Here is a 144,179-nt window from a genome sequence, read left to right on the forward strand (position 1 = left end):
AGAGAGCTTTGATGGAGAGGTGCTCGCCTCCGCTGGGCTGACGCTAGTTGATGCGCCGAGCAGCAGCAGCGGCGAGCCTGAGGAGGAGCGGCTACTGCGGAAGCTGTTGTCGCTCTACCGCGCGCGGCAAGCCAAGCTGGAATCCCGCGAGGCGCTTGTCGCGAGGGCGGGAGTGGACATCGAGAAGCGCGCGGAGGAGCTCCGGGGTCTCAACCAGGAAGCTCTCCGGTCCCTGGCAGAGGAGCGGGAGCAACTCGCTGAAGTGCAGAAGGCCTTCTTCCTCGAGAAGGCCAAAGTTGAAGAGCAACAGCGGCTTGCCACTGAGAAGCTGTCTACGCAGGAGGGCGAGCTGGCACAGCGGAAAGTTAACCTCGACAGCCACGAGGAGGAGCTTGCCGCGCATGAGCAAAAATTCGGCGGAGCCCTTAAGCAAGCAGAGGATGCTGCCGCAGTTGCCGAGGCCGCCAAGAAGGAGCTGGAGACGAAGGTGGCGCAGCTGGAGGCCGATCTCAAGGCGAGTGGTGAAGAGCTTGCCGCGCTCAAGCGTGAGCGGGAGAAGGACGCCCACAGCAACTCAGAGCTGCAGGTTCGTCTCGCCGAGAAGGGCAAAGAGCTTAGCGCCGCCAAGGACTCCAACGCAGATCTTGAGTTGAAGCTGACCACTTTGACCAAGACGCTGGACGGCGCCAGGGAGCAGGAGGTGGCCTTGAAGGAGGAGATCAAGGCCGACAAGGCGCTGCTGGCGAGTGCTGCCGCCGCCCAGAATGCTTTTAGGGAGAATGTGGAGCACTGGACGGAGGGTCTCGTGAATGCTGCCGCAGATATCGACAGGGAGCTGGCGCAGCTGGGGGTGGAGGATCTCGGGTATCCCTCTGATGAGAACCTCCAACCCAGCGCCAAGCTCACCTTGTCCTTCAAAGGCGTGGCGACGGCCCTCCAGCGGCTCCGGGAGAAGATCCCAAAGCAGCTAGCCGACGAGTCGCGCAAGATCTGCGCGGGAGCTCTTCAAAAGGTGTTGGTGAAGGTGGCCTTCCGCAACCCGGGCCTCAACCTCACCAACGTCCTCAAGACCCTGCCGCCGGATGCTGATCTGGAGGCGCTCAAGACCCTTGTCGCACCCATTGTGGACAAGGTGAGCGGGATCAAGAGGATTGAGGGCGATCGCGTAGACTAGGCCGCCCGTTTTCTTCTTTTCTTGTCGCTGCTGGTCATGTTATGAGAACAATCTGTTAGAGCCGCGACAAGCTACCTTGTAATATAACTCTATTCCGGGTAATGATTGCAATGTTATTCCCTTTACTTGATTCCTCTCTTTGTATGTTTTTGCCCTACGCTTTTAGGGAACTTGCCGGTGCAGGCACCTTAGCCGCGAGCGCTGAGTGCGGGACGTCACCAGCCTGCTGGCGGTGCCGCTACCGACAAGAAACCTTGTCGCAACTAGTCGCAGCTCACTTAAGTTGTTGAGCGGACTCAAAACAAAGTAAGGGCGCAACTAGCTACGAGTTGGTTCCTCCGCGCACAGGTTTTCCATACAAAGTGCGGTCGTTCAAGGGAGATAACTTAAAAATTTAAAAAATCTGATTGCTCAAACTTTGGCAACTTAGCTTTTCTGTTGTTTGCTTCCTGGTAAGGCGAAACTTTCTTGAACGACGCCTAGTCCATACCATTATCTTCTCCTTTCCCCCCGGCAAACTTGTGGGCGAGGGAACCTTTCTTTCCTTGAGAAAAAAGAAAGAGGAGAAAATAAAGATATGGAGCCTTACGGCTCGTTATTGCTTACCGGGGAGTAGGTGCTGCACAAAGTGTCAGATCACATATGCAAAAAATAGAAAGCATGAAATTGACAAGATGTGCAGAGCATATGAGCTTTACTTATGCATGGGGTCTGCGCCCGGCTTTGTACAAAGGATTACATGCAACAACGGCAAGACTTGTACAAAAGGTGGTTGCCGGAACAGGTTCCGGCAACCGCGCCTTACGGGTAAAACTTACGAAGATGCTCAATGTTCCAGGAATTGCTCACCGGAATGCTATCTTCGGTCTCAAGGCGGACAGCGCCAGGCCTAGTGACTCGTTTCACCCGGTAAGGGCCTTCCCACTTCGGCGTCAACTTGTTGGAATTCTTGGCGGACTGAACACGCCGAAGAACAAGGTCACCTTCCTTGAGACTTCTGGCGTTAACTTTGCGGCTATGGTAGCGGCGCAAAGCTTGCTGGTAGCGAGCAGCTCGTACAGCAGCCTGAAGACGGTCTTCCTCAAGGAGTATCGCGTCATCTTGTCGCAGCTGCTCTTGCTCAAGCTCATCATAAGCGAGCACTCGAGGTGACCCGTATACGAGTTCCGTGGGGAGAACTGCCTCTGCTCCATAGACTAGAGCGAAAGGTGTCTGGCCAGTGGCTCGATTTGGCGTCGTCCTGATCGACCAAAGAACCACTGGCAGCTCCTCGATCCAGTTTCTTCCGCACTTGTGCAGCCTGTCGAAAGTCCTGGTCTTGAGCCCACGCAGCACTTCAGCATTTGCCCTCTCCGCTTGACCGTTGCTTCTCGGGTGAGCAACAGAAGCGAAGCAGACCTTGGCGCCAAGATCTTGGACGTACTGCATGAAGGTGTGGCTCGTGAATTGCGTACCGTTATCGGTGATTATCCTGTTAGGGATCCCGAAACGACAAACAATCGACCTGAAGAACTTGACTGCCGACTGTGCTGTCACCTTCCTCACTGCTTCCACTTCCGGCCACTTTGTGAACTTGTCGATTGCAACGTACAAGTACTCAAAGCCCCCGACTGCTCGGGGAAAGGGGCCGAGGATGTCGAGCCCCCAGACCGAAAATGGCCAGGATAAAGGGATCGTCTGGAGAGCTTGAGCTGGTTGGTGTATCTGCTTGGAATGGAACTGGCATGCTTCACACTTGGTTACTTGTGCAGTTGCATCCTGGAGGGCTGTCGGCCAAAAGAAACCTTGCCGGAATGCTTTGCCGGCAACTGCTCTTGCGCCAATGTGGTGACCACATATGCCTCCATGTATCTCTGCCAACAGCTTTTGTCCGTCTTCCCGGTGAATACACTTCAATTACACACCGTTGAGTCTTCTTCTGTACAGTGTGTTGTCGACAAACTGGTACATACTTGACTGCCGGGCTACTCTTTCCGCTTCTTCTTGCTCTTCGGGAAGTTCTCCTGTCTGAAGGAAACGGACAATCTGCTGTGTCCATGCTGGAGCTTGTGGTTCGACAACAAGGACTAAAGGCAAATCTGCTGCTGCGGGAACATCCACTTCTACGGCGAGAACCTGCGGCTCTGCCGGAGCTTGACGTTCCCCGGCAAGCTTGCCGGAGCAAAACTTGTCGGGAGTTTCTGCTTCAACGGAACAAACCCTAGGGCTTGCCGGAGCAGACTGCTCCTCAGCGCTCTTGGTGTTGATCTTGGGGACCTTCTTGGCGGCAGCTTCAGGAAGCTCTGCCGGAAAATAGTCACCAGAAATCAACTTCCTCTTCTTGCTCTGTCCAGTTGATGGCGTTACAGACGGTTGAGTCAGCTTGAGCACAAAGATCCCTGGTTCCACAGGTAACTTAAGTGCGGCGCACTTTGATAGGCCATCGGCAATGGCGTTCTGAGCTCTTGGAACATGCTCCATCTGTAGGCCGTCAAAGTGCTCTTCTAGCTTTCTCACTTCGTCGACGTAGGCTTCCATCAACGGACTCTGATAGCTCTTGTTCACTTGACAGACGACAAGCTGCGAGTCACCCCTGACAATGAGCTTCTTGATCGCAAGGTCTGCCGCGATCCTGAGACCGGCAAGCAAGCCTTCATACTCTGCAGTATTGTTTGTTGCATGCTCCTTGGGAAAGTGCATCTGGACTACGTACTTGAGGTGCTCTCCGATGGGTGTGACAAGCAGCACGCCAGCGCCGGCGCCTTGCAGCAAAAAGGCACCATCAAAGTACATCAGCCACTCTTTGCTTGCTTCCTCGACGGGGATGGTCATTTCTGGAATTTCTTCATCTAGTGTTGGCGTCCATTCTGCTATGAATTCTGCCAATGCTCTGCTTTGGATAGTTGAAGTACTCTCAAACTTGAGGCCAAAGCTTGACAGTTCCAGTGCCCACTCAACAATCCTGCCTGTCGCTTCTGGATTCTGCAGTATCCTCTTCAGCGGAAAACGAGTGACAACTGTGATCTCATGTGCTTGGAAGTAATGGCGCAGCTTTCTCGAGGCCATGAGAAGGCCGAAAAGCAATTTCTGCACGCCAGAGTACCTTGACCTAGCCCCCTGCCGAAGGGAACTGACAAAGTAAACTGGGCACTGTACCATTCTCTTCTGTATTTCCTCGCGCGTCTGCGCAGATCCATCCTTGTCGGGACCAGAGCTTGTCGGGGAAGCCCCCTGCTTGTCGCTGGATGCGCCTGCCGTGGTTGCTGGCTCGTCATCTGCCTCCCTCTCTGCTACTAACGCAGCACTAACCACTTGATTGGTTGCCGCTATACACAGCAGCAACTTCTCTTGTGGCTTAGGTGCGACAAGTGTTGGAGTGGAGGACATGTATCTCTTCAAGTCTTGCAGCGCAGCCTCCGCTTCTGGAGTCCATTTCATTGGACCTGCCTTTTTCAATATTTTGAAAAACGGTAGGGCGCGCTCAGCAGACCTAGAGATAAACCTGCTGAGAGCAGCCATGCAACCGGCAAGTCTTTGTACATCCTTGACGTGCTTTGGTGCTTCAATCTGCTCAATGGCCTTGATCTTGTCAGGATTGGCTTCTATTCCCCGCTGAGACACGAAGAACCCGAGAAGCTTGCCGGAGGAGACTCCAAACACACACTTCTCGGGGTTGAGCTTGAGGCTGATCTTGCGCAGATTTGCAAAGGTCTCGTCTAAATCTTGAATCAGAGTTGCCTTGTCCTTGCTCTTGACCACTATGTCATCCATGTAGGCTTCCACATTTCTGTGTATTTGTGGCTCAAGAGCGACATGGACTACCCTTGCAAATGTTGAACCAGCATTTTTTAAACCGAAAGGCATCCGTATGAAACAGTACGTGCCACATGGAGTGATGAATGCGGTCTTCTCCTCATCCTCTTCTGCCATGAAGATCTGATGGTATCCTGAGTATGCGTCAAGAAATGAAAGCAAGTCACATCCGGCCGTGGAGTCAACAATCTGGTCAATGCGCGGCAAAGGAAATGGGTCTTTGGGACAAGCTTTGTTAACATCGGTAAAGTCGATACAAAGTCTCCATTTCCCGTTCGCCTTGCGCATGACTACAGGATTGGCCAACCACGTAGGATGGAGCACTCCTCTGACAAGGCCTGCTGCTTCCAACTTCTTGATCTCTTCTGCGATGAATTCTTGGCGCTCCACTGCTTGCTTCCTGACCTTCTGCTTGACGGGTCGCACATGAGGACAAACGGCAAGATGGTGCTCAATTACTTTCCTGGGTACACCGGGGATGTCAGACGGTTGCCACGCAAACACGTCGACGTTCGCCCGCAGGAAAGCAATGAGCGCGCTTTCCTATTTAGGGTCGAGAGTGGCGCTGATGGTGAAGGTACCACCAGTGCCGTCCTCCTTGGCGGACACCTTCTTGGTCTCTGGCGGAGCTGCCATTGTCTTCTTACACTTGCCGGCGGAGCTCGATGGTGCGTCCTCGACGGCAGCGCAGAACTCCGAAGAGGTGCGCTTGCCGGAGTGGGCATCAGAACTCTTGCCGGACTTGGTCTTCTTCTTCCCCCCGGGAGCTTCAACGGCAGGTGACTTGCGATCTGTTGCGGCTGCCGCTTGCCGGTAGATCTTGTCGGCGCAGATAAGAGCATCCTTCTTGTCGCCAGGGACAGAGATGACGCTTATCGGGCCTGGCATCTTCAGCATGTTGTATGCGTAGTGAGAGGCTGCCATGAACTTGGCGAGTGCTGGACGACCGAGTATCCCATTGTAAGGCAATGGAAAATCGGCAACGTCAAAAGTGACCCTCTCAGTCCTGAAGTTCACCTCGCTGCCAAATGTTACTGGCAACGTGACCTTCCCCTTCGGCTTGCTCCTTCCCGGGTTGATTCCTTGGAATATGCCGGTCTCTTCAAGCTCGCCGTCAGGGATCTGGAGTTTCTGGAGTACAGCGGAGGAGATCAGGTTCAAGCCGGCCCCGCCATCAACTAGCATCTTACTGACCTTGAGGTTGCGGATAGTTGGTGAAACCAACATCGGCAAGCACCCGACCGCAGTTGTGCGATCAGGGTGGTCCCCAATATCAAAGATGATAGGCGTGCTGGACCATTTCAGAAGCTTGCGTGACTCGACAGGTGGTTCCGCCGCATTGACTTCCCGCACCCACTGCTTGAGTTGGCGGTGCAAAGTATGCAGAGAAGCACCACCGTCAACGCACAAGACCTCTGTGGCTTTCTGGAATTCCTGCTCACTGGTCTCGACACCATCCATGTCTTCGTCGTCGTCGTCATCTTCATCCTTGTCGCGGCCGCGGGGAGGTCTGTCTCCTTGCCGCTGCTTGGCCTTGCAGCGGCGTCCTCCCCGGCCGGCGCGCTTCTTGCCGGATTCTCCAGCGCCTCCTTGGGCCCTCTCCTTGTCACGTCGCTCGTATTCAGCATTTTGCTGCTGGAAAAGCTGCTCGACCTTCTTGCAGCTCTGGAGGTCATGGCCCTTGGTGCAGTGGATCTTGCAGTACTGCTTGTCGGTGCCGTCCTGCTTGTCGGCGACCGCCACAGTCTGGCAGTTGGTGCATGCGGCAATCTCCTTGCCGGAGCTACCAGCTTTGGCTTCCTTGGCGCCACCTTCGTTGCTAGACTGCTCAATGACTAGCACATCTTTGCCTTTCTTCTTCCTGTTGTTCCGCCGCCGGTTTTTCTTTGCCGGGGCAGCATCCTCGCTGTCAGATCCTCCTGCTCCTGTATTCTCTCCGGGGAGTTTCCTCGCTTCCTCAGCACGTGCACACTTGTCGGCCAGGGCATACAGCTCACTGACGTCTCTGATCTTGCACATCGCCATCTCCTCCCGCATCCTGCGGTTACGCACGTTCTGATGGAACGCGCTGATGACCGCGGCAGGGTGGACATCTGGGATGTTGTGCTGTACACGGCTGAATCTCTGAATGTACTTGCGCAGGGGCTCTCCTTCCTTCTGGGCGAGCAGATGAAGGTCACTCTCTTGGCCATGAGGTTTGTGGCCGCCTGTAAAGGCGCCGACAAACTGATGGCATAGGTCTGCCCAGGAGGATATGGAGTTGTCCGGCAAGTGCATGAGCCAGGACCTGACGTTGGGCTTGAGCACCAGCGGGAAGTAGTTGGCAAGGATCTTGTCATCCCGCCCCCCGGCAGCCTGCACCACGATGGTGTAGATGCTGAGGAACTCCGACGGATGCGACTTGCCGTCGTACTTCTCTGGTACGTCTGGCTTGAAATTCTTCGTGCTGGGCCACTGGACTTGCCGCAGCTCACGAGTAAACGCAGGGCAACCTACCGCGTACGGCAAGTCACCTGGTTCCCCTGGCGCATGCATGTCGACAGAGGGCCCAGCGCGCTGGTCCGATTGACTTCGCGCTTCTCTTCGGCACTCGATGCGAGTACGAGCGTCTTCTTGCTGTCATTCATGAAGAACTTGGCACTGATCGCGACGAGCTCGTGGATCTGATGACGCGGTGGAGTCGCTGTCGAGGTGGATCCGGCGAGTCAGCGATCTTGGCCTTCGGGGCGGAGAGTGCACAGTGGTTGCACCCCCACCGGTCTTGTCGCCACCGGCTCGTGCCTAGCTGACTTGCCGCGGCTGCGACGTGCTCGGCTGCCGTTGAGCGTCGCCGTTGGCGAAGCCGATGAGACTCTGAATGGTGGCCCTCCAGTCGTCGATCTTGTCTGCCGTTGGAGGGTAGTCCAGGAGCAGTTGGGCTCGCGCCAAAGCTTCTGCTGTAGTGGCGGGTGGCGGTGGCGAACGGTGCGAGGAGCGGGATATGCTCGGACTTCTAACTATGTTAGAAGGAGCAGTATCCCGTCCAGGCGACCGTGCCTCGCTCGTGCCAGCATGTTGGCGTGCATGCTGGTCTTGAGCACTCCGAGATCCACCAGCTCGATCTTGGTCCGGCAAACGCATGGTACCGTGAGTACCATGACGCTGCTGATCCCGCGCCTCCTGAGATGGGCGCGGTGCATGTACGGACGCCGAGGTCTTGGAGTGCGCCCGGTCGTTGTGGGAGCCGGCTACGCCGCCGATGGGCAGCGCAGCCTTGTCCTTGGACCTGGCAGCACCGTGAGCTCCCTCGTCGACGCCCGTTCTTCCGCCGGTGTCTGCCCCATTAGCCGTTTGCTCCGGCGGTGGTGGGTTCGGCGCGGACGGAGCAGCCCCTCCGAAGCCTTCTTCTTCGGCGGCATGTCGATGAAGATGATGAAGATCTAGCTCGTGTGAATGCCGGATCTGGTTCACACACCCTCGACACCCCCTACCTGGCGCGCGAAAGATGTCGGGGGACTAATCCACGAGCACCTATGGGACCGGCGGACCGAGTCCCTTTCGATTCGGCGGGGGCGAGGGTCGCACGAAGAGCGGATCGAGGCGAAGCACACGAGCAGTTTACCCAGGTTCGGGCCGCACGGATGCGTAAAACCCTACTCCTGCTTTGTGGTTTGTATTGAGTTCTTGCTCGGGAGCGCGGAGTGCTACAGTATACCTCAGCAGCTAACGAGACCGAGCGTGAGTGTTCCCTTGCTCCCCCGCTCTACGTTGCGCATGGGCCTCCTTTTATATGCTCAAGGGGTCACCGACAGGTGGCAACGTAGACAAGGGTAAAAATGGAAAGGTGTTGCGGTTGGTACAGCTACCTGCTATAGTGTATCATACCTAACCCTGACGGCAGGGGACAAGGGCATTAAATGCCTGTATGCGTCTCCTAAATAGTGCAAAAGGGACCGTCAGGAACGCCACCGCTCGCCACGATGGCAATCTTGTCAGCGCCGCTTGCCACCGCGCACTGCTGGCTGCACAGCCTCCCACCATGTACGCCTGGAAGGGTCCCAGAGCGACATGTTGGTGGATGTGCTGGAGCGCGGGCACAGAGTGGTGGCTTGCCGCGGCAAGCGCCTTGCCGCGGTCCTTGTCTTGTCGCGTCCGGGAGCTTGTCGCTCACCGGGCCTTGCCGGGACGCGTGGCGCGTCGCGGCAAGTTCCTTGAGATGCCTTGGTTGGCCTTCCCGGCAAGCTCCTCTTGCCGGGGTCTTGTCTCCTTGGCTTGGATACTTTGTCCTTGAGTGGCTCCAAAGGAACCACGGAGGACCTTGGCGGTCACCCGGCAAGCCTTGCCGCGGGATGCTGCGACTGCCCGTGCACAAGTTCGGGATACTAGGGTACCCCTACTCTAGTACACCGACAGACCAAATGTGATAAAGGAGTCAGAAGAGAATGTTAAGTTGATTCGAGACAGACTGAAGGTATCTCAGTCCAGGCAGAGGAGTTATGCACACTCAAAAACTCAAGGAGGTAGTCTATGAGATTGGAGACAGAGCATGTCTTCATCCCCTATGCGAGGAGTTAAACGATTTGTAGCTAAGGGAAAGTTAGCCCCGAGATTTGTAGGACCATACCGAGTTTTGGAGCGTATGGGAGAAGTGGCCAACAAGTTGGAGTCACCCGAAGGACTGTCAGGAGTTCAGGATGTGTTTCACGTTTCCTAGTTGAAGAAGTGCCATGCAAAGATGGCCAATGTTCCCCTGTAAGGACACTTGACCCTAGAAAGGATAATGATGTTCCACGAAGTGGAGTATGGACTTCATAAGTATAAGTTCTTATCTCGGTATGTGGGATAACCCACGAGGATGAAGAGATGAATTACTATTGGATATAAAGGAGGTATAATGTTGGTATTATGGAACAATTATAACTCCATGATGAGTCTGAGTAATCACGTCTTAGTTTGGAACCAATAGAAGGAAGAAGGACCGTACAATTGGATGGATTTAAGCATGCTAGAAAGCTGGATGTTGGAATAATGACTAGTTGCCCTGAGGATGAGTTCAAGGATTTCAAGTGATGAGATGGGCCATAACCCACAGGCCCCAGGACCTGCCAAGAAGCAAGCACACTCTTGCTGAAGGAAAAACCCTGGAGGAAGATACGACTTTTATCGATAGACGATTTTATAGGAGTTTACGCAAAACCCGAGAGATGTGAAGGAACGATAGATGTTTGTTTGGCTTGCAGAATCGTTGGATTTATCCGAACCTTGGTTTGTCAATAAGAGAAATTCTGCAATGCTTGTGAGGATGACCAAGTGTTAGAATGCGAGATTCACTAAACCGTATACAGAGTAATGATTCGGGTGTGGGATGGATTGATCACCATACCGACTTACTCTTATTATTCGCCTTTCTATATGGGATGGTAAATCTGAGAGACTTACCTATAGTAGAGAGACGACGATATTAAGCCTTGTTTAAACCTTAGAATGGTATAATCATTTTCCCTTGTACAAGGCAGCTGTTGCCAATCGTAGGACATACGGTGAGAAAGAAGCCTAGACCCATTCCCCGCAGGAGAAACCATAATTGGATGACCGCCATGAGATATCTATAGTTGATTAGTATTGGTGCCAGACCCATCAGCTAAGAAGACCCAGTCTTGGAATAACCTTATCAGGATGAAAGTACATAAGAATTGAGGAAAAGGTTATGCCGCTGCTGGAAGAGCCAGAGAAGGAATTATCCTTACGATCTGAGGAGACCGACACTGTCAAGAACAAGGATGGAGTATATGAGTTTACATGGAACCGTTACCATGTTTCTAAGGGTGGTAGCACCCCAGACCCCCTCCTGCGACAATTGATGGATTTTGAGGAGACCCCCAAACCCTAACCTTTTTCTTATTAGCCTCTCCGAATCTCGAGGACGAGATTCATTTTAAGGGTGGTAGGTTTGTAACATCCCAAAATTCTAAATTTTGGAATGTTATAATAAATAGATAGATTGATTGTTTGTTTGATTGTTGTGTGATTGATTGAGTGAATTTTGAAACTTTTGAAAGTTAAATGAGAGGGAATAAAAGGACTTTCCCAAACTTTCATTTTGCTTTTATGATCTCCGTGAATTCAAATACTTTTCAAATACAAAACCCTAGATAGAAGATGACATGACTTCTTCCATTTATTTAAATGAAAAGGGTTTTGAAAAGATTTGAATTCCATTTGAAAATATTTCAAGTTCAGAACTTTAAGCAACTCAATGATTTTCACGAGAGAAGATAAAATGACTTCTTCAAAATATATGAAATACGAGTTGGAAGTTTAAAAGGATCAAATTTAAAGTCCTTTTGGAAATTATTTTCAATTCAGAGTTATTTGGGTTTTATTCAAATTATTTTTCTCCAAAAATAAAATACATGGAAAATAGGGTAACATGATTCCCTACATCAAAAAATTGGAGATAAATAAGTTTGAAATCATTTTGGTTTTTTAAATGATTTTTATTGGATTTTAGTAGGGCAGGAGCACTCTTTGATTTATCTGAAGTTGTGTGAATTTTATTTAATGCTAGGAAAATGTTCATGTTGTAGACAACCTTTTTCTGAAAATTTTGATATATTATATGCCTATATAATAATTTTTAATTATTTCGTTTTTATTATTTTAGTTGCGTGGAAAATGTATTTTTTTTAAAAATCTTCTCCGAACCGACCGGGCCGGCCCAGCTCGCTAGGCAACGGCCCAGCCGGCCCAAGCCGCTCGCCCGCGCCCGTCCCCGAGCTCGGGACGGACTCTCGCACCCGCACGGCGTCGCCGCCGCCGTGCTCCGCGCGAACTCCCGCCGCCGCCTCCGCTTGCCCCCTCCTCCACGCCTCGCTCCTCCCCCGCCACCTATATAAGCGCCACCCCGGATCCCCTCCTCCCCTCTCTTCTCGTGCCGCCGCCGCATCTCGCGCCCCGCTGCCACCCCAGCCGCCCTTGCCGCGCCGCCGCTCGCTAGTGCCGCCGCCTGCCGCGCCGCCCTTCCGTCACCACGCCGCACCTCGCCACCTGCCGTCGCCTGCTACCGCGCCGGAGCCGCCGAGGCCCGTGGACGGACTCGCCGGAGACGCCTGCCCCGTCACCGGAGTTGACCGAACCGCCACCACAGGACCCGATCCGGCCGAACCGGTATAAACCGCCCAGTTCATCAGGTTTTTCTTTTAGTTTTGTTTTCGGTTTCTTTTTGTTTTTTATATAAACCGGTTTTGTTTTTGGTTAGATTATTTAGAGCATGTTCGCTGACTAGGCTTACAAAACGAACGTTCATTATTTACTTTTTTCCTTTTTCTGTTTATTTTTGCCAGGGACCTATCTGTGATGATTTTAATTACAGTTTAGTCCCTGTTCTTCGATCAATCACATCTTTTTACCCGTTTATCCAAATCCAACGAAACCAACGCCGACTTCTTTGTTATGATCTCCTCGATCTAGTAATCCAACTCAAACATGTTTTTGAAAGTTTAGATTTTGAATTAGACTAGATTTGAATTCAAACTTCGTTGGATCATAACTTGAGTTTCGTAGCTCCGTTTGAGTTGATTCTTTTTGCAAATCAAACCTCTTGACCTAAACTTTCCGCTAAGGCCAAATACACATAATTTTGGTACTGTTAGAGATTGTTTATGTTTCAAGAGTTATTTGCTTGGTTTTGATGCTTTCCGAATTGTTCTTCGTTTTTCCCGATCTTCTGAGTGATTGCTTATGTGTGGTTACTATTGCTTGCTTACAATAGATTGACCGGAGTGTGGCGAGTAGAACTATCAAGAGTTTTGAGTGCGAATCATCTTCATCAACATTGCAGGCAAGTAACACTTTGATCATACCCCTTTATCACCCAGTTTTTATGCATTAGTTCCAATCCTCAAACATTGCATGGTTAGGATGGCATTAAAATGTGGGTTGGGAAGTAGTTGATGAGGTAGAACCTATTGCCCTGTTACATTCAAACCCTTGGGAGTTAGTTCTACGCGTTGCTTATATTTCTATGCTATGCTCGTAGACGTGGTTTGGGTGAGTGAAATCCATGACAGATGTGAGATTGTTAATTAATGGTTCAACTTAAGGTGGCAACTTAAATACACATCTGGGTGGATTGAGGCACTTGGAGTACCCAGTGTTTCCTATATTTTTGGAAATCCCGGAGTACCCGTGTGATCTTCCTATGGACCGCCACCCAGGCTCAAAGGGAACTGAGATTATTCATGCTAGAAACTTTCGTGTGCAGCCACAAGCTATTATGGGCTCTGGCATAGTTGAGTAAGTTACGTGAAGCTCTTGAAGTGGTGGATTAGTAGGTAGTGGGTTGTAGGTTTGGTATGGTCTGCCCGGAGTAGAGAGTTAATGTTTCTGAAAGACTGTGTCTCAGTCATCCGTTTCTCAAACACCATGTAGTGCGAGAAAATTTAACAGAGGCGATCGAGTCTTGTGGGGAAAAGTGCGCAAACCTCTACAGAGTGTACAAACTAATCATGGTTAGCCGTGTCCCCGGTTATGGACAATTTTGAGTATCTAGTACTTGGAGTATCTTAAGTATCTCATCATGTTACTTAAATAATTTGTTGGGTTATTGATGTTAATTTGGGATTGAGTTGGAGGAACCTTTTGAATATTTTTTTGACCAACTTTGTAGTTAAATAAATTATATTCCTTTGCAGTAGGGAAAAATTGGCTTTTTGCAAAAACAATATAACCACAGAGCTTTTCCACCAGCCAAATATGCATGTAGTGATAGCATTTATTCATCATTATCCTATGGTGTGAATTTGCAAGTACATTCAATGTACTGACCCTTTGTGGCTGCAACATCTCATGTTGCAGGATTATCTTACGACGAGTAAGTGATACGTTAGGGTTACGATTTCTACACTCAACTTTGCCGTTGGTGTTGATGGGAATCCACAACCTTTGTTACCTTCGCTATATGGATTGAGGTAACAGTATTTACGTTACTTTATACATGTGATTTACCTCTGTTATAAATCCTCGAGTACTGTGTGTGTCAGCATACCGATGCAGGGATGACACGTAAGCATAGAGACTTGACCGTCTGAGGTCGGGTCGCTACACCATTATTTCCCTTTTCAACCAAGAGACCGGTTGGGTATCCGGTCTCTACTACTTTCACCATATTATTTCCTCTTTGAATCAAGTTCTAGATTCATGGTACAACTTTCCCCCCTTTCTAAGTTGTTTGTGAAGGAAATATGCCCTAGAGGCAATAATAAAGTTGTTATTTATATTTCCTTGTATCATGATAAATGTTTATTATTCATGCTAGAATTGTATTAACCGAAAACTTAGTACATGTGTGAATACATAGACAAACAGAGTGTCCCTAGTATGCCTCTACTTGACAAGCTTGTTAATAAAAGATGGTTAAGTTTCCTAGCCATGGACATGTGTTGTCATTTGATCAACGGGATCACATCAGTAGAGAATGATGTGATGGACAAGACCCATCTGTTAGCTTAGCATCATGATCGTTTAGTTTTATTGCTACTGCTTTCTTCATGACTTATACATGTTCCTCTGACTATGAGATTATGCAACTCCCGAATACCGGAGGAACACCTTGTGTGCTATCAAACATCACAACATAACTAGGTGATTACAAAGATGCTCTACAGGTGTCTCCGATGGTGTTTGTTGAGTTGGCATAGATCGAGATCAGGATTTGTCACCCCGTGTATCGGAGAGGTATCTCTGGGCCCTCTCGGTAATGCACATCACTATGAGCCTTGCAAGTAATGTGACTAATGAGTTAGTTGCGGGATGATGCATTACAGAACGAGTAAAGAGACTTGCCGGTAAAGAGACTTACCGACGATTGAATCTCGGGCAAGTAACATACCGATGACAAAGGGAACAACATATGTTGTTATGCAGTTTGACCGATAAAGATCTTCATAGAATATGTAGGAGCCAATATGGGCATCCAGGTTCCGCTATTGGTTATTGACCAGGGAGATGTCTCGGTCATGTCTACATACTTCTCGAAGCTGTAGGGTCCGCACGCTTAACGTTCGTTGACGATATAGTATTATATGAGTTATGTATGTTGGTGACCGAATGTTGTTCAGAGTCCCGGATGAGATCACGGACATGACGAGGAACTCCGGAATGGTCCGGAGATAAAGATTGATATATGGGATAATAGTGTTTGGTCTCCGGAAGGGTTCCGGAATTCACCGAAAGGGGTTCCGAATGTTTCCCCGAAATTTTTGGGTACGAGAACACTTTATTTGGGCCAAAGGGGAAAGCACACATTGTTTTTGGAAAGAGCAAAAGGAAGTTTTGCGGAGTCCAGGGGCTAGACGCCAGGGTCCCTGGCGTTTGGGTCCAGACACCGGGAACCCTGGCATCTGGTCCTGGAGTCCGAGAAGGACTCTTGCCTTTCGGGTGAAACCGACTTTGTGTAGGTTTTTACTCCAAGTTTCGACCCCAAGGCTCAACATATAAATAGAGGGGTAGGTCTAGCACCCAGGACAGATCAAGAAACACCAAGCCGTGTGCCAGCAACCTCGTCCCCTCTAGTTTATCCTCCATCATAGTTTTCGTAGTGCTTAGGTGAAGCCCTGCGAAGATTGTTCTTCACCAACACCGTCACCATGCCGTCATGCTGCCGGAACTCATCTACTACTTCGCCCGTCTTGCTGGATCAAGAAGGCGAGGACGTCATCGAGCTGAACGTGTGCTGAACGCGGAGGTGCGGTATGTTCGGTACTTGATCGGGACAGATCGTGAAGGTGTACGACTACATCAACCGCGTTGATAAAACGCTTCCGCTTTCGGTCTACGAGGGTATGTTGACACACTCTCCCCTCTCGTTGCTATGCATCACCATGATAGATCTTGCATGTGCGTAGGATGTTCTTTGAAATTACTGCGTTCCCCAGGAGTGGCATCCAAGCCAGGTCTATGCGTAGATGTTATATGCACGAGTAGAACACAAAGGAGTTGTGGGCGTGGGTATATACATATTGCTTGCCATCACTAGTTGATTCTTGATTCAGTGGTATTGTTGGATGAAGCGGCCCAGACCGACATTACGTGTGCGCTTACGTGATACTGGTTCTACCGACGTGCTTCACACACAGGTGGCTGGAGGGTGTCAGTTTATCCAACTTTGGTTGAATCGGATTCAATGAACAGGGTTCTTTCTAAAGATCAAAAAGCAGTCACTATACCGCATTGTGGTTTTTGATGCGTAGGTAAGAACGGTTCTTGCTCAGCCCGTAGCAGCCACGTAAAACTTCCAACAACAAAGTAGAGGACGTCTAACTTGTTTTTGCAGGGCATGTCGTGATGTGATATGGTCAAAACATGATGCTAAATTTTATTGTATGAGATGATCATGTTTTGTAACGGAGTTATCGGCAACTGGTAGGAGCCATATGGTTGTCGCTTTATTGTATGAAATGGCGATTGCTTTACTTTATCACTAAGCGGTAGCGATAGTCGTAGAAGCAATAGTTGGCGAGACGACAATGATGCTTTGATGGAGATCAAGGTGTCAAGCCGGTGATGATGGTGATCATGACGGTGCTTTGGAGATGGAAATCAAAGGTACAAGATTTATGATGGCCATATCATATCACTTATATTGATTGCATGTGATGTTTATCCTTTATGCATCTTATTTTTCTTAGTTCGGCGGTAGCATTATAAGATGATCTCTCACTAAATTTCAAGGTACAAGTGTTCTCCCTGAGTATGCACCGTGGCGACAGTTCTTCGTGCTGACACACCACGTGATGAACGGGTGTGATAAGCTCTATGTTCACATACAACGGGTGCAAGCCAGTTTTGCACATGCAGAATACTCGGGTTAAACTTGATGAGCCTAGCATATGCAGATATGGCCTCGGAACACTGAGACCGAAAGGTCGAGCATGAATCATATAGTAGATATGATCAACATAGTGATGTTCACCATTTAAACTACTCCATCTCACGTGATGATCGGACATGGTTTAGTTGATATGGATCACGTGATCACTTAGATGATTAGAGAGATGTCTATCTAAGTGGGAGTTCTTACGTAATATGATTTATTGAACTTAAATTTATCATGAACTTAGTCCTGATAGTATTTTCATATCTATGTTGTAGATCAATTGCTCGCGTATAGCTTCCCCGTTTTATTTATGATATGTTCCTAGAGAAAACTATGTTGAGAGATGTTAGTAGAAATGATGTGGACTAACTCCGTGATCTGAGGATTATCCTCATTGCTGCACATAAGTAATATGTCCTTGATGCGCCGCTAGGTGACTGACCTATTGTAGGAGCAGATGCAAACATTATGAACGTTTGGCAAAGTTTGGTATGATGACTACTTGATAGTTTAGTGCACCATGCTTTACAGCTTAGAACTGGGACTTCAAAAACATTTTGAACACCACGGAACATATAAGATGTTCTATGAGTTGAAATTGGTATTTCATACTCATGCCCGTGTCGAGAGGTGGGAGACCTCTGACAGTACTTTGCCTACAAGATGGAGGAGAATAGCTCAACCAGTGAGCATGTGCTCAGATTGTCTGGGGACTACAATTGCTTGAATCAAGTGGGAGTTAATCTTCCAGATAAGATAGTAATTGGCAAGTTCTCTAGTCACTATCACCAAAGTTACTAGAACTTAGTGCTGAACTATAATATGCAAGGGATGACGAAAGTAATTCCCAAACTCTTTGCGATGCTGAAATTGGCGAAGGTAGAAATCAAGAAATAGCATCAAGTGTTGATGGTTAACAAGACCACTAGTTTCAAGAAAAGGGCAAAGGGAAAGAAAGAGGAACTTCAAATAAGAATAGAAATCAAGTTGCTGCTCCCATGAAGAAGCCCAAAGCTAGACCCAAGCCTGGAACTGAGTGCTTCTACTACAAAGGAAATGGTCACTGGAAGTGGAGCTGCCCTAGATACTTGGCGGATAAGAAGGATGGCAAAGTGAACAAAAGTATATTTGATATACATGTTATTGATGTGTACTTTACTAGTGTTTATAGCAACCCCTCAGTATTTGATACTGGTACCGTTGCTAAGAGTAGTAACTCGAAACGGGAGTTGCAAAATAAACAGGGACTAGTTAAGGGTGAGGTGATGATGTGAGTTGGAAGTGATTCCAAGGTTGAAAAGATCACCATCGCACACTCCCTTTACCTTCGGGATTAGTGTTGAACCTAAAATAAATGTTATTTGGTGTTTGCGTTGAGCATAATATGATTGGATCATGTTTATTGCAATACGGTTATTCATTTAAGTAAAAGAATAATTGTTATTCTGTTTACATGAATAAAACCTTCCAAGGTCATACACCCAAGGTGAATGGTTTATTGAATCTCGATCATAGTGATACACATATTCATAATATTGAAGCCAAAATATGCAAAGTTAATAATGATAGTGCCACTTATATGTGGTACTGCCGTTTAGGTCATATTGGTGTAAAGCGCATGAAGAAACTCCATGTTGATGGGCATTTGGAATCACTTCATAATGAATCGTTTGATGCTTGTGAACCAGGCCTCATGGGCAAGATGACTAAAACTCCGTTCTCCGGAACAATGGAGCAAGCAACTGACTTATTGGAAATAATACATACTAATGTGTGTAATCCGATGAGTGTTGAGGCTCGCGGTGGACATCGTTATTTTCTGACCATCACAGATGATTTGAGCAGATATGGGTATATCTACTTGATGAAACATAAGTCTGAAACAATTGAAAAGTTCAAAGAATTTCAGAGTGAAGTGGAAAATCATCGTAACAAGAAAATAAAGTTTCTACGATCTGATCGTGGAGACGAATATTTGAGTTACGAGTTTGGTCTTGAACTGAAACAATGTGGAATAATTTCACAAATTCATGCCACTTGGAACACCATAGCATAATGGTGTGTCCGAACGTCATAACTGTACTTTATTGGATATAGTGCAATCTATGATGTATCTTACCGATTTACCACTATCATTTTGGGGTTATGCATTAGAGACAGCTCCATTCACGTTAAATAGGGCACCGTCTAAAAATCTGTTGAGACGACACCATATGAACTGTGCTTTAGCAAGAAACCTAAGCTGTCATTTCTTAAAGTTTGGGGTTGCGATGCTTGTGTGAAAAAGTTTCAACCTGATAAGCTCAACCCCAAATCGGAGAAGTGTGTCTTCATTGGATACCCAAAAGAAACTGTTGGGTACACCTTCTATCACAGATCTAAATGGCAAGATCTTTGTTGCTAAGAGTGGATCCTTTCTAGAGAAGGAGTTTCTCTCGAAAGAAGTGAGTGGGAGGAAAATAGAAATTGATGAGGTAATTGTACCTTCTCCTGATTTGGAAAGTAGTTCATCACAAAAATCAGTTCCAGTGATGCCTACACCAATTAGTGAGGAAGGTAATGATGATGATCATGAAACTTCAGATCAAGTTACTACCGAACCTCGTAGGTCAACCAGAGTATGTTCCGCACTAGAGTGGTACGGTAATCTTGTTCTGGAAGTCATGTTACTAGACCATGATGAACCTACGAACTATGAGGAAGCGATGACGAGCCCAGATTCTGCAAAATGGCTTAAGGCCATGAAATCTGACATGGGATCCATGTATGAGAACAAAGTATGGACTTTGATTGACTTGCCCGATGATCGGTGAGCCATTCAGAATAAATGGATCTTCAAGAGGAAGACGGACTGTCGGTGTCAAAACCGGCGGATCTCGGGTAGGGGGTCCCGAACTGTGCGTCTAGGCCGGATGGTAACAAGAGGCAAGGAACACGATGTTTTACCCAGGTTCGGGCCCTCTTGATGGAGGTAAAACCCTACGTCCTGCTTGATTAATATTGATGATATGGGTAGTACAAGAGTAGATCTACCACGAGATCGAGGAGGCTAAACCCTAGAAGCTAGCCTATGGTATGATTGTTGTATGATGAAGTTGTCCTACGGACTAAAACCCTCCGGTTTATATAGACACCAGAGAGGGTTAGGGTTACACAAAGTCGGTTACAATGGTAGGAGATCTTGAATATCCGCATCGCCAAGCTTGCCTTCCACGCCAAGGAAAGTCCCATCCAGACACGGGACGAAGTCTTCAATCTTGTATCTTCATAGTCCTGGAGTCCGGCTGAAGGTATAGTCCGACTACCCGAACACCCCCTAATCCAGGACTTCCTCAGTAGCCCCTGAACCAGGCTTTAATGACGACGAGTCCGACGCGTAGATTGTCTTTGGCATTGCAAGGCGGGTTCCTCCTCCAAATTCTTCATAAAAGTTTGTAAACACCAAGAGTAGTGTCCGGCTCTGCAAAATAAGTTTCCACGTATTGCCACAGAGAGAATAATATTAACACAAATCTAATCTGCTGACGTATTCCGCAGCGTGACATCACAGTACGACCAAGCCTTTATTTGAATCGTTTTCACTTTTCCACCTCAGCGTGTTTTGCGAGGCGGGTTCCTTGGCACGTCTTGTCAAAGCAGAGATCGTGTCCCCTTTATTTACGGGATTCTCATCAATATGGACGTGGGTAACCCAATCGTGCCCGTTAGCATGTCTTCTCGATTAAAGGCGAGTCCCAAACGGTTACGGGGAGGGCTCCTGGTATTCAACCTCTTATAAAGAGACCAAGGCCTTACTCCTTTTCTCCAATCTCAAAACAAGTTTGCCCGTCGCCTCGAGTTCCAACACCCTAGGCTCCAGATTTGAGGCGCTTTGGACCTTCGACAATGTCCGGTTCCGACCTTCAAGGCCGATGGATGCCCTCCTCCGTCACGAAGGAGGACGTGCTAAAGTTGAGAGAGGCTAAGTTCTTGACCGCCGAAATTTTGCATAGGTTGCCTGCTCAAAGGCAGGCTATTCGTAGTCCCCAGCCCGGTGAGAGCGTAGTGTTCATGTCTCACTTCCTTCGGGGGTTAGGCTTCCCGATGGATCCCTTCGTGAGGGGGCTAATGTTCTATTATGGGCTGGAATTTCATGACTTAGCTCCGGAGTCCATCCTCCACATTTCCTCATTCATCGTTGTGTGCGAAGCGTTCCTACGTGTTACTCCTCACTTCGGATTATGGCTCAAGACTTTTGGAGTGGAGCCGAAGATGATCGAGGGACGGCACGCAGAGTGCGGAGGCGCTGTCATAAGTAAGAATGTTGATGCTCTATGGCCCGAGGGCTCCTTTCAAGAGGAGCTCGGCTTGTGGCAACGAGAGTGGTTCTATATCACCGCTCCCAGGAGCACCAAGTGGGTGGCGCCTCCTGCCTTTCGCTCGGGTCGCCCACCACGGCTAGCGTCATGGGTCAACAAAGGATTAGATTGGGGGTTATCCAAAGATGTGCCCTTGTTGCAGGGCTGCATTAGGGATCTCTTAGAAAGAGACCTCAACCTGGTCAAGGCGACGCAGGTCATGCTGATTCGCCGAACACTGCCCGGCAAACGTCGCTCCCTTCGTCTGTGGGAGTTTAATCCGGAGGGACCACGAGCTCTCCAGCATTTTATGGGCGCAACGCCCGTGGAGATGTATAAAATGTTCTTCGGATCACAAGCAATGTGTCCGGATTTGACCGAGGACGCAGGTTTAAGCTGCAATCGCTTGGATACTCAAGTAAGTAACCTTGTGCCCAGACTCGCTATCCGTAAAATTGTCATAAATTCGCCCCTAAAAGAGCTGTCCTTTTAAACAGGAGTGGATAGCGAAGGCAAAGCTGATCCGGTGTCCGGCTCCCCTTCCTGAGACCAGGCTGGATCCCGTGCTAGTCAGGATGTTGAAGATCGTGCCTTTGGAGGGAAGTGAGGGGGAAGACAAGGAAACTATGGCCTCCTCGAAGGAGGCTTCTCCGAAGGGAAGAACCGACAATTCCTCTCCTAAGGGGAAGAAGAGGGCCGCCTTTGACAACCCGGAGACCATGGCCTCAAAGCGGGGGAAAAAGTCCTCATCAGAGGGTCCGACGCCGGGGAGATCCTCGGCCGAACTACGCCCTCAAAGGGATCAACCCTCTAGCGAGCCGTAAATAGAGAAAGATTTTCCTTTAGAGGGATGAGAGAAACCCTTGCTTTTTATCTGAGAAGATTAACCGAAATTTTACTTTGTAGCTCGGACCTCAGCCCTTCTCTGCAGAGCTCGTCTTCGGGGGATCTTCTTCCGGAGATGATAGAGAGTGGAACGCCTCCCCCTGCCGTACCGCCTGGCGAGGCAGGCGACCCTGAGGTGTCGTCGTGGAGGGTTTCTCCGAATGCGGCAGGGATGGAAGGTAGCCATATGTACCCCCAAGGTTCTCCGCGTCCGACCTTAGATGGAGGTCATAGGACAAGTCCAGCACCGTCCGATGCGCGGTCGGAGGAGCTGATGATTCTGCTGGGGCGAGCTTCTATCTCAGAGGAGCACCGTGCATTGATGGGTACGGTGATTGGAAGGATTTCGTCCGCGGAAAGCGGATTGCATGAGGCCGTCAGAAGTTTGCTGACGGGTTTTGAGGTACGTTTGATAATGTACTTCTTTGTCAGTTGCGCATAAACAAGATGCGCCCTATGTAGATAGTAGCCCCTGAGACTCTGTGCGTTGTCAAAATTGACGGCGCGCAGAGGATCATAATCCCAGGTCTAAAATGTCGCCTTTGTATACAGGTGGCGAAGTGTCCGGAATCGAGCCTAACTGATGATTTTGCCGAACTAAAGCGGCAACTTGACGTAGCAGATGCCGACATCGCGCTCGTCAACGAGCGGCTTGATGAGGCTCAAGGTATGCAATTCTTCGGGCGGCATCTGGTAAGAGGAGCTTTATGCCAGTATCTTACAATGTGTGTGCTTGACGCAGATGGTGCGTCCGTCGTGGAGAGTCTTCGGGCGGAACTTGCCCGAGCTAAGGAACAAGCTAGGAAAAGTGATGCGGCTGCCGAGAAGACCCTTGAAGAGCTGAGAGCCGAACAGGCTGCTCACTACCGAAGCAAGAAGGAGATGGCTGTGATGGCCGTGAAGTTAAAAAGTGCTGCTGACCGTTGCAAGTTTCTTGAGAAAGAAGACCGGGCGAGACAAACGGACTTAGAGAAGGCCGTTGCTGATGCCAAGGATGCTCGTTCTGCGATGAGAGCTGCGAAGGAGGAGCTGCGTCGGGCCGGACAGATTGCGGCTGGAAAGCCCTTTATGCTGCGGAGGAAGTTTTGCGATCCGAAGTTTGCTCCGTTGGACCGGATGTGGAGTGTGGAGGACACCTATCTGGATTTGGCAGCGAGTGCTGCTGATGCGACCGAATACTTTCGAGATCAAGAAGATCGCGAAGTGGAAAGGCTTTTCTGGTCACAGTTCCAGAATCCAGAGCGTCCACTGGCAGTGGACGATCGTCTGGCTTAATGGGCCGAACTGAATAGATTGTCCGGACTCGCCATGAAGTACGTCATGGGTCATCTGTGGCCGGGGAGATCGGAGCTGAAGAGTTATTTCAGCTTGGTGCAGCAATTCCTTGACGCGGTGCCACGTATCAATGCGATGAAGAGGTCAGCATGCATAGAGGGCGCACGGATGGCTCTTGTCCGTGTCAAGACATATTGGGCAGAGATGGAGACCACCGTTGTTGCGTCCCGAGATTCGGACAAAAGACGAGTACCCTCCGAGCACTATTTTCAGGAACTCCTTGAAGGCGCTCGTGTAATATTTTGATGCAGTGCTCGAAGGATGCTATGTTCTGATAGCATATGTAGCAATATTTTGATGAATTGTAGTAGCCTTTTATACTTGTGCCTTCAAGTATTTGGAACACCTCCTGTGCGGCCGTTTTAAGATATATATACAAAATCTAAAAGATTGCAGTCGTTGGCTTCAGCCCCCACGCACATAGTGCGGGGGTGCTCGCAGAAGGCGCATTTTCACACTTAATCCAACGTCTTGGTCCTACAAAGGAGGTGATAGCGCAGCGAGCTAGGCAACCGGACTATAATGCTTTAACACTTTCACTTAGCCATAGGAGCTTGACAATGGGACTATTTAGGTAGCCCCTGGTGGCGACTGCGCTCGCCCGAATTCGGGGCGCGTATGTGCCTGGCCGGGAAACGGCCCTTCATTAATGCAGAGGAATCCTACAGATTCCGGAGAGTCATTGAGTGGTTGACCAGTCTCACGCCATATCATGACAGTCAGTTTTCGGCTTTCTCTACTGAGGTGCTCGCCTGGCCGAACCAGGGCACAATCACAGTAGTTCTCCTGGTGCCGCCTTAGCCGATAGAGCGGAACATAAGGCAGCCGAACACAGGAGCCGGGCAACCCAACATTTGACCAAAATCATGACTCGGAGCTGATGCATATAAGGCCAAACTCGCGACGCCGAACACTCCCTAAGGTATTCGGTCTTTATGGGAGCGGGCGAGGTAACGCTCTGAGGTATAAGCCCCTAGTGTCCAGGTACGCGCAAGAATTCTGACGTGGCCACATGCCAAGACGCCAGCCTCCTCCTTGGTCATAGAACCAGGGGATGTGTATCAACAAGAGACAGTAAAAAAGGTTTACCCAGGGTCTTAATCTGAAAAGAATCCTTGGAACGGGTCCCTACTGCACGTCTGCGCCTGTGTCTCCGTTGTGCCATATCCTGGACGGGCGCAGCACGACGTTCATCTGTAAAAAGAGAGCAACTAAGTTGAAAAAGGGGCGTGCCGAACAAAAGTTATATGAAATAAACAAAGTGTAAAGTAAAATATGAAAAATTGAGCTTTATTGTCTCTTATTTTATATGTGTGAAGCCCCTAGTGCAGGGGTATATGGCCACTAAGCCTTTATCAACGATACTTTTGTGCCGGACTTGTCTATCCGTGTCCGTGGTCTTAATGACCTGTTCTGATGTTTTGGCTGGTGAAGCCATTGTATTGTGGGGCTGTTAAAGCGGCCGCACAATCCTCCGCTTGGGGGAGGTGTTCTCACTGCTTCCCCTTTAAGGAGATGATGCCGCGTGGACCGGGCATCTTAAGCGTAAGAGATGCATAATGCGGTATTGCATTAAAGCGGGTGAAAGCTTCGCGTCCCAGTAGTGCTTGAAAGCGGCTTGAGAATGGGACGATGTGGAAAGTCAGCTTTTCGTGACCGAAATTATTGGCAAAGCCGAAAATAACCTCGAGCCAGAGAAAACCCATGCAATGGGTGTCCGGACCTGGCATTACTCCTTGAAAGGAGGTTTTGCTGTGGCGAATTCTTTTTGGGTCGATCCCCATGTGGCGGATTGAGTCCTGATATATCAAGTTGAGTCCGCTGCCACCGTCCATAAGGACATTTGAAAACTGGAGTCCGCCAATTATTCGATCGAGTACCAGGGCGGTCCAGCCTGGGTTCCTGACACTTCTAGAATAATCCAGATGATCGAAGATGATTGGTTTTGACAACCAGTGGCGGGATTCCTTTGCGATAGGCCGTGGGGCGTGTACCTTTATGGGCGCCGCACATTTTGTTATGTGGAGTAAGTTTACTGTTTTTACTTCTTGTGGGAAATTCTTTTGTTTCCTGGTACTCTGCTTTTGGGGTTCGTCCTCGTCTTTGCTTGGTGTGTCGAGCCCCTTGTGTTCGGCGTTGAGTCTGCCGGATTGTTTGAAAACCCAACAATCTCTGTGGGTATGGTTATCAGGCTTTCCGGGAGTGCTGTGTATTTGACATATCCTATCCAAGATTTTGTTTAGGTTGGATAGGTCGTCCCTGTTATCTTGGAGGGGCGGCTTTTTCTGATTCTGTCGTGAGCTTTTGAATCCGGCGTTGACTGCCGTGCTCTTCGGACTTTTTTCCTTAGTCCGGCGACGGTCCTTATTGCGTCTCGGTTTTCTGTTTCCATCCCTAGTTTCGGATGTACTTGGGTCACTGGTGCTGCATCTTGCCAACCAGCTGTCCTCTCCTGCGCAAAAGCGGGTCATGAGGCTTGTTAGTGCGGCCATTGTTCTTGGCTTTTCTTGGCCGAGGTGTCTGGCGAGACATTCGTCTCGGACATTATGCCTGAAAGCCGCTAAGGCTTCAGCGTCCGGACAGTCGACTATCTGATTCTTTTTAGTAAGAAGTCTATTCCAGAATTGCCGAGCTGACTCTCCGGGCTGTTGAGTTATGTGACTAAGATCGTCTGCATCCGGAGGGCGGACATAGGTCCCTTGAAAATTTGCTCGGAAAGCGTCCTCAAGCTCTTCCCAGCTTCCGATTGTGTTTTTAGGAAGGCTTTTGAGCCAATGCCGGGCTAGCCCTTTAAGCTTGAGGGGTAAGTATTTTATGGCGTGGAGATCATCTCCTCTAGTCATATGTATGTGGAGGATATAATCCTCGATCCAGACTCCAGGGTCTGTTGTTCCATCATATGCCTCTATGTTTACGGGTTTGAATCCCGCTGGAAATTCATAATACAGGACCTCATCGGTGAAACATAGGGGGTGTGCGGCACCCCTGTATTTGGGTGTGCCGGATTCTGATAATGGCTTTATTGCATTGCTTACGAGAGCTTGCTTTCTTGGCCCGTAAATGGACCTGGCTGGGCCATGATGCGAATCCTTAAGTGGGTCGCATGCCGGCTTAAGTGCGGCGCTGCTTGCCGCTTTATGCTGGCCATGGGGTCGTCTATCCGACCGTGTTTCTTTCTCACTTTTGGAATGCGAGGGCTCTAAGGCCTCCTCGTCAAATTCAGGCAGTAGCTTTCTCTTCAGATATCTTTTAGTGCGGCGACTGTCGCCGTATTTGTCTGCAGTATTGATTACTTTACTCCATCTGATCCTGAGTGCATCTTCCGCAGTTTTTAGCTTCCGCTTCTGCTTTTTCGGGCTGCGTGTGGTTGCAACGAGCCATTTGTGGAGGTTCTTCTGCTTTGTGGGCTTGTCCGGCGTAGGGTCGTCCGGAATGCCATTTTCGCCGGGGGAGGGATGTTCGGTCTCTCTATCCAGGTTGTCCTATTGGGACGGTTGCTCTAAGGCATGCTCGTCGTCTACCGGCTCATCCTGCTCTATGGCTGGGTCTTTATCGAGGCGGGGCTTGGGTCGGCGTTTACACCGACGCTTTGATTGTTTTTCGAGAGATCGATCCCTCTTTCCATCCCTGTTTTCCTCGTTGTTGCTTCCTTTTGGGGTATCCACCATGTACACATCATGAGATGAGGTGGCTGTCCAATGCCCTATAGGCGTTGGTTCTTGGTTGTCTCCTGCATCGTCGTCCATACCGTCGATGTCTTCGGAGTCGAAGTCGAGCATGTCGGTTAAGTCGTCGACAGTGGCTACGAAGTGGGTGGTGGGTGGGTTTTGAATTTCTTCATCATCCGAATCCCATCCTTGCTGACCGTAGTCCGGCCAGGGCTCTCCTGATAAAGAGAGAGACTTTAGCGAATTTAGAATGTCACCGAAGGGCGAGTGCTGAAAGATGTCTGCGGCGGTGAACTCCATTATCGGCGCCCAATCGAATTCGATCGGCAGGGGCACGGGGGGCTCGGTGTTCGGAAAGGAATCCGGCTCCTCGGAGTCATGGGCCATGTGGAGTGCGGGGCTAGAGTTCGGCTCGATCGCCTCTGAGATCGCAGCCCCTGAGCCAGCATCCAACCGCTGATCCTCGATCGGCGTAGTAGGCTCCGAATCAATGGTCGGAACCGATGCGTGTGCGGCCTCCAAGGCGCTGTTCGGCGGCAGAGCTATATCATGCCCATCGAGACAGTGCAGCGCGCTTGGCTGTGGCTCGAATCCGTCGAAGATCAAGTCCCCGCGGATGTCAACCGTGTAGTTTAGGCTTCCAAACCTGACCTGATGGCCAGGGGCGTAGCTTTCGATCTGCTCAAGGTGGCCAAGCGACTTGGCCCGCAGTGCGAAGCCGCCGAAGATGAAGATCTGTCCGGGGAGAAAAGTCTCACCCTGGACTGCATCGTTGTTGATGATCGAAGGAGCCATCGGGCCTAAAAGTGACGACACAGAGGAACTCTCAATGAAAGCACCAATGTCGGTGTCAAAACCGGCGGATCTCGGGTAGGGGGTCCCGAACCGTGCATCTAGGCCGGATGGTAACAGGAGGCAAGGAACACGATGTTTTACCCAGGTTCGGGCCCTCTTGATGGAGGTAAAACCCTACGTCCTGCTTGATTAATATTGATGATATGGGTAGTAAAACAGTAGATCTAACACGAGATCAAGGAGGCTAAACCCTAGAAGCTAGCCTATGGTATGATTGTTGTATGATGAAGTTGTCCTACGGACTAAAACCCTCCGGTTTATATAGACACCGGAGAGGGTTAGGGTTACACAAAGTCGGTTACAATGGTAGGAGATCATGAATATCCGCATCGCCAAGCTTGCCTTCCACGCCAAGGAAAGTCCCATCCGGACACGGGACGAAGTCTTCAATCTTGTATCTTCATAGTCCTGGAGTCCGGCTGAAGGTATAGTCCGGCTACCCGAACACCCCCTAATCCAGGACTCCCTCACGGACGATGATAGTAGTGTTACTATCTACAAATCTCGAATTTTTGCAAAAGGTTTTCGACAAGTTCAAGGTGTTGACTACGATGAGATTTTCTCACTCGTATCGATGCTTAAAAGTTTGTCCGAATGATGTTAGCAGTTGCCACATTTTATGATATCCGGCAAATGGATATCAAAACTACATTCCTTAATGGATTTATTAAAGAAGAGTTGTATATGATGCAACCAGAAGGTTTTGGCAATCCTAAAGATGCTGACAAAGTGTGCAAGATCCTTTGATCCATCTATGGACTGGTGCAAACATCTCAGAGTTGGAATATACGCTTTAATGAGTTGATCAAAGCATATAGTTTTATACAGACTTGCGGTGAAGCCTGTATTTACAAGAAAGTGAGTGGGAGCACTACAACCTTCCTGATAAGTATATGTGAATGACATATTGTTGATCGGAAATGATGTAGAATTTTCTGGAAAGCATAAAGGAGAATTTGAAAGGAGTTTTTCAAAGAAAGAATTACCTGTAAAGCTACTTACATATTGAGCATCAAGATCTATAGAGATAGATCAAGACGCTTGATATATTTTCAATGAGTACATACCGTGACAAGATTTTGAAGTAGTTCAAAATGGAACAGTCAAAGAAAGAGTTCTTGCCTGTGTTATAAGGTGTGAAATTGACTAAAGACTCAAAACCCGGCCACGACAAAAAGTAGAAAGAGAATAAAAAGTCATTCCCTATGCCTCAGTCATAGGTTCTATAAAGTATGCTATGTTGTGTACCAGATGTCGTGGTTCCAAGTCTGACAGCAGAATAGGGGGGTAAGAATGTGGAGGTAAGATCCTAGCTACCGTGAGATTGTGCATGCAAGATCTACGAGTTCAGGCCCTTCGCGGAGGAAGTAACAACCCTACATCTCGGTGCCCGGAGGCTCGGTCAGTTGGATTATGCGCGAAGTTGTAGGGGGTGCGAACCCTTGTCTTAGTGGAGGGGGTGGCTTATATAAAGTATGCCAGGACCCCAGCCAACCCATGTTACAAAGAGTTCAATGTACAAAAACATGATGTGTTACTGGTAGTGCCAGCAATAAAGTCATATAACTGATCATTAATACTACGGAGAGAACGCCTAACCGTTGCCATCCTGAATGACGTTAGATCTTCTGTACTCCAAGTGGCCTTTGATGTGGTCAAGTGATTATACCTTGGTCGACTAGAATTGGGTTATCCAAGTGGAACCGTGGTCGAGTGAGTTGTATCTTGAGGTGACTTCAGTCGGTAGAATTTGCTATCTTTGAATGTCTTTGACTATAGGGCAGTGTCCTTGGTAGGGGTGCTTAGATAAGGTCTATTGCCCTACCCTAGGTACATGTCATCGTTATTAGCCCCCGAATGGTTCTGGGTCCGAGTGGAGATGGAGTTGAAGATGGTTCTGACCCAATTTCCATGCCGCAGAAGCATTTACTTGTCCGGAGAACCACTTTCACATCTTTATCTTCATTTTTAGTCGCCTTGAACCATTCAGAAGTTGTCGAGTGAATTTTTCTGGTAAGCTTCGACTGTTGATGCTGCATAAAATCTTCGGCATGATTGATTGTTCTGCTATTTCGGGATCTCGCGGGATTCCAAATTTGGGGAAGCGCGCCGGGCAGAGAGGGTCGTGGTAATCGAAGCAGATTAGGCAGGGGCACCTCGATCCCCGCGCCACCTTTTTTGCCACGTACTGCCCGCGCGGCTGTTGCGGGATTTGGCAGGATCGCTTGGACCAACAAGTCAGCCACTCGGAGAGCCAACCCATATAAGGCGTTCGGGCCAGGGCCTTTGCACTGTGCGCCACATTTCCCCCTTCTTCCTCTGCTTCTCCACCGCATCTGCCTCTGCCCATGGTGCCTTCGCCCAGTCCGAGCTCAACCCGCCGCAATGGGGAAGGACAAGACGGCGGCCCTGGAGCGCGCGAAGAAGGCGACGACGAAGGCAAAGGGAAAGAAGACAAGACACGCAGGGTCGTCATCGAGGACCGGCCTGCCGCCCGGCTAGATCTAGGGCGACTGGATCCGGTCGACGATCCAGAGAGAGGATATGGAGGATCTGGTGGACGGGGGACTGATTCCCCACAAATCTTGGCGGCTTCCGGAGGATGAGACCAAGCCGTGACCGCAAGAGGGTGAGTGCATCCTTCTAGCGACCCATGTAGACCGCAGTTTCTCTTTGCCTTCCCATCCTTTCTTTCGGGGTTTTCTGAACTTCTTTGGAGCCCAACTTCATCACTTTTCTCCCAACACCATCACATACCTTGCCACATACGTGTCCATGTGTGAAGACTTTCTAGGCTACCGCACCGGGCCTTCTCAAACACATTTTCACCTGCCGTTCTCAGTTGGTTAAAAAGGCCAATCCAAGTGATGAGAGGACACATGTGATCCAGATGTGTGGTGGTCTGGGGATCTAGATCAAAAATAAAAGCACTTTCCCCGCTATGATCCTTCTCGAGTCAGTCAGCGGGTGGCAGTCGACCTGGTTCTATTGTAAGGACCAACCGACCCTGAGTCAGTCGACTGGCCTTCCCCCGTTTTCCATAGAGTGAGTTGAGAAGCCTTCTCCCTTGAGAGTGACTCCAGGTGAGAAAGCGGAGGTGAATATGTTGGTTGAGCAAGTAGTCCAACTTGTCCGTGATGGTGTGACTGGCATGGACTTGTTAGAAGTATTTCTCAGTCGATGCTTCCAACCACTCCAAGCCCATGACCATCGAATGTGTATGTACTCGGGTGTTGAAGACAGCACTCGGATCCACCCGGAGGATGTCGATGAGGGGACGGTGGCGCAGTGGTTGCAAGGTATCACTGGAAACAAAGACAACCCCAGGGGGTCTAGGAGCGTTCCTCCACTCGGCAACACCATCGAACTTGACAAGGTCTTATTCTTTCCTTCCGAGTGTATCTTGTTTTGATATGTGTTTTCTCTTGAAACTGATTGATATCCACTCGACCCCGTGTCTTGCAGATCTACACTGAGATGTACTCGATGCCTGTCGGTGTACTAGAGTAGGGGTACCCTAGTACCCCGAACTTGTGCACGGGCAGTCGCAGCATCCCGCGGCAAGGCTTGCCGGGTGACCGCCAAGGTCCTCCGCGGCTACTTTGAAGACCATTCAAGAACAAAGTACTCAAACCAAGACCCCGGCAAGAGGAGCTGGCCGGGAAGAAGACCAGACCCCGGCAAGAGGAGCTTGCCGGGAAGGCTATCAAAAGCATCTCGAGACCCCGGTAAGAGGAGCTTGCCGGGAAGGCCATCCAAGGAATTTCAAGGAACTTGCCGCGGCACACCACGCGTTCCGGCAAGGCCCGGTGAGCGACAAGCTCCCGGACGCGACAAGACAACAACCGCGGCAAGGCGCTTGCCGCGGGAAACCCCTCACTTCGTGTCCGCGCTCTAGCACACCCGCCACGTGTCGCTCTGGGACCCTCCTAAGCACACGTGGCAGGGGGCCATGCAGCTAGGGGTGCGAGGTGGCAAGCAGGCGCTGAAAAGATAACCATCGTGGCAAACGGTGGCGTCCCTAGAGGTCCATTTCGGTACTGTTTAGGTGACACAGACGGGCAATTAATGCCCTTGTCCCCTGCCGTCAGGGTTAGGTATGATAACACTGTAGCAGGTAGCTGTGCCTACTACAGCACCTAGCTGTGCCTACTACAACACCTTTCCATTTTTGCCCTTTACCTCCGTTGCCCTATGTCGGTAACCCCTTGAGCATATAAAAGGAGGCCCGTGTGCAACGGTGGAGAGGGAGGAGCCAGTCCAGACGCTCACGCTCGGTCTTGCTAGCCGCCGGTGTGTACTGTAGCACTCCGCGCTCCCGAGCTAGAAATCAATACAAATCCACAAAGCAGGAGTAGGGTTTTACGCCTCCGTGCGGCCCGAACCTGGGTAAATCGCTCGCGTGCTTCGCCTCGATCCGCTCTTTGCACGACCTCCGCCCCCGCCGAACCCTAAGGGACCCGGTCCACCGGTCCCATAGGTGCCCGTGGATCAGTACCCCGGCATCTTTGGCGCGCTAGGTAGGGGGCGTCGAAGTTGTGTGAACCAGATCCGGCGTTCTCGCGGGCTAGAACTTCTTCATCTTCATCAACATGCCCCCGAAGAAGAAAGTTTCGGAGGCAGCTGCTCCGTCCGCGCCGAGCCAGCCTCCGCCGGAGCAAACGGTTGGCGGGGCAGGCGCCGGCGGAAGGACACGCGTCGACGAGGGAGCTCACGGTGCTTCCGGGTCCAAGGACAAGGCTGCGCTGCCCATCGGCGGCGTAGCCGGCTCCCACAACGACCGGGCGCACTCCAAGACCTCGGCGTCCGTGCATGCACCGCGCCCATCTCAGGAGGCGCGGGACCGGCAGCGTCATGGTACTCACGGTACCATGCGTTCGCTAGATCCAGATCGGGCTGGTGGATCTCGGAGCGCTCAAGACCACCATGCACGTCAACATGCCGGCGCGAGCGACACACGGTCGCCTGGACGGGATACTGCTCCTTCTAACGTGGTTAGAAGTCCGAGCATATCCCGCTCCTCGCACCGTTCACAACCGCCGCCCGCCACTGCAGCAGAAGCTTTGGCGCGAGCTCAGCTGCTCCTAGACTACCCTCCAGCGACGGACAAGATCGACGACTGGAGGGCCACTATCCAGAGTCTCATTGGCTTCGCCAACAGCGACACTCCTCGGCAGCCGGGCACGCCGCAGCGCAGCGAGTCAGCCAGGCACAAACCGGTGGCGACAAGACTGGTGGGGGTGCAACTACTGTGCACTCCCCACCCCGAAGGCCAAGATCGCTGACTCGCCGGGTCTACCTCGACAGCGACTCCACCGCGTCGTCAGATCCGCGAGCTCGTCGCGACCAGCGTCAAGTTCTTCAAGAACGACAGCAAGAGGACGCTCGTACTCGCATCGAGCGGCGAAGAGAAGCGCGGCGTCGGTCAGACCAGCGCGCTGGGCCCTCTGTTGACATGCATGCGCCAGGGGAACCAGGCGACTTGCCGTACATGGTAGGTTGCCGTGCGTTCACTCGTGAGCTGCGGCAAGTCCAGTGGCCCAGTACGAAGAATTTCAAACCAGATGTACCAGAGAAGTACGACGGCAAGTCGCATCCGTCAGAGTTCCTCAGCATCTACACCATCGCGGTGCAGGCTGCTGGGGGGCGGGACGATAAGATCCTTGCCAACTACTTCCCGTTGGTGCTCAAACCCAACGTCAGGTCCTGGCTCATGCACTTGCCGGACAACTCCATATCCTCCTGGGCTGATCTATGCCATCAGTTTGTCGGCGCCTTTACAGGCGGCCACAAACCTCATGGCCAAGAGAGTGATCTTCATCTGCTCGTCCAGAAGGAAGGAGAGCCCCTGCGCAAGTACATTCAAAGGTTCAGCCGTGTACAGTACAACATCCCAGACGTCCACCCCGCCGCGGTTATCAGCGCGTTCCATCAGAACGTGCGTAACCGCAGGATGCGGGAGGAGATGGCGATGCGCAGGATTAGAGACGTCAGTGAGCTGTAAGCCCTGGCCGACAAATGTGCACGTGCTGAGGAAGGGAGGAGACTCCCCGGAGAGAAGACCGGAGCGGAAGGATCTGACAGTGAAGACGCTGCCCCGGCAAAGAAAAACCGGCGGCGGAATAGGAAGAAGCAGAACAAAGAGGTGCTAGTCGTTGAGCAGTCCGCCAGCGACGGCGGCGCCAAGAAGGCTACAGTTGGTTGCTCCGGCAAGGAAGTTGCCGCATGCACCAACTGCCAGGCCGTGGCCGCCGCCGACAAGCAGGACGGCTCCGAGAAGCAATATTGCAAGATTCACCGCACCAAGGGCCATGACCTCCAAAGCTGCAAGAAGGTCGAGCAGCTTGTCCAGCACCAAAAAGCTGAGTACGAGCGGCGCGACAAAGAGAGGGCCCAAGGTGGCGCTGCAGAATCTGGCAAGAAGCGCACCGGCCAGGGAGGACGCCGCGGCAAGGCCAAGCAGCGGCAAGGAGACAGACCTCCCCGCGGTCGCGACAAGGATGAAGACGATGACAACGATGACGAAGACATGGATGATGTTGAGACCAGTGAGCAGGAGTTTCAGAAAGCCACAGAGGTCCTGTGCGTTGACGGTGGTGCTTCTCTGCATACTTCGCACCGCCAACTCAAACAGTGAGTGCGGGAAGTTAATGCAGCAGAACCACCCATCGAATCGCGCAAGCTTCTGAAGTGGTCTAGCACGCCTATCATCTTTGACATTGAGGACCACCCTGATCGCACAACTGCGGTCGGGTGTTTGCCGATGTTGGTGTCACCAACTATCCGCAACCTCAAGGTCACCAAGATGCTAGTTGACGGCGGGGCCGGCTTGAACCTGATCTCCTCCGCTGTGCTCCAAAAACTCCAGATCCCTGACAGCGAGCTCGAAGAGACCGGCACGTTCCAAGGAATCAATCCGGGAAGGAGCAAGCCGAAGGGGAAAGTCATGCTGCCGGTGACGTTTGGCAGCGAGCTGAACTTCAGGACTGAGAGGATCACTTTTGACGTTGCCGATATTCCATTGCCTTACAATGGGATACTTGGCCGTCCAGCACTCGCCAAGTTCATGGCGGCCTCTCACTACGCATATAACATGCTGAAGATGCCAGGCCCGATAAGCGTCATCTCTGTCCCCGGCGACAGGAAAGATGCCCTTATCTGTGCCGACAAGATCTACCGGGAAGCAGCAGCCGCAGCAGATCACAATCCCCTTGCCGCTGAAGCTCCCGGGGGGAAGAAGACCAAGTCCGGCAAGAGCTCTGATGCCTACTCCGGCAAGCGCACCTCTTCGGAGTGCTGCGCTGCCGTCGAGGACGCACCATCGAGCTCCACCGGCAAGTACAAGAAGACGATGGCGGCTCCGCCAGAGACGAAGAAGGTGCCCGCCAAGGAGGACGACACTGGTGGTACCTTCACCATCAGTGCCATGCTTGACCCTAAATAGGAAAGCGCGCTCGTTGCTTTCCTGCGGGCGAATGTCGACGTGTTTGCGTGGCAACTGTCTGACATCCCCGGAGTTCCCAGGAAAGTGATTGAGCACCACCTTGCCGTATGTCCCCATGCGCGGCCCGTCAAGCAGAAAGTCAGGAAGCAGGCAGTAGAGCGCCAAGAATTCATTGCAGGAGAGATCAAGAAACTGGAAGCAGCAGGCCTTGTCAGAGGAGTGCTCCATCCCACGTGGTTGGCCAATCCTGTAGTCGTGCGCAAGGCAAACGGGAAATGGAGGCTTTGTATCGATTTTACCGATGTTAACAAAGCTTGTCCCAAAGACCCATTTCGTTTGCCACGCATTGACCAGATTGTTGACTCCACGGCCGGATGTGATTTGCTTTCATTTCTTGACGCATACTCAGGATATCATCAGATCTTCATGGCAGAAGAGGATGAGGAGAAGACCGCATTTATTACTCCATGTGGCACGTACTGTTTCGTACGGATGCCTTTCGGATTAAAAAATGCTGGTTCGACATTTGCAAGAGTAGTCCATATTGCTCTTGAGCCACAAATACACAGAAATGTGGAAGCCTACATGGATGATATAGTGGTCAAGAGCAAGGACAGAGCAACCCTGACTCAAGATTTAGATGAGACCTTTGCAAATCTGCGCAGGATCAGCCTCAAGCTCAACCCAGAGAAGTGTGTGTTTGGAGTTCCCTCCGGCAAGCTCCTCGGCTTCTTCGTGTCTCAGCGGGGAATTGAAGCCAACCCCGACAAGATCAAGGCCAGTGAGCAGATTGAAGCACCAAGGCGCGTCAAGGATATTCAGAAACTTGCCGGTTGTGTGGCTGCTCTCAGCAGGTTTATCTCTCGGTCTGCTGAGCGCGCCCTACCGTTTTTCAAATTATTGAAAAAGGCAGGCCCAATGAAATGGACTCCGGAAGCGGAGGCTGCGCTGCAAGACCTGAAGAGATACCTGTCCTCCCCTCCAATACTTGTCGCACCTAAGCCACAAGAGAAGTTGCTGCTGTACATAGCGGCAACCAATCAAGTGGTTAGTGCTGCGTTAGTAGCAGAAAGGAAGGCAGATGATGAGCCAGCAACCGCAGCAAGCGCATCCAGCGACAAGCAGGGAGCTTCCCCGACAAGCTTTGGTCCCGACAAAGATGGATCTGCGCAGATGCACGAGGAGATACAGAAGAAAATGGTGCAGCGCCCAGTTTACTTTGTCAGTTCCCTTCTGCAGGGGGCTAGGTCAAGGTACTCTGGTGTGCAGAAATTGCTTTTCGGCCTTCTCATGGCCTCGAGAAAGCTGCGCCATTACTTCCAAGCACATGAGATCACAGTTGTCACTCGCTTTCCGCTGAAGAGGATACTGCAGAATCCAGAAGCGACAGGCAGGATTGTTGAGTGGGCACTGGAACTGTCATGCTTTGGCCTCAAGTTTGAAAGCACTTCAACTATCCAGAGCAGAGCATTGGCAGAATTCATAGCAGAATGGACGGCGACACCAGATGAAGAAATTCCAGAAACGAGCATCCCCAACAAAGAAGCTAGCAAAGAGTGGCTGATGTACTTTGATGGTGCCTTTTCGCAGCAAGGCGCCGGCGCTGGCGTGCTGCTCGTCGCACCCGCCGGAGAGCACCTCAAGTACATAGTCCAGATGCACTTTCCCAAGGAGCAAGCAACAAATAATACTGCAGAGTATGAGGGCTTGCTTGCCGGTCTCTGGATCGCGGCAGACCTTGGGATCAAGAAGCTCATTGTCAGGGGTGACTCACAGCTTGTCGTCCGCCAAATAAACAAGAATTATCAGAGTCCATTGATGGAAGCTTACGTTGACGAGGTGAGAAAGCTAGAAGAGCGCTTTGACGGCCTACAAATGGAGCACGTTCCAAGAGCTCAGAACGCCATTGCTGATGGCCTGTCGAAGTGCGCCGCACTTAAGCTACCTGTGGAACCAGGGACCTTTGTGCTCAAGCTGACTCAACCGTCCGTAACACCATCAACTGGACAGAGCAAGAAGAGGAAGTTGATTCCTGGTGACTATTTGCCGGCAGAGCTCCCCGAAGCCGCCGCCAAGAAGGTCCCCAAGATCAACGCCAAGAGTGCTGAGGAGCAGTCTGCTCTGGCAAGCCCTAGGGTTTGTTCCGTAGTAGCAGAAGCTCCCGACAAGTTTTGCTCCGGCAAGCTTGTCGGGGAACGTCACGCTCCGGCAGAGCCGCAGATTCTTGCCGTAGAAGCGGATGTTCCCGTAGCAGTCCCCAAGATCAATACCAAGAGCGCTGAGGAGCAAGATGCTCCGGCAAGCCCTAGGGTTTGTTCCGTCGAAGCAGAAGCTCCCGACAAGTTTTGCTCCGGCAAGCTTGTCGGGGAACACCAAGCTCCGGCAGAGCAGCAGGTTCTTGCCGTCGAAGCGGATGTTCCCGCAGTAGCAGATTTGCCTTTAGTCCTTGTTGTCGAGCCACAGGCTCCAGCATGGGCACAGCAGATTGTCCACTTCCTTCAGACAGGAGAGCTTCCCGAAGAGCAAGAAGAAGCCGAAAGAGTAGCCCAGCAGTCAAGCATGTACCAGTTCGTCGACAAGACACTGTACAGAAGAAGACTCAACGGTGTGAAATTGAAGTGTATTCCCCGGGAAGATGGACAAAAGCTATTGGCAGAGATACATGGAGGCATATGTGGTCACCACATTGGCGCAAGAGCACTTGTCAGCAAAGCTTTCCGGCAAGGTTTCTTCTGGCCAACAGCCCTCCAGGATGCAACTGCACAAGTAACCAAGTGTGAAGCGTGCCAGTTCCATTCCAAGCAGATACACCAGCCAGCTCAAGCTCTCCAGATGATCCCTTTATCCTGGCCATTTTCGGTCTGGGGGCTCGACATCCTCGGCCCCTTTCCCCGCGCTGTCGGGGGCTTTGAGTACTTGTACGTTGCAATCGACAAGTTCACAAAGTGGCCGGAAGTGGAACCAGTGAGGAAGGTGACAGCGCAGTCAGCAGTCAAGTTCTTCAGGTCGATTGTTTGCCGCTTCGGGATCCCTAACAGGATAATCACCGACAATGGTACACAATTCACAAGCCGCGCCTTCATGCAGTACGTCCAAGATCTTGGCGCCAAGGTCTGCTTCGCTTCTGTTGCTCACCCTAGGAGCAACGGTCAAGCGGAGAGGGCAAATGCGGAAGTGCTGCGCGGGCTCAAGACTAGAACTTTCGACAAGCTGCACAAGTGCGGAAGAAACTGGATCGAGGAGCTACCGGTGGTTCTTTGGTCGATCAGGATGACGCCAAATCGAGCCACTGGATAGACACCCTTTGCTCTAGTCTATGGAGCAGAGGCAGTTACCCCCACGGAACTCGTATACGGGTCACCTCGAGTGCTCACTTATGATAAGCTTGAGCAAGAGCAGCTGCGACAAGATGACGCGCTGCTCCTTGAGGAAGATCGTCTTCAGGCTGCTGTGCGAGCTGCTCGCTACCAGCAAGCTTTGCACCGCTACCATAGCCGCAAAGTTAACGCCAGAAGTCTTGAGGAAGGCGACCTTGTTCTTCGGCGCGTTCAGTCCGCCAAGAATTCCAACAAGTTGACGCTGAAGTGGGAAGGCCCTTACCGGGTGAAGCGAGTCACGAGGCCTGGCGCTGTCCGCCTCGAGACCGAAGATGGCATTCCAGTGAGCAACTCCTGGAACATCGAGCATCTTCGTAAGTTTTACCCTTAAGGCGCGGTTGTCGGGCCCTGCCCGGCAACCACCCTTTTGTACAAGTCTTGGCGTTGTTGCATGTAATCCTTTGTACAAAGCCAGGCGCAGACCCTGAGCACAAGTAAATGAAGCGCTGCCACCCCGGGGTTATAGCATGCATGCTAGGTCGAGTCTCGTCCTTGGTTAGGGTTGATAGTGCCTAACAGCGGCTAACCCCTAACTTAGAGGTCGAGTGTCCGTCCCTTTGCTTTTCTTTCGTCCGCAGGGCTCGCATATCCTGGCCAGACCGCTTGAGGACGAAAAGGAGAAGAAGGGCGCGCCGGCACCTGGGCCCCGGCAAGCCAGTGTTGCTGGGGGCTGCGAGTGCCAAGATTCATCCACGGCAAGCCAGAGTTGCCGGGGGCTGCGATATCAGATAAGTCTTTCGTCCCTCATCATGCATCCTCTTATGGACTGGGGAATGCGAAACCGCGTTTCTTCCCGAAAACTGCCATGCTCCCTCAACTCTAGGCCCTGGGGCTCATCCCCGGGGCCAAGTTTGGTCGTAGTTGCGGCAGCAAAGGGATGAAATGAGGAGGCCGCACCCACTTCGTTCCCGCCTCTGTCAAAGGCGTGAGAAAGGTCGAGCGCTCGTTCCCGCCTCCGTCAAAGGCGTGAGAAAGGTCGAGCGACGTGGGAAGGCGGCAGGGCCTGTTGCCGGGAGATGAAATGTCTATCCGAGAGATACCAAGGATTTGCCCCTTGGCGTGGGTTTAACCCGCGAGACAAATAACCCGGCAAGCATCCCCTTTTCATTAAAAAACATCCCACTCAGGTACAGTCCATAGAGAATGAAAAACATGAAAGGGAGGATTACAAGTTTTAGATGCAGCTAAGGCCCGAGGGCTTACAAACTAAAAAGATAAGATGCCCGTAATCCCTTTCCTCTCCCTCTCTTCAGGAGGTAGGTCAAGGAGGCGAAAAGGGCAAAAGGGGCGCCTAGACGAGCTACGGGTGCCAGAAGACACCAAGAGAACATCCCGGGGGCCGTCCAAAGGCTGGACGGTGATGGCGGCGCCGGAAGCGGGGCTCGAAGACGGGGCAGCAGGACGTCAGCACGCTGTCGAGGGCACCACGCCCTCGTACTCCGACCTGACGTCCTTGTCGCTAGCCCTCGTCCCCTTCCGCGGCCTCCCTACGCCAGCCGCCCAAGGAGACGACCCCAGGGAGTTCAAGGAGCCGGCGGCACGGATGATGGGGTCGCCGGTGCCGCACAGGGCGGCGCCCGACACCTAGTTGGACCCGCCATCTTGCCGCCCGCTACCCTCATCATCGCTGTCGCTCTCCTCCTCGTCGCTCTCGCTCGAGGGGGAGCCTTCACTATCGGAGGAGCTGTCCACGCAGCACTTCGCCCGAGTGCCGAAGCACCCGAAGGCCTTGACGGAGAGGAGATCGCCCTCCATCAACTTAAAATGGAGGGTAAACCCCTCCATCAGGCTGTGGATACGGGCAAACGTCTTCCACCCTCGATCAAGATACATCACATTAGGGGCTGGGAAAACAACGCGGACTCGCGTGCCGCTAATCCCACAGCCCCTCATGTGCAGTCTCAGTGTCTCGGGCGGGTCCAACTCCATCGCGCTCGCAAACGGAGCTGGAAGCCGGAGGCGACGACGAGGCGCCCGGCGCAGCCTGACGAAGAACTCGCAAGGGTCGTCCCCTATATGGACCGCCATGGGGGGAGGAGCCGCCGGCGGAGGCGAAGCTGGCGCACCGCCCCGTCCGCCTCTTCCCCGAGCGCCTCGACCTCGTCCTCGGCCTCGTCCACGACCTCGCCCCCTCCCTCTTCCCCTTATGGCTGGCTCTGCCACCACGGGCGCGGGAGAGGGAGAGCTGCGCTGTCTGGCGGCGACCCTCGCCGCCACCGATGAAGGGCCAGGGTTCCCTTTCTCCATGGCGAATGAGAGAAAGGGGAGCAGAAGCTGAAGAAAGGAGGAGATGAGAGAGTGCGGGCTTCTGTGCTCCCCTCCCGCTCTTTATAAAGGAGCGAGGTGGGGGCTCGGCCGCCCGCTCAGCGAATCAAGGCACGGGAAGAGCAGGGAGTCGGGCCTGACCCGCTGCCTCTAATCGTTCTCCGCTTCCACCGTCCGCGACCCCAAGCGCATGGGAGCCGCGTGGCGGGGATGCAGAACCGAGGCGATGGATGAGGCGGCCTCACCCCACCCCGTGATCGCGGGGAGTGGGCGCCTCGGAAACCGCGCACCGGCCCCGTCCAGTAAATGCACTACGCCCCCACGCCTACCTCCGTTTAGGGAGGGGGGCGTGAACCGTCCACTTCATCATGGCCTGACGCATGCCCGCGGGGCTTAGCCCCGCGCACGCCGCCCACGTCACCCACGACGCCGCGTTTGGCGCGTGCCGTTCTGGGCGTGCGCGGTGGAAGCGGAGAGATACGCGGCATGACCTAGGCCGCGCGTGCCCGTGCACTGTTTTGGGCCTGGCCCAACAGCGCTCGGCACCGTGTCTGGCCCAGGCCCGGGGGCTCCTGTCGGTGTACTAGAGTAGGGCTACCCTAGTACCCCTAACTTGTGCACGGGCAGTCGCAGCATCCCGCGGCAAGGCTTGCCGGGTGACCGCCAAGGTCCTCCGCGGCTACTTTGAAGACCATTCAAGAACAAAGTACTCAAACCAAGACCCCGGGAAGAGGAGCTGGCCGGGAAGAAGACCAGACCCCGGCAAGAGGAGCTTGCCGGGAAGGCTATCAAAAGCATCTCGAGACCCCGGTAAGAGGAGCTTGCCGGGAAGGCCATCCAAGGCATTTCAAGGAACTTGCCGCGGCACACCACGCGTTCCGGCAAGGCCCGGTGAGCGACAAGCTCCCGGACGCGACAAGACAACAACCGCGTCAAGGCGCTTGCCGCGGGAAACCCCTCACTTCATGCCCGCGCTCCAGCACACCCACCATGTGTCGCTCTGGGACCCTCCTAAGCACACGTGGCAGGGGGCCGTGCAGCTAGGGGTGCGAGGTGGCAAGTAGGCGCTGACAAGATAACCATCGTGGCAAATGGTGGCGTCCCTAGCGGTCCATTTCGGTACTGTTTAGGCGACACAGATGGGCAATTAATGCCCTTGTCCCCTGCCGTCAGGGTTAGGTATGATAACACTGTAGCAGGTAGCTGTGCCTACTACAACACCTAGCTGTGCCTACTACAGCACCTTTCCATTTTTGCCCTTTACCTCCGTTGCCCTATGTCGGTAACCCCTTGAGCATATAAAAGGAGGCCCGTGTGCAACGGTGGAGAGGGAGGAGCCAGTCCAGACGCTCACGCTCGGTCTTGCTAGCCGCCGGTGTGTACTGTAGCACTCCGCGCTCCCGAGCTAGAAATCAATACAAATCCACAAAGCAGGAGTAGGGTTTTACGCCTCCGTGCGGCCCGAACCTGGGTAAATCGCTCGCGTGCTTCGCCTCGATCCGCTCTTTGCACGACCTCCGCCCCCGCCGAACCCTAAGGGACCCGGTCCACCGGTCCCATAGGTGCCCGTGGATCAGTACCCCGGCAATGCCCAATGGGGAGCAGGAGGATGAGGGAGAGGTGAGTGGAGGCGACAGTGGCGAGTGGCATTCTGACGGAAGGGGAGACGAGGAGAGTGAGGACTTGAGTAGTGGTGAGAAGTCGACTCCCCTCCTTGCATGAAAAGGCGCTCCAAGCAGAGGCAGGACCCGGCCAGTGTCCGTGGCAAAGCGACTCCGCCGACTGAACAAACTTCCAAGCGCACAAGGACATCTTCTCCTGCGCCCAATGAGAAAGCTCTGAAGCAACTCAAATTCGTGCCACCAAAACCCCGGAAGGCCTTGCCCAAAATCAAAGTGGACATCCCTATCGCTTCTGGGTAATCACTGAGCTAGACCTCTTAGTTTCAGCACGACTTGAACTTTGGTCGATTCACTTTCCCGCTTTAACCGAGTGAATTCTGAAATTTGCAGTGCTACTTCCAGGACTTCTATATACCAAGATGATGCCGACGAGGAGATGGAAGACGCAGTCACATCCCACACGGGTATAACTTTTGTCATTTTGTCATTACTTTATCAGCCGTTTTGATGGTCGGCTCAACTTCTGTAATAGATTGCTTTGTAGCTCCACCCAATGTCATTGAACTTCCAAATGACGACGAAGACGTGCCACAGAGGGCCATGGGAAGGAGGGGTAGGGCTTCGAGCAAGAAGGCTTTCGTTGGCCAGACGTCTCAATCGGTGCCAGTGACGGACCCACTGATTCAGCAGCCTGGAGACGTGAACCGGGCTTCTGTTACCTTTGTTGTTCCAGTGTCAAGTGAACGCCCTTCATCGTCGACTATGCCAGTCCCTGCTTCATCTGTCCAACATCACGCCTCAGATTCTCAGGCTGCTGCGACTGAACCGCAATCTCTGTTCTTCGCCACCCATCATGTTCCGGAGGACCAGGCAAGTGCTGCTACAGAAGCCATACGCCAAGCATGCCTGATGATGGAGCGGGTGAAGAAAGTGCACGAGAATAGCCTAGCTGCCTATGATGCCAGTGCATCTCTCCGAGCCAATGTCCAGGTATGTTGGTTTCCGAATGAACTCCTATCTTGATGCTTGTTCTGTTAGGATATGCTACCCGAAATCTTCCAATTGAGTCTGTTCTTCGCATCTGTACACCCACTGGGTGTTTCAATTTATGCTGAGTAGTTCTTCCAATTGAGTCGACTAGGTTATGTCAATTGTAATTTTGGACTAGTAGGGGCACGCAGAGTGCACCCACTTGGTGTAGTCCCCGAGGCCGTCGTCGAATGTGTTATTCGGCGGGGGACTTGATGAAAATATCTTGTTGTTCAGTTCTTCCACTTAGTCTGGGTGGACCATGTCGAGTGGAACCTGAACCAGTGGGGGCACACTGAGTGCACCCACTGGGTGTAGTCCCCGAGACCATGGTCGACTGCAGGCAGTCGGTTGGGGTCTGAGAATAACTGTCGCCATTTTTTTTCTTTTCTTTCCACTCGGTCTGGGCGGGCCATGTTGAGTGGAACATGGACCAGTGGGGGAATGCTAAGTGCACCCACTAGGTGTAGTCCCCGAGACTACTGTTGAATGTTTGATTCTGCAGTAGTCTTAAAGTTCTTTTCACTCAGAAGCGAATAATCTTTGATTCTGTCCACTGATGTATATTTTACTAACTTCAGAAATCTTGTGAGCTCATCTCCAAGTTTGTTGAATTCGAAGAGAAGCATAGACTGCTCAACCTTGACCTGGATTTGGCCAAGCAGAACTTGCAGAAGGCCAAAGACGAAGCAGCTATTATGGAAGGTAACAACTTGTCGACTGTGTAACTGGATTGTTTCTCTAGTCACCTCCTCATTCTTCTCTCTGAACTGAGTTCTTGTTTGTTGTATATATATATTTAGAGAAAATGAGACAGGCTCTAACACAGAAGGATCTTGATCTTGCCGCAGCGCAGAAGGAGGCTCGGGAAAAAACAACACTCGCTGATAAGAAGCTAGCTTCTGTCGGGGCGCTCGAGGAAGACAATGCCAAGTTGAAGACGTCTCTTACCGAGGCCAATCAAGAAGTGACCCGTTTGACGAAAGGCAAGGTAGCTTTGAATGACAAGATTGAAGGCATTTCTCGTAAGAGAAGTGACCTGGAGGCCTATCTGGGAGCACTCGCCAAGAAGTTATTCCTTACGATTGAAGGTATCTTTCCTTCTCCGACTGTTTTGCTGTCGTCAAGTCAACATAAATCGGTCGACTCATTGGCTCTTTGTGGTTGCAGAATTCTGTCAAAACTTTGAGGAAGAAACTGGGCGAATCGAGACGAGCTTGGACCCTATCAATTCCCCTGTCAATGATGAAGCTGCTATGAATGTGCTCCGCCTGGAATCCCGTCTTGCCAGCGTCACAGACTACCTCGCTCGCCTGAAGGTTGTGGTGTCACGGATCGACCTGGCGCTTTGGCCGAAGGAGACGCCCCAAAATGACCTCGAGTCCTTGATGACTCGACTCAATGAGATCCCCGGTCGAGTGCAGGAATGGAAGAAGTCATCTGCTCGATGCGGTGCTGACGTAGCTCTGTCACTTGTTCGAGTCCATTGTAAGGAGGCTAACGAAGAAAAGCTAGCAGAAATCAAGGTTGCCAACACCAAGAGAATCGACTTCCAGTCTTTCATGGAGACCTTCATTGCTGCCGCTACTCGAATTGCAGATGGAATCGACCTGGATGAGTTTGTCCAGCCTGCCAGTCCCCCTCCTACGGAGTGAACACACTTTTATGATCTTATTAAATTTGCCTCGGTTTGCCGAGTGGTTTTGTAACAGTTAAAACTCCTTCGGTCCGGATGCTTGATACGTCTTCGTCGTATCTACTTTTCCAAACACTTTTGCCCTTGTTTTGGACTCCAACTTACATGATTTGAATGGGACTAACCCGGACTGACGCTGTTTTCAGCAGAATTGCCATGGTGTTATTTATGTGCAGAAACCGAAGTTCTCGGAATGACCTGAAACTTCACGAAACGTCTATTTGGAAATAATAAAACATCCTTGCAAAAGATGAAGACCAGGGGCCCACCACCTGTCCACGAGGGTGGGGGGCGCGCCTTCCCCCCTAGGGCGCGCCCCCTACCTCGTGGGCCCCCTGGAGCTCCTCCGACCTCAACTCCAACTCTATATATTTGGTTTCGGAGAGAAAAAATAAAGGAGAAGGATTCATCGCGTTTTACGGTATGGAGCCGCCGCCAAGCCCTAAAACCTCTCGGGAGGGCTAATCTGGAGTCCATTCGGGGCTCCGGAGAGGGGAATCCGTCGCCATCGTCATCATCAACCATCCTTCATCACCAATTTCATGATGCTCACCGCCGTGCGTGAGTAATTCCATCGTAGGCTTGCTGGACGGTGATGGGTTGGATGAGATTTATCATGTAATCGAGTTAGTTTTGTTAGGGTTTGATCCCCAGTATCCACTATGTTCTGAGATTGATGTTGCTATGACTTTGCTATGCTTAATGCTTGTCACTAGGGCCCGAGTGCCATGATTTCAGATCTGAACCTATTATGTTTTCATCAATATATGAGAGTTCTTGATCCTATCTTGCAAGTCTATAGTCACCTATTATGTGTTATGATCCGTTAAACCCGAAGTGACAATAATCGGGATACTTACCAGTGATGACCGTAGTTTGAGGAGTTCATGTATTCACTATGTGTTAATGCTTTGGTCCGGTACTCTATTAAAAGGAGTCCTTAATATCCCTTAGTTTCCGCTAGGACCCCGCTGCCACGGGAGGGTAGGACAAAAGATGTCATGCAAGTTATTTTCCATAAGCACGTATGACTATATTCGGAATACATGCCTACATTACATCGATGAATTGGAGCTAGTTCTGTGTCACCCTAGGTTATGACTGTTACATGATGAACCGCATCCATCATAATTCTCTATCACTGATCCATTGCCTACGAGCTTTCTGTATATTGTTCTTCGCTTATTTACTTTTCCGTTGCTATTGCTATCATCACTACAAAATACCAAAAACATTACTTTTGCTATCATTCCCTTTTGCTACCGTTACCACTACTATCATATTACTTTGCTACTAAATACTTTGCTGCAGATATTAAGTTTCCAGGTGTGGTTGAATTGACAACTCAGCTGCTAATACTTGAGAATATTCTTTGGCTCCCCTTGTGTCGAATCAGTAAATTTGGGTTGAATACTATACCCTCGAAAACTGTTGCGATCCCCTATACTTGTGGGTTATCAAGACTATTTTATGGCACCGTTGCCGGGGAGCATAGCTCTATTCTTTGAGTCACTTGGGATTTATATCTGCTTATCATTATGAAGAACTTGAGAGATCCAAAAACCAAGATTTATTCCTCAACTACGAGGGGAGGTAAGGAACTGCCATCTAGCTCTGCACTTGATTCACCTTCTGTTTTGAGTAAGCTTGTGACACCTAAACCTACTTCTGCTATTCGTTCTGATATGTCGCATGTTATTGATGATGCCACTTCTGCTATGCATGATACTTATGATGAAACTACTTCTACACTTGATACTACTGTGCCACTTGGTGAATTTCTTGATGAACAACTTTCTAGGGTTAGAGAGAATGAAATTATTGAAACTGATTATATTGAAGATAGTGATGATGAAGACTCTCCCCCTAATACTTATGAATTGCCTGTTGTTCCTGAGGGTTATGTTCTGGATGAAGAATCTGCTAGAGCTATTCTTGCTCGTAATAATAGAAGTGATCTTAAGAAATTATTATCTAAATGGAAGCAGCAATCTCTTAATGCTAGAATGAAACCTGACCCTGCTTTTGCTACTTCACCTATCTGTGTTACTGATAAGGATTATGAATTCTCTGTTGATCCTGATATAATTACTTTGGTTGAATCTGATCCTTTTCATGGCTATGAATCTGAAACCGTTGTGGCACATCTTACTAAATTAAATGATATAGCCACCCTGTTCACTAATGATGAGAGAACTCGCTACTTTTATATCCTTAAAATATTTCCGTTCTCATTAAAGGGTGATGCTAAGATATGGTTTAATTCTCTTGATCCTGGTTGTGTGCGTAGTCCCCAGGATATGATTTATTACTTCTCTGCTAAATATTTCCCTGCTCATAAGAAACAAGCTGCTTTAAGGGATATATATAATTTTGTGCAAATTGAAGGAGAGAGTCTCCCACAAGCTTGGGGGAGGCTTCTCCAATTACTTAATGCTTTGCCTGATCATCCTCTTAAGAAAAATGAAATACTTGATATCTTTTATAATGGACTAACCGATGCTTCCAGAGATTACCTGGATAGTTGTGCTAGTTCTGTTTTCAGGGAAAGAACACCGGATGAAGCTGAAATTCTATTGAATAATATGATGACAAATGAAAATAATTGGACACTTCCTGAGCCTATTCCAAAACCAACCCCGAAGAAGAGAGATGTTCTATTTCTCAGTCCTGAAGGTATGCAAGAGGCAAAGAAATCTATGAAAGACAAAGGTATTAAAGCTAAAGATGTTAAGAATTTACCTCCTATTGAAGAAATACATGGTCTTAATCCATTACCTATTGAAGAAACTCATGGTCTTAATAACCCGACACAGGTAGTAAAGGTAAATTCTCTCTATAGATATGATAAAGCTGAAATCCCATTTACGAAGTTTGCTAGCCCATGCTTAGATGAGTTTGATAAATTTATGGCTAAGCAAGAAGACTTTAATGCTTATTTTGGTAGACAATTGAAATACAATTCAAATATGCTTGAACACTTGGGGTGATTATATGGATAATGTTAAAGGTGAACTTAGACTTATTAGTAAACATGCTTCTATGGTTACCACTCAAGTAGAACAAGTACTTAAAGCTCAAAATGATTTGCTTAATGAATTGAATAGTAAGAATAATGATTATGCTGTTAGAGTGGCTACTAGAACTGGTAGAATGAGTCAGAAACATTTGTATCCTGAAGGCCACCCTAAGAGAATTGAGCAAGATTCTCAGAGAAATAATATAGATGCACCTAGTTCTTCTAAAAGGAAGAAAAAGAAAAATGATAGGACTTTGCATGCTTCTATTGAACCTATTACTGAAACACCTAAGAATCCAAATGATATTTCTATTTCCGATGCTGAAACACAATCTGGTAATGACCTAAAACTAGTGATAATGTTAATAAAAATGTTCATGATGATGCTCAACCTAGTAATGATAATGATGTAGAAATTGAACCTGATGTTGATCTTGATAACCCACAATCAAAGAATCAACGTTATGATAAGAAAGACTTTTTTGCTAGGAAACATGGTAAAGAAAGAGAACCATGGGTTCAGAAACCCATGCCTTTTCCTCCGAAACCATCCAAGAAAAAGGATGATGAGGATTTTGAGCGCTTTGCTGAAATGATTAGACCTATCTTTTTGCGTATGCGGTTAACTGATATGCTTAAAATGAATGCTAAGTATATGAAATAAATTGTTACAAATAAGAGAAAGATACCAGAAGCTGAAATTTCCACCATGCTTGCTAATTATACTTTTAAGGGTGGAATACCAAAGAAACTTGGAGATCCAGGAGTACCCACTATACCATGCTCCATTAAAAGAAACTATGTTAAAACTACTTTATGTGATCTTGGAGCCGGTGTTAGTGTTATGCCTCTCTCTTTATATCGTAGACTTGATTTGAATAAGTTGACACCTACTGAAATATCTTTTAAAATGGCTGATAAATCAACTGCTATACCTGTCGGTATTTGTGAGGATGTGCCTGTTGTAGTTGCAAACGTTACTATTTTAACGGACTTTGTTATTCTTGATATTCCCGAGGACGATAGTATGTCTATTATTCTTGGAAGACCCTTTTTGAATACTGCAGGGGCTCTTATTGATTGCACTAAAGGCAATGTCACTTTTCATGTTAATGGTAATGAGCATACGGTACACTTTCCGAGGAAACAACCTCAAGTTCATAGTATCAACTCTATTGGAAAAATTCCATCGATTATATTTGGAGGTTTTGAATTTCCTCTTCCTACTGTCAAGAAGAAATATGATATTTTATTATTGGGGATGTGCATATCCCCGTTAAGGTAACATAGTGCTATTCAAAATTTCTCCGGTTCCATGTTATTCGGAATGAGTTCGTTAACAAAACTTGATCAACCTTGTTAGTGGATTCCTTTTGATGAGCATGAGATGGATGAAACTAGAAGGAACAACCGTCTGTACCCCACTTTTACTTTCTGTTATTTATATTAAATAAAATAAAAATAGTATTTTCTGTCTGTTATCTGAATTATCCGTGCAATATAAAAATACCCCGAAAATAAAAGTTCTCCAAATGCCCTGAAATTTAAATATGTTTTTTTCTAGAATATTTGAGAATATTTGGCACTAAGAACACAGCAGGAGGAGCTAGCACCTAGCCACGAGGGTCAGGGGCGCACCCTACCCCCTGGGCGTGCCCCCTGCCTCGTGGGCCCGCGGTGGCCCTCCTCCACTTATCCTTGCACCCACACACTCCTTCCTCCCACAAACACGAATATCCAGCTCAAACCCGAGTCTAAGCTCATTTTGATGCCATTTTCGATCTCCTTGCTCAAAGCACCTCTCACAAAACTGCTTGGGGAGATTGTTCCTTGGTATGTGACTCCTCCATTGGTACAATTAGTTTTAGTTCTAGTGCTTTATTCATTGCAAATTTGTGCAGCCTAGGTGACCATGTTCTTGAGCTTGCATGTCAAAATTATATGGTTCCAAGTAGTTTTGATGCATGATATAGGCTCTAGGCACTTGTAGGAGTAGTTTCTATCAATTTTTCTGAGTTTGGTCCACTTTTATTTTGAAGTTACTAATTTTTTTCAGAATTTTCAGAGAATAATGAAGAGATTTTTGAGGGGCTCATCGAGCCAAAACTCGAAGGAAAAGCAAAATGAAGAAGCAATGAAGCCCAAATATAATTTGCCTCGCACCGCGGAGGTTAGGCCGTGTGAATGGCCCTCCGATGAATTCTTAATAGCAACCGGGATTTATGAGGATTTTTATGAATTAGCTAAAAATGCAGGCCTCACCGACTTCCTCCACGACCAGTGCGAACAGTATCTCTTACTCACCAATACTTTTGTGCAAAACTTCTACTATTATCCTAGGGAATCACCTCCTTCAGTAGAGTTTCATTTATATGATGTGGTTAAGAAGATGTCACTTTATGATTTTTGTCGGGTTTGTTTGATCCCTTTCGAGGGAAAAAATAGAGGAACCACATCGTGACGATGTGGATGGGTTTATTGATACAATCACCGTAGGGGAAACGAGGAAGGTTTCTGATGCACGAATCACTAGCATACATTTTCCTATTTTACGCTACTTTACAATATTTGCTAGTCGTTGCTTAATTGGTCGCAGAAACTGTGGAAACCTTAGTGTTCCTGATATTATTATTTTGTTCCACGGATTTTTTGGTGATAACTCTGTTAGTATGGGCGGTATTATTGCTAAACGGTCAAGTCTGAACCGTACAAAGGGCCCCATCTTTGGAGGCATCTATGCTTCACGCCTAGCTGCACATTTTAACATACCTATTAGGCATTATGAGAAGGAAGAAAAATTGCTGCCTCGTGTTTATTTAGATTATAAGAGTATGGTAGCACATGATTTCATTATAAAGAATAGGGAAGGGGAGCTTAAATACAAATTGTTCTTTGATAAACATCATCCGGAGACTATTACCTTGCCTGCTCCTTCCTTGTTTGATTTATCTGCAGGCCAGTACCTCGTCTCGCCGGAGGATATTCACGCCTACCGGAACCCTGCATCGGCCGTAGAGCCAGAGTCAGAACCACAAGTTGATCCTCCACGACAGTCTAATTACCAGTGGGATCCGGAGATGATTGCAAACCAGTGGCAATCAGAGTCTTCTTCTTCGCAGTACGACCCCAACTATTATTATGGATATCTGCTAGGCCAGCCGTCACCATAGAACAACTTAGGCCAAAAGCCTAAGCTTGGGGGAGTACGTATTTCCCACCGACATTACATTTATGTTCACACACTCATTGCTAGATGTCGGTGCTCATACTTCTTCATTGTATCATCCATGCTAGTTTATTTCCCTTTTTATGCTTTCTTCTTGTGTGTTTAATAAACCTTAAGAAAAAACAAAAAAATTAGTTGTTGTTTTTAGCTAGTTTTAATTTACATGCTTGTAGTAGTAATTAAAAGAAAACCCAAAAAGATTTCCTTTTCTTCTTTTGCTTGTTGGGAGCTTTCCCGTGTAAATAGTTTTATTTCTTTTCTTTGGGGGTCAATAGGAGAAGACCATGATTAAATTGTTGAAGTGGCTCTTATATGCATTATTGTTGATATGACAAAAGAGCCCATATTGCCTTGTCTTCTCCAGTTTATTGAATGCTTGCAGATTCCGTCTTAGTCTAATGCACGCGCACTATTATTATTATTCATATCATTCGGTCGTGCAAGTGAAAGGCAATTATGACGATATATGATGGACCGACTGAGATGAGAAAAGCTGGTATGAACTCGACCTCTTTTGTTTTTGTAAATATGATTAGTTCATCGTTCCTGATTCAGCCTATTATGACTAAACATGTTTGCAATGACAACTAGAGATCACAGTTTCTTGTGCCATGCTTGATTAGCTAGGAGCTTATAATGGTTTGCATGCCAACATGCTATTAAAATGGTTGTGATGTGGTATGATAGGGTGGTATCCTCCTCTAAATGATTTAAGTGACTTGACTTGGCACATGTTCATGCATGTAGTTGAAACAAAATCAACATAGCCTTCACGATATTTATGGTCATGGTGGATTATATCCTACTCATGCTTGCATTCGGTGTTGATTAATTTTAATGCATGTTCATGACTGTTGTCGCTCTCTAGCTGGTCGTTTCCCAGTCTTTTGCTAGCCTTCACCTGTACTAAGCAGGAATACTGCTTGTGCATACAACTCCATAAACCCCAAAGTTGTTCCATATGAGTCCACCATACCTACCTATATATGGTATCGACCTGCCGTTCCAAGTAAATTTGTATGTGCCAAACTCTAAACCTTCAAATAAATATCCTGTTTTGTATACTCGAGTAGCTCATGTATCAACTAGGGCTGTCCGTATCTTCCATGTTAGGCGGGTTATTCTCAAGAGGAGTGGACTCCGCTCCTCACTCACAAGAAAAGGGCTGGTCACCAGGATGCCCAGTCCCATGCTTTATGCAAATCAAATCAAAATAATTGCAAAGGAAACTCCCCCTAGGACTCTTGTTAGTTGGAGGCACTCGTTGTTTCGAGCAAGCCATGGATTGATGCTTGTTGGTGGAGGGGGAGTATAAACTTTACCATTCTGTTTGGGAACCGCCTATAATGTGTGTAGCATGGAAGATATCCCCATCTCTTGTTTGTTATGTTGACAATGAAAGTATACCACTCAAAATATTATTCACCTCTATTTCAAAACCGAGCTCTAGCACCTCTACAAATCCCTGCTTCCCTCTGCGAAGGGCCTATCTATTTACTTTCATGTTGAGTCATCATCCTCTTATTAAAAAGCACCAGTTGGAGAGCAACGCTGTCATTTGCATTCATTACTGTTAATTTACATTGAGTATGACTTGACTGGATCTCTTTTACCATGAATTACAATGTCTAGTCAGTCCTTGATCTTTAAAGGTGCTCTGCATTTATGTTTTGCAGTCTCAGAAAGGGCTAGTGAGATACCATCTTGTTATATCATATTATGATTGTTTTGAGAAAGTGTTGCCATCCGAGATTTATTATTATTGCTCGCTAGTTGATTATGCCATTGATATGAGTAAACATCAGACCTATGTGTTATTGTGAATATGGTTAGTTCATAATCTTTGCTGAAAACTTGAATGCTGGCTTTACATATTTACAACAACAAGAGCAAACAAAGTTTGTAAAAGTTTTTCTTTATCACTTTCAGTTTATCAAATGAATTGCTTGAGGACAGGCAAATGTTTAAGCTTGGGGGAGTTGATACGTCTCCATCGTATCTACTTTTCCAAACACTTTTGCCCTTGTTTTGGACTCTAACTTACATGATTTGAATGGAACTAACCTGGACTAACGCTGTTTTCAGCAGAATTGCCATGGTGTTATTTATGTGGAGAAACAAAAGTTCTCGGAATGACCTGAAACTTCACGGAACATCTATTTGGAAATAATAAAAAATCCTTGCAAAAGATGAAGACCAGGGGGCCCACCAACTTTCCATGAGGGTGGGGGGCACGCCTGCCCCCCTAGGGCGCACCCCCTACCTCGTGGGCCCCCTGGAGCTCCTTCGACCTCAACTCCAACTCTATGTATTTGGTTTCGGAGAGAAAAAAATAAAGGAGAAGGATTCATCGCCTTTTACAATACGGAGCCGCCGCCAAGCCCTAAAACCTCTCGGGAGGGCTGATCTGGAGTCCGTTCGGGGCTTCGGAGAGGGGAATCCGTCGCCATCGTCATCATCAACCATCCTCCATCACCAATTTCATGATGCTCACTGCCGTGCCTGAGTAATTCCATCGTAGGCTTGCTGGACGGTGATGGGTTGGATGAGATTTATCATGTAATCGAGTCAGTTTTGTTAGGGTTTGATCCCTAGTATCCACTATGTTCTGAGATTCATGTTGCTATGACTTTGCTATGCTTAATGCTTGTCACTAGGGCCCGAGTGCCATGATTTCAGATCTGATCCTATTATGTTTTCATCAATATATGAGAGTTTTTGATCCTATCTTGCAAGTCTATAGTCACCTATTATGTGTTATGATCCGTTAACCCCGAAGTGACAATAATCGGGATACTTACCAGTGATGACCGTAGTTTGAGGAGTTCATGTATTCACTATGTGTTAATGCTTTGGTCCGATACTCTATTAAAAGGAGGCCTTAATATCCCTTAGTTTCCGCTAGGACCCCGCTGCCACGGGAGGGTAGGACAAAAGATGTCATGCAAGTTATTTTCCATAAGCACGTATGACTATATTTGGAATACATGCCTACATTACATTGATGAATTGGAGCTAGTTCTATGTCACCCTAGGTTATGACTGTTACATGATGAACCGCATCCGGCATAATTCTCTATCACCGATCCATTGCCTACAAGATTTCTATATATTGTTCTTCGCTTATTTAATTTTCCGTTGCTATTGCTATCATCACTACAAAATACCAAAAACATTACTTCTGCTATCATTACCTTTTGCTACCGTTACCACTACTATCATATTACTTTGCTACTAGATACTTTGCTGCAGATATTAAGTTTCCAGGTGTAGTTGAATTGACAACTTAGCTGCTAATACTTGAGAATATTCTTCAGCTCCCCTTGTGTCGAATCAATAAATTTGGGTTGAATACTCTACCCTCGAAAACTGTTGCGTTCCCCTATAGTTGTGGGTTATCAATGCCCGGGTACTTTAATCTGCTGTCTGAAACCTCATAGGATTTATCTGAACTTCGTTGTTTTTGAATCTCTTGGCTCTCAGTGGAATTTGATTCTTCAGTCTGAATTGCTACTGACTCCGTGGTGCAGCTCAGTCGAGTGGATCATGAACAAGGGCACTCGGTGCCGTCCATGACTTGCACCTCGTCGTCCTTGCGGATAGGGATGGAGCGCACATTGTACTTGTGCCACAACTTCTGAGGATAAGGTCGCGGTCGACCTGCTCCTCATCATCCTTGCGGATCGGGATGGAGCGGACATTGTATTTGTGCCGCAGCTCTGAGGATAAGGTCACGGTCGACCTGCACCTCGTCATCCTTGCGGATCAGGATGGAGCGGACATTGTATTTGTGCCGCAGCTCTGAGGATAAGGTCATGGTCGACCTGCACCTCGTCGTCCTTGCGGATCAGGATGGAGCGGACATTGTATTTGTGCCGCAGCTCTAAGGATAAGGTCACAGTCGACCTACACCTCGTCGTCTTTGCGGGGCAGGTCGTAGCATGTTTGAAACTTAGGTGAGTACGGAACTGCAGCTAAGCCTCCGTGTGGGAGGATTTCTCTCCACTCGGTAGGATTTTTTAAACTTAGGTGAGTACGGGACTGCAGCTAAGCCCCCGAGTGGGAGGATTGCTCTCCACTCGGTAGGATTTTTTAAACTTGGGCGAGTACGAGACTGCATCTAAGCCCCTGAGTGGGAGGATTGATCTCCACTCGGTAGGATTTTTTTAAACTTAGGCGAGTACGGGGCTGCAGCTAAGCCCCTGAGTGGAAGGATTGCTCTCCACTCGGTAGGATTTTTTAAACTTAGGCGAGTACGGGACTGCAGTTAAGCCTCCGTGTGGGAGGATTGCTCTCCACTCGGTAGGATTTCTTAAACTTTGGGCGAGTCCGAGACTGCAGATAAGCCCCAGAGTGGGAGGATTGCTCTCCACTTGGTAGGCTTTTTTAAAGTTAGGCGAGTACGAGACTGCAGCTAATCCCCCGAGTGGGAGGATTTCTCTCCACTCGGTAGGATTTTTTAAACTTAGGCGAGTACGGGACTACAGCTAAGCCCCCGAGTGGGAGGATTGCTCTCCACTCGGCAGGATTTTTTAAACTTAGGCGAGTACGGGACTGCATCTAAGCCCCCGAGTGGGAGATTGCTCTCCACTCAGTAGGATTTTTTTAAACCTAGGCGAGTACGGGACTATAGCTAAGCCCCCAAGTGGGAGGATTGCTCTCCACTCGGTAGGATTTTTTTAAACCTAGGCGAGTACGGGATTACAGCTAAGCCCCCGAGTGGGAGGATTGCTCTCCACTCGGTAGGATTTTTTAAACTTAGGCGAGTACGGGACTGCAGCTAAGCCCCCGAGTGGGAGGATTGCTCTCCACTCGGTAGTTTTTTTAAACTTAGGCGAATCAGATTCACGGCTAAGCCACCCAGTTGGGGATTTTGGACACATGCATAAGTAATAACAATCATTTAGGAGACTGTAAAACCATGTCTTTGATAAACAAACTAAAAGGTACTTCTTATTACATCTGGACAGTCTGAATGCTTAAGTGTTAAAATGGCGGAGAAGCTACGCATTCCAGGCGCGCGGCTCGTCTTTCTTGTGTTCCACGTCGTATAGGTCGTTGCTAATCCACTCAGAGAACCAGGTCCCCCTCCTGAAATGCTCGACCTCTTACGTTCCTAGCATGGAATCGACAAAGGTCTTGCTGATAGATGGTTGACCTAATCAGGCCATCTCTCTCTCTTCTTCTAAAAGATCAACAACATCTTGACGGGCTTGTTGAAAAGAGCTCCACTCGTGGGGCATTATGGAGTAAATCAGTCGGCAGCACGGCCTCGGCTCCATAAACCAGGAAGAAGGGAGTCTGTCCAGTCGACCGATTTGGCGTTGTTCTTAGACCCCACGGTACTGATGGTAACTCATCTACACAGGCACCAGCCGCATGTTTGAGGTCTCGCATCAATTTAGGCTTCAACACTTGTAGATCAAACCATTTGCTCTGTCTGCTTGTCCATTCGACTAACGGTGATCGACTGAAGCGTAGTCGACTCGGGTGCCCTGGGAAGCGCATAAAGCTCTAAACTTATCTGAATCAAAGTTCGAACCGTTGTCCGTGATGATGCTGTGCCGGACTCCATATCTGAATGTTAACTCTTTGATGAAGCTGACGGCAGTTCTCGAATTGAGATTCTTGATGGGTTTGGCTTCAATCGATTTAGTGAACTTGTCGACTGCAACAAGCAAGTGGGTGAAACCACTTCTGCCAGTCCTCAAGGGTCCAACCATATCCAAACCCCAAATAGAAAATGGCCAGACAAGTGGAATGGTCTTCAAGGCTGAAGCAGGCTTGTGAGACATGTTGGAGTAGAACTGGCAGCCCTCACACTTGTCGACCATTTCCTTTGCCATTTCATTTGCTCACGGCCAGTAAAAACCTGCTCGGTATGCTTTGGCCACGATTGTCCGAGAGGACGCATGGTGACCACAGGTCCCCGAGTGGATATCATTAAGAATCATTCGACCATCCTCTGGGGTAATGCATCGCTGGACAACTCCAGTCACACTTTCCCTGTATAGTCGACCACTTATCACAGTGAAGGCTTTAGATCGACGGACAATCTGTCGTGCTTCATCTTCGTCTTCTGGAAGTTCTTTTCTAAGAATATATGCGATATACGGCACTGTCTAGTCAGGAAGGACGACCAAAACTTCCATGATTAGGTCGACCATGGCCGGGATTTCAAATTCAGTCGGATTAGTAGAACTCTTAGGTTGTGGGGGATCTTCTGTGAAGGGATCCTCTTGAACTGATGGTGTGTGAAGATGCTCCAAAAACACATTGCTAGGAATGGGCTCCCGCTTGGAACCTATTTTTTCTAGGTCATCCGCTGCCTGGTTCTTCAGTCGGGAAATGTGGTGGAGCTCTAGCCCTTCAATCTTCTTTTCCAGCTTTCTTACTACATTGCAATAACCAGTCATAGCTAGGCTTCTGATGTCCCACTTCTTCATCACTTGATTGACCACCAAATCTGAGTCACTTTAGACCATTAGGCGACGGACGCCGAGTGAAATGGCCATTCGCAACCCATACAGAAGTGCTTCGCATTCAGCTTCATTGTTGGAGGAATCAAAGTGAATCTGAAGGACATAACTGAGTTTGTCACCTCACGGGGATATCAGAACTACTCCAGTGCCAGAACCATTCAACATCTTGGATCCATCAGAAAACATAGTCCAATTTCCCGAGTGGATTTGAGTCGATTGCTGTTGTTCAATCCACTCGACGAGGAAATCTGCTATTGCCTGGGACTTGATTGCTTTCTTTGCCTCAAACTTGATATCCAATGGAAGGAGTTCAATTGCCCATTTTACCACTCGACCAGTTGCGTCACTGTTGTTCAAAATTTCTGACAATGGAGCATCACTGACGACTGTGATAGAGTGATCTGAAAAATAGTGTGCAACCTTCTTTAAAGTCAAGTAAATTCCATAGACAAGCTTCTGATAATGCGGATATCTCTGATTTGACGGAGTTAAGACTTCAGATATATAGTACACTGGCATTGAACCATATAGGCTTTACCTTCTTCTTCCCCCTCGACCGTGAGTACTGTACTGACAACTTGTCCAGTGGCTGCAATATAAAACAGTAAAGGTTCTTTGCAGGATTGGAGCAGCGAGCACCGGCTGGGTGGAAAGCAGGGTCTTCATCAATCGGTAAAGAGGCAATGCCTTTTCACTGGGACGAGAGATGAATCGACTCAAGGCGGCCAAACAACCTGTAAGCTTCTGAACGTCGTGTATGCACACAGGGCCTTTCATTCGGAGTATTGTGCCAACTTTCTCTAGGTTAGCATCGATCCCACGTTCGGAAACGAGGAAACTGAGTAACTTTCTGAAGGAAATATGCCCTAGAGGCAATAATAAAGTTATTATTTATTTCCTTATTTCACGATAAATGTTTATTATTCATGCTAGAATTGTATTAACCGGAAACATAATACACGTGTGAATACATAGACAAACAAAGTGTCACTAGTATGCCTCTACTTGACTAGCTCGTTGATCAAAGATGGTTATGTTTCCTAACCATAGACATGAGTTGTCATTTGATAAACGGGATCACATCATTAAGAGAATGATGTGATTGACTTGACCCATTCCGTTAGCTTAGCACTTGATCTTTTAGTTTAGTGCTATTGCTTTCTTCATGACTTATACATGTTCCTATGACTATGAGATTATGCAACTTCCGATTACCGGAGGAACACTTTGTGTGCTACCAAACGTCACAACATAACTGGGTGATTATAAAGGTGCTCTACAGGTGTCTCTAATGGTACTTGTTGAGTTGTCATAGATCGAGATTAGGATTTGTCACTCCGATTGTCGGAGAGGTATCTCTGGGCCCTCTCGGTAATGCACATCACTATAAGCCTTGCAAGCAATGTGACTAATGAGTTAGTTGCGGGATGATGCATTATGGAACGAGTAAAGAGACTTGCCGATAAAGAGATTGAACTAGGTATTGAGATACCGACGATCAAATCTCGGGCAAGTAACATACCGATGACAAAGGGAACAATGTATGTTGTTATGCGGTGCCCATGGAGCCTTGGTGCTGATCAAGATTCATAAAAGATAAACATCACATGCAATCAATATAAGTGATATGATATGGCCATCATCATCTTGTGCTTGTGATCTCCATCTCCGAAGCACCGTCATGATCACCATCATCACCGGTGTGACACCTTGATCTCCATCGTAGCATCGTTGTCGTCTCGCCAAATATTGCTTCTACGACTATCGCTACCACTTAGTGATAAAGTGAAGCCATTACAGGGCGATTGCATTACATACAATAAAGCGACAACCATATGGCTCCTGCCAGTTGCCGATAACTCGGTTACAAAACATGATCATCTCATACAATAAAATATAGCATCATGTCTTGACCATATCACATCACAACATGCCCAGCAAAAACAAGTTAGACGTCCTCTACTTTGTTGTTGCAAGTTTTACAAGGCTGCTATGGGCTGAGCAAGAACTGTTCTTACCTATGCATCAAAACCACAATGATAGTTTGTCAAGTTAGTGCTGTTTTAACCTTCTCAAGGACCGGGCATAGCACACTCGATTCAACTAAAGTTGGAGAAACTGACACCCGCCAGCCACCTGTGTGCAAAGCACGTCGGTAGAACCAGTCTCGCGTAAGCGTACACGTAATGTCGGTCCAGGCTGCTTCATCCAACAATACCGCCGAACCAAGGTGTGACATGCTGGTAAGTAGTATGACTTGTATCATCCACAACTCACTTGTGTTCTACTCGTGCATATAACATCTACACATAAACCTGGCTCGGATGCGACTGTTGGGGAACGTAGTAATTTCAAAAAAATTCCTACGCACACATAGGATCATGGTGATGCATAGCAACGAGAGGCGAGAGTGTGTCCACGTACCCTCGTAGACCGAAAGCGGAAGCGTTAGCACAACGCGGTTGATGTAGTTGTATGTCTTCACGATCTGACCGATCCAAGTACCGAACGCACGGCACCTCCGAGTTCAGCACACGTTCAGCTCGATGACATCCCACGAACTCCGATCCAGCAGAGCTTCACGGGAGAGTTCTGTCAGCACGACGGCATCATGACAGTGATGATGATTCTACCGACGGAGGGCTTCACCTAAGCACCGCTACGATATGATCGAGGTGGATTATGGTGGAGGGGGGCACCTCACACGGCTGGGAAAGATCAACAGATCAACTTGTGTGTCTAGAGGTGCCCCTGCCCCCGTATATAAAGGAGCAAGGGGGAGGCCGACCGGCCCCTGTAGGCGCGCCAGGAGGAGTCCTCCTCCTAGTAGGAGTAGGACTCCTCTCTTTCCTACTCCTACTAGGAGGGGAAAGGAAGGTGGAGAGAGAGAAGGCACCGCCCCCCTCTCCTAGTCCAATTCGGACCAGAGGGGGTGCGTGGCCTGCCCTAGGCCAGCCCTCTCTCTCTCCGCTAAGGCCCACTATTTCTCCCGGGGGTTCTGGTAACCCTCCGGCACTCCGGTTATCTCCGAAACCACCCGGAACACTTCCAGTGTCCGAGTATAGTCGTTCAATATATCGAGCTTCACGTCTCGACCATTTCGAGACTCCTCGTCATGTCTGTGATCATATCTGGGACTCCAAACTACCTTCGGTACATCAAAACACAAAAACTCATAATACATATCGTCACCGAACTTTAAGCGTGCGGACCCTACAGGTTCGAGAACTATGTAGACATGACCGAGACACGTCTCTGGTCAATAACCAATAGCGCAACCTGGATGTTCATATTGGCTCCCACATATTCTACAAAGATCTTTATCGGTCAAACCGCATAACAACATACGTTGTTCCCTTTGTCATCGGTATGTTACTTGCCTGGGATTCGATCATCGGTATCTCAATACCTAGTTCAATATCGTTACCGGCAAGTCTCTTTAATCATTCCGTAATACATCATCTCGCAAGTAACTCATTAGTTGTAATGCTTGCAAGGCTTATAGTGATGTGCATTACCGAGTGGGCCTAGAGATACCTCTCCGACAATCGGAGTGACAAATCCTAATCTTGATCTGTACCAACTCAACAAGTACCATTGGAGACACCTGTAGAGAACCTTTATAATCACCCAGTTACGTTGTGATGTTTGGTAGCACACAAAGTGTTCCTCCGGTAATTAGGAGTTGCATAACCTCATAGTCATAGGAACATGTATGAGTCATGAAGAAAGCAATAGCGGTAAACTAAACGATCAAGTGCTAAGCTAGCGGAATGGGTCAAGTCAATCACATCATTCTCCTAATGATGTGATCCCGTTAATCAAATGACAACTCATGTCTATGGTTAGGAAACTTAACCATCTTTGATTAATGAGCTAGTCAAGTAGAGGCATACTAGTGACACTCTGTTTGTTTGTGTATTCACACATGTACTAAGTGACATACTGTTTGTCTATGTATTCACACATGTATTATGTTTCCGGTTAATACAATTCTAGCATGAATAATAAACATTTATCATGATATGAGGAAATAAATAATAACTTTATTATTGCCTCTAGGGCATATTTCCTTCAGTACTTTCGGTACTAGGATCGGTCGGATCATGAAGACGTACGACTACATCAACCGCGTTGTCATAACGCTACCGCTTACAGTCTACGAGGGTACGTGGACAACACTCTTCCCCTCACGTTGCTATGCATCACCATGATCTTGCGTGTGCATAGGAAAGTTTTGAAATTACTACGTTCCCCAACAGTGGCATCCGAGCCAGGTTTATGCATAGATGTTATATGCATGAGTAGAACACAGAGGAGTTGTGGGCGTGGGTATATACATATTGCTTGCCGTCACTAGTTGATTCTTGATTCGGAGGCATTGTTGGATGAAGCGGCTCAGACTGACATTACGCGTATGCTTACGCGAGATTGGTTCTACCGACGTGCTTCACACACAGGTGGCTAGTGCATGTCTATTTCTCCAAATTTAGATGAATCGGATTCAATGAACAGGGTTCTTTCTGAAGATCAAAAAGCAATCACTATACCACGTTGTGGTTTTGATGCGTAGGTAAGAACGGTTCTTGCTAGAAGCCCGTAGCAGCCACGTAAAACTTGCAACAACAAAGTAGAGGACGTCTAACGTGTTTTTGCTAGGCATGTTGTTATGTGATATGGTCAAGACGTGATGACATAAAAATTGTTGTATGAGATGATCATGTTTCGTTAAAGTTATCGGCAACTGGCAGGAGCCATATGGTTGTCTCTTTATTGCATACGATGCAAGCGCCATATAATTGCTTTACTTTATCGCTATGCGATAGCAATAGTTGCAAAAGCAATAGTTGGTGAGACGACCATGTGTCGACATGTTGATAGAGATCAAGATGATGGAGATCATGGTGTCATGCCGGTGACGATAGAGATCATGACGGTGTTTTGGAGATGGAGATCAAAGGCACAAGATGATGATGGCCATATCATGTCACATATTTTAATTGCATGTGATGTTTACCCTTTATGTATCTTATTTTGCTTAGTTCGGCGATAGCATTATAAGATGATCTCTCACTAAATTTCAAGGTATAACTATTCTCCCTGAGTATGCACCGTTGCGACAGTTCGTCGTGCCAAGACACCATGTGATGATCGTGTGTGATAAGCTCTACGTTCACATACAATGGGTGCAAGCCAGTTTTGCACACGCGGAATACTCGGGTTAAACTTGATGAGCCTAGCATATGCAGATATGGCCTCGGAACACTAGAAACCGAAAGGTCGAGCGTGAATCATATAGTAGATATGATCAACATAGTGATGTTTACCATTGAAAACTACTCCATCTCACATGATGATCGGACATGGTTTAGTTGATTTGGATCACGTGGTCATTTAGATGACTAGAGGGATGTCTATCTAAGTGGGAGTTCTTAAGTAATATGATTAATTGAACATTAATTTATCATGAACTTAGTCCTGAGAGTATTTGCATATCTATGTTGTAGATCAATAGCTTGCGATGTAGCTCCCTGTTTATTTTTTGATATGTTCCTAGAGAAAAATAAGTTGAAAGATGATAGTAGCAATGATGCGGATTGGTCTGTGATCTGAGGATTATCCTCATTGCTGCACAGAAGAATTATGTCCTTGATGCACCGCTAGGTGACAGACCTATTGCTGGAGCAGATGCACACGTTATGAATGTTTGACAAAGCTCGGTATGATGACTACTTGATAGTTTAGTGCACCATGCTTTACGGCTTAGAACCAGGACTTGAAAAATGTTTTGAACGCCACGGAACATATAAGATGTTCTAAGAGTTGAAATTGGTATTTCATACTCATGCCCATGTCGAGAGGTATGAGACCTCTGACAGTACTTTTCCACAAGGTGGAGGAGAATAGCTCAACCAGTGAGCATGTGCTCAGATTGTCTGGGTACTACAATTGCTTGAATCAAGTGAGAGTTAATCTTCCAGATAAGATAGTAATTGATAAAGTTCTCTAGTCACTATCACCAAGTTAGTAGAACTTAGTGATGAATTATACTATGCAAGGGATGACGAAAGTAATTAGCAAGCTCTTCGCGATGCTGAAATCGGTGAAGGTAGAAATCAAGAAATAGCATCAAGTGTTGATGGTTAACAAGACCACTAGTTTCAAGAAAAGGGCAAAGGGAAAGAAAGAGGAACTTCAAAGAAGAAACGCAAGCAAGTTGCCACTCCCATGAAGAAGCTTAAAGCTAGACCCAAGCCTGGAACTGAGTGCTCCTACTGCAAAGGAAATAGTCACTGGAAGTGGAACTGCCGTAGATACTTGGCGGATAAGAAGGATGGCAAAGTGAACAAAAGTACATATTTGATATACATGGTATTATGTGTACTTTACTAAGTGTTTATAACAACACCTCAGTATTTGATACTGGTTCAGTTACTAAGAGTAGTAACTCGAAACGGGAGTTGCAAAATAAAGAGAGACTAGTTAAGGGCGAGGTGATTATTTGAGTTGGAAGAGATTCCAAGGTTGATAAGATCACCATCACACACTCCCTTTACCTTCGGTATTAGTGTTGAACCTAAAATAAATGTTATTTGGTGTTTGTGTAAAGCATAATATGATTGGATCATGTTTATTGCAAATCAGTTATTCATTTAAGTCAAGGATAATTGTTATTCTGTTTACATGAATAAAACCTTCTGAGGTCATACACCCAAGGTGAATGGTTTATTGAATCTTGATTGTAGTGATACACATATTCATAATATTGAAGCCAAAAGATGCGAAGTTAATAATGATAGTGCAACTTATTTGTGGCACTGCCGTTTAGGTCATATTGGTGTAAAGCACATGAAGAAAATCCATGCTATTGGGCTTTTGGAATCAGTTGATGCTTGCGAACCATGCCTCATGGGAAAGATGAATAAGACCCCGTTCTCCGGAACAATGGAGCAAGCAACAGACTTGTTGGAAATAATACATACTGATGTATGCAGTCCGATGAGTGTTGAGGCTCGCGGCAGGTATCGTTATGTTCTGACCTTCACTAATGATTTGAGCAGATATGGGTATATCTACTTGATGAAACATAAGTCTGAAACTTTTGAAAAGTTCAAAGAATTTCAGAGTGAAGTGGAAAATCATCGTAACAAGAAAATAAAGTTTCTATGATCTGATCATGGAGGAGAATATTTGAGTTATGAGTTTGGTCTTCATTTGAAACAATGCAGAATAGTTTCGCAACTATGCCACCCGGAACACCACAGCGTAATGGTGTGTCCGAATGTCATAACCGTACTTTATTGGATATAGTGCAATCTATGATGTCTCTTAGCGATTTACCACTATCGTTTTTCTGGTTATGCATTAGAGATAGCTACATTCACGTTAAATAGGGCACCATCTAAATCCGTTGAGATGACACCGTATGAATTATGGTTCGGCAACAAACCAAAGCTGTCATTTCTTAAAGTTTGGGGTTGCGATGCTTATGTGAAAAAGTTTCAAACTGATAAGCTTGAACCCAAATCGGAGAAGTGCGTCTTCATAGGATACCCAAAAGAAAATGTTGGGTACACCTTCTATCACAGATCCGAAGGCAAGATCTTTGTTGCTAAGACTAGAGAAGGAGTTTCTCTCGAAAGAAGTGATTGGGAGGAATGTAAAACTTGATGAGGTAACTGTACCTTCTCCCGAATTGGAAAGTAGTTCATCACAGAAATCAGCTCTAGTGATTCCTACACCAATTAGTGAGGAAGTTAATGATGATGATCATGATACTTCAGATCGAGTTACTACCGAACCTCGTAGGTCAACCAGAATATGTTCCGCACCAGAGTGGTACGGTAATCCTGTTCTGGAGGTCATGTTACTTGACCATGACGAACCTACGAACTATGAGGAAGCGATCATGAGCCCAAATTCTGCGAACTGGCTTGAAGCCATGAAATCTGAGATGAGATCCATGTATTAGAACAAAGTATGGACTTTGATTGACTTGCCCATTGATCGGTGAGCCATTAAGAATAAATGGATTTTCAAGATGAAGACGGACACCGATAGTAGTGTCAGTATCTACAAAGCACGAATTGTCGCAAAAGGTTTTCGACAAGTTCAAGATGTTGACTACGATGAGATTTTCTCACTCGTAGCGACGCTTAAGTATGTCCGAATCATGTTAGCAATTGCCAATTTTTAAGAAATCTTGCAAATGGATGTCAAAAATGCATTCCTTAATGGATTTCTTAAAGAAGAGTTGTATATGATGCAACAAGAATGTTTTGTCAATCCTAAAGGTGCTAACAAAGTGTGCAAGCTCCAGCGATCCATCTATGGACTGGTGCAAGCATCTCAGAGTTGGAATATATACTTTGATAAAGTGATCAAAGCATATGGTTTTATACAGACTTGCAGCGAAGCGTGTATTTACAAGAAAGTGAGTGGGAGCACTACAGCATTTCTGATAAGTATATGTGAATGACATATTCTTGATCGGAAATAATGTAGAATTTTCTGGAAAGCATAAAGGAGTGTTTGGAAAGAGTTTCTGAAAGAAAGACCAAGATGAAGCTACTTACATATTGAGCATCAAGGTCTATAGAGATAGATCAATACGCTTGATATATTTTCAATGATTACATACCTTGACAAGATTTTGAAGTAGTTCAAAATGGAAAAGTCAAAGAAGGAGTTCTTACCTATGTTGCAACGTGTGAAGTTGAGTAAAGACTCAAAACCCGACCACAGCAGAAAATAGAAATAGAATTAAAAGTCATTCCCTATGCCTCGGTCATAGGTTCTATAAAGTATGCTATGTTGTGTACCATACCTATTGTGTACTTCACCATAAGTTTGGCAAGAGGGTACAATAGTGATCCAGGAGTGGATCACTGGACAGTGGTCAAAAATATCCTTTGTGGAATAAGGAAATGTTTCTCGGTTATGGAGGTGACAAAGAGTTATGTCGATGCAAGCTTTGACGCTGATCTAGATGACTCTAAGTCTCGGTCTAGATACATATCAAAAGTGGGAGCAATTAGCTAGAGTAGCTCCGTGCAAAGCATTGTAGACATAGAAAATTTGCAAAATACATACGGCTCTGAATGTGGCAGACACATTGACTAAATTTCTCTCACAAGCAAAACATGATCACTCTTTGGGTGTTAATCACATAGCGATGTGAACTAGTTTGGGTGTTAGTCACATGGAGATGTGAACTAATCACATAAAGATGTGAACTATTGGTGTTAAATCACATGACGATGTGAACTAGATTATTGACTCTAGTGCAAGTGGGAGACTGAAGGAAATATGCCCTAGAGGCAATAATAAAGTTGTTATTTATATTTCCTTATATCATAATAAATGTTTATTATTCATGCTAGAATTGTATTAACCGGAAACTTAGTACATGTGTGAATACATAGACAAACAGAGTGTCCCAAGTATGCCTCTACTTGACAAGCTCATTAATTAAAGATGGTTAAGTTTCCAAGCCATGGACATGTGTTGTCATTTGATGAACGGGATCACATCATTAGAGAATGATGTGATGGACAAGACCCATCTGTTAGCTTAGCATAATGATTGTTCAGTTTTATTGCTACTGCTTTCTTCATAACTTATACATGTTCCTCTAACTATGAGATTATGCAACTCCCGAATACCGGAGGAACACCTTGTGTGCTATCAAACGTCACAACGTAACTGGGTGATTATAAAGATGCTCTATAGGTGTATCCGATGGTGTTTGTTGAGTTGGCATAGATCGAGATTAGGATTTGTCACACCATGTATCGGAGAAGTATCTCTGGGCCCTCTCGGTAATGCACATCACTCTAAGCCTTGCAAGCATTGTGACTAATGAGTTAGTTGCGGGATGATGCATTACGGAAAGAGTAAAGAGACTTGCCGGTAACGAGATTGAACTAGGTATGAGGATACTGACGATCGAATCTCGGGCAAGTAACATACCGATGACAAAGGGAACAACGTATATCGTTATGCGGTTTGACCCATAAAGATCTTCGTAGAATATGTGGGATCCAATATGAACATCCAGGTTCTGCTATTGGTTATTGACCGAAGACGTGTCTCGATCATGTCTACATAGTTCTCGAACCCGTAGGGTCCGCACGCTTAACGTTCGGTGACGATCAATATTATGAGTTTATGTGTTTTGATATACTGAAGTTTGTTCGGAGCCCCAGATGAGATCGGGGACATGATGAGGAGTCTCGGAATGGTCGAGACATAAAGATCGATATGTTGGAAGGCTATATGCGGACATCGGAAAGGTTTCGAGTGACTCGAGTATTTTTCGGAGCACCGGAGAGTTACGGGAATTTGCCGGGAGGGTCAATGGGCCTTCATGAGCCTTAGTGGAAATAGAGGGCAGCAAGGAAGTGTGGGGTGCGCCCCCTAGGCCCAAACCGAATTGGTTTAGGGCTTTGGGGGCCGGCCCCCGTCTTTCCTTCTCCCCTCCTCCACTTTCCTTCCCCTCCTAGTTGGACTAGGAAAGGAGGCACCTACTCCTAGTAGGAGTACGAATGCCTCCTTGGGGCGGACCCTATGAGGCCGCCGGCCTCCTCCCCTTGCTCCTTTATACACGTGGCTAGGGGGCACCCCATAGACACACAAGTTGATCATTGATCTCTTAGCCGTGTGCGGTGCCCCCCTCCACCATAATCCACCTCAGTCATATCGTAGCGGTGCTTAGGCGAAGCCCTGTTCCGGTAGCATCATCATCACCATCATCACGTCATCGTGCTGACGAAGATCTCCCTCGACACTCTACTGGATCATGAGTTCGTGGGGCGTCACTGAGCCGAACGTGTGCAGATCACGGAGGTGCCGTACTTTTGGTACTAGGATCGGTCGGATCATGAAGACGTACGACTACATCAACCGCGTGGTCATAACACTTCCGCTTACGGTCTGCGAGGGTACATGGACAACACACTTCCCCTCTCGTTGCTATGCATCACCATGGTCCTGCGTGTGCGTAGGAAATTTTTGAAATTACTGCGTTCCCCAACATTAGTCCCACTCTATGCCAGCACAAAATAAAACTGGAGAAAGATGTTAAACCGGTTGTTGATCACCAATGACGGTTAAATCCTAAGATGAAAGAAGTGGTAATAAAAGAAATACTAAAGCTTCTAGAGGCAGGTATAATCTATCCCGTTGCTGATAGTCAGTGGGTAAGTCCTATTCATTGTGTCCCTAAGAAGGGAGGTATTACTGTAGTTCCTAATGATAAAGATGAATTGATCCCACAAAGAATTGTTACAGGTTATAGAATGGTAATTGGTTTCCGCAAATTAAATAAATCTACTAAAAAGTATCATTACCCTTTACCTCTTATTGATCAAATTCTAAAAAGATTATCCAAACATACACATTTTTTCTTTCTAGATGGTTATTCTGGTTTCTCTCAAATACCTGTGTCAAAAGAGGATCAAGAAAAGACAACTTTTACTTGCCCTTTCGGTACCTTTGCTTATAGACATATGCCTTTTGGTCTATGCAATGCACCTGCTACTTTGCAAAGATGTATGACTGCTATATTCTCTGACTTTTGTGAAAAGATTGTTGAGGTTTTCATTGATGATTTCTCCATTTACGAAACTTGTTTTTATGATTGCTTAAGCAACCTTGATCGAGTTTTGCAGAGATGTGAAGAAACTAATCTTGTCTTGAATTGGGAGAAGTGCCACTTTATGGTTAATGAAGGTATTGTCTTGGGGCATAAAATTTCTGAAAGAGGTATTGAAGTTGATAAAGCTAAAGTTGATGCTATTGAAAAGATGCCGTGTCCCAAGGACATCAAAGGTATAAGAAGTTTCCTTGGTCATGTCGGTTTTTATAGGAGGTTCATTAAGGACTTCTCTAAAATTTCCAGGCCTCTGACTAATCTCTTACAAAAAGATGTTCCTTTTGTTTTTGATGATGACTGTGTAGAAGCATTTGAAATACTTAAGAAAGCTTTGATTTCTGCACCTATTTTTCAGCCTCCTGATTGGAATTTACCATTTGAAATCATGTGTGATGCTAGTGATTATGCTGTAGGGGCTGTTCTAGGACAAAGAGTTGATAAGAAACTAAATGTTATTGAATATGCTAGTAAGACTCTAGACAGTGCTCAAAGAAATTATGCTACTACTGAAAAAGAATTTTTAGCAGTTGTGTTTGCTTGTGATAAGTTCAGACCTTATATTGTTGATTCTAATGTAACTGTTCACACTGATCAGGATGCTATTAAATATCTTATGGAAAAGAAAGATGCTAAACCTAGACTTATTAGATGGGTTCTCTTGCTTCAAGAATTCGATTTGCATATTATTGATAGAAAGGGAGCTGAGAACCCCATTGCAGACAACTTGTCTAGGTTAGAGAATGTTCTTGATGACCCACTACCTATTGATGACAGCTTTCCTGATGAACAATTCGCTGTCATAAATGCTTCTCGTACTGCTCCATGGTATGCTGATTATGCTAATTATATTGTTGCTAAGTTTATACCACCTAGTTTCACATACCAGCAAAAGAAAAAGTTCTTCTATGATTTAAGACATTACTTCTAGGATGACCCACGTCTTTATAAAGGAGTAGATGGTGTTATTAGACGTTGTGTACCAGCGTGAACAGGAACAGATCCTACGCAAGTGTCACTCTGAAGCTTATGGAGGACACCATGCTGGAGACAGAACTGCACATAAGGTATTGCAATCCGGTTTTTATTGGCCTACTCTTTTCAAGGATCCCTATAAGTTTGTTTTGTCTTGTGATGAATGTCAAAGAATTGGTAATATTAGTAGACGTCAAGAAATGTCTATGAATTATTCACTTGCTACTGAACCATATGATGTTTGGGGCTTTGATTATATGGGAGCGTTTCCTTCCTCTAATGGGTATACTCATAATTTAGTTGCTGTTGATTACGTTACTAAGTGGGTAGAAGCTATTCCAACTAGTAGTGCTGATAATAACACCTCTATTAAGATGCTTAAAGAAGTTATTTTTCCGAGGTTTGGAGTCCCTAGATACTTAATGACTGATGGCGGTTCACATTTTATTCATGGTGCTTTCCATAAAATGCTTGCTAAGTATGATGTTAATCATAGAATTGCATCTCCTTATCATCCACAGTCTAGTGGTCAAGTAGAACTGAGTAATAGAGAGCTTAAATTAATTTTGCAAAAGACTGTTAATAGATCTAGAAAGAATTGGTCCAAGAAACTTGATGATGCATTATGGGCTTATAGAACTGCATATAAAAATCCTATGGGTATGTCTTTGTATAAAATGGTTTATGGAAAACCATGTCACTTACCTCTCGAACTAGAACATAAGGCATATTGGGCCATTAAAGAGCTCAATTATGATTTTAAACTTGCCGATGAGAAGAGGCTTTTTGTCATTATCTCACTTGATGAATGGAGAACCTAGGCCTATCAGAATGCCAAACTGTTTAAAGAAAAGGTTAAAAGATGGCATGACAAAAGGATACAAAAATGTGACTTTAATGTAGGTGATTATGTATTTTTATACAACTCTCGTTTAAGATTTTTTGCAGGAAAACTCCTCTCTAAATGGGAAGGTCCTTACATCATCGAGGAGGTCTATCGTTCCGGTGCCATAAAAATCAACAACTTCGAAGGCAGAAATCCGAGGGTGGTGAACGGTCAAAGAATCAAACATTATATCTCAGGTAATCCCATAAATGTTGAAACTAATGTTATTGAAACCGTAACCCCGGAGGAATACATAAGGGACACTTTCCAGAACATTTTAGACTCCAAAAAGGAATAGGTACATGGCACGGTAAGTAATCCGACTCCAAAACAGTTCTAATGGCAAATTTTCTCCATTTTGAAATATTTAAGAAAATAGGAAAATAACAAGCAGTCCGGAAAGGACACGAGGCTTCCACGAGGGTGGAGGGCGCGCCATACCCCCCTGGGCGCACCCCCATGCCTCGTGGGCACCTCATGTGCTCTCCGGACTCCGTTTTCTTGCATGATACTTCTTTTGGTCGGTAAAAATTCATTATATAATCTCCCAAAGGTTTTGACCGCCGTATCATGCAAATATCTTCTGTCTTTGTTTCGAGATGTTTTTCTGACAGATCTTGATCGCCATGGCGTCTTCAAGTGCCCCTAAGGACAAGTTCTTTGAGAAGGTCATCAACCCCTACCTCGCGGAGGTGCTGCAACACCCTCAAACCATTGAGCTGCGTGAGGGGTTGCTGCACATCCGCGATGTTGAGGGACCAAGGAGGACCGGAAGCATGGAGACAAGGCTCGAGGCATTGGAGCAATAAGTTTTCAAGTGCCAGGAGATGGTGGAACATGGACTCGACTCCAATCATATAATGATCGTGGAGTTCATCAACAACCACAACCTGGATTACAAGAACATTGGGGAGGCCATCTTCAAGCTTCACGAGAAAATCGAGCGCCTCCAAGCCCAGATCTATGACCTATAAAACCAAAACTGTGAGTATGAATATAGATTCAAGAGGATGAGTTTGACTGCAGATTTGAGGATCCCGGAGACTCGATCATCTTTCTATGATGGTGAGCCTATGCATTGGAAGATGGACGACAAGCCTACATCATCAACACCTCCGAGGAAGGAGACATAAACACATGGGTATGGGCACTCCCCTTGGCAACTTTCAAGCTTGGGGGAGTGCCCCAGTATCGTATCACCATTACTTTTATCTTTACCTTTTTTTCTTAGTTCGATCCTTTTGGTAATATCTTGATCTAGTAGAATAAAGTTTTAGTATGATCTAGTTGTGAGTTTTTCTTTATGATCCTTCTATGTAATTGAGTCCGTGAGCTATATATAATAAAGATTAGTGTTGATTCAAGGGCTTGATTATCTTGCTATGATCTTGAGGGAATAGAATAAAAGAGAAGAAATAAAAAGTAATAAAGAGATCATATGGATCTTATGGAGAGTAATGACTTCACATATAAATAGTATAATGAATAAAAATTGTTGAGATTTGACAAAAATAGTTTTGGTCATCGTTGCAATTAATGGGAAGTAATAAAGAAAGAGAGGTTTTCACATATAAATATACTATCTTGGACATCTTTTATGATTGTGAGCACTCATTAAAATATTACATGCTAAAGAGTTGATGTTGGACAAGGAAGACAACGTAATGGGTTATGTTTTCTTGCATCTGAGATAAATTATATTTTCATGGATCATCCAACATGCTGAGCTTGCCTTTCCATCTCTTGCTAGCCAATTTCTTTGCACCAAGTAGAGATACTACTTGTGCTTCCAAACATCCTTAAACCTAGTTTTGCCATGAGAGTCAACTATATCTACCTAAGTTGCCATCATTGCAAGCAATAAAAATTGCTCTCTAAATATGTATGATTTATTAGTGTGGAGAAAATAAGCTTTATATGATCTTGTGATGTGGAAGAAATAAAAGCGACGGACTGCATAATAAAGGTCCATATCACAAGTGGTAATATAAAGTGACGTTCTTTCATATTAAGATTTTGTGCATCCAACCATAAAAGCACATGACAACCTCTGCTTCCCTCTGTGAAGGGTCTATCTTTTATTCTTGTCTTATACTTCATGCAAGAGTCACGGTGATCTTCACCTTTCCTTTTTACATTTTATCCTTTGGCAAGCACAATGTGTTGGAAAGATCCAGGTATATATAGCTAATTGGATGTGAGTTTTCATGAACTATTATTGTTGACATTACCCTTGAGGTAAAAAGTTGGGAGGCAAAACTATAAGCCCCTATCTTTCTCTGTGTCCGATTAGAACTTCATAACCATAAATATTGCGTGAGTGTTAGCAATTGTGAAAGACTAAATGATGGTTGAATATGTGGACTTGATGAGAAGCTCTTATATTGACTCTTTCCTATGTCTCTCCCTAATAAAAAAGCACGGATTGAGTCTCCGGATTCACCGTTGCCTACTTTTTTTTACCGAGTTGGCTTTGCATAAGTCTGGTCCCGCTTCAATGATTAATAGTCCAGCCTAGATTTCCGTACATCAATAAAAAAACAGCCGCACAACATAAACCACGATCAAAACCTCGTCCTTTCCTTATAAAAAAACAAGTTCTCGCGATCCGTTCCGCCTCGTTCTCCAACTTTTCCACAATCGGTTTTCCTCCGGACGCAAACTCTCGGTCGAGTTGAACTCCACCCTCGCCGCCTTCCCTAACCCTTACATAAATTTGGGATTGGCATAGAGGAGGGAAGGCCATGAGGAAGGTAAGGACCGGGGCATCCTAGAAGCTGAGCAGGGACTCCATGCTGGTGGGTTATTGCAGGAACTCGTTGCTAACACCCGTGGTGTCATTCCTGTGTTGTAGACGTCAGTTGCCATAATTCCGTGGGTCACGTGCGTGTCTCGGCAAGACTTGGCCTGTTCGTTTCCATCGGGCGAGAAGCCGTCGGCTAGCTCTAGCCTGGTAGCGTACACTGGGATCGATCCATATCCACCAACTTATGCTTGTACGTGGCTGTCCTTTGAATAATCCATCCACCTGCGTGTTAGCTTAGCTAGGCTAGCTTGTACGTGTTGGTTTCTCTCGGCCATAAGCACCAGCTGGTGAAGAAATTGCATTGCAAAGTAAGTCAGATAGGCGTTTGACCTGCTCAACACACCCCCAACTCCTTGATCAATCCATGCACCTCGATTCTCCTGCAGGTGTTGCTTGGCTACCAGATACAGGCTTTCTATGTTAATTGCTTTCACTGTCTTTGTCTTCGTGCTAATGGGGGTGTCCTCACCTGACCTCCAATTGGAACCATGTTACATGGCGTCATGATGATCAGTAGATCAGGTAGGCAGAGTAAACATATGAAACAACCATGCTTCTGCTTTGATGTTTTCCTAATGTGTTCACATGTTTTTTGATAGTTCCCAACAGATTACAAGCACGAGGATTGCCAAGATGAGAGCTACACTTTGGCGCCCATGTGTCTGTATGTAGTCATGCAGGCAACAAAGGAAATGACATTGAATATTAATCTATGTCAGCTACTAAGTTAATTGCAGTTTCATCATGTCTCCAAGCTAACCCTTATGTTTAATTAGTTTCTTCGGATAATGGCGCATGGTGCTGGTTGATACATATGTGTACGTGGATGGAACAAATGATTGGCTGGAACTAATGCACAAGGCACTGCAGGTGCAGACTCCAAAACTTTGATGTTTGTTCAAATTAGCCCCAATAAGAATGGCGTGGGCAAAACTCTCCGTTCGCTGAACATTGCGAGCTAACTGAGGTGAAAATTTGCAATTTAACCTCCTTTTAAATGGGTACTGGTTGAAATCTAAGTTATCGTAGCCAGGCCATTGCATATGCATAATTGATAAGTTTCTCTTTTCTTATATTTTTATTCACTAGGAAATTTTATAGATTACATGTTTATAAGAATATTTTATTGACATAACCAACTTTTTTTCCTCCCGTTGCAACACACATATACCTATATATACCTATACCTACTAATAAAACAAGGTAATATTCTTGGTTTCGTCCCACTTTGATCGTATTATTTTTGTCCGTATGTTTTCTCGACATAACCAACTTTTTGTTTCCTATAAACAAGGTAATATTATGGGTTTCGTACTGCTTTGATTATATTATTTTGATCCGTATGTTTTCTCCTGTTAGTCTGGTCGGTTCAACTAGGTGGGACTCTTCCATATTGTAGCAGCCGTTGCACTCTGCCTCCAAGATTTGAGCAAAAAGTCCAGCCACATCAAAACCCCACCTCGCCTCCCAACAACATAACAACCAGCCAACTGGTCTAGATGATGTTTGTGTTATATGAAAGGTTCCTTTAGTAATTAGTACTAGCTCGCCTTTTGAAACAAAATTTCACCAATTTTTTATACATCCAAGACTTACTTCAAAAAGCAAGGAGCCGCTAGAGATCAAATAAGATGTGCTACATGCCGGGGGTAATTAAAAGGGATTTATGGTAAAAAAAATTGAAAAGAAAAGGTAGATCATATTCTACCTTATATATTTCAAAAGGCCGAAGCCTAAGGATCATGAGATCCGTATATGGGGCTCATATTTGCACCATGGTGCAAGGCCATGAGAAGCCTGGAAGAGAGAACAGGGGGGCGGGGGGGGGGATTATGCCAACAAAGTTTGCAACCAAGACATGATGGTTGCTCTATCTCGAGGGCGCCGAGCACGGTGGCTCCATAAAGAAAACAGTTCAGCTGCGTACATTCTCGTATAAAGCGGAGACCAGCACTTATGATTGAAGATCCGGTCATTTCTGGCATGCCGAAGAGTGACGAGACCAGCAGCAATCAGAATATGCAGCTTGGGGGATGTAGGCCAGCGTAGATGAGCGCATTGAACAAATTCCAATAAACCCATGGAGTTATAAGCAACGTCAAGCAGATCAAACAGGTCCCAGATAGCAGGGGCACAAATGCATCTCAAATCTAGATGACTGATGGACTCGATAGCCGGGCACATATCACAGCAGGCATGTGTAGCAAAAGTAGAGAATTCTTCTTTACCATATTGTCACGGGTATTCAGGCGATCCAAAAAAGCCAGCCAAAGGAAGATTCTATGTTTCAAGGGGATAACAGGATCCCAGACCCACTGCTGGAAGTTGCTGTTGATGCCTCTGAAGGTGAGGAGATGGTAAAAAAGGCAGCAGTCACTTCTTTGTTGTAGAGAGATGAGAGACGGTGATCTTGACTGGCAGAGGAAGGTTGAACACCCAGTAATAAAGCTTGAAGAAGCTGCAACTCTCGAGCTCCCATTCGGGACAGATTTGGGTGCAGCTGGATGTCCAAACAGTTGTCAAAGAATTGTGAGGCAACACTGCACTTGGGGCTCTTGACATAAGAAAAAAGAACTAGGAATTCATGGCACAAACGTCCAGCAGGCAACCACTTGTCCTTCCAGAAATAAATAAGGCATCCAGTACCCAGGGAGCAACTAGAGGCAGACATAATTTATGGTAATTAAATAGGATTTATTTGATGAGGGAAAAAACCCGAAGAGATTCTCGTGCTTTCCATAGGCTGTGGGTATAATTACAGATTTAATGAGAGAACAAATGGGGGAAGAACACAGGAGGCTTTGCGGGCATGGCCTTGAGTAATAAAGAGAAACTCAGCGGGATCTCCACCACCGGCGGTGCAGGGTGGAGGCGCCCACCATCCTCCGCGGCAGTGTGGAACGAAATGCCAACAGCAGCCAACCTGGCCGGTCGTAGGCCTTATTGTAATGATGGATCTATGAAAAGAAAAAGATAGAGAGGACAAAGAGGAGCAGAATGTGGGAAGAGGTTGGAGATGGCATGTAGGTCCGTTGAGAGTAATTAACGTGGGATCCCAAAATTTTCTCCCGTTGCAACGCACGGGCATTTGTGCTAGTTATGATAAATTGCAATTGCTTCAATGACTGAGATTATAGTTTGATAGTTTTCAATGAAGTTTCTGATCCATACTTGAGTATGTGAATGAATTGTTACTTTAGCATAAGAGATCATATGACAATATATATATGTTGTTGTTCTAAGAATGATCATGATGCCCTCATGTCCGTATTTTATTTTATCGACACCTCTATCTCTAGACATGTGGACATATTTTTCGATTTCGGCTTTTCGCTTGAGGACAAGCGAGGTCTAAGCTTGGGGAGTTGATATGTCCAGTTTGCATCATGCTTTTATATCGATATTTATTGCATTATGGGCTGTTATTACACATTATGTCACAATACTTATGCCTTTTCTCTCTTATTTTACAAGGTTTACATAAAGAGGGGGAATGCCGGTAGCTGGAATTCTGGGCTGGAAAAGGAGCAAATATTAGAGACCTATTCTGCACATCTCCAAAAGTGTTGAAACTCCACGGGAATTATTTTCAAAATATATAAAAAATATTGGGCGAAAGAAGTACCAGAGAGGGGCCACCCACCGTCCACGAGGGTGGGGGGCGCGCCCTACCACCCTGGGCGCGCCCCCCTGCTGAGGGAGTCCTGGATTAGGGGGTCCTCGGACGGCCATACTATATCCTTTGGCCAGACTATTGGGCTATGAAGATACAAGATTGAAGACTTCGTCCCGTGTCCGGGTGGGACTCTCCTTTGCGTGGAAGGCAAGCTTGGCCATTCGGATATGTAGATCTCATCCCTTGTAACTGACTCTGTGTAACCCTAGCCCCCTCCGGTGTCTATATAAACTGGAGGGTTTAGTCTGTAGGACAAGGACAATCATAATCATAGGCTAGCTTCTAGGGTTTAGCCTCTACGATCTCGTGGTAGATCAACTCTTGTAATACTGATATCATCAAGATCAATCAAGCAGGAAGTAGGGTATTACCTCCATCAAGAGGGCCCGAACCTGGGTAAACATTGTGTCCCCCGCCTCCTGTTACCATCCACCTTAGACGCACAGTTCGGGACCCCCTACCCGAGATCCGCTGGTTTTGACACCGACATTGGTGCTTTCATTGAGTTCCACTGTGTCGTCACCATAAGGCTTGATGGCTCCTTCGTTCATCGGTAACGATGCGATCTAGGGTGAGGTTTTTCTCCCCGGACAGATCTTCGTATTTGGCAACTTCGTACTGCGGGCCAACTTGCTTGGCCATCTAGAGCAGATCGAGAGCTACGCCCCTGGCCATCAGGTCAGGTTTGGAAGCTTGAACTATACTGCCGACATCCACGGAGACTTGATCTTCGACGGATTCGAGCCCATGTCAGGTGCGCCGCACAGTCGCGACGAGCATGACTTAGCTCTGCCGCCGGACGGTGTTCGGGAGATCACACCTGTGGCTACTCCGGCCTTCAATCCGAAGCAGATCGTGCCGTCCAAGGACGGGTGGATGGACCCCGCCACGGATGCCGCACACCCAGCGGCGATAGAGCCGAATATTGACTTCACCTCCTATGAGGCCTGTGTTGCCGGACCCTTGGATTCGTCCCCTCCCACATGCTCTGAACCGCCTGCGTCCGTGCCTATCAAACCTGATTGGGCACCAATCATGGAGTTTACCTCCACGGATATCTTTCAGCACTCGCCCTAGGGCGATGTGCTAAATTCATTAAGGTCTCTCTCCTTGTCAGGAGGCCCTTGGCCAAACTATGTCCGGCTGGAGTGGGAAGCGGACGACGAAGAAATTCGTTCCCCACCCACCACCCACTTAATAGCCACTATCGACAACTTAACCGACATGCTTGATTTCGACTCCGAAGACATCGACGGTATGGACGACGATGCAGGAGAAGAACAGGAACCACCGCCCACAGGGCGCTGGACAGCCACCTCATCATATGATATATACATGGTGGACACCCCCAAAGAAAGCGATGGCAATAAGGCAATGGAGGATAATCCCCCCGAGAAGTAATCTAAGCACCGGTGTCATCGGTGCCGCTCTAAGCCCCACCATAGCAAAAGCAGCGATACCGGCACAAGAGACAATAACGCTGCGGATAGTGCCGAAAACGAAGACAAACCCCTCCAGCCAGGCTTCGAGCAGGAGGATGGGCAAGCTAGCCCTAAGGAACAAGCGGCAGACAGAGAATCTGAGGATGACAATTGCATGCCCCTCTCCGAGGATGAGGTGAGCCTCAGCGATGAAGAATTTATCGTGCCTGAGGATCCCGTCGAGCAGGAGCGCTTCAAGCACTGGCTTATAGCCACAGCAAAAAGCCTAAAGAAAAAGCAACAGCATCTTCAAGCTGATTAAGATCTGCTAGCGGATAGATGGACCGAGGTGCTGGCAGCCAAGGAATATGAACTCGAGCGCCCAACCAAAAGTTACCCAAAACGCAGGTTGCTACCCCAACTCGAGGAGGAAGCATTAAAGCCTACACTCCCAACGTATGATGCGGCTGACCGACCACCTCGTGGCCGAGACAAAGCGGTATATCAGGCCGAAGTCCAGCCCGCACCTCGTCGCCAGTCAAACAAAAATACCAAGGCCCGGGGTAATAAGCAGGACCTGTGAGAAGTATTGGAAAACAAATCAGAACATAAAAGGTCGGTCTACGGATCACGGGGGCGTGCCCCAACGCGTGACAACAACCGTCACGCCAGATATACTAAAAGCAAATCCGGCCGGGCCAAACACAGCAGACAAGACTCGTATGAACTGCATCGTGATACGGCCCAGCACAGAGGCGCCGCACACCCCCTATGCTTCACCGATGAAGTAATGGATCATGAATTCCTAGAAGGGTTTAAACCCATGAACATTGAATCATATGACGGCACTACAGACCCCGTCGTATGGATAGAGGATTTATTCCTCCACATTCACATGGCCCGCGGGGATGATCTACACGCCATCAAGTATCTCCCGCTAAAACTCAAGGAGCCGGCTCGACATTGGCTGAATTGCTTGCCAGCAAACTCCATCGGAAGCTGGGAGAACCTGGCAGACGCATTCATGGACAACTTCCAGTCCACTTATGTGCGGCCACCGGATGCTGACGATTTAAGTCACATAACACAGCAGCCCGGAGAGTCAGCCAGGAAATTCTGGACTCGGTTCCTAATTAAAAAGAACCAAATTGTCGACTGTCCGGATGCTGAAGCCCTAGCGGCCTTTAAACATAACATCTGTGACAAGTGGCTCGCCCGACATCTTGGCCAAGAGAAGCCAAAATCCATGGCAGCCCTCACGACACACATGACTTGCTTTGGCGCGGGCGAAGATAGCTGGTTGGCCCGTAGCAACAACACAGTAAGCAACCCTGGCACATCAGAAGCCAAAGATAGCAACGGCAAACCCCGACGCAACAAACACAAGTGCCCAAAAATGGTGAAAATGCTGAAGATACGGCAGTCAATGCCGGATTTAGGGGCTCTAAGTACAGTCAGCGGAATGGGCCACTCAAAAATGACAATTCGGGACTGCCCAGTCTGGACCACATACTCGACCGCCCATGCCAAATTCATGGCACCCCAGGAACACCATCCAATCATACCAATAGAGAATGCTGGGTCTTCAAACAAGCCGGCAGGTCAGGTGCCAAAAACAAAGATAAGGGGTCTCAAAGCGACGACAGCGACGAGGAGCCCAGATCACCAAGTACAGGAGGGAAAAAGAAATTTCCCCTGCAAATCCAAATGGTGAATGTGGTAAACAGCACCAACACTCCCAACCTGGACCGGATGCACACCTTTAGGGATGTCAACTTAACGGAACCAGTCGTCCCACAATATAAACTATGGCCGATCACCTTCAACCGCATGGATCGTCCGGTTAACACTTGAGGGAGTCCTGGATTAGGGGGTCTCCGGACAGCCGGACTATATCCTTTGGCCGGACTGTTGGACTATGAAGATAGAAGATTGAAGACTTCGTCCCATGTCCGGATGGGACTCTACTTGGCGTGGAAGGCAAGCTAGGCAATACAGATATGCATATCTCCTCCTTTGTAACCGACCTTGTGTAACCCTAGCCCCCTTCGGTGTCTATATAAACCGGAGGGTTTTAGTCCGTAGGACAACATACAATCATACCATAGGCTAGCTTCTAGGGTTTAGCCTCTCCGATCTCGCGGTAGATCAACTCTTGTAATACTCATATCATCAAGAACAATCAAGCAGGACGTAGGGTATTACCTCCATCAAGAGGGCCTGAACCTGGGTAAACATCATGTCCCCTGCCTCTTGTTACCATCCGCCTTAGACGCACAGTTCGGGACCCCCTACCCGAGATCCGCCGGTTTTGACACCGAAATTGGTGCTTTCATTGAGAGTTACACTGTGTCGTCACCATAAGGCTTGATGGCTCCTTCGATCATCGCTAGCGATGCGGTCCAGGGTGAGGCTTTCCTCCCTGGATAGATCTTCATATTCGGCGGCTTTGCACTGTGGGCCAATTCGCTTGGCCATCTGGAGCAGATTGAGAGCTACGCCCCTGGCCATCAGGTCGGATTTGGAAACTTGAATTACACGGCCGATATCCGCGGAGACTTGATATTCGACGGATTCGAGCCCATACCGGACGCGCCGCGCAGTTACGATGAGCAAGACATAACTCTACCGTCGGACAGTGTTTGGGAGATCGCATCTGCAGCTACTCTGGCCTTTAATCCAGAGCAAGTTGCGCCATCCGAGAGCGGAGGGATGGACCCCGCCATGGAGGCCGCACTCTCAGTGGCGATAGAGCCAGACACTGACTTCACCCCGTACGAGAGCCGTGTCGCCGAACCACTGGATTTATCCCCAGCCACGGACTCCGAGCCGTGTACATCTGTGCATGTCGAAACCAACGGGGCACCGATCATGGAGTTCACCTCCGCGTATATCTTTCAGCACTCACCTTTCAGATATGTGCTAAATTCATTAAGGTCTCTCTCCCTGTCAGGAGAACCCCGACTGAACTATGTCCGGCTAGAATGGGATGCAGACGACGAAGAAATTCGCTGCCCACCCACTACCCACTTAGTAGCCACTGTCGATGACTTAACCGACATGCTCGACTTCGACTCCAAAGACATCAATGGTATGGACGACGATGCAGGAGACGAACCGGAACCACTGCCCACAGGGCGCTGGACCGCTACTTCAGCACATGACGTATACATGGTGGACACCCCCAACGAAACCAACGGCGATGAGAAAGTGGAGGATGACCCCTCCAAGAAGCAACCCAAGAGCCGACGTCAGCGGCGCCGGTCTAAGTCCCGGCATAGAAAAAACAACGATAATAATAGTCCACGCGACTCTGGAAGAGACGACAACTGCACCACCCCGGTGGCAGAAAATGATCAAGATGCAAACTGCAAACATAGTACGGATCCGACGTCCGAACACGATGACACCAAAGACCTTATCAATCCCCGTCTAGGGAAGAAAACAGTCTGGACGAAGATGCACCCATCATTCTGGAAACACACTTGGAGCAAGAGAACCTCCGCAAAAGGCTTACTGCCACAGCGAGAAGCCTGAAGAAACAGAAGCAAATGCTCAAGGTCGCACAAGATACGCTCAACAGCAACTGGAACAAAGTAACAAAGTATGGTGGAAGTTACCATCCAAATAGCTATCCAAAGCGCAAGCTATTACCGGAATTCGAGGATGAGGCCTTAGAGCCCATACAGCCGAAAAGTGATACGTCCAACCAGCCGGATCCACCACCCTGTGAACGCGATAGAGCGGCTAACGAAGTCACGCATAAGTCAACACACGTTCTACATGAGAACTTGCGTCAAAACTCTGGGGCGACCAGATCTATCTATGGATCTAGGAAGCGCACTACGGTACATAACCAACACCGAATACTACAACCGTCCGAACACAATGGCGCATTCCAATACAGGGGTGCCGCACACCCACTATGTTTCACTGATGAGGTGTTGGACCACGAATTCCCAGAGGGATTCAAACCAGTGAACATAGAGGCGTACGACGAATCCATAGACCTGGGAGTCTAGATAGAGGACTTCATCCTCCATATTCATATGGCTCGTGGAGACGATCTCCATGCCATTAAATACTTGCCCCTCAAGCTTAAAGGGCCAGCTAGGCACTGGCTGAAAAGCCTCCCCAAAAACTCAATTGGAAGTTGGGAGGAGCTCGAGGATGCTTTCCGGGCCAATTTTCAAGGGACTTATGTTCGACCTCCGGATGCAGACGATTTAAGTCATATAATCCAGTAGTCCGAAGAGTCCGCCCGAAAGCTTTGGAACAGGTTCCTCACCAAGAAGAACCAAATAGTCGACTGTCCGGACGCCGAAGCCTGTTGGGGAACTTAGTAATTTCAAAAATTTCCTACGCACATGCAAGATCATGGTGATGCATAGCAACGAGAGGGGAGAGTGTTGTCCACGTACCCTCGTAGACCGAAAGCGGAAGCATTAGCACAATGCGGTTGATGTAGTTGTACGTCTTCACGATCCGACCGATCAAGTACTGAACACACGACACCTCCGAGTTCTGCACACATTCAACTCGATGACGTCCCTCGAACTCCGATCCAGCCGACCTTTGAGGGAGAGTTCTGTCAGCATGACGGTGTGCTGATGATGATGATGTTCTACCGACGCAGGACTTCGCCTAAGCGCTGCTACGATATGACCGAGGTGGATTATGGTGGAGGGGGGCACCGCACATGGTTAAGAGATCCAAGGGATCAATTGTTGTGTCTATGGGGTGCCCCCTAGCCACGTATATAAAGGAGTGGAGGAGGGGGGAGAGGGCCGGCCCCTATGGCGCGCCCTGGAGGAGTCCTACTCCCACCGGGAGTAGGATTCCCCCCTTTCCAAGTAGTAGGAGTAGGAGTCAAGGCAAGGGAAGAGAGAAGAGAAGGAAGGAGGGGGCGCAGCCCCTCCCCCTAGTCCAATTCGGACTAGGCCTTGGGGGGGCGCCCAACCTCTCCTCTCCCTTTCCCCTAAAGCCCAATAAGGCCCATATACTCCCCGGCGAATTCCCGTAACTCTCCGGTACTCCGAAAAATACCCGAATCACTCGGAACCTTTCCGATGTCCGAATATAGTCGTCCAATATATAGATCTTTACGTCTCGACCATTTCGAGACTCCTCGTCATGTCCCCGATCTCATCCGAGACTCTGAACACCTTCGGTACATCAAAACATATAAACTCATAATATAACTGTCATCGTAGCGTTAAGCGTGCAGACCCTACGGGTTCGAGAACTATGTAGACATGACCGAGACAAGTCTCCGGTCAATAACCAATAGCGGAACCTGGATGCTCATATTGGCTCCTACATATTCTACGAAGATCTTTATCGGTCAGACCACATAACAACATACGTTGTTCCCTTTGTCATCGGTATGTTACTTTCCCGAGATTCGATCGTCGGTATCTCAATACTTAGTTCAATCTCGTTATCGGCAAGTCTCTTTACTCGTTCCGTAATACATCATCCCGCAACTAACTCATTAGTTGCAATGCTTGCAAGGCTTATAGTGATGTGCATTACCGAGTGGGGCCAGAGATACCTCTCCGACAATCGGAGTGACAAATCCTAATCTCGAAATACGCCAACCCAACAAGTACCTTCGGAGACACCTGTAGAGCACCTTTATAATCACCCAGTTACGTTGTGATGTTTGGTATCACACAAAGTGTTCCTCCGGTAAACGGGAGTTGCATAATCTCATAGTCATAGGAACATGTATAAGTCATGAAGAAAGCAATAGCAATAAACTAAACGATCAAGTTTTATGCTCACGGAATGGGTCAAGTCAATCAAATCATTCTCCTAATGATGTGATCCCGTTAATCAAATGACAACTCATGTCTATGGTTAGGAGACATAACCATCTTTGATCAACGAGCTAGTCAAGTAAAGGCATACTAGTGACACTCTGTTTGTCTATGTATTCACACATGTATTATGTTTCCGGTTAATACAATTCTAGCATGAATAATAAACATTTATCATGATATAAGGAAATAAATAATAACTTTATTATTGCCTCTAGGGCATATTTCCTTCAAAGCCCAAGCAGCTTTTAAACACAGCGTCCGAGACGAATGGCTCGCCAGACACCTCGGTCAAGAAAAACCGAGAACAATGGCAGCCCTAACAAGCCTCATGACCCGCTTTTGTGCGGGCGAGGAAAGTTGGCTGGCCCGTAGCAGCACCAGCGACCCAAGCACATCTGAAGTAAGGGATGGCAATGGTAAACCACGACGCAACAAAAACAAGCGTCTAAATAAAGAAGGTAGCCCAGATAACACGGCGGTAAACGCCGGATTCAGGGGCTCCCGACCAGGTCAGCGGAAAAAAGCCTTTCAAAGGCAGCAGAGAAGGACAATCTGGCCTAAACAAAATTCTTGACAAACTCTGTCAGATTCACGGCACCCCAGACAAACCTGCAAATCATACCCACAGCGAATGTTGGGTTTTCAAGCAGGCCGGTAAGCTAAATGCCGAACACAAAGGGGAAGAGACACCAAGCGAAGACGAGGATGAACCTCGCCAGCAAAACGCCGGAGTACAGAAAAAGTTCCCACCAGAGGTTAAAACAGTAAACGTGATCCATGTGACAAAGAGGAGAAGCAATCACGCACTCCGATGCACACGCACCATAGAGCCCGTCACCCCTAGGTCCAACCCCTGGTTGGCCCGCCCGATCACTTTTGATCGAAGGGATCACGATACACATATCCGGCGCGAAGGACTGACAGCCTTGGTGTTAGACCCAATAATAAATGGGTACCATTTCACAAGGGTCCTCATGGACGGCGGCAATGATCTAAATCAAATATATCAGGACACAGTCCACAAAATGGGGATAGACCCGACACAAATAAGCCACAGTAATACTACCTTCAAGGGAGTAATACCAGGCCAAGAGGCCCACTGCATGGGCTCTCTACTACTAGAGGCGGTATTCGGTTCTCCCGATAACTTCCGAAGTGAAATGTTAACTTTTCACATCGCTCCATTCCGAAGTGATTTTCAAGCACTACTCGGAAGGGAGGCTTTCGCTCGTTTTAACGCAATACCGCATTATGCTTTTATCAAGCTCAAGATGCCCAGTCCACGAGGCATCATTACAGTTAGCGGAAACACCAACCGTTCTTTACGTACGGAGGAGGACGCGACGGCTCTAACAGTCGCACACTAGACGGCCTCACCAACCAGAAAAAATGGCAGGTCGTCAAGACCACAGACACAGTTGGACAAGTCCGGCGTTCCATCATACACGCATGAGATTGGTTTTTGAAGCCTCATAAAATGATACCAGGGGCTTCCCGCGTGTAATCAGGGCCAGCCCGGTTCAACTAGGCCTCTCTGGAATTTTGATAATTCATTCTTCTTTTTGGCATGGCAAATTTCACCTAAGTTCTTTCCTTTTGCAGGTGACAATCGTGCTACACCCGTCCAGGACATGGCACAATGGAGATACATGCGCAGACGTGGAGCAGGGACCCGCCAAAAGGTTTCTTTTTAGATTAAGGCCCTGCGTAAACCTGTTTTACTGTCTCTTGTTGCTCACATCCTCCGGATACTCCACACAACCGAGAAGGATGCCGGCGTTATTAGCATGTGGCCACACCAGGATTTTGCACGTACCTGGACACATGGGGTTTCTTATAAAGGGCATTGTTTAGCCCGGTATATGTTATAAAGACCAAACACCTTAGGGACTGTTCGGCGTCGCGAGTTTGGCCCTATATGCATCAGCTCCGAATCATGTCTTTGGTCAAATGTTGGGTTTGCCCGGCTCCCACATTTTGGTACCTTACGTTCCGTTATATCGGCTAAGGTAGCACTGGGAGAACTACTCCGATTGTGCCCTGGTTCATCCGGATGAGCACCTCAGTAGAGAAAGCTGAAAACTGACTATCATGATATATATAGCGAGAGACTGGTCAACCACTCGATGACTAATCGGAATCTTCGGGATTCCTCCGCATTAACGAAGGGCCGTTTCCCGGTCATGTACGTACGTGCCCCGTATTCGGACAAGCGCAGAAGTACCAGGGGCTATATAGTAGCCCCACTGTCAAACTCCTATGGCTAAGTGAAACTGTTAAAGCAATATAGTCCGATTGCCTTGTTCGCTATGCTATCACCTCCTTAACGGACCAAGACGTTGGATCAAGTGTGGATATGCATCTTTTGCGAACACCCCCGCATTATATGCGTGGGGGCGGAAGCCGACGACTGCAAACTTTCAGGTTATATACATATATACATAAATGGCCGCACAGGAGGCATCATAGTACTTTCAGGCAAAAGTATAAATACAGCCTTGATTAATTCAGAAAAACATTGTTTGTACAATGGGACTATCAGTCACTGGAAATTAATATTCTTCGAGCACTGAGCCTCTATCGAACGAGCGCCTTCAAGGACTTCTTCAAATTAGTGCTCGGCAGCCACTCGGCCTATGGCCGAACCCTGTGCCGCAACAGTCGTGGCCTCCATCTCCGCCCAATATGTTTTGACACGGGCAAGGGCCATCCGCACACCTTATATGCACGCCGATCTCTTTACAACATCGATGCGTGGCACAACATCAAGGAATTGTTGCACTGAGCTAAAGTATCTATTCGGCATTGGCCCTCCCGGCCACAGGTGATCCACAACGGACCACATGGCAAGTCCGAACAACCTATGGAGCTCGGCCCAACTGGTCAATCGCTCATTCAGCAGCAGTGGACGGACTGGAGCGTGAAACTGTGACCAGAACAGCTTTTCCACTTCGGGACCTTTCTGATCCTTGAAGTACTCGGCTGCATCAGCAGCACTTGCAGCCAAATCCATGTACGCGTCCGCAGAACTCCATAGCCGGTGCAGAGGAGCATACTTCGGATCTTCGAAGTTAGTCGCAACAAGAAGGGCTTCCCAGACACTATATCTGCAGCTTGACTCAGCTCCTCCTTCGTCGCTCTAATTTTTGAGCGGGCTTCCTTGGCAGCCACCCGGGCCTTCTCCAGGTCCGTCGCCTTCGCCCGGTTTTCTTCTTCAAAAGCCGGTAACGGTCAGCAGCATCTTTTAACTCTACAGCCATCTTGGCTATTTTTCCTTGCTCTCGCAATGCGTGGCTTGTTCGGCCCTTAACTCTTCGGCCGCCTTCAAAGCGGCCGCATTGCTACTCCTTGCTTGCTCCTTGGCTCGGGCAAGCTCTGCCCGAAGGGTCTCCACGGTGGCAGCTCCATCTGCAGTCACAACATATTAAAGATACTGGCATCATGCTGCTCTTATTATGTGACGATCACCAGAAAAATCACTCACCCTGTGCCTCGTCAAGCCGCTTGTTGACAAGCACGATATTGGCATCTGCCGCATCCAGTTGCCGCTTTAGTTCGACAAACCCATCAGTCCGGCTAGCCACCGGAGCTTCAACCACCTGCACATAAAGGCGGTCTGGTTATTACCTGGGACTATGATTGTCGGTTTGCCGCCGTTCTCGACGACAACCAGAGCCTCAGGGGCTATTATCTGCATGGGCATACCTAATGTATGCGGTACTATTAAAGGCATACATTATTTCACGTACCTCGAAGCCTTTCAGCAGACTCATAAAAGCTTCATGCAAATCGCTTTCAGCGGATGAAATCCTTTCAATTCCCATACCCATTAGCATACGATGCGCTTCCGAGATGACAGCTTGCCCCAGAAGATCCTTCAGCGCGTCCGACCGCACACTGTATGGACCCTTGTGGTCGCTCTCCTCAGGAGCCGGATAATGGGGATTCCGGGCAGCCAAAGGGTTATCCTCTGGCCCTAGTGGATCCGGAGATACCCTTCGCGATGACACTTCAAGGTCACCCGCTTCTTGAGCTGGGGAGTCCGGGGGAGGCGTTTCGCTCTCCATCATCTCCGGAAGAAGATCCCCCGAAGATTAACTCTGTCGAGAAGGGCTGCGATCCGGACTACAATTTATAAGCATCGGTTATTGTCATCGGAAGTAAGGTAGGATATCTTCACTATCAAGTACTTTTTGATTACTTACAACTCGGTAGAGGGCTGATCCCCGCGCGGACATTGTGTGGCAAGAATACCCTCCAAGGCAGGACTCTCTGGCGGAGATTTCTTCTCCCGTTTGGAAACCTTAGTTTCCGGATCTTCAGAGGTAGTCCTCTTCCTTCCCCGGGGAGAGAGAATGTCATATTCTTCCCCTTGGTTATCCTCCCTCGTGGAGGCGCTCATTCCCTCGATTGGAATAGGTAGCGATGGAGGCCCGCTTTCGCCCTCTTCATCCCCCCTTTATCTTCCTTTGAGGGCACTAGACAAGGTGCTGGCTCGAGCATCTTCTCTAGCACCGGATTGTCTAAGCCCTCAGGAAGGGGGGGCGAACACCGGATCATCTTCGCCTTTGTTATCCAGTCCTGGTCAAAGAGCGATTCTTCAGAATGATGTCATGGTAAATAAAAGGACAATGTGTTCGGCCATGGGATTACTTACTTGGGCAGCGGGGCGGTTGCAGCTCAGGACCACGTCCTCGGTGGTGTCCGGACACTCTATTTGGGGTCCGAAGAACGATTTGTACATATCCTCGTGCGTCATGCCGAGGAAATGCTTTATAGTGTGCGGTCCTTCTGAGTTAAATTCCCACATGCGGAGGGGCCGGCATTTGCAGGGCTGGACTCAACGAACCAGCATAACTTGCGTTACCATAACCAGACTGAAATCTCCCTCGAAGATATCTCGTATACGGCTCTGTAGTATTGGCACGTCCTTGGCTGGACCCCAGCTCAGCCCCCTGCTGATCCATGACATCAGTTGTGGTGGGGGCCCCGAGCAAAAGGTGGGGGCAGCTACCCATTTGGCACTCGGGGAGCTGTGACGTAAAACCACTCCCGCTGCCACAATCTGGACACCTCTGGAAAGGAGCCCTTTGGCCATGGAGCGTCAGCAATTTTGCTTATTAAAGCACCTCCGCACGCTGCGTACTGCCCCTCGACCGTCTTCGGCTTCACATCGAAGGTCTTGAGCCACAGGCCAAAGTGAGGGGTAATGCAGAGGAAGGCCTCACATACGACAATAAATGACGAGATGTGAAGAAGGGAATCCGGGGCCAGATCTTGAAAATCCAGCCCATAATAGAACATAAGACCCCTAACAAGGGATCCAGAGCGAGGCCTAGTCCTCGGAGGAAGTGGGAGACGAACACAATGCTCTCGTTGGATTCGGGAGTAGGAACGACCTGCCCTCGGGCGGGCAGCCTGTGCGAAATTTCGGCGGTCAGATATCTGGCCTCCCTCAACTTCTTGATGTCCTCCTCCGTGACGGGGGAAGGCATCCACCGGCCTTGAAGGCTGGATCCGGACATGATTGAAGGTCCGAAGCACCTGACCTGAGCTTTGGGTGTTAGATCTCGAGGCGGGGGAAGGATTCGATTGAGCACGGGAGGAAAAAAAGAAAAAGCCCTGTCCCTTTATAAAGGGGGTGAATATCAGGCGTCCTCCTCATGGCCGTTTGAGACTTACCTAAGACCTAGGAGTCATACCAACAGGCACGATTGGGTTACCCACGTTTGTATTGATGACAATCTCTGCTTTGACAAGACGTGTCAAGAAACCGCCTCGCGTTATGTGCGGGGCTGGTTAAAGAAAAACAGTTCTAAAAATAACCGGGCCATGAAGTGATGTCATACTATCAAAACATGTCAGCAGATTAGATTTGTGGAAGTATTATTCTCTCTACGGTGGTATGTGGAACTTATTTTGCAGGGTCGGACAATATCCTTGTATTCAAACTCTTCCATGGTGTATTCGGAGGAGGAACCCGCCTTGTAATGCCGAAGACAACACTGTGTGCCGGACTCATCGTCATTGAAGTCTGGTTCAGGGGCTACTGAGGGAGTCCTGGATTAGGGGGTCTCCGGACAGCCGGACTATATCCTTTGGCCGTATTGCTGGACTATGAAGATACGAGATTGAAGACTTCGTCCCGTGTCCGGATGGGACTCTACTTGGCGTGGAAGGCAAGCTAGGCAATACAGATATGCATATCTCCTCCTTTTTAACCGACCTTGTGTAACCCTAGCCCCCTCCGGTGTCTATATAAACCGGAGGGTTTTAGTCCGTAGGACAACATACAATCATACCATAGGCTAGCTTCTAGGGTTTGGCCTCTCCGATCTTGTGGTAGATCAACTCTTGTAATACTCATATCATCAAGAACAATCAAGCAGGATGTAGGGTATTACCTCCATCAAGATGGCCCGAACCTTGGTAAACATCGTGTCCCCTGCCTCCTGTTACCATCCGCCTTAGACGCACAGTTCGGGACCCCCTACCCGAGATCCGCCGGTTTTGACACCGACAACACCAATCAGGGCAACCCAGCCGCACTAGTCCTCGACCCAATAATTGACGGGTTCCACCTCTCACGAGTCCTTATGGACAGAGATAGTAGTCTAAACCTGCTTTACCAGGACACAGTGGGCAAGATGGGCATCGATCATTCCATGATCAAGCCCATTAAAACCACCTTCAGAGGTATTATACCAGGTATGGAGGCCAGCTGTACAGGCTCCATCGCCCTTGAGGTAGTCTTCGGATCACCAGAGAATTACCGTGCCGAGAGTTAATCTTCGACATCGTCCCCTTTCGCAGTGATTATCAGGCACTGCTCGGACGAACCGCTTTCGCTCGATTCAACGCGGTACCACATTATGCCTACTGTAAGCTCAAGATGCCCGATCCGCGCGGTGTCATCATAGTTAATGGAAAGGCCGAACTTTCCCTCGGCGCCAAGGAGTATACCGTTGCTTTAACAGCAGAGGCTACAAGTGGCACCTTCCAACCGAACCTTGAGTCGACGGCCCGATTCCCGGACACCACCAAAGGACTTCGAACTACTTCGCGGCAGGATAGCCCGGCTCGTCCAAAGCTCAATTAAACACTCCGGCGAAGGCCAGGACAGGCCACATACCGCGGCTCAACTACTCTGCAGCACACAAGCATTTCTTACATTTTGTTTGCAGGTTCAACTTTGCGCAGACTGGGACTGGCGATATGGAAGCAGCTCGAACGCACAAGGGAATCCTTAGATATTCCCCGCGATGACCATCCGACTATACTCCAGATCTGCACACAGCTTCTTCCCCCATGGTCTCAGCAGGTTCCACGGTCATATTTCTTTTTTATCACATTACCTATACTCACATGCATCGACGTACTATTCAAATACAACATGTGGATTTATATAACGCTTATCTACTGTTATTTCTTGTTGAAATTCTTTTGTCAAGTGGCATCTGTACACCGCGATATGCCTTAAAAATGCCAGGGGCTTCGTTTTACCCATAATACGGCAATGAAGTCCGAACACCTTCTAGTAAGTTTGGCACCCCGAACTTATAGCATTATATGCATCAGCTCCGAATCATGTCTTTGGTCAAATGTTGGGTTTTCCCGGCTCCCATGTTTTTATGCCTTACGTTCCGCTATAACGGCTAAGGCGACACAGGGAGAACTACTGCGATTGTGTCCCGGTTCTTCCAGATGAGCACCCCAGTAGAGAAAGCCGAAAACTAACTGTCATGATACGGTGAGAGCTGGTCAGTTGTTCGAGGGATTGTAAAATCTTTAAGGATTCCTCCCGCATAATGCCATAACCAATGCAACGTGAGATGGATCGGCTTTTCTTCCGATCAGGTGCTTATATAGCCCCTTGTGCGGTCTTCCGAACACCAGGGGCTGCACCTACCTTCCTTTTCTAAAGCTCCTATGGCTAAGTGAGAGTGATAAAGCCCTATAGTCCGATTGCCTGGTTCGTTGTGCTGAACACCTCCTTCAAAGGACCCAAAACTAGGATAAAGAGTGATCAGGTTTACCCCGAACACCCCCTTACTTCCTACGTGGGGTAGAAGCCGACGACTGGCCAACTCTCAGGATTAATATATAAAATGGCCGTGCAGGATGATAAACTTTTATATAACAGAAAATAAATAATAGAAATGACCTTGTTCAACATTACAAACAACAACATGATTGTATTCATGGAAATATAATGTCCTTGGTGCATTGCTCCACTGCAAGGCAGGATCCTTTCATGACACTTTCATAATATAATTCAGGCTTGATGTGCTCCTTCCCCTTTGGCGGTCCCTCGGTCATCAGCTTTTCAGCATCCATCTTCCCCCAGTGCACCTTTGCACGGGCGAAGGCCATTCGCGCACCCTCTATATAGACCGACCGCTTGATGACGTCAAGTCGAGGGCAGGCACTCACAAGCCGCTTCACGAGCCCGAAGTAGCTGCTTGAAATCGGCTCGACGGGCCATAGCCGGATAATCAAATCCTTCATGGCTAGTTCGGCCGCCCTATGCAGTTCGATCAGCTGTTTCAGTTGGTCGGCAAAGGGCACCAGATAATTCGGTGCCAGATACTACGACCAGAAGAGCTTATCTGCAGTGTTCCCTTCTTCGGCTCGGTAGAATTGGGCGGCATCCGATATGCTGCGGGGTAGTTCCGCAAATACCCCTGGAGGAATCTGAACTCAAAATTAGAAACATGATTTTCTCCTCAAATACTTGCTTTACATGGGAAAAAGCCTTACCCGCCGTGATCGTCCTCGCCTCTTGGATCTCCTGCAGGGCGCCTTGGGTTTCCCCCTGGGTATCGCGCGCGGCCTGACGAGCCCTGGCGAGTTCGGATTCTTTCTCCGTTAAACTCTGCTCCAAGGTCTCGCATTTCTTCATGGACTCTTGAAGCTCCTGCTAAGCTTCAATAACCCTAGCCTCGTGCTTCTCACGAAGATCCTGCTCTGCGGCTGCCTTTTCCTCGGCCTTGGCAACAGCCTTCCTTAGTGCCTCGACTTCGGTTATCACCCCTGGCGCAAATAATGGAACATATTTTATCATACTGGAAATTTGTTTGCACTGAATGCGAACAAGGCTTTTGCATACCTTGTTTATCTTCCAACTACCTTTTCAACTGGCCAAGTTCTTCTTTGGCCCGGTCTAGACTTTGATTCAGTCCGGAGACCTCCGCAGTATGAGAGGTAGCAGCCGCCGCAGACGCCTGCTTATAAAAGAAGAGAGATATATGTCATCAAGTGAGTCTTCCTACGACCATAAAATTGATCCTCTGTCTGGTCCTTTCTTGCACCTAACAGTGTATCAGGGGCTACTACCTATACTATGACACTCTTCGAAACCTCATAAAACGTACCTCAAAGCCTTTTATATGGCTGATACAGGCTTCATTCAGTCCACTCTCAGGGGACTAAATCTCCTTAATCACCGCACCCATCAGGGCACGGTGCTCATCGACGATGGAGGCGCTCTTCAGCGTCGCCAACAAAACATCCGGCACCTCTGGTTGGACAGAGATTGCCGGTGGAACAGGCACGCCCCCTCCAGCCGAGGGAGGCCGCCTGCTTGATTCTGGAGCCGTATTGGTCTCCGGAATTGCGTCCGGCTGGGAGCCGAATTCAAGATGGCTCCCGCCGTCGACTCCCATGGGAATCTTCTCCCCCATGTCTCCGGCCCCCGAAGTTTGACCTCCAGGCGCCACTTTCATGATCTCTCCCCCCTTGGTCGGGGTCCTTCTGGGACAAAGCCTCGGTGTTATTCACATATTTGGGGGAAGGGGCCTTCGGGGGCGTCCCGCTCTCCTTCTCGGCCTTCTTCTTCGGCACCGGGACCAGCATCTTCGTCAGAAGTGGGCCGGCCGGTTCTTCGGGCAACGGGGCCGGACAGTGGATCAGCCTCGCCTTCTTCGTCCAGCCCTAGGGGAGTCAAGGAAAACAAATTAAGCATTTCCCTTGGGTTATGCGGATAAAATGCATAAAAACTTACCGAGCTTGCAGGACGGGACAGTTGGTACCCGCGGTCCTTGGCCGAGTCCGGCCATGATTTGCCGGACTTGAAAAGCACCTTCCAGATGTCTTTGTGCGAGGAGCCAAAGTGCTCTCGCAGGGTCTGGTGCTTGGCCCGATCGAATTCCCATAGATTGCAAGTCCGGTGCCGACAAGGCAGGATCCGGTGAACTAACATCACCTGTACTACATTGACAAGTTCGATGTTCTTGTCTTCCATATCTTTAACGCGCGCCTGGAGCACAGACAGTTCATCGGACAAAGACCAGTTCAAGCCCTTCTTGGGCCAGGGCGTAAGCCGTAGAGGGGCTCCAGATCGGAACTCTGGAGCAGCGGCCCATTCCTTGCCGCGCGACTCAGTGATGTAAAACCACTGCTGTTGCCACTCTTTGACAGAATCATTAAAAGTACATGTTGGCCATGTGACGTTGGGCATCTTGCTCACCATAGCGCCCCCGTACTCGCTGTGCTCGCCGCTCACCACCTTGGGTTTCACATTAAAGATCTTCATCCATAAGCCGAAGTGTGGCGAGATGCGGAGAAAAGCCTCGCACACGACGATGAATGTCGAGATGTTGAGGAAGGAATTGGGGGATAGATCATGAAAATCGATCTCGTAATAATACATGATGCCGCGGACGAACGGGTGGAGTGGAAACCCTAGCCCGCGGAAAAAATGAGAGAGGAATACAACCCACTCTTGGGGTTCTGGAGTAGGAATGATCTGTCCCGCCGTCGGGAGACGGTGGCCGATTTTTTTGGCCAGATACCCGGCCTCCTAAAGCTTTTTGATATACTTCACCTGGACGGTAGAGGCCATCCACTTGCCTCCTGCTCCGGATCTGGACATTTTCGGAAGGCCTTTGTGGGCGGAGAAGACGAACTCTCGGGCGCTGGAGCTCGGGCAAAGGGGAATGGATCGGGAAAAAGAAAGCGTGGGTGCGGAAGGGAGTCCTTATCCCCTTATAAAGGCAGCAGGGATTCAGCGCCTCCCCACTTGCCTGGTAAACTCGCTTATTCCCCAAGCGCCGTGATTGATGGCGTGGTTGGATTACCCACACCCGTATTGATGAGAATCCCGTGATAAGGGGACACGATCTCTGCTTCGGCAAGACGTGCCAAGAAAACCACCTCGCAATATGTGCAGTAGCTGGTTGAGAAAAACGGTTCGAATAATGACCGGGCCATGGCGTGATATCACGCTATGAAATTTGTCAGCAGATCAGATTTGTGGGATATTATACTCTCTACGGTGGTATGTGGAATTTGTTTTGCAGAGCCGGACACTATCCTTTTGTTCGAAATCTTCTATGGTGTATTCGGAGGAAGAACCCGCCTTGCAACGCCGAAGACAATCTACGCACCGGACTCAACGTCATTGAAGCCTGGTTCAAGGGCTACTGAGGGAGTCCTGGATTAGGGGGTCCTCGGACGGCCATACTATATCCTTTGGCCGGACTGTTGGGCTATGAAGATACAAGATTGAAGACTTCATCCCGTGTTCGGGTGGGACTCTCATTTACGTGGAAGGCAAGCTTGGCAATTCGGATATGTAGATCTCATCCATTGTAACCGACTCTGTGTAACCCTAGCCTCCTCTGATGTCTATATAAACTGGAGGGTTTAGTCCGTAGGACAAGGACAATCAAAATCATCGGCTAGCTTCTAGGGTTTAGCCTCTACGATCTCGTGGTAGATCAACTCTTTTAATACTCATATCATGAAGATCAATCAAGCAGGAAGTAGGGTATTACCTCCATCGAGAGGGCCCGAACCTGCGTAAACATTGTGTCCCCCGCCTCCTGTTACCATCCACCTTAGATGCACAGTTTGGGACCCCCTACCCGAGATCCGCCGGTTTTGACACCGACACCTGCCTCGTGGGCCCCCTGGTGGCCCTCTGATGCCCATCTATTGCTATATGGAGTCTTTCGTCGAGGAAAAAATCATAAGCAAGCTCACGGGACGAAACTCCGCCGCCACGAGGCGGAACCTTGGCGGAACCAATCTAGGGCTCCGGCGGAGCTGTTCTACCGAGGAAACTTCCCTCCGGGAGGGGGAAATCATCACCATCGTCATCACCAATGATCCTCTCACCGGGAGGGGGTCAATCTCCATCAACATCTTCACCAGCATCATCTCATCTCAAACCCTAGTTCATCTCTTGTATCCAATCTTTGTCCCAAAGCCTCAAATGTGTACCTGTGGGTTCCTAGTAGTGTTGATTACTCCTTATAGTTGATGCTAGTTGGTTTATTTGGTGGAAGATCATATGTTCAGATCCATTATGCATATTAATACCCCTCTGATTATGAACATGAATATGATTGAGTAGTTACGTTTGTTCCTGAGGACATGGGAGAAGTCTTGCTATAAGTAGTCATGTGAATTTGGTATTCGTTCGACATTTTGATGAGATGTATGTTGTCTTTCCTCTAGTGGTGTCATGTGAACATCGACTACATGACACTTCACCATTTTTTGGGCCTAGAGGAAGGCATTAGGAAGTAATAATTAGATGATGGGTTGCTACAGTGACAGAAGCTTAAACCCTAGTTTATGTGTTGCTTCGTAAGGTAGCAAGTGGTAAAAGTGAGTGTAAACGGTATTGCAATGCTAAGAAACAACGCCTAGGGTTCATTCTTTCACTAGTGCAAGTTCTCTCAACAATAATAACATAATTGGATCATATAACTATCCCTCAACATGCAACAAAGATCACTCCAAAATCAGTAATAGCGGAGAACAAACAAAGAGATTATTGTGGGGTACGAAACCACCTCAAAGTTATCCTTTCTGATCGATCTATTCAAGAGTTCATACTAGAATAACACATTAAGACACAAATCAACCAAAACCCTAATGTCACCTAGATACTCCAATGTCACCTCAATTATCCATGGGTATGATTATACAATATGCATCACACAATCTTAGATTCATCTATTCTACCAACACAAAGAACTTCAAAGAGTGCCCCAAAGTTTCTACCGGAGAGTCAGGATGAAAACGTGTGCCAACCCCTATGCATAAGTTCACGAGGTCACGGAACTCGCAAGTTGATCACCAAAACATACATCAAGTGGATCACGTGAATATCCCATTGTCACCATAGATAATCACATGCAAGACATACATCAAGTGTTCTCAAATCCTTAAAGACTCAATCCGATAAGATAACTTCAAAGGGAAAACTCAATCCATCACAAGAGAGTAGAGGGGAAGATACATCATAAGATCCAACTATAATAGCAAAGCTCGCGATACATCAAGATCGTTCCGAATCAAGAACACGAGAGAGAGAGAGAGAGATCAAACACATAGCTACTGGTACATACCCTCAGCCCCGAGGGTGAACTACTCCCTCCTCATCATGGAGAGCGCCGGGATGATGAAGATGGCCGCCGGAGAGGGGTTCCCCCCTCCGACAGGGTGCCGGAACGGGTCTAGATTGGTTGTCGGTGGCTACAGAGGCTTGCGGCGGCGGAACTCCCAATCTAGGTTTGTTTCTGGAAGTTTGGGGTTATATAAGAGGTGTTGGAGTCAGGAACGAGTCAGGGGGGTCCCCGAGGCGGCCACGAGGTAGCGGCACGCCCAGGGGGGTAGGGCGCGCCCCCCACCTCATGGTGGCCTCGGGACTCTTCTGGTCCATCTCCGGTACTGCGTGGGCTTCTTCTGGTCCAAAAATATTCTCCTTGAAATTTCAGGTCAATTGGACTCCGTTTGGTTTTCGTTTTCTGCGATACTCAAAAACAAGGAAAAAATAGAAACTGGCACTGGGCTCTAGGTTAATAGGTTAGTCCCAAAAATCATATAAATTAGCATATAAATGCATATAAAACATCCAAGGTTGATAATATAATATCATGGAACAGTAAAAAATTATAGATACGTTGGAGACGTATCACTTGACAAAGAGGGCGGAACAGATTCAGTGTCCGGCTCCACTACTCGAACACCCAGCAGTCCCACTTATGACGAAGATGCTGGTTCCGGCGCCCTACCAAGCACCGGAGAAGAAGGTCAAGAAGAAGGCCAAGGTGACCAAAAGTGGCCTCCGCCGTAAGGGCACTTCGGACGTGACATCCGAAGACGCCGAGACCCACTCCTCCCCCACAGAGGACGAGGAGGAGGAGGAGGAAAGGAACTCTCCCCCAGAGGAGGGAAGGAAGAAAAGGGCGGCCCCCACGCATCTGGAGGCAGAGGCGTCCAAGAAGGGGAAGGTCTCCCTCGCGGATAAGTCCGCGTGGGACATCGATAGCAGCTCCAAGTGCCGCCCTAGGGATAAGCCCCTGGCCGAATCATAAGTACTCAAAGATGCACACATTTATCCAGCTCCTTTACTCCATGGTTTTAACATGTTGAATCAGGCGCTGCAGTCCAGCTCGTTCTGACCTCGACCGATCCTCATCTTCGGGGAATTTGCTGGATCCGAAGGTCATGGACAGCGGGTCCCTTCCAGCGGCCTCTTATCCCAAGGCCATGGATAGCACCGAGGTGTTGTCCTGAAGGACCTCCCCAGGCCAGGGAGAGACGCAGGAGGCCGTCAGGGTGGCGCCAGAGGGTGAAACCTCGGCCGCCGGACACATGGGGGAGCAAATCCCCATGGAGACTGGCGATGGGGGCCATATCGAATTCGGCCCCCCAGCCAAATACAATTCCGGAGACCTGTATGGCTCCGGAATCAGGCAAGCGGCCTCCTTCGAAAAAGGAGGTGCACCGATTCCACCGATGACCTCTGTCCATCCAGAGGCACGGGATACTCTACTGGAAGCGCTGCGAAGAGCTTTCATTGTTGAGGAACATCGTACCCTCATGGGTACGGTGGTTGAGAGGATTTAGTTCACGAAGAGCGGACTGGCCGAAGCCTGCACAAGCCTTCTAATAGGCTTTGAGGTATGAAATGCAATTTATACAAAAGGAATGTCATAGTATAGACAGTAGCCCCTGAGACACAGTCTGGTGTTTGAAGTAAAAAGCCGGACAGAGGATCAAATAATTTTCGTAGGAGACTAACCATACGTGTCTATGTGAATAAGCAGGCTTCTTTGCTAGCTGTGACCTCTCATGTTGCTGAGGTCTCCGAACTGAAGCAGAGTCTAGAGCAGACCGAGGAAGAGCTCGGCCGTGTGAAAAACAGCTGGAGGACCATCAAGGTATGCAATGACCTTGTGTAGATTCAGAAAGGATGAATGATTTGTGTTGACCATAGTGCCATAATATTTTGTAGGAGCGGCGACCGAGGGTGGAGACCCTCAAGAAGGTGCTGGCCGAATCCCAGGAGAGCGGCAAAGGAACAAGCCTCTCGCGAGAAAGACGAGGCCAGGGTTGGTGTGGTCCAGCAGGAGCTCCAGGACGCGTGAAGAAATGTGAGTCCTTGGAGCGCAATATTGCGGATCAAGAGTCAGAACTTGCCAAGGCCCGCCAAAGCGCACACAATGCCCGGGTTGAAGCCCAGGGCGTCCTCCGGGAAATCCAGGAGGCCAGAAAAATCACGGCGGGTAAGGCCTTTATTATGCAGAGAAAGTATGTGAAGAAAAGGTTCCTCTTACTGAACCAGATTTGGAGTTCTCTAGGGGCATTTGCGGATCTGCCGCGCAGTGTTGCTGATGCTGCGGAATTCTTCTGAGCCGAAGAGGGGAGCTCAACGGAGAAGCTGTTCTGGTCGCAATACCTTGCGCCAGAGCATCCGGTGCCCTTTAGCGATCAGCTAAAACAGCTGACCGAACTGGATAGGGTGGCCGAACTGGCCATAAAGGATTTGTTAATCCATCTGTGGCCTGCCAACACCATACCCAAAAGCTACTTCGGGCTCGTGAAGTGGCTGGTCAATGCCTACCCTCGACTTGATGCCATCAAGCGGTCGGTTTGCATTGAAGGTGCACGGATAGCCTTCACCCGTGTCAAGGTGCAGTGGGCGAATATGGAAGCCGTCAAGCTCGCCACCGAGGGACCGCCCGCGGGCAAGGAGCACCGCACGCCCGAGCGGTATTTTGATGATCTCCTAAAGGGATCCCGCATTGTAGAGGGCCAGTGTTCAAAAGACATTATCTTTGAATGAAGTCATTCATGTTATCCCTTCATGTATTATGAACCAAAGCCGTTACGTAATATAATGTTTGTTGTTTGAAAAAATTTTACCTCCTGTGCGGCCGTTTTGTTAAATCTGAGAGTCGGCCAGTCGTCGGCTTCAGCCCCCACGTAGGCAGTACGGGGGTGTTCGGGATGGAATCTAAACACTCTTGATCCAAGAGTTTGGTCCTTGAAGGAGGTGTTTAGCGCAACGAACCAGGCAATCGGACTATGTGGCTTTATCACTCTCACTTAGCCATAGGAGTTTGACAATAGAAATGTAGGTGCAACCCCTAGTTAGTATTTAATCCAGACTAGGGGGTTGTAGACACTTGATCGGGTAGAGGCCGATTCATCGCATAATGCGGAAAACATCGCAAAAGATTTTTAACCTCCGAATAGCTGACCAGCTCTCGCCGCATCATGATAGTCAGTTTTCAGCTTTCTCTACCGAGGTGTTTGCTCGGATAAACCAGAAACACAATCGCAGTAGTTATCCCTTTACTACTCTAGCCCATAGGACAGAATGTAAGGTAGCAAGCACAGGAGCCGGGCAACCCAACCATTGACAAAAGACATGATTCGGAGCCGATGCATATAATGCTAAAATTCGGGGTGCCGAACTATACTGTAAAAAGTGTTCGGACATTGTTGCCGTAGTATGGAGCATAATGAAGCCCCTGGCGAATTAAAGCATACCAAAGTGTATGGGTGCAATCGATAAGAATAGCGAAATAAAATGAAGTAGTAAGCTAGTGCCACGTAAGTTGGGCTTCAAACTGTTTCCATTATAGTTTGATTAATACTTCAAAGCATATTTGTACAAATAGTGCGATAAGCAACCTGGCTATTTAACATGCCAAGACCAAGGGGGAGCTGCGTGCAGGTGCCGAAAACAGGTAAAATGGTCGTCAAGAAGAACATCTAGAGATTCCCCCACACGTCTGTACTGCTTGCTACCTTGGTATATCTATCCTTGGAAACGACCGATGATCAGGCCGTCGGGAGGGGCCTGTGAAAGAAAAGACTGAAAATGGTAAAAAGGAAAAGGAAAAGTATGTGTGGGAGCCATATGATGGACCACAATCAAGTTACGCCTCCGTCTATGACCATGGTATTTTGAGTGCGTAGTTATGTACGCGCGGTACGTACGCCGCCATTTGGACGGGACTGAGACGGAGGCCGAATTGCTAGTTGAGCTCCTCACGAGCTGGACTGTCCTACTGCAGAGTAGTTTGGACTCGTTTGACAGTGTCCGGGAGTGATGTCTACTATACAACCTTCTTCTTGTAGGCGTTGTTGGGCCTCCAAGTGCAGAGGTTTGTAGGACAGTAGCAAATTTCCCTCAAGTGGATGACCTAAGGTTTATCAATCCGTGGGAGGCGTAGGATGAAGATAGTCTCTCTCAAACAACCATGCAACCAAATAACAAAGAGTCTCTTGTGTCCCCAACACACCCAATACAATGGTAAATTGTATAGGTGCACTAGTTCGGCGAAGAGACGGTGATACAAGTCCAATATGGATGGTAGATATAGGTTTTTGTAATGTGGAAATATAAAAACAGCAAGGTAACTAATGATAAAAGTGAGCATAAACGGTATTGCAATGCGTTGAAACAAGGCCTAGGGTTCATACTTTCACTAGTTCAAGTTTTCTCAACAATAATAACATAATTGGATCGTATAACTATCCCTCAACATGCAACAAAGAGTCATTCCAAAGTCACAAATAGCAGAGAACAAACGAAGAGATTATTGTAGGGTACGAAACCACCTCAAAGTTATTCTTTCTGAGTGATCTATCCAAGAGTCCGTAGTAAAATAACACGAAGCTATTCTTTCCGTTCAATCTATCCTAGAGTTCGTACTAGAATACCACCTTAAGGCACAAATCAACCAAAACCCTAATGTCACCTTGATACTCCAATGTCACCTCAAGTATCCGTGGGTATGATTATACGATATGCATCACACAATCTCAGATTCATCTATTCAACCAACACAAAAAACTTCGAAGAGTGCCCCAAAGTTTCTACCGGAGAGTCTAGATGAAAACGTGTGCCAACCCCTATGCATAAGTTCACAAGGTCACGGAACTCGCAAGTTGATCACCAAAACATACATCAAGTGGATCATGTGAATATCCCATTATCACCACAGATAAGCACATGCAAGACATACATCAAGTGTTCTCAAATCCTTAGAGACTCAATCCGATAAGACAACTTCAAAGGGAAAAATCAATTCATCACAAGGATATAGAGGGGGAGAAACATCGTAAGATCCAACTATAATACCAAAGCTCGTGGTACATCAAGATCGTGCCATATCAAGAACACGAGGGAGAGAGAGATCAAACACATAGCTACTAGTACATACCCTCAGCCCCGAGGGTGAACTAGTCCCTCCTCATCATGGAGAGCGCCAGGATGATGAGGATGGCCACCGGAGAGGGATTCCCCCCTCTGTCAGGGTGGCGGAACGGGTCTAGATTGGTTTTCGGTAGCTACGGAGGCTTGCGGCGGAGGAACTCCCGATCTAGGGTTCTTTCTGTAAGTTTGGGTATATATAAGAGGTGTTGGAGTCAGGAACAAGTCAGGGGGGTCGCCGAGGCGGCCATGAGATAGGGGGCGTGCCCAGGGGGGTAGGGCGCGTCCCGACCCTCGTGGGGGCCTCGGGACTCCTCTGGTCCATCTCCGGTACCCCATGGGCTTCTTCTAGTCCTAAAACAATCTCCGTGAAATTTTAGGTCAATTGGACTCCGTTTGGTTTTCCTTTTCTGCGATACTCAAAAAGAAGGAAAAAATAGAAACTGGCACTGGGCTCTAGGTTAATAGATTAGTCCCAAAAATCATATAAATAGCATATATATACGCATATAAAACATCCTAGATGGATAATATAATAGCATGGAACAATAAAAAATTATAGATACGTTGGAGACGTATCAAGCATCCCCAAGTTTAATTCCTGCTCGTCCTCGAGTAGGTAAATGATAAAAACAGAATTTTTGATGTCGAATGCTACCTAACATATTTATCAATGTAATTTTCTTTATTGTGGCATGAATGTTCAGATCCGCAAGATTCAAGACAAAAGTTTAATATTGACATAAAAGTAATAATACTTCAAGCATACTAACAAAGTAATTATGTCTTCTCAAAATAACATGGCCAAAGAAAGCTATCCTACAAAATCATATAGTCTGGCTATGCTCTATCTTCATAACACAAAATATTTAAATCATGCACAACCCCGATGACAAGCCAAGCAATTGTTTCATACTTTTGATGTTCTCAAACTTTTTCAATCTTCACGCAATACATGAGCGCGAGCCATGGACATAGAACTGTAGGTGGAATAGAATGGTGGTTGTGGAGAAGACAAAAAGGAGAAGATAGTCTCACATAAACTAGGCATATCAACGAGCTATGGAGATGCCCATCAATAGATATCAATGTGAGTGAGTATGGATTGCCATGCAACGGATGCGCTAGAGCTATAAGTGTATGAAAGCTCAAAAGGAAACTAAGTGGGTGTGCATCCAGCTTGCTTGCTCACGAAGACCTAGGGCACTTTGAGGAATCCCATCATTGGAATATATAAGCTAAGTTCTATAATGAAAAATTCCCACTAGTATATGAAAGTGACAACATAGGAGACTCTCTATCATGAAGATCGTGGTGCTACTTTAAAGCACAAGTGTGGTAAAAGTAAAGTAGCATTGCCCCTTCTCTCTTTTTCTCCCATTTTTTTTGTTTTTTTGTTTTTTCTTTTTTTGGGGCCTTCTCTCTTTTTTTATGGCCTCTTTTTTTCTCTTTTTTTATTTTTCGTCCGTAGTCTCATCCCGAATTGTGGGGGAATCATAGTCTCCATCATCCTTTCCTCACTGGGACAATGCTCTAATAATGATGATCATCACACTTTTATTTACTTGCAACTCAAGAATTACAACTCGATACTTAGAACAACATATGACTCGATGTCAATGCCTCTGGCGGTGTACCTGGATGTGCAATGATTCAAGAGTGACATGTATGAAATTATGAACGGTGGCTTTGCCACAAATACGATGTCAACTACATGATCATGCAAAGCAATATGACAATGATGAAGCGTGTCATAATAAATGGAACGGTGGAAAGTTGCATGGCAATATATCTCGGAATGGATATGGAAATGCCATAATAGGTAGGTATGGTGGCTGTTTTGGTGAAGGTAAATGGTGGTAATGGTACCGGCGAAAGCTGCGCGGTACTAGAGAGGCTAGCAATGGTGGAAGGGTGAGAGTGTGTATAATCCATGGACTCAATATTAGTCATAAAGAACTCACATAGTTATTGAAAAAATCTATTAGTTATCAAAACGAAGCACTACGCGCATGCTCCTAGAGGGATAGATTGGTAGGAAAAGACCATCGCTCGTCCCCGACCGCCACTCATAAGGAAGACAATCAATAAATAAATCATGCTCCAACTTCATCACATAATGGTTCACCATACATGCATGCTACGGTAATCACAAACTTTAACACAAGTATCTCTAAAATTCACAACTACTCAACTACCATGACTCTAATATCACCATCTTCATATCTCAAAACAATCATCAAGTATCAAACTTCTCATAGTATTCAATGCACTTTATATGAAAGTTTTTATTATACCCATCTTGGATTCCTATCATATTAGGACTAATTTTATAACCAAAGCAAATTACCATGCCGTTCTAAAATACTCTCAAAATAATATAAGTGAAGCATTAGAGCAAACGACAAACTACTCTGAAAGATATAAGTGAAGATCAATGAGTAGTTGAATAATTATGCAACTATGTGAAGAATCTTTAACATTTAAGAATTTCAGATCTTGGTATTTTATTCAAACAGTAATAAAAACAAAATAAAATAAAATGACGCTCCAAGCAAAACACATATCATGTGGTGAATAAAAATATAGCTCCAAGTGAAGTTACCGATGAACGAAGAGGAACGAGTTGATGCCATCCAGGGCATCCCCAAGCTTAGGCTCTTGGTTGTCCTTGAATGTTACCTTGCGGTGCCTTGGGCATCACCAATCTTAGGCTCTTGCCACTCCTTATTCCATAGTCCATCGAATATTTACCCAAAACTTGAAAACTTCACAACACAAAACTCAACAGAAAATCTCATGAGCTCCTTAGTATAAGAAAATAAATCACCATTTTTTGTACTGTCAAGACAAGATTCATAATTTTTCTCACATTATGCCTACTGTACCATATCATTTCTACAATTTATATTAAGAAAATAAGCCATAGAAACTAGAAAACAAGCAAACTATGCATTGAAAACAGAATTTGTCAAAAACAGAACAGTCTGTAGGAATCTGGAGGTTTAGAATACTTCTGTAACTCCAAAACTCCTAAGAAATTAGGAAGTCCTAGGAAATTTGTCTACTAATATACTACAGTTGGAATTGGTACTTTATCGCTCTCTGGTAAAAAATGAAAATTATTCTCGTGAGTGCATAGTTTCTGTTTTTTACAGCAAGCTCAAATAACAATCACCCAAGAAAATCCTAAAGGCTTTACTTGGCACAAACACTAATTAAAACATATAAAACACAACCATAACAGAGTATATATGATTTATTTATTACTAAACATGAAAAATAAGCAAGGAACAAAAATAAAAATGGGTTGCCTCCCAACAAGTGCTATCGTTTAACGCCCCTAGCTAGGCATGATGATTTCAATGATGCTTACATAAAAGATAAGAATTGAAACATAAAGAGAACATCATGAAGAATATAACTAGCACATTTAATCCTAACCCACTTCATATGCATAGGGATTTTGTTAGCAAACAATTTATGGGAACAATAATCAACTAGCATAGGAAAGCAAAACAAGCATAACTTCAAGATTTTAAGCACATAGAGAGGAAACTTGATGTTATTGCAATTCCTACAAGCATATATTCCTACCTCATAATAATTTTCAGTAGCATCATGAATGAATTCAACAATATAACCATCACATAAAGCATTCTTTTCATGATCTACAAGCATAGAAAATTTACTACTCTCCACATAAGCAAGATTCTCCTCAATCGGAATAGTGGGAGTATCATAAGAAACTCAAATACTATAAATTGTTTCCACATTAAAAGAGTAATGTTCAGAAAAAGGGTAATCATAATCATGGCAAGTTTTATAAATATAATCATCACTACTTTTTATAGCATAAGTGTCATAACAATAATCATCATAAGTAGCAACTTTGTTCTCATCATAATCAATTGAAACCTCTTCCAAGATAGTGGAATCATTACTAAATAAAGTCATGACCACTCCAAATCCACTTTCATAATTGTCACAATAAGATTCAACACCCTTCAAAATAGTGGGATCATTACTTCCTAAAGTTGACACTCTTCCAAACCCACTTTCATCAATATAACCATCATAAATAGGAGGCATTCTATCATCATAATAAATTTGCATATCAAAACTTGGGAGGTTAAAAATATCATCTTCATGAAACATAGCATCCCAAGTTTGGAACAAACATTAATTGCAGCAAATACATTCTCAAACATGTCATTCTCATCAAATATAGCATCCCCAATCTTGGGCCTTTGCATATCATAAGCATAATCACTCTCATAATTAATAGTATGAATAGCACCAATAGTATAGTAATTATCATCATCACAATGAGTAATAGGAGCAACATCATTTGGGAGGGATACCTTTTTGCCTTTACTTCTCCGTCTTTTCTTTTTCTTCTTCACATTAAGTATGGGTTTAACCCTCTTGTTGGACCTCCTCATTAATGAGATTGGTTGAATAGAAGGCTCCTCCTCGTTACCTGATTCATCATAAGAAATAATAGGAGGATATTGGGAAGTCTATTCCCTTTCATTAGCATTCTCTTCATCTTCTAATTGTTTTCTTGACTTTATGTAATTGGCAATATAAGGATTTTCAATGCAATTCACCGCACAATATATATAAATTTCCTCTAGATCAAAATCAAGAACTTTGTCAAGGGAAAATTCTGGAATATCCTTAGTTATACGTTTCATTTCTTCATAACCCAGAAGCAAACTAAGTTCATTATGATGTGCAAGGGAAATCAAGTCATCACAATATTTGGACATGATTCTCTCATGAAACAATTTGCATTGGATATTTAGATGACCACATTCATTGCAAAGTTCACAAGGATGGCTAAGAAAATTTATATTTTCAGCACAAACATCTAGCCTTTCTTGCAACCATTTAGTTTCTAAATACTAATGCCTCTTGCAAAATCTATCTACCCTATTTGGTGTGTACATGCAAACCCTATGCACTCCACAAAAATTGGCATGCTTATAAGAGACATTTGCATCATGACTAGTGCAATCATCATTAGTACTATGGATATTCAAAGAGTTCATACTAACAACATTGCAATCATGCTCATCATTCAAAGATTTAGTGCCAAACATTTTAATGCATTCTTCTTCTAGCACTTTGGCACAATTATCGAAATCCTTATTTTCATGAAAGATATTAAAAAGATGAAGCATATGAGGTACCCTCAATTCCATTTTTTGTAATTTTCTTTTATAGACTAAACTAGTGATAAAACAAGAAACAAAAAGATTCAATTGCAAGATCTAAAGATATACCTTCAAGCGCTAACCTCCCCGGCAACGGCGCCAAAAAAGAGCTTGATGTCTACTACACAACCTTCTTCTTGTAGATGTTGTTGGGTCTCCAGGTGCAGAGGTTTGTAGGACAGTAGCAAATTTCCCTCAAGTGGATGACCTAAGGTTTATTAATCCATGGGAGGCGTAGGATGAAGATGGTCTGTCTCAAAAAACCCTGCAAACAAATAACAAAGAGTCTCTTGTGTCCCCAACACACCCAATACAATGGTAAATTGTATAGGTGCACTAGTTCGGCGAAGAGATGGTGATACAAGTGCAATATGGATGGTAGATACATGTTTTTGTAATATGAAAATATAAAAAAGGAAGGTAACTAATGATAAAAGTGAGCGTAAACGGTATTGCAATGCGTTGAAACAAGGCCTAGGGTTCATACTTTCACTAGTGCAAGTTCCGTCAACAATAATTAGACAATTGGATCATATAACTATCCGTCAACATGCAACAAAGAGTCAGTCTAAAGTCACTAATAGCAGAGAACAAACGAAGAGATTATTGTAGGGTACAAAACCACCTCAAAGTTATTCTTTCTGATCGATCTATTCAAGAGTCCATAGTAAAATAACACGAAGCTATTCTTTCCGTTAAATCTATCCTAGAGTTCGTACTAGAATAACACCTTAAGACACAAATCAACCAAAACACTAATGTCACCTAGATACTCCAACGTCACCTCAAGTATCCATGGGTATGATTATATGATATGCATCACACAATCTCAGATTCATCTATTCAACCAACACAAAGAACTTCAAAGTGTGCCCAAAGTTTCTACCGGAGAGTCAAGACGAATACGTGTGCCAACCCCTATGCATAAGTTCACAAGGTCACGGAACTCGCAAGTTGATCACCAAAACATACATCAAGTGGATCATGTGAATATCCCATTGTCACCACAGATAAGCACATGCAAGACATACATCAAGTGTTCTCAAATCCTTAGAGACTATATCCGATAAGACAACTTCAAAGGGAAAACTCAATTTATCACAAGGAGATACTGGGGGAGAAACATCATAAGATCCAACTATAATAACAAAGCTCGCGGTACATCAAGATCATGCCATATCAAGAACACGAGAGAGAGAGAGAGAGATCAAACACATAGCTACTAGTACATACCCTCAGCCCCGAGGGTGAACTAGTCCCTCCTCATCATGGAGAGTGCCAGGATGATGAGGATGGCCACCGGAGAGGGATTCCCCCCTCTGTCAGGGTGGCGGAACGGGTCTAGATTGGTTTTCGGTAGCTACGGAGGCTTGCGGCGGCGGAACTCCCGATCTAGGTTTCTTTCTGGAAGTTTGGGTATATATAAGAGGTGTTGGAGTCGGGAACAAGTCAGGGGGGTCCCCGAGGCGGCCACAAGATAGGGGGCGCGCCCCCCACCCTCGTGGTGGCCTCGGGACTCCTATGGTCCATCTCCGGTACTCCGTGGGCTTCTTCTGGTCCAAAAACAATCTCCGTGAAATTTCAGGTCAATTGGACTCCGTTTGGTTTTCCTTTTCTGCGATACTCGAAAACAAGGAAAAAAAACAGAAACTGGCACTGGGCTCTAGGTTAATAAGTTAGTCCCAAAAATCATATAAAATAGCATATAAATGCATGTAAAACATCCTAGATGGATAATATAATAGCATGGAACAATCAAAAATTATAGATACATTGGAGACGTATAAGGGAGCTTGGCCGCTGAATTAACGTTCTGCTTGATAAGGCCGCTCTGTACTTCTGCTGCTAGGGCCGTGGTGTGCTCCTCGGTACGGAGGGAGCGCTCCGTGTTTCCATTGACTGTTATGATGCCGCGTGGTCCGGGCATCTTAAGTTTGAGATAAGCATAGTGTGGCACCGCATTGAATCGAGCAAATGCAGTTCGTCCAAGCAGTGCGTGATTGCCACTGCTGAAGGGGACGATGCCGAAGATCAATTCTTCGCTTAGGAAGTTGTCCGGGGATCCGAAGACAACTTCCAATGTGATTGAACCCGTGCTGCGGGCCTCTACACCTGGTATTACTCCTTTAAAGGTAGTTTTTGTGGGCTTGATCCTTGATGGATCTATGCCCATTTTGCGGACTGTATCCTGATAGAGCAGGTTAAGGATGCTGCCACTGTCCATGAGGACTCGCGTGAGGTGGAATCCATCAATAATTGGGTCAAGGACCAGTGCGGCTGAACCGCCGTGACGGATACTTGTCGGATGGTCCGTGCGATCGAAGGTGATCGAGCAGGACGACCATGGGTTGAATTTTGGGGTGACTGGCTCTATCGCATAGATGTCCCTGAGCGCATGTTTGCGCTCCCTCTTGGGGATATGGGTAACATATATCATGTTCACCGTTTTAACCTTGGTGGTCAACTTCTTCTGTCCCCCTGTGTTCGGTGGACGGGGCACCTCGTCGTCATCCTCACTCTGCGACCCCTTCTCCTTGTTCTCGCCATTTCACTTGCCGTCCTGTTTGAAAACCCAACAGCTTCTGTTGGTATGATTGGCTGGTTTGTCAGGGGTGCCGTGGATCTGACATGGATGATCGAGTATGCGGTCCAAGCTGGATGAGCCCGGATTATTCCTTTTAAATGGCTTCTTCTGTTGGCCGGATTTGGAGCAACTGAATCTGGCATTGACCGCCGTGTCATCGATATTATCACCGTTGTTTCGACGCTTGTGCCTGTTGCGTCGGGGCTTGCCGTTGCTATTTCTGGCTTTAGAGGTGCCAGGTTCGCTTGAACTATTGTTGCTACGGGCTAGCCAGCTATCTTCGCCCGCGCAAAAGCCAGTCATGAGTGCCGTGAGGGCTACCATGGACTTTATCTTTTCCTGGCTGAGATGCCAGGTGAGCCATTCGTCGTGGATGCTGTGCTTAAAGGCTGCTAGGGTTTCGGCATCCGGACAGTCGATGATCTGGTTCTTTTTAGTTAGGAACCTAGTCCAGAATTTCCTAGCTGACTCTCCGGGCTATTGAACTATGTGACTTAAGTCATCGGCATCTGGAGGTCGGACGTATGTTCCTTGGCAGTTGTCGCGGAAGGCATCTTCCAAGTCCTCCCAGCTGCCAATGGAGCTTTCAGGTAGGCTGCTCAACCAGTGCCGAGCTGGTCCCTTGAGTTTTAGTGGGAGGTATTTGATGGCATGAAGATCATCACCGCGGTCCATATGAATATGGAGAAGAAAATCCTCAATCCATACCACAGGATCTGTTGTTTCATCATACGATTCGATATTCACGAGTTTAAACCCTTCTGGGAATTCGTGCTCCATTACTTCAGTGAATCAGAGGGGGTGTGCGGCACCTCTATATCGGGCCAAGTCGTGACGTAGCTCGAATGGAGTCCGTCTGCGGTTTTCGGCCCGGGTGTGATTATGCTTGTCACGTCTGGCTGGATAGCCATCGTCGCGCGTCAGGGCACGCCCCGCGATCCGTAGATCGATCTGATCTGACCTGCTCTACTGTCCAGGTCTTACCGCAGGTCATATGTATATCCCCAAGCTCTTATATCTCTACCTTTACGGCGAGGTAGTATGGGTTGGTGATCGGCTTGAGTTGCCGTTTTTCCCCGGCCATGAGATGGTCGGTCAGCCGCATCACGTGCTGAAGGTGCGGGCTTGAGTTGACAATTTTAAAAATTTATACAGAATTAATGTACAAAACATTTCAGACCCATTTGTCTTTCCAGTAAAAAATGTAAAATCACGCGCTACAGCAAGAGTTTCTGTTTTTTGTTCTGCACATAGTAAACAAGCAATCTAATCATCCTAAAACCAAAGCTTGGCACATTATTTTTATAGTACAATGGATATATATAAGGGGATAATTATTTACAGAGAAACTTCCATGAAAAATTCTACATTGTTTTCGTGAGCATGAACACGAGTGCTCAAGGTCGACCCTCACTTCTTCAATGCATAACTTTCCAATCACTTCTCTTTTTAAAAAACTTTTTAGGTATGAGAGGCAAGTAATTTTTTTGTATTTTTATTCTTTAATTTTTTTTGTATGTTTCACCCACAACTAAACATAAGCAAAAAAGGAAAAACAAAATCTACTTAGTGAAGAAAGGAAACAAGCACACACGAGAATATCAACCCCACGCTATTGCTCCCCGGCAACGGCGCCAGAAAAGAGTTTGATAATCCCCAAGTGCTAGAAATCATCGTAGCAATTTCCAAAGGTGGAAGTGATAAGTATGGAGTGTCGAACCCACAAGGAGCTAAAGGTAAGATCAATATTCTCTCAAGCCCTATCTGCCACTGATACGGCTCTATGTACACCAAACGTTTGCTTCCAACTAGAAATGAGAAATAAAACAAGTGGATAACTTTGAATGATATCAGAGAGCGAAAATATGAAAGTAGGTGTTTTTATCATAAAGTTAGAATATATTACTAAATATTATAAATAGCGAGTGTGGAATAATGGTGGATCGGTGTGCGGAATTGTCCTAGGCAGTTGTTAACAAGACCGGTAATCACTATTGCAGTTTCATATGAGGGAGAGGCATAAGCTAACATACTTTCTCTACGTGGATCATATGCACTTATGATTGGAACTCTAGCAAGCATCCGCAACTAGTAAAGATCATTAAGGTAAAACCCAACCATAGCATTAAAGCATCAAGTCCTCTTTATTCCTATACGCAACAACCCCCTTACTCAGGTTTGTGTTTCAATCACTCACCAACCCACTATAAGCGAATCATCAACGTATTGCAACACCCTACAACGGGAACCCCTCACGCTTGCGCGACACGGAGGGCACCATAGGACAGCATCAAAGTAAAATATACAACTCATACTAATCTAGAACATCAATCAACCCAAAGACAAAATATATCTACTCAAAACATTATAGGATGGCAACACGTCATTGGATCATAATATGTGGCATAAAACGCCATGTTCAAGTAGGGATTATAGCGGGGTGCAGGAGAGTGGACTGCGTAAAAGAGATGAGGATGGTGATGATGATGGTGATGTTGATGAAGACGATCACCGCGGCGATGATTCCCCTCTCGATGGCACTCCGGTGCCACCAAGAGAGAGGAGGAGAGGTTCTCCCCCTTGTGCTTCCTCCTCCATGGCCTCCCCCCTGGATGGGGAGAGGTTCCCCCTCTCGTCCTTGGCCTTCATGGTGATTATGGCCCCTCCGGGATCCTCCTCCATGCCCTCCGGTGATGATGGCCCCCTCCGGCAGGGTGCCAGAGAGGGCCTAGATCGGTTTTTGGTGGCTACGGAGGCTTCTTGCGGCGGAACTCCCGATCTAGATTTCTTTCTGGAAGTTTTGGGTTATATAAGAGGTGTTGGAGTCAGGAACAAGGCAGGGGGGTCTCCGGGCTATCCACGAGGCAGGGGGCGCCCCAGGGGGTGGGCGCGCCCCCACCCTCGTGGGAAGTCCGGGACTCTTCTGGCCCAGTTATTTTACTTCATGGCCTTTTTCTAGTCCAAAAATAAGCTCCGTCAAGTTTTAGGTCAATTGGACTCCGTTTGGTTTTCCTTTTCTGCGATACTCAAAAATAATGAAAAAACTGAAACTGGCACTGGGCTCTAGGTTAATAGGTTAGTCCCAAAAATCATATAAATAGCATATAAATGCATATAAAACATCCTAGATGGATAATTTAATAGCATGAATACTTCATAAATTATAGATACGTTGGAGACGTATCAGCATCCCCAAGCTTAATTCCTGCTCGTGCTCGAGTAGGTAAATGATAAAAGAAATAATTTATGAAGTGTGACTGCTAGCAAGTGCATAAGTTTCATCAATGATAGTTCCAATCACTTTTTCTAGCATCATTATATATCATAACATTAGCTCATCTTCATAAAACTTTTCATGATCAAGTAACAAGCTATTCACATGTTAAAGTATAGATCATAAACACTCTCGAAACTAACAAACTATATTCTCAGTCATCAAACAATTTCAATTCATCTTACTGTCAGGAAGGGTCTATGTCAGAGCTTTGATTTAGCAAACTCCACATACTCAACTATCATTTAAATTTTCACAATTGCTAACACTCACGTGATATTTATGGGTTCAGACACAGAGAAAGATAGTGGCTTATAGATTCGCCTCCACTACAAAAAATACACTTCCTTGATGATACGTGTTTGTCACAGTAGGTCGCTTTTTTGTCATGCATGTACATCCATGACAAATTTATGACAGAATCAAGATAGTCATACATGTGCTGTCGTAGAAGTGTTCCATGATATTACCAAAATTATCATCATGGAAGTGTCCACTTCCATGACGATAAATCGCGCGTCACAGAAGTGCTTTCGTCAAGGGTGACCGACACGTGGCAACCAACGTAACGGAACGCCGTTAAGCTATCCGGTCAGGTTTTGGATCCGATAACCTGTTAACAGCCCCGACCAATGGGGATTTTCCACATGTAAAATCATCATTGGCTAGAGGAAACACGTGTCGGCTCATCGTCGGGACAGATGTCATCCACTCACTGGACAGAAGGCGCCTATGATACGTCGACGCGTGGCACGGCCCAACAAGTTTAAATGGGCCGGCCCAACTAAAGGCCCACAAGATTTTTCGGACCATAATGGGCCGGCCCAGCTAAAGGCCCACGAGATTTTGCGGACCATAATGGGCTGGCCCAGCTAAAGGCCGACAAGATTTCGCGGGCCATAATGGGCCGGCCCAGGTAAAGGCCCACAAGATTTTCGTGTGCCATAATAGGCCGGCCCAGGTAAAGCCCAGAGTGACTCTAGCCCAAAATGAACAGTAATTTTCTTTATACCCGTTAATGGCCCGTGATTTACATGGGCCATTTCCAGCCCGTGTTAGCTTTCGGCCTATTGACGGCCCATACGTTCTTGGGCTCCTTTTCGGCTCTTGATTACTTCCGGCCCGTTACTGGCATGTTCCCCTAATGGGCCAAATTCGGCCCATGGCAAGAGTCGGCCTGTTACTGGCCTGTTCCACTAATGGGCCAAATTCGGCCCATGGCAGGAGTCGGCCCGTTACTGGCCTGTTACCCTAATGGGCCAAATTCGGCCCATGGCAAGAGTCAGCCCGTTTCTGGCCTGTTAACCCGTTGCGCTGTTTCCAGCCCGTCCTATATTCTAGCCCATTAACGACATGTTATGCCTATGATAGAATTAAGCCTTTGCTGTCCTACGTCCTGTTAACGACCTGTTACCGTGCTGGGCCGATACCAATTACGCCCGATTATGGCCCATGTAGACCCATTTATCCGACGGCCCGACGCCCACCGATTACAGGACCATTTATCGACGGCCCGTAGAAGACCCATGGATCCTACGACCCGTATATGGCCCATGGTAGTTGCGGCCACTAGCAAACCAGGGAAAAAGAAGACTAGGAAATAAATAAGGCCGAACTAATGCTAGGCTATTAAGGCGATTGCACAGATTACATCCACTCGGCATCAAAGATCGCCACCAGTGCAAATATAGGGAACACCCTACACTATACAAAAATGGCTTGCTGTTTTCTTCAGGCGGTGGTTGCACGTTAAGAATAAATTTTGTATCGCACCAAAACAAATTACAACTATATAACAAAAGGAAGGTTGGCATAAAACTTAACAGTCTAGCAGATAAATGCACCACTAGAAGTTCAGAAGCTCAGTTCATTTGACCTGACTGTTACGTTTTCATGCTGTATTGTCCGATGGAGCACCATAACCCTCGCCTTCATTTCCCCTAGGCTCCTGAAAAACATAGCAAATGTCTGATAGTCTGGTTTCAAAACCATGCATATCTTGACGACATTGAGCAATGTTTCTCCTTATTTCACAAAGGGTCTCTGTTAGGGAATGGACTTGTGTCTGGAGCGCAGATACAACATTGCTTTGAGCTTGCATATCTTGATCATGAGGCAGTTTGAACGATATTGCCTTAACAACCAACCCAGTATTACGCAGGAACGTGCTTTTGGCACTGTTAGTGGACAGGTACTGACCCACTGCAGCAAGAGCTGACATTGCGGTTATAGTTGCCTCGCCACCTTCAGAAGGTGCCGGTTCCACCATTTTTTCCATAGCTCGCTGAAAAGTTGAGGTTTTACATTAGTAGAACCAGAACAGAAGATATTAAGGAGGCAGCAAAACCAAACAAAATAGCTTTGGTCTATATACAGAACCTATTCTGGTGAACCCATGTAAAATATTAGTTGTATTTTATTGAAAAGTACATAATAAAACCAGGTTCCAAACATATGACCATGTACCATCGCTAATGTATTGTCTATTTCTTCACATTGTATTGAGGGCTAAGGATAAAGAGACGAAGTTTATAATACGGTAAGCATAGTATGAAGTCATTCATATCACAAAACAACTAGGAACAGACAAACATGCAATTGTAACGTTGTGTGGAAAAGTCCAACACGGAACTAGATTATGGGTCAAGATCAAAGGAACATCACTCCTTTTTTTTAAACCTTGTAAGGTGCAATGATACGCTAAGACAATTGTGTATAAAATTGAAAAGAGTAATAGACATTGGCTGCAAACCATGCAGTTCAAGGCACAAGTCAGAGTAAGTAGTAGTTAAAAGGCATGAGGATTAAGGACTTACAACAGCGGCTTTGACTGGTGTAGTCATGCCCTTCTTCTTGCTGGTGTGACAGTCCTTGAAGATTTCCATAGCATTTGGTTCAGGTACTTTTTGGTCCTTGCGGGCTTTCCTCTGCATTTGGAACAAGTCAATATAGATCTGATAATATGGTATAGCGAAAAGAGTGAAACAACACCTAATTACAAGAGCCTCGTAGTGTGCAATATAGCTACGAGATCCTGTCGTCTATTGGAATTTCACTTTCGTACGGTTGGCCTTGTTCTTTGAACAGTTCACCTACAAGAAGATAGATTTGTGTGGCACATGCGTAAATAGGACTTCAACATGTGATCTGATGACATATATATAATGTACCCGATACTTCGGATCGGACCAGTGTTTAATGAGGCCTCTCCATTCTTCATCAGATATATTTTCTACTGGAGATGTTTGGGAAAGTTCACTGTTAGCCTTGCCTTGAAAGTGAGTTTTCCACAAGTTATACCGGTACTATCGCAGAGCATACTTGAAAACATGGGTGCAAGCTTGCCTGGTTGAATCATCTTGGATATCCAACTTGAACCTCATCTGTTGAAAATTATGGGAGTCTCATTATCAGCAACCTAGAAAGTATTGGACAGAGCAAGACGATATTACTAGTTTCCATACATAACCATACTTACAGATAAATGGTCGAGGAAGATGTTGAACTGGGTTTCGTCTTTGTCATTCCTATACTGAATCCATGTTGGGAGGATACGTACATGACACCTAACAGCAACCGCTGCCTCTGATACTAACTTGGCTGACTCTGTAGCATCACGTGGCCTTTTTAAACCTGCCTCAAAACGGATCTCCATTCTTCCTCCTCTAGATTTAGTTAACCTATCGAGCATTATCCCTGATGTTTGTTTCCTCTTGCGCCTAGGTGCTAGTCCAACAACAAACATAGGAAGTGTTAGTGTACATCAAACTGTGAGACTACATATAAAGAAGCATGCAACTGTAACTTGACTCCAGCAACTACCTTCTTGCTGTTGAAGCTCACAAGGTTCATCTAATATTGCCAACTCGTCTTGTGTCAAGAGTGCTTGGGAAGTAGTGTCAGGTGGCAAGGGAACTTGGGAACGTGCTGCTAGCTCAGTTGACGCACGAGTACGTCATGCAGCTGGTAGTACTGTGGTAGGTGTTGCAAGAACTAGGGCTTTCTCTACTTGTTTGGTGGCAGCTATTTGTTTCTGTTTGTCTTTTTTGCAACTCGTGTAGCATGGGATGTCGTGTTTGTCAAATTTTCTGCTGGACTTTGACCTTCTATTGCACCATCAGTACCAGCAGGATCTGCAGGATTCATCCGCTTCTCATTCCCTGCCATTCTGTGTTTCTTCCTCTTTCTCTGTGCCATGTTAAGTCAAGCCAACAAGAAAAATGAATAACAATTTAGTTCTTCAGAACAAATTGATGCATGATGCAGACGAACTGAACTTTGATGTTAGACAACCACATGATAGGAGGATGTAATATGTATGAAAAACAGGACGGAAGAGATAACCAGAACTATGATGTGTAAACTAAGAAGAAGACATTTCACCAAATGAGAAGCAATGCAATGGAAGGTAGACACCATATGAAAGATGCTACAAATATCGCTCCGCCAAGTTAACAGTGTCTCATCATAAATGGCGTTTAAACAAATGTGAAGCAGTACAAGAAATAAATCATATGCAAGATGCAAACAACATCACACTACCATGTTAGAGGTCTCTCGTCATTAGTGCCATTGCATATTCACAACATTGCATATTCACAGCTTATGATGTGTAAACTAAGGAGAAGGCATTTCAACAAATTAGAAGCAATGAAAGCTAGACACCATATGAAAGATGCAACGAATATCACTCTACCAAGTTAAAACTGTCTCGTCATAAGTGCCATTTCAACAAATTAGTAATACAAGCTAGAAAAGAATGTGAGATGTAACCTATATCACACTCCGAAGTCAAACGTGTCTTATGATAAGTGATTGTTGCAGGTTACACAACAGTAGTAATTTGATGTAAGAACATGGTGTGATAGACATATATTGTATGTTCTAGAAACAGGAACACGTGTCTTATTCAAGTATAATGTGTAAAGTAAGCAGATGGAATTCAACAAAATTAGAAGCACTACAAGCTAGACATCACACATAACATGTAACAACATATAACAGTGCCAAGTTAGAGGGAGCACCGGTGATGCTGCACTAGGGGAGACGTGCTCATCATAAACACAGCTTTGTTGAGTGTCTATGCATGTGTTGTCTTGGAAATCATCTTGGGGGTGTGGAGGAGTAGAAACTGTAGAGGCCCTCCGTTCGGAAGGAGCACCTTTATCCGCTGCCTTGCTAACTTCCTTCCGCTTTATTGATTTTGAATTGTCAAGTAAAACCGACAAGAAAATGCAATAAAATTCTCTCTTCAGAACTCATTCATGCATGATACTGACAATCACTAGTTTGATGTAAGGCAAACACATGATACCAGGATGGAATATGTACGAAAAACAGGACGGCATGGCATGTTCACAACTGTTTGTGTAAACTAAGAAGAAACCATTCCAGCAAATAAGAAGCAATGCAAGCTAGACACCACATGAAAGATGCAACCAATATGACTCTACCAAGTTAAAAGCGTCCCATCATAAATGGAATTTCAACAAATTAGAAGCAGCGCATGCTATAAATCATATGAAAGATGCAACTAATATCGCACTGCATATAGTAAAGGTGTCTCGTCATGTTGATTGATGCGGGATACAAAAAAACAATAGTTTTATGTAAGGACATGCTTAATAGATAGATGTACTATGTACTAAATACAGGAAGGCATGTCACATTAACAGGTATAATGTATAAGCTAAGCAGACTAGCACATGCAGTTTAACCAGATTGGAAGAATTACAATCTAGACACCATATGCAACATGCAACCACATATCACGCTGCCAAGTTAGAGCAAGCACCTGTGATTCTAGTGTAGGGGAAATGATGTAATCAACTATAGAGCTACGTTCACTATCTTCATCTAGCATTTCTGTTTCTTGAGAATCATGTCGGGAGGCTGACGCTGCATTCTTTAAATGAGGAGTAGTCCCCTTGCCTGCCTGCCTCATCATAAGTGATTAATGAGGGATACACAAGAACATTAGTTTGATGTAAGAACATGGTTAATACACAGATGTACTAGTATGTACCAAAAACAGAAAGTCATGTCATATTCAAAGGTATAATGTGTAAGCTAAGCAGATGCAATTTAACCAAATTGGAAGCAATACAAGCTAGACATCCGGCTGGAGTGGTGAGCATGATCATCTAGGACCTGAGAGCCTGGTGGGAGGCGGGCTGCTTCGCCACCATCACAACTTTTTAGTTGGCTTCCAGGTGATGCCTATCTTTGCTCGGCTTGTCACTGGCTCGGCAGTGCCCTGACTAGCTATTTGTCTTCTAGTGCTCACGGGATGGTGGTTCATGTAAAAAAAATATCTTTCCTTATCTTACCGACTTCGGCCTTTCGAATACAAGCTAGACACCATATGGAACATGCAACCACATATGACACCACGAAGTTAAAGCAAGCACCTGGGATGGTGGTTCATTGCGAGCGAGGTCATCAACTCCAGATCAACGTTTACCGTCTCCATCTGCTGACACTACACCCATTATAGCGCTGAAACGTGTCTTGCCTACCCGCACACCAAACTGGAGCGACTTCTCTCTTTTCTTTTTGGCTTCTCTCATGGCAGCAGAGTCTGAAATACCCTTGCATAAAAACACAACAGTGAGAGTAAGGGTGAAGTGTGTGCAGAACTAGTGCACTGTAAAAGTAGCAGATAGCAGGTGGCTGAAAAATAAATGACAGGAGACATATGATAGCTCTACAACATTGCATGGCAAACAAAATTAGATTCTACTATATATGATTTTGTAATATATGAGCACAGGAAATGCAGGTACTCCTCCAGCACACCACCACATGTGGTCATATCTAAGATAACAGTCGACTGAAAATAAATAGGCCAGTCGATTTTTTAATGAACCGTTCGATCTATAAGGAACGGGCAGATGGCCTTCGTCTACCTCCCGCTAGTCACTGTTGATGATCTTTCTCGAACCGCCAGCGACCACCGGCCCAGACCCCTGCCTCCACCGCCCCGCCCTCCCATCGACCTCACACCACCGCCATGCTTGGCAGCGCCCCCAGGCCATCCCTTTAATCTCGGCCGACCTCCATATCGGGCGCCAGTAGCTCTAGGCCGCACACGCCCCTAAGATAAACACCAAGGCGCTGCTTCCCCGGCGTAATAGGCGTACTAGCGCCTGTTACGCCAGGGAATGCTTCGGTTAATTGGGAATCAAGTGGCCAGAAATTGAAATTCAGGGGGGCGATGGACCTCTAGCTAAGGTGAAATAGTATATGAGGAGAAACCTTGTGCATCGCGAGTTACTAGGAACATCTAGTATCAAGAAGAAGCGGTCAACTAGTGTCTTCTGTGGGATGAATACCGTGCAAGCAGAGACGTAAGATTTGCACGAATAAGGGAAGAGGAGTACCTTTTTCGGTTGCCGGTGTGGTCACCTCCACAAGTCGCGCCGATTTTCTTCTTTTTACCGGGGAAACCGATGTTCTGGAGGGTGCAGGCTTGGACGAACCCATGGCCAAATTGTTGACTGTGTTGCCATGGCCGTATGTCGGCGGAGGGGAAGCAGATCCGAGGCGGCGAAGGATGGCGTAGCAGGAACAGCTCCGGTGCGGTGGAGGGTGGCGAAGTTGGAGCGGCAGCGGTGAGGCGCATGACAGCGTGGTTGAACTGGCTCGGGTACGGATGGCTCGGCCTCGGCTTCAACTACTAGCCGTGGAGGGCGTTGCGGTTGAGGTTGCGGTGGACGATGACGTCGGGGTATCGGCTCCGGCGTGATGGAGGAGGGCGGCGGTTGATGGGTGGGATGGGGTGGTGGACGGAGGACGCCGGGGTTTCGCGGCTGGTGGAGAGGTAGTTTTGGCGCCCACGGAGTACGAATGGGGAATCAGACGGGTGGGGGGGAACCATGTTTTGGTCTGGGACGCGCTTGTTTTTTGCTTTTTTGAACAAAAATGGGACGCGCTTGTTTGAAATTTGGGGAAAGTACAAACTTTGCCCCCCTCTTAAATTTCGGACCTACTGAGGGTCAGGGGTAGGATGGTAATCCCAGGTGTCCCAAATAGTGGGCGGGAGCGATTTTGGCCGGGCGCATGTGTGCTTAGGCGGCCATTGTGTATGAATGTTTTTCGGATGCGGTTGCGTGGCGTCTAGATGAAGCTACAAACCTACCCTGGTTTAGACCTTTGGACATCGGGCCGGTAGGTTTCACGGGTCGGAGTTGTTAGAAAAGTAATTTCCTTGTACTACCAAACATTGGTCTCATGCGGTTTCGGGCGAGTAGAGGCTCTTTTGGCGCTTCATTTGAAATTTTGAAACACAAGCATTCACGTTTAGAGTACTCTTGAACTATGAGGATTGACCTAAATATACAACGTTATATTTGACCTTGCATGTTTGAAAACCTCATTAAATTATCCGCTTCTTTTTGAAATTTTGACACTTGAAAATCCTATAACTACGATTATTTTGGAATGGAGGAGCTAAATTTGAATCTATTTTTTACATGATTACATATGCTATTATGTACAAAATCAGAGCAAAGATTGCTGCCCCCATAATTTAGGTATGGTTTACAAATGCCATGATATCAAATTCAAAAAATTGAATGGACTTCATGTTGAATTCGATTTTTTAAACCACCTTAAGTTGAATTCAAATGTATGCTAGTTCATAGGTAGTAGCTATTTATAATGTCCATTGTGTAACTTTCGTATGTATAATGTGCTTTACACACACAACATGAACTATACTCACGTTTATATTCGATTGCTAAAGCGATGCATTGTCTGGAGTTCAAAATACTAACTATGTGGATCTTCTCACACCCACACATACCAACACAAACACCACACACATAGAAAATTTCTCCTGGTGCCTCTATTCCCTCCCCCCTTGCATATACACACTCAAGGGAATGGAATCTCTTGTCGTGACATCATATTCGTCTCTCTCCCTCTAGACCACTCTCATTTCTCATGCTATCTCTCCCACGCCCTCCCCCATCGGCCCCTCTATCCATGCCTCTCTCGAATACGTAATACACACACATACCTCTCTAGGCCCGCCAAATGCATCAACTACACATTCACACATGTTACATCACGTACCCCATTGATCTAAAAAGCCCTCTCTTCATGTTTATTTCGCATACAACATTCCTTTTGAATAAAGTGTGGCCAAAAAATTATTTTAGAGTTTCTACATATATACAACATTAGAAAGTTATATGGAGGAGTACGAACGCTAATTTGCATTGCATGGTGCCCACAATGATATTTATTTCGCACTGTGAATTTGTATATTTTTATACTATATACAAAGTTAGTCATAATAAAGAGAAACGAAGAGCATCTCTCTCTCCATCGCATACCCCCCCTGTACGCCCCTTTCATGTATGCACACAAAACTACCTCTAGGTCCTCTAAAAGTAAGCCCCCCGAAAATTCACGCATGTTTCATCTTTCTCTCGCGATATATGCAATGACGATCATTGTATTTGAAGCGAAAGCACGATACGTACATTGGACTTCAGAATCCACTCATTACGGTCACCATTTACGTTAAGTGGTTATTATGCAGTCACGGGCTCACCGTACAACTCTGTATTTGCTCATGACATGACTAGTTGACCAGTTAAACGCTCCACGTGGCACCTCTAGTGTTGCATCACGTTATCTCACTACCATCGTGCCCACCCGTCAACTTGTATCTACTCTACATCTACACTCTTATAAAATACATAGAATACACTCTTATTAAAAAAACAGAGTTGGTGATGATGGTGTGCCTGCCATCCTGCAATATAGGCCGTCCGATTTATATCTGACAGATAGGAAAGAAACTATGGCAATTTTGCAAAAAGGTACCCACACACCTCTCCACATTTGCAAATAAGGCCTTCCCTCGTTCATCCTTTTCTCTCACAAGATAAACAAGTCATACAAATGCATCTTGATGTTACATGCAATGCACGGGCATCTTGCTAGTAAGAATGAAAACAAATGACAAAAAAATATTTGGACGGTGGTTCGAAGTCATGACCGCGGGCACGGCGGACAAGGTGGCCTTGTATTGGTATGCTGAGCCGTCTGTTTTAACACACATGAGCTGGTGTGGTGATTATACACACACGCACGCATGCACACGAACTGCATCCACGCAACACTCACACAAACACATGCACCCACACACGCATGCAACAGTCACACGTACACACGCACGCACGCACGCAACACTCACATGCACACACGCACGCATCCATGCACACACCAGTACACCACATGACCAACACACACTCTCACACTCAAGTGCTCAACCTACACGTGCATGCGCACACATCAGGCCCTGACAGACACATACACAACCAGGTGATTCCCACGCACGGGTTGGAGCCTTGTCGCGCCTGCGTAAATTTGTGTTTATCTGACCTTTTGCCTATGCGAACTGACAGGTGGGACCCACAACGAACGTGGTCAATTTAACTAGTCAAAATGGCGCCACGCAGACTATTTGGCCGGTCAACAGAGTGCAATCCGATGCTGAGCTGTGAACAAGTGACCGTATAATCACCGCAAAACGTATACAGTGACTGTAATCAGCTTATTCTGAAGTTCGGTGACCGTATTACGCTTTTCTCTCTGTAGGCCCTCCAAAACTACATCTCTACACGTTCTCGCATGTTACATCTAACAACTATGCAATACAGCACTACTAATACACTCTAACACAATAAATCATATGTGTTTTTAGTTTTACTAGATATCATATTGTTACTTATAATTATTCAGTTTGCATACATTAAAATTGCCTTTGAAATGTATGGCCAATATCATCTACCGCGCGGGAAAAATCCCGCCCTTTCCTGTTTAATCGGGTTTGTATCGATGGATCGTGCGAAATAGCAAAACTATAGTACTATATAGTACAAGTGACAGTTCACTGGGCCGTCGTGTCGTCTACTCCTCCGTCGTAAGAGTGGAGCGCTCGCTTTCATAAATCTTCTAGTCCCATTCACCGACATGTGGGACATCAAGCTACCAGGTCCACGTGCCATACCAGAATACAGTGTAGAGCAGTCGGGGTGAAGCACCCCAGTCATGGCGCCGGCGTAGTAATGAGCAATGAGGCGTCAAATCACAAATCCCCACCTTTCCCACAGTTAAGTTGGAGGGACGAAGCAACCATCATTTCACTCGTTGCTGAATCCGCTTCTCCCTCATCTTCTTCAACTTAACCACGTGTTGCTTCTGTCGTTGTTCTGCCTAATGTGGGACGCGGATCGGCTTGGTAAAGCACTGACACGTGGGACCGCATGTTAGCAAACCGCCAGGACAACGTCCTCCGAAAATAAGAAACCTCCCCCGCCATCCGCGCGGCAAAATCACCTCCTTTTTACTAATCTCGATTCTATAATTTTTTAGATCAATATAATTGAGATTTGTATAGATAGCACACAGGAGAAAAACCAAGTGGTACGGTTAAGGGCATCCACAATGTGTAGCCAAATGTGAAAATAGCTTTTGGCATCGTGGGAACCATTATGGACGGTGTTGCCAAAGCCAAAAAGATGGAACCGAAGCTCCCTGATTGATTAATTGAAGGAATAGAAAAATGCAACATCTCTCCTCTTTCTCCCATGCTTGGACGCATGTAGTATAGTATAGAGCACATAGTCTACTCCCCTGTCCCTTCTATCACAAATCACAAAAGCAGTGAGGCGTCAAATCACAAAAGCATGGACGAAGCAACCATCATTTCACTCTTTGCTGACTCCGCTTCTCCATCGTCTTCTTTGAGAAGCCATCTCACCGCATTAGTTATAGTAGTACTAGTAAAGGACTTCCTGGATGCAAATAAGGCGGTTGTCTCGGCTTGCAAGCGGCACTTGCGAACGACTTACCCTGGTCTCCCTCAATGGTGTTCTCTGTCGAACGCACTTCGCCAAACCACCAAAAAAATATCGTCGACGTCACCGCAATGGGGAAGGAAGTCAAATATAGTTACTACCTCCATTTTTTTGTACACAAGGCTAGTATATCAAAATTACAATTTGCAAAGGGCCACTAACACTAATCGAGGCAAAATTGATGGGGTTAGCAACCAAGGACATTAATATCCCCTACATGCATGCGGAAGTGGGAAGGTTGGTTTGCATGGCGCTGCATTAATCAAGCGATGAGGAGTGAGATGGTTATCTCTTTGGTCTTTTGAGAAAAAATACGCATTAATTGACACGTGAAACGAGGATTTGTATCGAGTAAATCCCGCGAAGGAAAACCCAGCCATTCTTTTTTAACACTAGTACTCCTAGTACGTACGTACTTATCCTATTTGGGTCTAGGCCTTGCATTGCCAAACTTTGCCACACATTTTTTCCAAGCTTGCCTAAAGTTTTCAAAATGAGAAGGAGGTACACTTGCGCACGGCTATCGCGGTCGCACCGCACCCTCACACGGTCACTTCTGCATGTCGCGGTCGCACCGCACCCTCACACGGTCGCTCCTGCACGCCGCAAACCCAACCAAGGGAACGCACCCTCACTGACACGTGTTGTCACATGGGAACACACCAAACTCAGCCATCCTATCGCAGACACATAATTTTTGTTCATAGAGTATGTTTATCCAACCGCATGTTGGGGAGTATCCGTACGGCCCGTGCGGTGGTCTGTTGGGGAAGAAGAAGAGGTGAGGAAGAAGGAAAGGAGGGTTAGGAGACGTAGGATATTCATCCAAGCGCCTGAAATGGTAGACTGACCCAAGTCAGGCGACTTGCATAACAAATATATGTTTTTACACAGCAAAAGATCCATAAAAACAACAACATAAAGAAAAACTAACTGCTCGCGGAAAGAGACGACCTCGTCGTCTTTGGCTGCCGGCGCGAACCAGCCGACGTGTGTCCCCGCACCGTGGTTGTCCTCGGCCTCCAGCTACTCGTTCAAGCGGAGCGTGCGGGCGCTCTGCACGGACGAGAGCACAGCCCAGTTCAAGTCGAGGACGTCCGGTTCTGCCTATAGGAGGGCCTCGATGGCAACGGCATCCACGCGCTCCGCATCGAGTCGAGCCTCCGCCGCCCGGTTCAAGTCCAGGACGTCCGGTTCCGCCTGTAGGAGGGCGTCGATGAGAGCGGCATCCGTGCGCTCTGCGTCGAGTCGAGCCTCTGCCGCCCGGTTCGAGTCCAGGACGTCCGGTTCCGCCTGCAGTAGGGCCTCGATGGCAGCGGCATCCGCGCGCTCCGCCTCAAGTTGAGCCTCCGCCGCCCGGTTCACATCTATGACATCCAATTCCACCTGCAGGAGAGCCTTGATGGCAGCAGCATGCGCGCGCTCCGCGTCGAGTTGAGCCTCTGCCTCCCGGTCCTCCTTTAGTATCGCCATGTTGAACCGCTGGCCCGCCTGCACCATGGGGAACTCGGACGCCGGCACAAAGTCGACGTCCATCGTCTCATACCCATCGGGGGCCTTCTGCGCCGCGACCTCCGCCATGAACATTGGATCGGCTTCCTCCTCGTAGCTTGGCTCCAGAGAACTCGGGGATCGGCCCGCCGCAAAGCGAGCTTGGGAACGGAGGTCTGTGGCGCCGACCGCCGCCGCGATTTCTGCGCGGCACTCCGGCGTTAGCATCTTGTAGTAAGTGATCTTGCGGCGCACCATGGCTTTCCGGCGAACTAGGGGACGCTTGATGCAGGCTAGGGGATCGGAAGGTGGGGGAATGGGCTGGAGATTTGGTGTGGTTTTAGGGAAGTGGCTGGCGTAGGCCGAGCAGCGAAGGTTCTGGTGTGAATAGTGGTTCCGGTGACGACCGGTCAATTGGTTTTGACTGTACATCGCTCTTGTCGCGTTCGCATTGCAGCCCGGCACGCTGGACCCTCCACGTCGCTCACCGAATGGAACGCGCTTCGTCTTGCATTTTTGCTCGATTGTGGGACCGCAGTTGAGAGCAAACCGACGTCCCTCCCCCTCCCCCTCCCGCGTCATTTATTATACCACCACTCCCTCCGTTTTATGCGGAGTAAATAAAAACAGAGGGACTATACTACGGATGAGGATCCCCTGACGTGGCCGAACCCATTGAGTAACTGACATGCGGGGCCTAGCAAGCATGGGGTCCGCCAGTAAGTGACCGAAAGGGAGGGTAAGGCAGGGATACCTACGTCAGAGGATCCACTTCCACTATACTACTTTGATCAAATGTTAGAGTAATAATATATGACATGCAACTTACACAAATGTTAGAGTAATAATACTCCTATATGACATGCAACTTACACAAAGCATACAGGGTCTAATGCGTTTTTCGAGGCTAACTTTGACAAAATGTTAGAGTAATAATATATGACATGCAACTTACACAAAGCATACGGTCAAATTCGTATGTGAAAGGAGTTTCCAATGATATAATTTTCACATTATACATCTCATGTACTATTAATCTTGTCAGTAGTCAAATTGGAAACCATCTCGAGTACAAATCTAGGAGTACGTACGAATCTAACAATATTGATTGGCGTTGTGGAATGTTGATACCTTTTTGATCAAAGTAGATATACTTTGACTACACATAAAACTTATATGTAAACTAGAAAGGATAGGAGGGAGTATATTGTACGTTCAAACACGAAACGAACATTGAATACCCTTTATATATGATTTGCGGATGCTATGATCACCGGCTCAAAATTTTGAATCCGCCTTAGGTATCACGTGCCCCCACTCGTTGCCTCTCGATTTCATCTCGGGGTCCGGAGATCTATTGAAAGAGGACAAGGGTGGGTACATGCGAATGATACTCGGCGGAATGTTCAAATGAGGCATGCGGGAGGATGGACTCGACTGGAGGGCGACATGATCGATGGAGAAGAGGGTTGGAGAGGAATGAGAAATAAGCAAATGCCACATGATTATACTTGAACGGCTCAAATAAACAATAAGTTGTCTTGCTTGGCCTACATAGTGAAAGGCGTAATGCACAACGCGGAGCACTGACGCTCGAATATGGCCGGGAAAACAGGGAAACAGACATGTGGGGCACACCCGTCAGGACGACGTAGCGCAGACTAGTCCAATGGAGGAGCTGGCCCACGACCTCCTCGCCACCGACAACCGTTCATGTGGGTCGTTGGGGACAACAATGAGGCACAGCTCCAGCACCGCCTCTGGACACGGCGACTGCGGTGAGCGACACGCTCATATCGTCGCTAGACACGGTCGGTTTCAGTTTGCCGAGGGAGGTGTTAGTGTTGTGGCACGACCAACGGTATGTTTGGTTTGTTCCCAAGGTTGCCCCATCAAAGCATTGGGTAGCCAAAATTTTGGTTGAGGTATTGGTTGCCCATGATTTGGCCGACATTGGCAAGAAAAATGAACTTGAGTTGGCTAGAGTTCATTGGCATGCCGAAGAAATGGAAACCGTCCAAACAAAGACCAATCTTTGGGTCATGACCAAAATTTTGGTTGAGGTATTGGTTGCCCATGATTTGGCCGACATTGGCAAGAAAAATGAACTAGAGTTGGCTATAGTTCATTGGCATGCCAAAAAAATGGCAACCATCCAAACAAAGACCAATCTTTTGGTCATGACCAAAATTTTGGCAAGGTGCACTTTGGCCACAATCCAAACACACCCCAACACCCGGCTCGTCGAGGATGCACGGGGCGCCGCAACGCGTCCGCGGAGTGGTGTAGCGCGGCCAACTGCATCCTCTGGACCTGAGACCATGCCGGGTCGTCTTGCTTTTCCAATGATATGCGGGGATCGCATGTGAGCAAAGGGCATCTCCAACGTTGCCATGAGCGCAGCTGACTACCCTGGCACACCAAAACCCTCGTCCCTCGTGCCGTCGCGCGGTGCGTTCCCAGCTGGCGCCTGCTGCCCGCATTCATGCCGTCCGTTCGTATGTCGTCATTAAGAGGCTCGGTGCCCGCGGAACCAACTCCGGCGACTTAATGACGCACCCGGACGCTTGGCCTCACCAGAATGCGCTACTTAAAGCGGCAACGCCCAGCTAACCTCCACACCATAGCGCATCGTCCTCCTACCTAGAACCACATCCTCCATGACCGCAAGCGCGAACGCTCTGCGGGAGAGCTTGTCTTCGGGGATGGAGCTCGAGGTCGCCGCCCTCGCTCAAGTCGCCGCACAAGCGGTGGCCACGCTGGCGACCGACGACAGGAGCACCGTCAGCCACGCGTCCTACTTGTCGTCGTCCAACGTCAGGCACCGCCGAGGTCGGGGACTCCTCCGAGGATGAGTAGGGCATGGGAGGCGGCAGGGCATGGTGTGCCAACTGGCCGGTCCGTCTCCCGTGTTCTACTTTTCCTCGCCGGAGACCGCACCTTCACTTGACGGGTCTTGAACCCCGCCCCCGTACATGGAGATCACAGATGGAGGACGTCGGTCACCGCCGTAGAATAGGTTTAGGGTCGGGTTTCTTTTATTTTTTTGTCCTATAAAAGTTCGAAATGTAATGAAAATCTGCTGTGTTTGCATTAATCTCGGTCGGTGTATATGAACTTTCATAATAATATACATATTGTAGGAGTACTAGCAAGATGCCCGTGCGTTGCACGGAAGATCAAGATCTTGTGGGAGAAAAGGATGAATGAGGGAAAGCCTTATCTGCAAATGTGGAGAGGAGTGTGGGTAAATTGTCATAGTTTCCTTCCTATCCGTTAGATATAGATCAGACGGCCTATAGTGCAGGATCGGACACATCTTTCTACATCTACAGGAACCTACGAAAGGGTTAACATAAATTGCCTCTCTCTCTCCTCCCCTGATTTTCGTGGTGGTGGGCCCCTCCCTCCCCCCAATCTACAATCAACAGCTCACACGTTTCACATTGCGTTAATTACGTAACTGGGATTACGTAGGTGTAGCATTACTCGTCCTAAAAAACCCAACTAAGCCAACCTCCCAGCATATCGCGCGGGAAAAGACCCGGCCGTGCCGTTTTAGTCGGGATTACCGGATTACTAGTAGTAGTATCGATGGATCGCGCGAAGCAAAAGATTTTTTTAGGGGGCGAAGCACCTAGTTTAAAAGGAAAAATGAGGTACACTCACAGCACTCCTGTCGTGGTCGCATTGCACCCCACACACATTCGGTCCTGCACACGGCTCACGCAAACGGAACGCGCTTCGGCGTGCCTCGTCACTGACACATGGGACTGCACTTGGAGAAACCGACCATGCGCCAAACTCCCCCCGCCCACCGCGCGAAAATCCTCCCCCCACACACCCAAAAATTCCCCCCAAATCCGATTCAGCCGCCCTTCGGCCAACTAGCCAATAATATTCCCCAAACACCCCTCCCCCTGTCCCCCTCCACTCCATTTGCTCCGCCAAAGACGCCCTCCTCGCCGCGCCGATATGTCGGCGCCGCGGTTCGGCGATACTCTCGCTCCCATAGTACACTCTCGTAGTCTATCGTCCTCTAGCCGTGCCACCACCTATGGCTACGTTCTTGTGGAGGCGCACGACGGTCAGCGCCGCCACCGCTGGCGATGTTCATGTGGAGACGCACATCATTCAGCTTCTCCCACGGTACGTGCATTGTAGACTAAGGCCCCGTTCATGTCGGTGTAGCGCTGAATGTTAGCTGATAGACGTTGTTAATCTCACTGTTTGTCGAAGTAGTTTACTGTCAATATGCTCTGCTTAAGAAGCTTCCTTGCCCTGTTCTGCACTCAATCTACTTAGCTGAGATGGCATGCCAAGGCCGATTAGTTGCTAAAATATCCTGCCATATATTTATTGTGACGTAGATTGCCTTGGTCTAGTAGCCAATCTATTAGCTGAAATAGCTCTACACCGTTTTATACTCGATCTTTGTTGCTGCGATGACCTTCGATAGTTCGATGGCTGTGTCCTCGGCCTCATTGACTACTGAAACAGCCTGCCATAATTTGGCACTCAAATCTGTTTGCCGAATTAGCTTTACATATATTTTGTTACTTAGATCTGCTCGTCCAAATATCTTGCCATAGCTTTAGACATCGACCTAGGTATTTTTTTCTGGACTTCATAAAAAAGCATATATGTTTTTCCTGTAATATCTAGTAGAAGAACTAATTTGTATGTCTAATAGATGGACAGGACTTGGATAACTTTAGCTCAAAGATTCTCCGCTGCATATGTCGAGGGGGTTGAAAACTTCATGAACTTTATCAGAGCTGAGTACGGTGGTCTGAAATCAAATGTGCTCTGCCCGTGTAGCAGTTGTATGAATTCAGTTACAAGACCCCAGTCAACTGTGCAAAATCATCTACACTTGTATGGGATGTCGGTCACATATACTAGGTGGGTTCATCATGGTGAAGCTGTGAACGTCAATGTTATTGACTACGTGGAAGCAGCAGATCACCATCTTGATCTGCCTGATGCTTAGGTGGAAGAGGAGGAGGAGGAGGTGGTGGAGGAGCCAGTGAGTTTGACCAACATTGAAACAATGCTACGAAATGCTCGTGCATTCTGTGAACTTTCACCTGCACAAGATAAACGGTGGGCCCGCATGTTGGAACAATGCAACGTTGCTGTCACCCCAGGAAATAAGCTGTCAGTATTCTCAGCTATGGTCACCTTTCTTCAGGTGAAGACATCTGAGCGGATGACCAACAAATCATTCGATGCAATGTTGGCTGCTTTCCGCGAATCTTTCCCAGATGCGTCTGAGCTGCCACACACCTACAGTAAAATGAAGAATTTCCTTCGTGCAGTTGGAATTGGATATGATATGATCCATGTTTGTAAGAATAATTGTGTTCTGTTCCGGAAGGATTATGCCAACTTAAGTGAATGCCTGAAATGCAAATCATCAAGATGGAAAGATGGCGATGCTGTGAAGAGGATTCCTCATAATGTTCTGAGACATTTTCCAATTACACCAAGATTGCAGAGGTTGTTTCATGATGCTGAAACAAGAGAGGATGTACTGTGGCATTCTAGGAACCAGGAGTACAGAGATCAGAATGTAATGAGCCATCCATCTCATGGTAGTGAGTGGAAAAGCTTCAATGATAAACACAAAGAGTTTGCTGCTGACCCGAGAAACATTAGACTTGGCTTAGCTTCAGATGGATTTAACCCATTTGGCCACCAGAGCGCCACATATAGCATGTGGCCAGTGCTTGTTATCCCTTACAACATGCCTCCAAATGTCTGCACCGAAGAATCAAACTACATGATGGCCTTGCTCATCCCAGGTCCAAAAAGTCCTGGAAAGGATTTTGATTTGTTCATGGAGCCTCTTATGGAGGAACTTCAACATCTATGGAAGGGTGTTCTCACTCGAGACCTATATAGCAGCCCACCAGCTGATTTCTTTCTGCATGCTGTTATAATTTGGTGCATCCATGATTATTCGGCTTTGGGCACTATGTCAGGGCGAACGACACATGGTTACAATGCATGTGTTCGCTGTGACAGGAATCCGCTGTCATACGCAATACTTAGCAAGATCTGTTACATTGGACACCGCCGTTTCCTTGCCAAGGACAAGCCACATCCTAGAAAATACCAAAGACATGTGTTCAATGCAAAGCATGAAAACCGTGATGCGCCAAAGAGGCTCACCGCCGATGAGTTGCAAGTGGAATTAGAGAAGGTCAGGCATATTACACCAAGAAATCATCCTTGTAATGGTAGCGGGAAAAGGAAGCGTGGCAGGGTATTAGAGAGATTATTGTTTACCCACAGGTCCACTTTGTGGGACTTGGAGTATTGGAAAGATTTGTATCTAAGGCATAATCTTGATGTGATGCACATCGAGAAAAATATATGTGACAGCATTATCAGCACACTTCTTAATATTGAAGGCAAGACGAAAGATACCTTAAAATCTAGGATTGATTTGACACACCTGGGTATCAGAAAGGATTTGTAGGTGCAAGATGAAGGTAAACCACGGGATATGGCACCAGCTGTGTACGACTTGGACAAGGTAAAAAGAAAAGAATTCTGTGAGGTCCTGTCACGTGTGAGATTCCAACATGGATTTGCTTCCAACCCTGAAAGGAGAGTCAATGCACATGGAAACAAGGTATAAGGGTTGAAAACTCATGACTGCCACGTCCTACTTCAAAGGGTTTTACCTATTATCCTTAGAGGATTGGGCCGCCCTAACTTATACAGAGCAGTTGTAGAGTTGGGACAATTCTTCAAGGAACTCTGCAGTAGGAATATCAGGATAGATGCTTTGGAGCGTCTTAGAGACAAGATACCAACTATCATGTGCGACCTTGAGAAGATATATCCTCCAGCCTTCTTTGATGTGATGGTGCATTTGGCTGTTCATCTACCTGATGAGGCACTACTTAGAGGTCCAGTACAATATGGATGGATGTACCCTATTGAAAGGCGGCTAGGCACTTTCAAGGGCTATGTTAGGAACAGAGCTAGACCCGAGGGTACCATTGCAGAGGCCTACATTGCTACAGAAGCGTTGACATCCTGCTCAAAATACATTGAAACAGTTGATCAGCTTAGCAAAGAGGTGGGTGAAGACAATCCCGGGCTCAATGCTTTCGATTATTCTGTTCGAGTTACAGGGAAGAGTCGACAAGAGGACAAACCTAAAGATTTGCACAAAATGGTTTGGTATGTGTTGAATAACTGTCCTGAGATACTACCTTATATCAAGTAAGTGCAGTACTGCAGCTTATACATCGTAATCTACTAAACTTGCAGCACATTCTTATATATTTAGATGTTTGACGCGATCACTATGTTGTGCAGCATCTACAAAGAGGAGTTACTTCCGCAAAATCCAAGAAACATTGACAAACTGGTTATGGCAGGATTTGCGAAATGGTTCAAGAACCATGTAAGCTTTTGAAGTGCACTGTCAGTTTTTTTAATATATTGAGTACATAAGATGATCAGCTTGTCTATTTTCTAACCATAGGTTAAGAAGATGCAGGAGGATGGGCAGGCAGTTGATGATGCCCTTTACTCACTAGCAATGGGTCCTGATACTCGGGTAAGACATTATGAATCTTGCGTTGTTGGAGAAGTGCGCTACAACACCCTTGCACGAGACGAAGGCAGGAAGACACAAAACAGTGCCATCATGATCACGGATACGTATGACAAAGAGACAACTGAAATGTATGCTAACATAACAGACATTATTCAGTTGCAGTATATCTCCAGTTTCGAGGATCATCGGTGTGTGGTTCTGTTGTGCTGTCGTTGGTATAACCTGTTTTCCAGGATCGCAAAACCCAGAGCTGATGATTATTTCAAATCCATCAATGTCAAGGCGGCGTACCAGACCAACGAGCCTTTTATTTTGGCAAATCAAGCAACACAGATATTTTTCTTGGAAGACACATTTGCATGTCGTGATGACTGGAGAGTATTGCAAAGGTTTGAGCAGAGGAATTCGTTTAATGAAGTTGCACAACAAGATGATGCTTACACTGCTCCTGATGTACAAGATAACACAGTTGTTCCTAATATCTTTGAGAACCATCATGTCAATGACGCCGGCGAAAAGATTGCTTGTCGTGCTGTGGACATACAAGAGTTGATCAAGAAGAAGCCAACGTTCAAGGACGTTGAGGATGAAGAAGAAGATGACACCGTGGGGAATTACGATTCAGAGTGATACACATGGCGAAGATGTTGACGCTGCTGCTGCGGATGATGATTACATTGCTTTTGTCGTATTTTTCTGTCAGAAGACGTTTTTTATCTACTATGTGAAATTGTGTTTGCTATGACAACTGAAACCTGATGAACATGTTGTTTAGTATTTTGCTGTGAGAACATCACTTGTTATGTATGCTGATTTGTGTTGGGCGATTGTATGACAACTAAAACATGATGACATTGTTGTTTAGTTGTACTCATATTTGGCTGTGAAACTTGAATTTGATGACATAGTTTGCCGTTGGACTGCAATTTGCTCAACGTCTTCGAATGAGAACAAAGCTGACCCGACAGGTCCTCTACTATTTATTTATTTATATGAGTAAAAGGGGATACCCCCTGATTTCCGTTAATAGAAATCATTAGATGTTCACAACACTACGCCCAGACTGCTACACAGGTTTCATTCATTATTAGTTTCGGCAAAGTGCTCATGTCGTAGCCACTGAATACATCACGAGTGCTACGTACATACTTGTAACGCCCTCGATGCGGCTATATCTCCCACGTGTCGAAGCACGACTTAGAGGCATAACCGCATTGAAAGCAATGTCGCAAGTGAGGTAATCTTCACACAACCCATGTAATACATAAGGGAAAGAGATACATAGTTGGCTTACAATCGCCACTTCACACAATTACATGAATAAAGCATTACATCATCCAGATACAATCAAGGTCTGACTACGGAACCAAAATAAAAGAAGAACCCCAAAAGCGACAAGGTCCCCCGATCGACCCCAACTGGGCTCCACTACTGATCAACTGGAAACGGAACAACACAAAGGACAAGATCTTCATCGAGCTCCTCCTGAGCTTGGTTGCATCATCTGCACGGACTCATCGGCACCTGCAAGCTGGTTTTGGAAGTATTTGTGAGTCACGGGGACTCAGCAATCTCACACCCTCGCGATCAAGACTATTTAAGCTTATAGGAAGGGTAAAAGGTATGAGGTGTAGCTGCAGCAAGCGACTAGCATATATGCTGGCTAACATACGCAAATGAGAGCGAGAAGAGAAGGCAAAGCACGGTCGAGACAATATGATCAAAAAGTGATCCTAGAACAACCTACATCAAGCATAACTCCAACACCGTGTTCACTTCCCGGACTCCGCCGGAAAGAGGCCATCACGGTAACACACACAGTTGATGCATTTTAATTAAGGTCAACTTCAGGTTTTCTACAATCGGATGTTAACAAATTCCCATCTGCCCATAACCGCGGGCACGGCTTTCGAAAGTTCAAATGCCTGCAGGGGTGTCCCAACTTAGCCCATGACAAGCTCTCACGGTCAACGAAGGATATTCCTTCTAGCGGGAAGACCCGATCAGACTCGGAATCCCGGTTACAAGACATTTCGACAATGGTAAAACAAGTCCAGCAACACCGCCCGAATGTGCCGACAAATCCCGATAGGAGCTGCACATATCTCGTTCTCAGGGCACACTCAGATGAGACATCCTATGAGTAAAACCAAACCTGAAGTTGCCCCGAGGTGGCCCCGCAGTCTGCTTGGTCAGACCAACCCTCAGAGGAGCACTGGCCCGGGGGGGTTAAAATAATGATGACCCTCAAGAGAGCGACTCCCAAGGGAAAAGTAGGTGGTGGTGAGGCAAAAGGTAAAACCAAGGTTGGGCATTGCTGGAGGAGTTATACTCAAGGCGAACTGTCAAGGGGTTCCCATAATAGCCCAACCGCGTAAGGAACGCAAAATCCGGGAACATAACACCGATATGACGAAAACTAGGGCGGTAAGAGTGGAACAAAACACTAGGCATAAGGCCGAGCCTTCCACCCTTTACCAAGTATATAAATGCATTAATTAAATAAGATATATCGTGATATCCCAACAAGTAACCATGTTCCAACGAGGAACAACATCTCCGTGTTCCAACAAGGAACAAACTTCAATCTTCACCTGCAACTAACAACGCTATAAGAGGGGCTGAGCAAAGCGGTAACATAGCCAAACAACGGTTTGCTAGGACAAGGTGGGTTAGAGGCTTGGTTCAAACAATATGGGAGGCATGATAAGCAAGTGGTAGGTATCACGGCATAGGCATAGCAAAAGAGCGAGCAACTAGCAAGCAAAGATAGAAGTGATTTCGAGGGTATGATCATCTTGCCTGAAATCCCGCAAGGAAGAAGAACGAGTCCATGAAGAAGACAAACGGACGTAGTCGAACGGATGCTCACAACACGACATTATCGGAACCAACCCGAAGAAGCAACACCGAAAAGAAGCAAACAATCATGGTAAACAACCAACACATAATCATGTCATGATGCACAATCACGTATGATGCATGTCCGGTTTAATGAAGCATGGCATGGCAAAGTGCACAAGCAACCCTACAAATTAAGTGGAGCTCAATATGCAACGACTTGCATACTGATGAAACACCACAACAAGTTATTTAGTTCGATCTCGTTTATGTACCCAACAAGATTAAATGTTGATTAACATGGCAAGAGGTGAAGCTAAGTAAAACTACCTATCTAGTCAAGTTTAAATGAGTCCGGAAGCAACGAACAACAATTCCGGTAAATCCCCATATGCATATATTAGGTTTGGTACTGTTCTGCCCTAAACACAATTTTAGAGTTGTTAAACATGCAAAGTAATGCCACCATGTTAAACTAGGCATTTTTCCACCCCATTTACATATAAAGTTTATTAAATTTGGAGCTATGGTTGAATAGTTATGAATTAAAGTATTTTAAACATTTTAAGCATGGATGAAAATTATATGCAAACAACATTTTAAACATTTTAAGCATGGATGAAAATTGCATAATATGAAACTATATGAAATTCTAGTCATGTTTCATATATAACTTGTTTTAATCTGATGCACGGTTATTAAGTTATTATATGCATGAAGATGAGGGTCTTTTCTATAAAACGGTGTTCTCTGGAAAAAAGGCAAAATTCACAGCGCATGGAAAAAAATACATGGGTCGAATCTGGAGCAGATTGGGCCAACAGAAAAAAAACTAAGGAGCCGCTGAGGGGGCAGCTCACCCCTTGGGCTTCGGCCCGATCGCTGGAGAGGCCAAGGCAGGCCGCAGAGGGGTGCTGGCGCGCTGGGCCTTGCGCGGCTGAAGAGAGCTGGTGCTGGGACGGCCTTGGTGGATCAAACAAGGAGACGGTGGGGGTGCGGTCAACGCAGGCACTGGGCTTGGCTCCTGGTCGTCTTCTCGTATGGAGGCAGAGCAACAACGACAGAGGGTGGAAGCAGAGGCGCGATGGCAGGGGACTTGGCGCACGGCAGAGCGACGGAAATGGGAGGCGGAGCTCGCCGGGGATGGCGGGATCCGGGCGTGGGTCCATGCATCGGGGCGGCGTGCTCCTCGTTCCCTGCAGCGATGGAGCTTGTGGACTTGGCGCTGGGTCATCATCCTCGCGCAGCGTCGAAGCAGAGGAGGCGAGCAGGCAACAGTGGCTGGGAGCAGAACTCCATCTAGCGGGGCGAAGGGGCGGATCCGGGCCCTGGACGTCGTTCTCCGGCGGAAGGGGGCGCAGGGGCTTGCGGCTCAGGACGGGGCTTGGCAAGCCCGCACGAGGCCAGAGTTAGGGAGCGGCGACCCCCGTCCATGGCGTCGGGCAGAACTCCTCTAGTTCCTCCGGAAGCAAGAGAATTAGAGAGAGAGGGATTAGAGCAGAGGAGGAAGGAGAAGGCAGGAAAAGAGAAGAAGGGGCGTAGGTCACGGCCTGGTGGCGCTGGTTTCCGGTGAGGAGTGATTTGGAGGCCTCGGCACGAGGAAATCGGCGAGCGTTGCGGGTTGGTTTGCTGCAGAAAACGAGGTGGAGCAGATCAGAAAAGGATCCCGAGGGAGATGGAAGAGAGTGGCGGCGGAGGAGGATCCCTAGAAATTAGGGATTTGGTCTTCGGATAGACTAATATATATATAGTGGGTAGGTTAGGCTAGGGGCTATCTCGTCCCTCCGATCGTAATTGGACGGACGGAAAAAAATATGTTAGGAAGTCCAATTAACAAAACGGAGACTTTTTGTAGATGTTTGGGGATGATCCGGACCCAACGGTGACAACTGTCCAGGTCGGGTTCGGGTAAGTTTCGGACACGCGCGAGGGGTCAATGCACTGCGCAAAGAGGGGTTAGGTTGGACCTGGCGGTAGCTAGTGAGCTGTGTAGACGGTCTCGAGCTGAGAGAAGAGAAGAGAGGGAGGCCCGGCGACAGTCTCCGGAGACCGAAAACGTCCGACGTTGACCGACTATATTGTCGCTATAGTTAATCGTTGGGGCGTCAAACGAACTCCGAATGCGATGAAACTTGACAGGCGGTCTATCTACACGATAATAAGACCACACGCCAACTTTCATCCCATTCCGAGAACATTTTCCGGCCACTTATAAAATAATATTCGGACATGCCGCGGGCGCGTGCAAGTGTGGTTGGACTCAGAACGGACAACGGAAGGATTGGGGAGACCTGGACAGATGCAAGTTTTGAGAACATGATGATGCAATGCATATGATGACATGACAAGATGCAACACGCAAGCAAATGACATGGCAACGCCGGCGAATAACTGGAAGACACCTGGCACATCGGTCTCGGGGCGTCACAATACACTGCAAATAAAGAGACAATCATCCTACAGAGCACATCGATTTTGCCCATTATCTTCACAAGCTCTTTCATCTCCTCATTGCTGGCAAGGCCGTTCAGCAGCTGTTGCTTGGCCATGATCAGAGGAACTGCATCTTTAAGCTTCTTCTCTGCATCTTCCTCTTCTGTCGTTCCTTCAGTTACTTGTCCAACACCCCAACCTGCTGGTATTGGGATTCCTCGGCTAACCAAATAATCAGCATAGTTGCATTCCCCCACATCAGAAACTTCCCAGAAATACAAGTCACATGAATCTTCCCTTTTCTGCACGAATCAAATTGGTAGATCATCAATGAAACTATTAAAAAAATCAGCAATTGAAAGCAGCAGAACAACACTTAAACATATTATTACCCCATGATTAATCAGGCTTGAACTGATGACTTCCACCACGTCAAGGTGACACTCTACCGCTGAGTTATATCCCTTCCCCGTCCCATCGAGAAAGAGAATTAACGAATCCTAAGGCAAAGGGGCGAGAATTTGTAGAAGACTCGGCCAGGGTTGCAGATTGTTGTCGAGACGCGACGGATGACTCCGCGTGATTTGCAGCAGTGGCACCACACCAACGGCAGCGGGTTGCGATGAACAATCGGCTGTGGTGTGCGTGCCGGCGAGGGTGTGATGAGACCCACAGGCGATGGTACGGGTTGTGACTTGGCGCATATCTGGTTGTTGCTTGCTGAAGAGCAGGTGGATGAGCAGCCAGCGGACATGGGTGCTGCGGCCAGAGCTTCTGATGCTAGGCAGAGTAAGTAGAGAAGAGAAGAAGCGAACGTTGGATATGTCAGTTTCATTACTTGCAGAGTAGCATAGCACCATATATAGTCATAGTCTATGTTTGGATTCAAACCAGCTACAGGAGCACGTCTTTCTTTTTTCTAAAACTCGGCAACGTCTCATTACTGGTACACTAGCTTGTTCTGTACGCCTTCCCAAGTCTTTGATTTTCTTTCCCTTTTTTGCGAGGAAGGAAGGAGGACAAAATTGAGAGTTCCTGGGACTCGAACCCAAGACCTCTCGATTGAAAACCATGGGTGCTAGTCACTTATGTGGCGAACGTTCCCTGTGAGGAGGATGGCAGACGAACGCATTTTCCTCGCAGTTTTCTTCCTATATATAAAAAAGTATGCTGCTTGGTGTCCGCTTAGTCAACGAAATGATTGTGCCAACCTTGACCGTTGGATTGATATTCAACGTCTGTCGCGTTTCTTCAGTCTCTTCTTCCTCGAGACGCCAAAGCCAAACCAGCGCCGGCGGGACTGATGAAGCTATGTACCTAGGGTAGGGTCATGGACCTGTCCGACATACCCTCCCCAAGGATATCTCTACAAAGAATCGGAGGCAGTCGAAGAGAAACCATCATCCACTCGACCGTGAAGATGTGCTCACTCGACCACCTTGAAGACACTCGACCACCTTGAAGACACTCGACCACCAGAAGATCAGAAACTCTCCACTCTGCAACGGTCAAGACTTAAGCCATAGCTTTATGGGCATTTATAACACTTCACTGCAGACGTTACCAGTAATGCCCCTCCTTTATGAACATTGAACCCTATGTAACGGAGGGGAGCTGGGGTCCTGGCGCACTCTATATAAGCCACCCCCTCCTCTGGGACAAGGGTTCGCACTTTTGTAAACTCACACACACATATAATCCAGTCGATCGCCTCAGGGCACCGAGACATAGGGCTGTTACTTCCTCCGAGAAGGGTCTGAACTCGTAAAACTCATGTGTACAACTACTTCATAGCTAGGATCCTGCCTCCTCATACCTACCCCCCATTCTACTGTCAGTCTTAGACCCACGACAGTTGGCACCCACCGTGGGGCAGGTGTCTTAGTGACTTATTGGAGAAGTTGCAATTTTTCTGATCCCCTTCATCATAGTTCCAGGCGGAGGTTTGGCTGAGGGCCGCGAGATCCGTCTCGGCGCGCTCGTGATTGTCTCCGATGACTCCGCTTGGCTCCAGGAGGCACCACTCGACGCCGACGCGCACCCCGCCCGCGGGGTGGTGCACTTTCGCGCGTGCGTCTGCGGCGTCCTCCTGTGACAACCATCAACCCAGTACCAGTCCACTCCAGCAGCTTTCCCCCTCCCTGCGACCTGCCGGAGCAAGCGCACCGGTCACTCGAGGCTTCAGCGGTGGGTGAAGCATGCGGTGGACCGCCAATGGGCCACCCCTCAAGTCGCGGCGATCGAGCCCGACGAATCTCTCTACAGCCTGTTCGATCTGTCGACTGGCTCCGTAGGGACCGCATCTGAGGGCGGCAGCAATGACTCGGCGGCGGAAGTCCTGATGGTCAATGGACCATGCAGTCCTCCTAGCTTCAATCATGAGGACAGAGGTGACGGGAACGGCGATCTGTTGCGTGTTCACGAGGAGTACCGCACCGAACCTCTCTCCTCGCAGCAGAGGGAAGAACTTCGTCGCCGGAACATGGATGCCCTGCACACTCCTATAGTTGGAGAAACCCCCGAGGCCCAGGCCTTGGAGCAGGCGCGCTTGGCCAATCTGGCTGAGCGCACTCGACTGGAGAAACTCCAGCGCGCCCTCGACGATCGCGCTCGACAACGTGCTCCTGAGTCCAGTCGACGCCAACTTTTTCCACCTCCAACTCAGGTATACCGAACCCCGATCCAGAATCTAACTACTGCTACCCGGATAGCAGAGTCGATCCAACCCTCCCAGTCAGAAGCTGGTCGAGGTCTGGTGCAGATCCGAGCCTTGCTACGGGCAGCAGGAGAGAAGAATACATTTGTATCTCAGTCGCGGGATAGGATCCACAGCAGATCTGTGATGGAAGACATAGTTCAGTCGGCCCATAGCCCAAGATCGCCTCCGAGGCATGAGGGACGTGGGGATCGACGAGATCAGTACAGAAACGAAAGCAGTATGATCGCCGAGTCGATCGTGATGATCGCCGTCGAGTGCCCACACCTCCCCCGAGGAGCGGGTCGTACTGCCTCGACAGCATGAAGACAGACGCCCTCACAGTGTTGGGCGAGGTATTCCAATCGACCCCAGGGAGCCAGGCTTTGATGCGAGATCTATTCTCGTGCAGG

This window comes from Triticum urartu, chromosome 6A (genome assembly GCF_056163025.1).
Source record: "Triticum urartu cultivar PI428250 chromosome 6A, HENAU_Tu73, whole genome shotgun sequence".
Classification (NCBI taxonomy): domain Eukaryota; kingdom Viridiplantae; phylum Streptophyta; class Magnoliopsida; order Poales; family Poaceae; genus Triticum; species Triticum urartu.